Source organism: Stenella coeruleoalba (assembly GCF_951394435.1).
Source record: "Stenella coeruleoalba genome assembly, chromosome: 6".
Classification (NCBI taxonomy): Eukaryota; Metazoa; Chordata; class Mammalia; order Artiodactyla; family Delphinidae; genus Stenella; species Stenella coeruleoalba.
In genome coordinates, this window is record NC_137151.1 from 106736050 (window position 1) to 106861576 (window position 125527).

The following is a 125527-nucleotide window of genomic DNA, read 5'->3' on the forward strand; positions in this document are numbered from 1 at the left end:
TTTCCCAAGTTTCTTTAAAAATATAAACATACTTTTATTGAGATAAGTTTCTGGGTATGTTTTTACTGTTATCATCTACTAAAAATTCTTTACTAAGTGCCTCATGTGTGCGTCTCAATTTAACAAAATTCACTTATCACCAAACACAGACGTAAAACCATATTGAATTGGTTAGGAAAAACAAGTTAACTCAATAGAGTCAATTTATAGACCAAAGGCCTGGGCAACTATTAACGAAATGCTTAATTAAGAACCACAAACACTTTCCAAACAATCAGCCATCAAAGCTTCTTACAAAGTCACATGCCTTTAACAGGGTGATTGCTGCTATATAACACTACATAGGCCCACACAGAAAGATTCTTAAAAACATCTGGGATCCGAGAACATCTGCTACAGGTGAGCAAACAGAGCCTCCGTAAAGCCACAGAATAGACAAAACACGGTGACCGACCCGAGGGGCACTTTTATGAATAGCCCTTTAGGAAGAGGCATAGACAACACTTCTACCCACTGTGCATTTCTCAAGAAAATGAAATCACATAGAAGTACAAAGAGGCACCAGCCAAAACCATCCCCATTTGCTTTGGGTGTGAAATATCCTTTCCCAATTCAGACAGACAGCAAATATTTAACAAGGAAAGAAGAGAAGCAGGTGCAGAATTTGGGCCCTCGGTAAGGACTCCTCGCACCTTTTTGAGTCAGCGGTGGGACATTTAGGTCAATGACCTTCAGACACAGGTAGTGCTTTTGATGATTATAAAAAGTAAAAGGCATTTTAAGAGGAGATCCAACCCTGGCCCTGGCCCCAGAGTTAAAACCAAATACAAAATCCACACACCATAGTAAGTTGGTGGTGAGAAACCTTGGCCACAGCCGAGGTAAAGTAACTCAAGTAAACCCTCAAAATGTCCTGAAGACAGACTTCAGGTGAGAATCCACAAGGTGTTGACTTTTGGAGCTCCTAGTTGGTATTTTGAAGCCTCAAGTCATGCAAGGAGAACAGTTTTCTGAATGACTCCAAACCAATGTCCCCGCAGATATGTCTACTGGGCCACCTGCATCAGAACCACTTTGAGGTAATGTTAAATACAGACCGTCTAAATCAAAATGGCAAGCATGACTAAGGAACCTGCACTTTTAATAAGCCCCCTGAGTGGCTTTTCATGACCATTAAAATTTGAGAACCATTATATTAGACCAGGCTTGAACAGTAACTGTTGTTACAGGTAGCAAAAGGCACGACAGCAGAAGCAAAGGCTTATCATTTTTCCTTTATGTACAGTATGTGTAAAATCATTTTTAATCACATATCTCAGATCTATAAAATTTGGTGGGAGGATGGGAGTTAGGTTTGGGGGTTATTCAGGGTCAGAGACTCTCCCAACTCCCTGTCTTCTAGATAGATTTCTTGTCGTTCTACTCCTTGAGTCATCCAGGTTAAGAGTTCGTGTTCATAGAAGGACATTCTGACACATCATTTTTATTGATTATCTATGGTATAGAGTATATTCAAACCAATATTTAAATATTCAAGGGTGCATTCTTTTTTTTCCTTTTTTTTTTTTTTTTTTTGCGGTACGCGGGCCTCTCACTGCCGTGACCTCTCCTGTTGCGGAGCACAGGCTCCGGACGCGCAGGCTCTGGGGCCATGGCTCACGGGCCTAGACGCTCCGTGGCATGTGGGATCTTCCCGGACCGGGGCACGAACCCGTGTCCCCTGCATCGGCAGGCGGACTCTCAACCACTGCGCCACCAGGGAAGCCCTTCAAGGGTGCATTCTTGTTGCCTGCTATGGAGAGATTCAAACCCTCACCCAGATCAGTGAGGGCTAGCAAGAATCTAGAGCAGGACTCAAGGGCCACTCCTCAGCTGTATGGCTTTAGATGGGCCACCTCAACTTTCTGAGCACGTTCTCCATGTTTAAATTGAGAACAATGAAAATATCTACCAGCATGTTATGAGGAGTAAGTGAAGCACTATATGAAAAAGACTTTTGAAATCTGCTTAATACCAATTGAGCATAAATTGTTACAATTACTCATTCGTCCGATAGCATTCAGTCATGTAATTAATACCAAGCATCTACTGTATGCAGACTCTGTGCTGGTAGGCATTGGGCTCTTGCCATTCAAATAAATCAAACGTAGTACTTACATGACTATGACAGACAGGGCGGGGTCCTCCACCCAGAAGGGGTTTTTGAAAAGGACAATAGAGAGAATTGTTGAGCTGGGAGAGGGGCACACTGAATGTTATGTTTGCTCTGTCCATCCCATGGGGAGGACAGTCAATACAACATAATCTGTCCCCCAAAATCATTTATCCTTAGGACGCAGAATGCTGTGGCAGATTCTGGGTCAAGATCTCTACTTGTGGAAACTTGTAGGGATCCAGCTTTGAAATCAGCAAGTGACTAGAAGAAGAGAGTGTACTTCCTTTCCTGGTCTAGGGACTTAAAAGAAAGCACTCTCTCCTCATCAGTTCTCAATGGGCAGTTTTTCTTGACTTTTCAAAAACCATCTTGTACAATTGACCCTTAAATAACACAGAGGTTGGGGTGCTACTCTTTTGTACCCCAAAAATTCAGAGTCAAAAATCTGAACTTATAGTCAGCCCTCCCTACACTTGGTTCCTCCGTATCCCTGGTTCTGCATCAGTGGATTCAAACAAGCCAAGGACTGTGTAGTACCACAGTACATAGTTATTGAGAAAAGTCCACGTATAAGTGAACCCACGCAATTCAAACCCTTGCTCTTCAAATGTCCACTGTGTTTCTATTTATCAGGAACCAGTCTGTGTGGGTGATGTGACTTTCCTCTTCTTCTCCATTGGAAAGTGGATATAACCGAGCAAGGTGGGCTCAGAGAGGTCTGCTTGGTTCGCCGCAGTGCCCAGACCTCCCCTTTCCATATCCTTTGCCACCCCTCCTTCTCCCTTTTCTCAAAGCCCTGTATCCTGAATCTGTCCTAGCAGAGGGAGAAAACTGATAAATCACTAACACGATTTTGGTTTAGTTTACTGTGTTACCTTTCATAGTGCTGTGTGTGATTTAAAAGACGAAACCAAAGGAATGTACAGATCTTCCGCGACTTACGATAAACTCATCATAAATTGAAAAAATTGTAAATTGAAAGCGCTTTCAATACACCTAACCTACCATACATCATAGCCTAGCCTAGCTTAAACGTGCTCAGAACACTTACATAAACCTACAGTTGGACAGAAACATCGAACACAAAGCCTATTTTATAATAAAGTGTTGAATATCTCATGTAATTTATTGAATACTGTACAGTACTTAAAGTGGAAAGCAGTATGGTTGCACAGGTACAGAATGGTTTAAGTGTATTGCTTGTTTACCCTGCTGATCACATGGCTGACTGAGGGCTGTGACCGCTGTCCTGCCCAGCATCGCGAGATGGTACCACATATGGCTAACCCTGGAAAAGATCAAAATTCAAAATTTGAAGTATGGTCTCTACTGAACGAGTTGTGCTTTCACACCACCATAAAATAGAAAAAGTCGAACCATCCTAAGTCAGAGACCATCTGTATTCCTCACAATGGAATTTCAGGAGGGAATTTCTGGGGTGGCGGTGGGAGAGAGATGATCCCCAATCACAACGGTGAGTCACTATGCTCACACCTCTGGAACTCAGTGCCAAGCTGCTCGAGTCTCACGCCCTGGCCATGCTCGGTACTTAGTCTCCCTGAGGTGCTACGTAGCCAGGCATGACGGTCGTTGTTGACCCTCGGTCATTTCTTCCTTCAGGAAAAGCCAAAACTTGCCATCCTCCCTGGAGCCCTCCCACCTCTGCCTGATGAAGAACTACTTTTGGCTTCCTAAAATCATTAAGAATGACATAAACACATTGGGCCTGGCACTGGGAAAGGGAAACACTGAGAACATAAGTTGTTACCCAGGGACAATGGTGAAACTGTCTTACCCCCCTGGGAATTCCCCTAATTCCCACACCTCTTTCAAGACTTAGCTCAAATCTCATCTTCTCATGGGGTCTGCCCAGAGCAATCCTATTGAGAACCACACCTGTTCCTCACCCCTTGCCCACGCTCCCAATTATTTTTTTTCTTTCTGCCGTAACATTTATCAACATTCAAGATACAGTAAAATCTATGTGCTTATATTGTCTATTGTTTACGTCTTTCTTCTTCCATGGGTTGTAAGCTTCATGAGGGCAGGAATATTTATTTTGTTCATCAATGTATGGCAAGCAAGTGTGCCTGACACATAGTAGGTGCTCAATAAATAGTTGCTGTTAATATTAATAATATAATAGATACAATATAATTACATTAATAAGCAGATTGAATTACAGTTGACCCTAAAATAACACAGGTTTGTACTGTGTGGGTCTATGTATACACAGATTGTCTTCCATGGTGAACGCTATAGTACTACACCATCCATGGTTGGATGAACCCAGGGGTGTGGAGCCTTGGGTATGGAGGGGTGACTCTAAATTACACACGGATTTTTGGCTGCGTGGAGGGACAGTGCCCCAACCACCACATTGTTCAAGGGTCAATTGTAATGATATAATTTAAATTCTTATAATAATAATAATAATGGTTGTGTGTTGCTGATGGCTAATCAGTATATTTTAAAAGCACAGCTGTTAACTGGAGAGGTGAAGGGGCGGGGGGACCCGCCCTGTGCTGGGCACTGCACAGGCATCCATGTTTATTAATACAGAGTTCCTCATCCCCACAGAATTTCTAGAACAAAGATCTTTAACTGACAAGACCCAACCTGACAGTCAGTCCTAAGGCTTGGCCTGGGTGGCAGCAAACAGGAGAGCTAGAACGTATTGATATCTCCTCCCTAAGACTCCTGGAAGTTCCTACAGGGATAAAGAAATGCTGTCCCACTGGACTTACACCCCATGTGCCCCCCTCCACCATTCCATCCTTGGTTCATTAAGAAAACCTTCAAGGTGTTCAGAAACTCCAAGTAGCTCTTGATCGGAAAGCCCTAGGGAGTTGCCATCTGTTCACCAAGGGCCCTGCAGCAGGCCTGGACGCAGCTCATGAGTCCATCACCACCTGCCATAAAGTAGATAAATCCAACATGGTCTGGGCCATTAAAACTGCATTAAAAACAATACACATGAGCAAATGGAGCCCGTGAGACAAAAGCAGGGTTGCTGGAAAAATCATCGGCTCAGAGCAAGGGACTGGGTTTGGCCCCTGCATCTCACCAGGCCTTAGTCAGCCCCAATCACTCAAATCCTCCTTGTCTCCTAAAATCTAAAACAGTAGCCTCAGCACTTAGGATCCTCCCGCCTTCTGAGATGGAAGGCAATCTGTCCTGGAAAAATTCCAGAAGGGCATACACTCAACCGTTAACAACGGTCACCTCTGAGACAAGAGCTCATGGGAGAAGCGGAGGGACTGCTTTTAGACTCATGCACTTCTGAATTTTATAAATGTGTCAAAACAAGCATGTGTTAGGGTGGAGGTTGTGAGGATGAGGATACATGGGCCAAGTTTTATTGCTTTTGTAATTAAAAAAAAAATCTATCGTGAGTCTCTTGTTTTAGGAGTTCTATATTGGAGGATGAAAGGAGACAGACGTGCCGTGACGTATGTAAATTCTCAGGGAGAGACAGCTCCAGCCTGCTCCGGTGGGTAGCCTGGAAAACACATACCTCATCCGCTCGGGGACCCCAGAGCCACGTCATCCCGGAAACCAGAGTCTCACCTCTCAGATGGGGCTCCACACCTGGGATTCTCCTGTGTGTCTTTAGCCTCTACGAGCCACATTCATATTCACTTTTCAAACAGTTCTACCCCAGAAGGCAGCCTGCTGTGTCCTCTGCAAGTCAGCCTGCCCGGGACTAGGGCTACTCCCAGTCTATCTCAAATGATCCTTTGTTTGCAGGACATCCAGAGTTCTGCTGAACAAACCGGTTTAAACCCTCAAGCCTTGTTCCGACGGGATATAGCAAAGATATTTATGAGAAGCAGCGTCTGGAGGCAAGAGGAAAATGTGGGTACTAGAAGCAGCGTCCTCCAGAGGCTGCCTGTGGTGTGGAGCTAGACGTCTGCCCCAAGACCAGGCGGGGAGCTGGGCCGTGCTGCCTGGGCTCCACAGAACCACAGTGGCCCCCATTCAAAAAGCCACACCCCGTGGCCCAGAGGCTCCGTGCTGAGGGCACCTTCTCCAAAATGTGGCAACCCAGACGTGTAACCGGAAAGAGTCTGCATTTCCCTGTGGTGTCTGTGACTAAGAAGGAGGTGAGACTGGCGTTGCACAATGGCTTCCAGAGTTGGAAGTGACTATGGCGTAGATTCAAAGGGTGATTTAAAACTGGGCTTCACAGAGTCCCCGGAGTCAGGGCCAGCATCTCAGGGGACAAGGGTGAGGCCAAGGGGGTATCTGAGCTGCCCGTTCTGCCTTCTTCGAGTGGTTCCGTATTTACCTGTTTTCTATCTGACTTCTGCCCTGTGAATGCCAGACAGCCTTGTGGTCCTCCCTCAGCATGGAGTCACGTTCAGAGAAACAGCTGTCCATCAAAACTATATAATCCAAAGCAATACAAATCTCTACTCAGCCTCTAAAGAAAAAGCCAAAGGGGTAAAATGCATTCCTAATGAGCGCCAAGATATCTTTCAAATCCATCGCTCCCCATCTCTGCTATTCTCAGTATCCTCTACACAGATGGAAGCTGCTTCCTGAAATCTTACTCTCCTTCCTACTCCCAAAGCCAGACCGAAAACTTTCCATGACATGAAGCCTGTATGGTTCACCCCCCGTCCCCCTCCCTTGTCTCCTCCATTCTGTATCTCAGCTTAGTCGCTCTGGCTCCACTGGCTGGGGTTTGGGGGTTTTCCCCCCTTGCCCCATACCGGAAAGCCCAGACGTTAGTGCAGGGAGTATGAATCCTTCTTCCTTACAAGGCAGGGAAAATGGAGACAGACTATGAATTCTAATAGAGTGAGTTGTTTTTTTCTTTATTGTTTCGAGATCCCGCAGAAAACTTCATTTTTAAAAGGATGTCACTGATCCAGTCCATTCTAAGTGGAGCCTCTGTGAAAACTCTAACTGGTAATCATCCTGCCTCTATACATTCAGCAACAAGTTTATTACTTCACAAAGCAATATGCACAATTTGGGGCCAGTTTTTATTTATGAAAGGTCTTCCTTAGCCAGATTTTTGGTGGGGCTTGTGGTCTGGCCAAAGGTCCTCTGCTTGAAAATATTTCTCTCCATCAACCAGCAGAAATGTCTCAAGTCTAAAGTTCCCACACTGACTTCCCAAAGACTGGTGACATATAAATATATCCCCAAAAACAGGTAAACCCTTCAGTCACTGACACCAACCTCATTCTTTGAACTCAATTCTCAAATTAGCCGGTCAGGCAAGCAGCCATACCTTGAGGCGTTCTATGAGGCAGGAAGAAGAAGATTCCAAAGTGCGAGGTGACCAAGAGGCAAGACCCAGAGAGAACACACAGCAAGGTGGAGGAGGAAATGAAGCAGTGGGAAAGGACAGGTCCAGAGACGGGCCTGAGCCCCAGCCCCCAGAGTAACAGGCCCTGACCCACCAGACACGGCGTACTTTTTGTTTTAGTTTTAATTTTTAAATTTTTCATATGATTTTAAAGGCTACTTTCTATTTACAGTTATTATAAACTATTATCTATATTCCTCATGTTGTCCAATACCTCCTTGAGCCTATTTTACACTCAGTAGTTTGGCCCTTCTACTCCCCCTCTCCCCGCCACTGGTAACCACCAGTATGTTCTCTCTCTATCTGTGAGTCTGCTTCTTTTTTGTTATGTTCACTAGTTTGTTGTATATTTTTAGACTCCGTATATAAGTGGTATCATACAGTATTTGTCTTTGTCTGACTAATTTCACTTAGCATAATGCCCTCCAAGTCCATCCATGTTGCTGCAAATGGTAATATTTCACTCTTTTTTATGGCTGAGTAATATTCCATTGTGTATATATACCACATCTTCTTTATCCATTCATCTGTTGATGGACACTTAGGTTGCTTCCATGTCTTGGCAAACGTAAATCATGCTGCTATGAACATTGGGGTGCATGTATCTTTTTTAATTAATGTTTTTGTTTCCTTCAGGTATACACCCAAGAGTGGAATTGCTGGGTCATATGGTAGTTCTTTTTGTAGTTTTTTGAGAAACCCCCATCTTGTTTCACACAGTGGCTGCACCAGGTGTACTTTTGGAGCGAAGACACATCCTCAACAAGTGCTTCAGCTAACTCACTAACTCTTCTCTCTTCTCTAACAACCCCACCTGCCAGCTTCCTCACCTGGTTCCAAACACCACCCCCATCCTGTTATCCCTGCTCTGTCTCTGTTCCCACCTGCTGCACCTCTCACCTCCTGGTGGGCTCCAGGGCCTTGCCCTGACCCAGCCCAGTCTGTGCCCAGAACACTATAAGCTCTGGCTCTCCAGAGCCTCTCCCCTCCACCAGGCCTAGTCGTCTCCCACGTGTCTCTATTTGCTCCTCATAGCTAGACCTCGTGTCCCCTGACTCTGATGAACTTTAGTTACCAAACAGTTTACCCAGGAATCCCTTCCCTGCCTAGCATCACAAAACCCCACTGCTGAATCCTTTCACTCCCAGGGCTCTCTAAATGTGTTCAGTGAGGGAGTAAGTAAATGAATTATGAGTAAATGAGAAAAAATAACGAGAATAAATGAGTGAATGAATAAATGAATGAATCATTGAATGCTTTATAAGATCTGGCAAGGGGTGTTGTGAAAACCACCAAATAGAGGTTCCCTTGAGTGACACACACAGTAACAACAATAGAAAATATCTTATGAAGTTAATGCCCTTTATGTAGCTGTCCTTGGAGTCCTATCTGACTCCAGGATCTATGGACATTCATTGTTTTTGTCCAATCGGCATCCATTCCCTTTCTTCTGATTTTCCTTGGGGATGGAATATCAAGGCACCCGTGACAAAGAGATGAGCTGATGGTCTGATGAGGCTGTGCGAGCCTCTCCCCTCCAGGGATTTGCCTCTTGCATTGAATGACCCAAGAATTGAAATAATTGGAGCAAATTCCTCCAGAAGGCTGTGTCTTGCAGAGACCTGCCAATCGTTTAAGAGGCAGGGTGGCACCATGTGCCCTGGACCGAACAGGGATCTACCATTTATTCTCCATGTGTCTTTGGATTAGAGTTACTTAACTCCTCACTGCCTCAGTTTCCTTTGCTGTATAAAAACAATATGCAGGGCTTCCCTGGTGGCGCAGTGGTTGAGAGTCCGCCCGCCGATGCAGGGAACACGGGTTCGTGCCCCGGTCCGGGAAGATCCCACATGCCGTGGAGCAGCTGGGCCCGTGAGCCATGGCCGCTGAGCCTGCGCGTCCGGAGCCTGTGCTCCGCAACGGGAGAGGCCACAACAGTGAGAGGCCCACGTACTGCTAAAAAAAACAACAAACAAAAAAACAATATGCAATGCCCATGCTGGTCTTCTTAGGTTCAGATAAAGATTCAGACTCACAAGACAGCAATAGGCTCTGCACTTAGCATCAGTTTCTTCAGACGCATATCAGATGTTCCTCTTCAGCCCAAGAGCCCTTGCAGTAGTCTACACGGTACATTTCAAGTACAAGGAGCAGGATCCACACCAAACAGGGACAGCTCTGGCTCAAAAAAATTACAACCTCCCCTCCGGGAGCTAGTAGTTCCTATGACAATTCCTTAGGCATAGCTTGCAAGTCTCTACATTAAAACATGCCGGTTGCAAGAGGCATAGAAACCCAAAACGGTACGTGTAGATCTCCCTGTGTCAGAGCCAGTTACCAATCAGGGGTCATTTTTACCATAATGAATGTTGCCTGGCATTAGGGTTGACAAAAATCATTATATCTTGTCTCCAGAGTAGCAGCTAAGCAGTTAACCTGAGGTCAGATTTCCATATGCTGCAGGACAATTGAGTTTGTGAGCCCTTTCACCCACAGGATAATAATGGTACCCACCTCATAGCATTGTTGTGAGGGTCAGAAGAATTATCACCTGTCCAGGGCTTAGAACAAGGGCTGGAGCCTATAGTAAGCCCTCCATAAGTGCTACTGTTACTGTAGATTCCAAGAGCTGCCTGCGTTTCCCTCCTTTCCAAAACACGATTCCAGTTTTTTTTTTTTTATTTTTCTTCTCTTAGCCATCAGTCATCCTTTCAGTAAGTTGAACTTTTGCCTCAGTTAACCAGAGTACCTTTCTACTGTCAGTGATCAACTCTGGTTACCCCAGACAAAAAGGAGCCTGTCTGACCCAGGTGGTCTAACACGACCTGGCTCTCACACCCTCTCCTAAGTGCCAGATTTCTAAAATGACCCCCTGAGAGCCTGAAACATCCAATGTCCTTCTGGCCCACGGTGACCAGAGCCTAAGGTGCTTTTGTCGTCAAGGATGAAAAAGGAAGAAGTGTGTTACTGGGCTTCCCTCCCTCTGAGATTTCAGGTCACTGTGTCTACTAGTGACTTGAAGGCAGAATGTTGTCAGAGGGCACAGGTCTCAGGAGAGAGCAGCTCAGGGACAGTGAGCTGTTGGAGCAGCTCATTAGGAAGAGTGAAAACTCAGGTAAACAAGACCAGGATGCTTCCCCTGGGTGACCCTCGGCCAAGCACAGACCTCAGTCCAGGGAGGAGTCAGTTACAGTAACTCTGTCCACAAAGGAGACGCACCGCAAATGCCACGTTCGTTTCTTTCTCCTGCCATTCAGTGCACAGGAATGAAGGCGTCAGCAGATCCGTGTCCCTCCATTTCACTGAGGTAACTGGTGCAGAAGCAGGATGACTCACTTGAAAGCACTTCTTCTCCTGTCTCCTTTTCATGGTCATGGTGTCTGGGTTTTGAATTGATAATTCCTCCCCTGGTCCCAGTTTCCCCAAGTCCCTTACCTCCAACATCCTGTGTCAGGTCTGGCTTCCATCTTCCTGCTTCTGACACTCAAACAAGTAGAGTGAGAAACCAATGCGGCTTTCCTGTCCTGGGTCTGGTTGGGGGACAGTAACTGTATTTCTTATTAAAGCAAGTTTTCATGCCTGCTCTCTGGGTCTAAGGAACATTGCCTGAGAAGATGACTTATTTAGAAAAGGTGAGAGGAGAAAAGGATACAGAAAACTAGCACGTGTCTTGATACAAGCTGAGACTCCACCGCCATCTTTCCCTTCAGAAAAAAGTCAACCAGGTGAAGCCCACCTGTGCAGCCCACCCACTGAGCTCAAATTTCTTTGTGCCACTGTCCTTCCTGGTATAGATGAGTGCTTCACAAGCGCCAATCACTTTCTTTGTACAGTTGTCCTTCGGTATCCCCGGGGGATTGGCTCCGGGACCACCAGGCAGGTACCAAAACCCATGGATGCTCCAGTCTCTTATATAAAATGGCGCAGTATTTGCATATAACCTACACACATCCTCCTCTATACTTTAAATCATCTCTGGATTACTTATAATACCTAATACATTATAAATGTTATTTAAATAGTTGTAAGTACAGCCTAAATGCTATGTAAATAGTCTCAAGTGCATAGCAAATTCAAGTTTTGCTTTTGGGAACTTTCTGAAATTTTTTTCCCGGATACTTTTGACCTGAGCTTGGTTGAATCTGTGGGTACAGAAGCCCCGGATACAGATTGCTACCTGTTCTGTTAGTTACCTATTTTATTTCAACATTATTTCAAACATGAATTCCTACTCACCCTCTCCAAACTCAAAAGAGTCATGCAATCACAAGTTTAATGTGCTATTTGTATTATTTCCTTAACAAACACTTAGAGAATTCTTACAGTACCTCAGCTCCCACTCTAAGTGCTTTATAAATATCAGCCCATTGAATCCTCACAACAACCCTATGAGGTAAGGGCTGCTATTATTCCCATTTTACAGATGAGGAAATTGAGGCTTAGATTGATGAGGAGGGAATCACACAGTAATTAGGAGAACTGGGATTGTTCACCCGGTAGGAGGACTCTAGAACTTGAGTTTCACGTGAGTTAAACTAAGTTAACCTCTATGCTATTTGGCTATATCTATTTTTAAAACTATTAAAAAGTTTTCATTTTGATTCGTACACTGCCTAAAATCATCTCATGGACCACCCAGTGTTATGTACCACACTTGGAGAAGCATCAGCTGAGTGGCAAAGAACGCTGGACTCAGAGAAGACTTAACTTCAATTCCTTCTTCACTACTTACTTGCTGTGTGGCCTTGAGCAAATTTTCTGACCCGTGTAAGCCTCAGTTTCCCCACATGGTGACTATAGACAAGAATCCCTACCTCTCTCACCAGTGGTTGTAGAGACTAAAGAAATCACACCATTGCAAGTGCTTTGGGAAACATTATGGCCACAAGTCAACATCATCCCCTCTGATGATGAAGAAATATTTAAAATTAAGGAAATAGTGCCCCTACTTTTTCACTACAAGCAGCCCTCGCTGGTTGGAAAATATTTCAAATAAAAAGTAGATCCTTATGTTCCTTTGTGTTGTAGAGGTTGTTGCTTCTGCTGTCAGTCCAAAATAAAGTACTTCATGAAGTAAGGTCTGTTTATATTATTCCACTACCTGATAACTTCCTGTGTATAACATTCAAATGTGAGCATCTCAGCCAAAGGCCCATAAAGCCATTTTCCCTCACACTTCACACTTCACCGTGCTAAACATCTGCTTTTCTTGGCCACCTGAGCTGATGAGTTTCACTTTGCACCACGGTGAGGTCCAGGTGTCAGGCGAGGGCCCAGACATATTCTCCCCTCATTGCCTCAAGAGGGGTCTGGTTTATAGCCCCATTTCCCCCACAAGAGCTGGAGGGGGAGGGAAACACTGCAGCTGGGCGTCATTACCCTCAATCAACGGCCATGACATTTTTTTTGAAGGTAGCAGGCAGGGCCGAAGAAGGTTGCATTCTCACATTTTCAGCCAGGTTGAAGCTGTGGCCATCTGGAGAGACGGATATGAGTATAAATCTCAACGAGGGAACTTTTATTTTTCCTTCTTTGGGAGCTCCCGCAACTTAAAAATTCCTTGGGTCCTCACCCTGGGAGGAATGTGTTTTTTAGACAGAGCCTGTGAATGTGGACAGGGGTCTGATCACTGTTCCTTTTTGCTCCACCTCATTATGCATATGGATTGAGAATAAGGAAGGCAACACTCATGGAGTATTTTGATATCCTGGTAGGGACCGTCATCTGTGATGAATCAGTGAAACCCCAATATCACAGACGCCTTTGGGGGGATCTCCTACCTGATTCCAAAAACCCTTAGGTATCAAAGGACTTCTTTTGAGTCCTGTGTCCATTTTCACTGTGGGGAACACATCTCAGTATGAGAGAACTTCACCTGATAACTGATCACCATGAAAGGAGAGGCAAGATACACACAGAGGAAACGTCTCCTAAATCCTGCCTGGCTTGTCCCTGTGCCTCCGTCAGCCAAATCAGAGCCTCCTAACATGGAAAGAAAGCAACTCTCTTATTGAAACAATCTGGATCGTCTTTTGAAGGCCAGAGCTTATTAAAGAAATGATTCAAAACATGTTGCCGCTACACCAATACACTGATATCCCAGGCACTGCCCTTCACAGCTTTTGTACTTAATAACATGGGGAACTTCAGGGTTTGACAACACCTCAAAGGATGGTGGTACAAATGGAAAATGAATGAAGAGCACAAGCTTACATTCTCTCCTGAAAGGGGTTTGCACACAGGGCGCCCTCTGTCTGACGCAGTTCCCTGCTTACAGTCAGATCCCGCCGGGAATTGTCCTCAGCCACCTCCATTGCCACTAGAACAGATCACTTTTTTTTTTTAATGGTCCAGGTTGACTGTAAATATCTGTATTCATTTAATTGTTTGGGATTTTCTCTTCAATCGCCCCTTTATTGCAGGAATATATTAAAAATGTATTTTTAATATTGGCTTCAAAATGTGACCTGTCCTTACATGTATACAAAATGTGACCTGTCCTTACATGTATACATGTATACAATGAAATACTACTCAGCCATTTGCAGCAACATGGCTGTAACTAGAAATGATCATACTAAGTGAAGTAAATCAGAAGGAGAAAGACAAATATCATATGAAATCACTTATATGTGGATTCTATCAATAAAATATGACACAAATGAACCTATCTACGAAACAGAAACAGACTCACAGACATAGAGAACAGATTTGTGGTTACCAAGGAGGAGGGGAGGTGGGAGAGTGATGGACTGGGAGTTTGGGGTTAGTAGATGCAAACTATTACATATAGAATGGATAAACCACAAGGTCCTACTCTATAGCACAGGGAACTATATCCAATCTCCTGGGATAAACCTTAATGGAAAAGAATACCAAGAAAAGAATGTATATATGTGTATAACTGAGTCACTTTGCTGTACAGCAGAAATTAACACAACATTGTAAACCAACTATACTTCAGTAAAAAATACCTAAAACAAAAAAATGTGACGTGTCCTTCCCACATCTCCCAATATCACTCACTTTATCACCCCACCCCCAAGCACCCTCTTCACTACTGTATTTTATGTTCCCAGGCTATGGGCCCAGAGAGCATCCTGTCCCTCAAACCTTCAGCCTTTAGATTCTATCCACCTTTCTTTTTTCTTTTTTTTTTTTCAATTGTAGCTGGAAGAGAAGCACCAGTTTTTTTTTAAGATGTTGGGGGTAGGAGTTTATTAATTAAATTATTTATTTTTGCTTGTTGGGTCTTAGTTTCTGTGCGAGGGCTATCTCTAGTTGTGGCAAGCGGGGGCCACTCTTCATCGCAGTACGCGGGCCTCTCACTATCGCGGCATCTCTTGTTGCAGAGCCCAGGCTCCAGACGCGCAGGCTCAGTAGTTGTGGCTCACGGGCCTAGTTGCTCTGCGGCATGTGGGATCCTCCCAGACCAGGGCTTGAACCCGTGTCCCTTGCATTAGCAGGCAGATTCTCAACCACTGCGTCACCAGGGAAGCCCTATCCACCTTTCTTTACTAGAGTTGCTGCTTCAGGCACTGTGTCAAACACCTTCCCACCCACTCCTTCATTTGATCCCCAAAGCTTTATGATAAGCAGAATGCCCCCATTTCACAAGCAGCAAAACTCAGGCAGTGGGGGTAACAGAACTTGTAGCGGTTGACCCAGGGCTTACAACTGGGTCTTCTCCAAGTCTCGCATGCTCTCTGTTAAATAGAGAACTTCAACTCCTCTCCCCTCTGCTCTGAGCTATCTCAGCCAGCATCATGAGTTGACTTACTTTCCTCTCTGCAGGAAGTGTCCTCTCTCCGTTCTATCCACACTTAGAAGTCCAGCCTCCCTGAGCTCCTCCCTCTGTCTCCTTTCCTATCACAGCCAGATTCCTGAAAAGCCAGCCACACTCTTCCCACTGCTCAATTCCCATCTGCTGTTCACTCCTTTGAAATTGCCCACCAAAAAGACAGCTTCATTTCACTGTTGGTCTTTTCCTTTATTTTTACTATGTTCTGATTCCATCCAGACCTCAGCCAAACAAGCATATGCTGATTCGTATGCCAAGAGGAGATATACTCAGATACACATCCTTATCCACAAAGTATTTAAAGCAACTTACTAAATATTTTTCTGGGTCTTTATTTTTTTCCTTTTAATTGTTAAGCAGTTCAAGCTACCTAGAAGAAAGGACTATGTCCTCTTGTTTCCAGTGGTGGGCCTCAGGACATGAATGCAATCAAATTAGAATCAAATAGAATTCAAACCACTTCTACAAAACAAAATCAACTGCACTTGTTCTTCAAATACCAAAGCTTCCATAACTTCAGAGAACAAGAGTAAGAAAAGTGATGTTATTTAGGAAACAACAATTTTTTGCAAGCTAGCTAAGATTACATGGAAGTCCCATTTTCCATAGATGGAGGAGGGATGGAAAGAAGAAATTGTTAGCTCTGTTAAAAACTTGAGTTAGGGCTTCCCTGGTGGCGCAGTGGTTGAGAACCTGCCTACCAATGCAGGGGACACGGGTTCGAGCCCTGGTCTGGGAAGATCCCACATGCCGCAGAGCAACTAGGTCCGTGAGCCACAACTACTGAGCCTGCGCGTCTGGAACCTGTGCTCCGCAACAAGAGAGGCCGCAATAGTGAGAGGCCCGCACACCACGATGAAGAGTGGCCCCCGCTTGCCGCAACTAGAGAAAGCCCTCGCACAGAAACGAAGACCCAACACACCCAAAAATAAATTAATTAATTTAAAAACAAACAAACAAAAAACTTGAGTTAATTGTGTTACCAGGAATGGGGTGGGTGGGTGAAGCACTCTGCTGCTTTGCTGGTGTGAGTATAAATTGGTAACACATTTTGGGAGGAAAATGTATTAATATATATCAAAATTTAAAATGCATATACTCTTTGACCCAGCAATTCTACTCTTTTAGAACTAATTCCACAGGTTTACTCATATCTCTGCACAAAGAAAGGTGTGTTGTAACATTGTAGCATTTAAAAAACGAGGCAGCTTAATATCAGATGAAATGATCTCCAAGATATGATATGCAAAAAAAGGAATATGCAGAACAATGTGTATAATGTGCTAATGTTTGTGAAGGTAGGACACACACACACACACACAGCCTTGCATTTGAAAAGACAGACCTATAAACAGACACACGTTTGGACTTGAAAAGACTGTCTCTGGCTGCTTGTACCAGAATATTCTCTTAGCGCTTGTTTTGGGGAGGGGACTGTAGACCTGGGGTGGGAAGAAAACTTTCTTTCCCTCTAGATTTTTATGTGCTGACTTAAAATTTTTGTTTGTGCAAGCATTAAAGCAAGCATTAAGCTTTTTTTTTTAATTTTTAAACAAAAAGAAAAATTTTAAAGCTTGGGTTAATTTAAACATCTTTTTTCCCAATTAAGCGTTAAGAATGATTGTAATTTAAACACTTTAAAATGCAATTTAGTGGACTTCCCTGGTGATCCAGTGGGTAAGACTACGCGCTCCCAATGCAGGGGGCCTGGGTTCGATTCCTGGTCAGGGAATTACGTCCCGCATGCATGCCGCAACTTAGAGTCCTCAGGCTGCAACTAAAAAAGATCTCGCGTGCCACAACGAAGATGCCACGTGCCACAACTAAGACCTGGCGCAGCCAAACTAAATAAAAAATAATTTTTAAAAAATGTAATTTAGGGCTTCCCTGGTGGCGCAGTGGTTGCGAGTCCGCCTGCCAATGCAGGGGACACGGGTTCGTGCCCTGGTCCGGGAAGATCCCACATGCCGCGGAGCGGCTGGGCCCGTGAGCCATGGCCGCTGAGCCTGCGCGTCCGGAGCCTGTGCTCCGCAACGGGAGAGGCCACAACAGTGAGAGGCCCGCGTACCGCAAAAAAAAAAAAATGTAATTTAAACATTTTCAGTTAAGTGTGAAGAGTTGCTGTAAGGTTTGAAAGGCATGCGTGGGCCGACTCTGAACTGAGGTGTATCAGCCACAATCTAGGATGAAAGAGAATGTTCTGTTGCCTCCCACTGGTTTTGAGTTTCACTGTCTTCAGAACTTTTAAATGAAGTGTTGCTATAAAGAAGGCACAAATTACTTAATCCAGACAAAGAGCCAGCGTCTCATTAGTGCATATTCGGTTCTCCTTGGTCCTGCAATGGTCATCAGCTATACACAGGAGATGTTTCTAGGGACAATCTCATTGCTCCGTGAAATACGTTTCCGTCTTCCAGGTTCTGGGTCTCTTTCACCAGCCACAGTCCAGTCTGTCTTTATATAGCAGGTAGAAGGAGGCATCTTCAGGTCAATAACGCTTAAGTCAATATTACTCCATCATTTCAGCTATCCCCTCAAGCTCTCTCTTCCCAGCACTCAGTTGCTAGTTTATGGTACCAGGACAAGTCCAGACCTTCCATTTCTGGCTCAGAATAACTGCTATCTTCCCTCAGGAGTCCCCCTAATCTTGACATCTTCTCAGCAGTCAACCTCACACCCCAGGAGAGAAGGGGAAATTCTGGTGACAGGATCGCCTGAGCCAGGGGTCCCCAGCCCCCAACCAGTCCACAGCCTGTTAGGAACCGGGCTGCACAGCTGGAGGTGAGTGGTGGGCAAGCGAGCGAAGCTTCATCTGCCGCTCCCCATGGCTCCCCATCGCTCACATTACCGCCTAAACCATCCCTCCCCCTGCCGCCCGGTCCGTGGAAAAATTGTCTTCCATGAAACTGGTCCCTTATGCCAAAAATGTTGGGAACCAATGCCCTGAGCCATCTAGGAGGCACCAGAAGACAGCCATCAGCAGACATCCTGGGACCTCAGGCAGCTCTGAGGTCCTCTTAACAGCTGTTATTGGAAAGCTGATTTTACAGTAGCCACTGTTGCTGAGTGGAAATAAATCTTTAATAATCAGAATACAGCAGTGGATTGATACTTTGGTTCTTCTGGAACAGCCATCCAGGGATATTCCAGCCTTAAAGTTTTATCAGTTCAAGCCAAAATTGATGTTTCCACCCCACCGGGGAACACTTCAGCCCTTCTTCTCTTACAAGCAGAAGTGGACGTGAGAACAAGTGGCAGGTGAGGACCTGGCCATTGCCAGGTAGCCTGTGAGTGAGTGACCACTGAGTGATTGAGAACCTTCTCTGTGTCTCTGTCGCAGTCTTTCTTTACAACTAGTCTTTCTTTACAGCAAAGACTAGTCTTTCTTTACAAGTTTCCTGTAGGTGTGGTAAATCCAAACGCATGGTTCTCAGAAGCTATAAACTCTCGCTTTCTCTGGGCGCCAAGCAATTGTAGAATGTTAAGATGCTTTTAACAGCCCACTCTTCCTTCTCAACTTGAGCTTCTGACATCGATCAAGAAAAGGAGACTGGGCTTCCCTGGTGGCGCCGTGGTTAAGAGTACGCCTGCCGATGCAGGGGACGCGGGTTCGTGCCCCGGTCCGGGAGGATCCCACATGCCGCGGAGCGGCTGCGCCCATGAGCCGTGGCCGCTGAGCCTGCGCGTCCGGAGCCTGTGCTCCGCAGCGGGAGAGGACAGACCCATTTGCCCTCCTCAGTCTTGTTATGTGCCATCAAAATGCAACTAAAAGTATAAAAACTAGTTATAACCACAAATCACATCTGGCTTTTAAACAATCTCTAATGCACAGATTTAATTTAGCCACACTTTGTGCCAAAAGAGTTTGGATGGTTTTTAAAAGGTTTGTTTCTTCTTCCTCCCTTTTCTTCAGACTGATGTGTTCAAGTTCCATGGTGCTAAGACCTCAAGTTAAGTGAACTACTGTTATTCATGATGGATTTTCAAAAATTCAAGTGCAAGAGAGAATAGAAAGCTCTCCACCAATGTCTGCCTGTTGAAGGAAGAGGAGAAAAATGAGTAAGCAGACAGAGCTTTATGATTCAAAGCGATGGCTTGTGCTAAATTCTTCATAAACAGGTAAATCCTCAGGGGTCACCTTCCAACCCCAAGACTAGAGGTTGATCTTGTGTATGACTACTCATAGGATTCATGATTCCATGACTCAGAAATACCAGCCCGTTTCGGGTACATTGCTTCCCCCACCAATATCTATGTCTCCATCTTTAAAAAGCACGAATTTCTTTCCTATTTTTACCACTCAACCTCAAACGGCCTCGTCTGGTCTGAGCTATGAGATCAACAAAAACTAGTCAGAACTGACTTTTCAGAGGTTGTATTTTTCTTTTCTATCTTTGTGAGAATGCTCTGGTGAAAGTAAAGAACATGTGGCCGCAGAAAACCATTACTGTGTAGGGTTTTCAATGCACAACTCTCAGAGTGCTCCTTTCACAAAGACGGTCCTCCTCGTCCCCCTCCACATGTCCAAGTCCTTCCCACCCTCCAAATCACATTAAGGACTGTTCTAATGACACTTCTTGCCCTAAGACCCAGCAAAGAGCCAGCCCCACATGAGCACTCAAAGGACTGTGGAAGGGTGATGCCATGCTTTTCTGGTCTTGAGGGAGCTGCAAGTCATAAGCTTTCAAGGCTTTCATGTATCCACAGGATGCAGCTCAAGGTAAGGCAGAGGTTAAAAAAGATGACCCTTAGGTTAAAAACATTTGGTCTAGGACTTCCCTGGTGGCACAGTGGTTAAGAATCCACCTGCCATTGCAGGGGACACGGGTTCGAGCCCTGGCCCTGGAAGACCCCACTTGCCGCGGAGCAACAAAGCCCATGCGCCACAACTATTGAGCCTGCGCTCTGGAGCCCGCGAGCCGCAACTACTGAAGCCTGAGCGCCTAGAGCCCATGCTCCACAACATTCTGAAGCCACTGCGATGAGATGCCTGTGCATCACAACGAAGAGTAACCCCCTGCTCGCCGCAACTAGAGAAAAGCCTGTGTCCAGCGACAAAGCCCCAACACAGCCAAAAATAAATAAATAAATAAAATTATTAAAAAACAAAACAAACAAACAAAAAGGCACCTGGTCTAAAGCTTAGCTGTAACTCTTTTCTGAGGAGGTATGTCCACTCACACCCTGTGGTTAAACACCCTTTCCCGCTTATCCTAAAGGCTACCCACAGACGTTTCATCCTGGCTTTTTGCAGTAGCTTGAAGAGGAAGTTACTGATCAGCTTCTTTTCCTCAAAGTACAGTCTGTTTCCCAAAACAAAATGCTATTATTTGATAATCAAACATATATGAGTGGAGAAAAAAATTGTAAAAGACTTTGAAATGGTTCCAAACCACTACAGGTTGCCTTCCATGGAAAACTTGACATTGTGGAAGTGTACACTTCCAGTTATCTGACTTCACTAGGCCTCTGTGCCTTTCACTGACTGAGCTATTTTTATAACTCTGTAAGTTGTGGATAACTGATGGTAATGCAAATGATTCTTGTCCATAGACATGAAAACGAATTTTAGTCCCTGAAAATACAATTGATTATTCTCTCCTACTGTGGAATGAGCCGGTTTTGCATCTACTTGTAAATTCATTGCTGCATTATTGCCCGGTTTTTGAATTCTCCTTTGAACGAGTTATAACATCTTACTGGTGCCCTCATTCATTATTTAAATAGCATCACTAACCCATGTTCAGTTTGTGTCTGAGATTCATGATGATATTCTCTTTTGAAAATTATCCATTAACACAAGTAATCCAGAAGACAGTCCAAAACTTCTCTTCACTTTCCTCACTGAGGAATCCACAGAGTCCTCTCAGGTGGGCATCAACGAGCCCCTCCTTCTCTGGTCTCTATCCTTGTTCTCTGCCACACTTAACCCTAAAGTCTCCTCATTATTTTTAGTCATTTACAGCCCACAATGGGCTCCCAGCCAGCCAGTTCCATCTAAAAGGAGGAGAGAAGAATGTTCTGATTCCTCAGTTTCCTCAGCATATAACAGCTACAGAAACAATTAACTTTTCTATTGCTAGTGTTAATGAGACCCGAACTTCAGTGTGTTACACTAACTTCAATTTTCAAAAATTACCTCTAAGAAAGAGGGTGGGAAGGAAGGGCCTAAAACTGTGTTCTGCCACTCTGTATTACGTTTCTTTTCCTGTTAAAAAGGTATGTTGCTGTAATAACTTATAAGGGCAAAGAATCTGAAAAAGAATATATACATTTAGCTGAATCACTTTGCTGTACACCTGAAACTAACACAACATTGTAAATCAACTATACCGCAATAAAAATGAGGAAAATAAAGAGATGTTGCTAATTTATCTTTCCACTAATGAAGATGGTTTCTGTGCATCCACTCTGCTCTTTCATCCTGTTTCTTTCACGGCTCTCAATCAGTTCTGTGAAACAGTAATTGTGCATTCGCTCCACGGCAGGCATCGTTCTATTTTCTGGACATTCACAGACTTCAAAGGGTTCACAGTTTTGAGAGAATCACCTCCACGTGAATGAAGTCATAAAACAAGACAGCAGTGTGGCATTTAATAAACCTGTACACTTTCAGGGTGTCTGTCATGAAGAAAATGACCAGCCTGTAGCAAATTCACACAGCTGAAGGCTGAGTGGAGCACTCAAGCCTAAGGTCCTTGGGTTTTGTTTGTTTGTTTGTTTTTTGCAGTATGCGGGCCTCTCACTGTTGCGGCCTCTCCCGTTGCGGAGCACAAGCTCCGGACACGCAGGCTCAGTGGCCATGGCTCACCGGCCCAGCCGCTCCTCGGCATGTGGGATCTTCCCAGACCGGGGCACAAACCCGTGTCCCCTGCATCGGCAGGCGGACTCTCAACCACTGCGCCACCAGGGAAGTCCTGTATTTTTTTTTAATTTTTATTTTATATTGAAGTATACTTGACTTACAATGTTGTGTTAGTTTCAGGTGTACAGCAAAGTGATTCAGTTATACATATACCTATATGTATTCTTTTTAGATTCTTTTAAGCCTAAGGTCCTTGATTTCTTTGGCATAAATTTGAATAAACCCAACCATCTCAGACCAGAACCTATCTGAACACAGAGATCAGGTACTTCAGATGGCTAACTATCAAGTTACTACTCACAATCCAGAAAATGCCACTGCTGGGACTTCCTTGGTGGTCCAGTGGTTAAGAATTCACCTACAAATGCAGGGGACGTGGGTTTGATCCCTGGTCGGGGAACTAAGATCCCACATGCCGCAGGGCAGCTAAGTCCACGTGCCACAACTACTGAGCTCACACACCTCAACGAGAGAGCCCATGTGCCACAAACTACAGTGCCCATGTGCCCTGGAGCCCACGCACCACAACTAGAGAGAGAAAAACCTGCATGCCACAACTAGAGGGAAGCCTGCATGCTGCAACACAAGATCCCGCATGCCTCAACAAAGATCCCGCAAGCCGCAACTAAGACGACACAGATCAATTAATTAATTTAAAAAAAAAAAAAAGAAAAATGCCACTGCTGAGTTTGCCTTTCAAGATGACAATTCATGAAATACAGGATTAAGAAAGCTATCTTGCAGGGCACGTGAATGATTGGGACACTTTGCATTGAGACTTCACATTTGGGGGGGCAGTTCTGGTTGGGGATGCCTTTCTAAAGTGAATGGGCAATTTATTCCTCCGACCTCCAAGAAGCTTCCAGAGTTTGTCATGCTTTATGAGTCATTTTTAAAGTACATTCTAGACCTCTCTTCCTTTCCAGTCACTCAGGCTTCACTAGGCTTTTGAACTTTCTGTTTCATTACAGTACAAACAACTCCACCAGCCAGCCTCCCGCTTCTCCCCTCAGGCTATGCGGAATTATTCATACCCAAGGTCTAAAGAGGAACATCCGCATGAAAGGAAAACAGACTAAGGACTGAAAACAAATTAGCAACCAAAACAGCCTTCTCCCTGCCTGTCACTGAGAAGGCCTTTGGTGTCTCCTCCCAGAGTCAAGGGGTTTTCTGAGTTGAAGATTAAAGGATACATTTTCAGGGCTCGGAGAACAGACTCTGTGAAATATATATTCACCGGAGGCAACCCGGACAAATTACGCATCTGCAGAACCAGGGCATGTCTTCAGCTCTGCAGGGGTCTCCACGTTGGATTAGTCTGGCGTGAAAGTTTGGTATTCTGCACCCACCAGGAACAGGCCAAAAAGCACAGTTCATATTTTCCTTCATGCTTGGATAAGAAGAAAGGAAAAACATGAAAAAAGCTAGATAAGCCAAAGAGAGATAACTCTCTTTGGGTGAGTTGTAAAACCTTATCTTAAAGCAGTAATTCTCAACTGGGGTGATTTTGCCCCACAAGGAAACATTTGGCAATGTCTCAAGATATTTTTGATTGTCAAAACTGGGGGTGGGAGGTGCTACTGGCTTCTAGAGGGTAGACAACAGAGAGGATGCAGCTAAACACACTTTAATGCACATGGCTGCCCCCCGCAAGCAGGAATGATCTCATCCCTGTGTCAGTAGTGCTGAGGTTTGAGAAACTCTGCCTTAAAGAGACTAAGCCGTGAAAACAGAATTTTTACAAAGCTTCTCCCTCTCTCTCCCTCTGTGTGTGTGCACGCACGCGCGCACACACACACACACACACGCCTGGTGTCACGCATGTGCAACACGTGCAGATTCTCAGACCCCCACGCTCAGAAGAGTCCCTGCACTTGATAGAATCCTCTGCTGTTGCCATCTTGAAATTATTAATAATTTTGAATGAGTCCTTGCATTTTCATTGTACCCTGAATCCACAAACTATGCAGCTAGTACTGGTGCAGATGCACGTCACCTAGGAGAGTCAGTCCTTTACTGCAGCAGAACCATATGTTCTCCACAGCACCCCCTTTTCACCCCCAACATTCCACTTCAACATAGCAGTGCACGTTATTGTTCTGTTTTTTTTTAAAACCCCTGTTCGGCATATGGCAGAGCTGAAACTTGAAAATATACCCATGTCGTGGATTTCAAAATGCCTGCAGATTCCCCTCTTTCCCATCAAACTGTCCAGGAAATCCACACAGGGCACCAAGGGGCAGGCAGTGAATTGTGTGACATAAATAGACATTTTCTCAAGGAAAAGAAGCTGTAGGGACTAGAGAGGGTGTTCTTTCCTGCAAGGGCAGTAGGGCTCTGCTCCAATAACCCTTGGAGAGAGGACAAGAACAATCCAGGGCAAGCATCTCACTACCTGTAATCAAAATCAGCTTCCACATCTATCTTCTTCTTGTGAGTCATAGAACATATAATGTTCTCCATTTCTAACAAACCTTTGAATATGCTTAAAATGCCCTATTCAAAACCTCAGTGAGATAAGAACCATCACTTTGCTTCTTATTAATCGCCTTTAATCTACTCCCTTAGGTCCATCAGCAGCAAATTACTGAGCAGCTGTGAAGGGAATGGAAGATCCTGTCCACAAATAATCTTGTTCACTTTTCCAAATGGATCCTTTAAAATGTCCTGTTTGTGAGATTATCTGCCATGCTTACGTTTAATAAAAAATAAAAATAAAACCCATAAGAGCAACAACAAATTCAGTTTTTGATACTGGACCCGTCTGAGGAACCCTGCCGAAGAGGTCCGGCTCCCTTCGTGGAGACCTGCACGATGCGTCTCTGCTGCCACCTACTGACGACACGTCCAGCACAGGCGTCCATTAGCATCTGCTACTCGGGAATCTGCCTGAGCGCTTTAGAACTGCACTTGCAGAGTAAATAGGCTTTGAAAACGACATTAAAGCACAAATCACAGTTGCTGCCACATTAGTAAACAGTCGAGACCATCAATAATAATTTCCAGGTTTGCAGGCAGTCTGACTTAAAACCGTACAAACAGCAGAATTCAACTGCGTGGTCTGGGAGCTTGGAGCGGCGGGACTCGGGAGGGACCCTCACAAGGACTGTGGGAAAGGCCGAGGGAGAGTCCACAGGCTCTGATCATGACAGCTTGAAGTCTTTAGAGATTTTTTGTTTTTTATCTGCTCCTATGGAGGAGAAAAGATCAAGAGCCGTGAACCCACTCTTCCAGGTAAAGTAGAAATATAGTCCATCACCTGAGACACGCCTAGCTCTCCTTTCACCTTTGTACACAGCAACCCAGACCAGATTTGCAGTAATAGTAATGATAGTGATGAGGTAGATTCCACAAAGGCACAGACTTGATTCCACTCACTGCTGTATTCCCACAACTAGAACGAAGAAATGGTCATAGCTGTCATTTATTGATCATATATTTTATGCCAAGTCCTTTACCATTCTTATCTCATTTCGTCTTTGTAATAACCTATGAGATATATGAGATATATATTACTATGAGAGATATATTACTATCCCTGTATTATTGATGCAGAAAGTGATATTAAGCAGACTTGGTAGTAGCCAGACCAAACAGGGGGAATATTCATATTATATTACCGGTGGCCCACGGGGAGGTGACTGCATCATAATAATAAAATCAGTTACGAGTAGTTACTTTGTGCGAGGACGGTGCTCAGCATTACCTTATTTACTCCTAACAACAGCTCAGAGAGACTCTGCACTTGCTGTTCCCTCTGACGGAACTAGTCATCCTTCAAATCTTTGCATGACTGGCTGTCGCTCATCCTTTACATCTCAAACGTCCTCTCTCAGAGAAGACATCCCTGACTGCCTTATGTAGAGGGGTCTAGTTCTGCTCTGTCTCATCCCTGTTCATTTTTACAGTCCTTATTGTAATTTGTAGTTACCTTGTTTATCTGTCTACTCTTGTCTTCCGTCTTAGAGACTAGGTTTAATGTTTTCTTTATAATATACTTATAATTAATTAAACATTTGTTTGTAATGAAGGAGTGAATGAAAGCCCACAGAAATCCCAACATTTCGAGACTAGTTAGGAAGGGATCTAGCAAAGGAGACTGAAAAAGAGCTATATTCCTGAAAACATCTCCAGAAAAAAAAATTAATGGGAACAATAGGATTATAGGATGCCAGTGAAGCTGTGAAAAACCTGACAATGATTTTTTATATTTTACTGAACGAAAACAATAACAATAGCACGCAAAGCAAAGAGATTATCAATAACATTTTGCAGAACTGAAATTCGTAATATTGGGTATGACATAATTAATTTCCCCACTTGTTATTCTAGTTTGAATTCAACAATTGGGGATTTCCCTCACATAATTCTAAGGAGATGCTTATAAATTTGTTCTGGTGTGAAGGTAATATGAATCAAAGAAGCACTTTTCTTATGGGTGTGGTTCTCCATCCAAAGGTTGGATGGTTTTCTAATATTGACTATCTCAGAGTCATTGAGTCACTTTTCCCAAGTTATGACCCACAGAGGCTAACAATTCATGTATATTCTTCCAAAATTCTTACTGTTGCAACAAAAAGAATAGAGTATTGTAGCCTCGGTTGTTTGAGGATAGCAATGAGGAAGGTTGTCCATGCTTCAATTAAATGAGAGGCAAGGAATGAACGATGGAGGAAAGGAAGTAGTTGGGCAGATGTCCTGGAAGATTTAGATCTACAACTGCCCAAGTACCTGCTTTTTATCCCTCCATCGTGCCTAACCATGCGGAACTATACTGTCTCAAGATTCTGACTCAGGAGGTCTTCAGGGAGCTTTAGAGATCCGTACATTTGTAACTCCAGAAACATTCTGACATGAAGTCAAGTTTGGAGAAAACCCTTGTAAGCCAGGCACTGTGAAAAAAAATCGAGTCACAGAAGTAAAAAATGACCAGGATTTGGTGCCATCCTAGAGGAATGCCCTTCTGGGAGCAATAGTTTCGTAAACAAGTATTTCAATGCGATATGATAAACACTGTGAGCACGTTGCTATGAAAGTACAGAGGGAGAGCTGTCTCCGAGTCTGAGTCATACTTGTTCTGAAGAATGAGGGAATTCTGAGGACTAATGGAGAGCAAGAGCCCTCCAATGTTTGCAATTTTCTATGTTTCCAAATAACTTTTAGTGATCTGTCTTTTGAGAGAGAACCCTCTTTACCACCCGTCAACAGATCATAGAGAGTTTGAAACTGGTCTTAACTGGCCCATGTACCTTTAGTGCTCAGTTTGCTAAAATTATAATGATAATGAAAGGAAGCTAAAAGGACCCGGCAAGTTTTGTTAAATGGTATCCCGGACTATATACTATGTGAAGGAAAACCAACTTGCCATGGTTGGCGTGGGGGCTTGCCTGGGGTTGCTACAGGAGGGATCAGGGACTTTAATACAAGTAAGGAGTGATAGGTAGTTTTGAAGATAGGAGACAATAAGAATTAGCAGAGCTTTCATTTAAAAATATTTGGGTTCTGTGAATGTAGTGAGATCTCTAGGGAAACTCTTACAGGGGTATTTTCAGGTTGGAAGTGCCAGCTGGAGAGGACCTTGTACTATCCTTGACATTGGATTGTGTGCTTCCAATTGTGTGCCAGTTTATAGCTTCCCAGGGATCGCAAGTATATCCTGGTTGTTTTGAATTTTTTTATAGAATAAAATGCTTTAAAATATATACACATTTACAATACACACAGCTATTATAAATCTATCTTTAACTAAATTTAACAGTAAAAAGCTTTTGAAAATGTATATGCGGGGTTGGTCTTCAGAAGAGAATTAGCTATTCAGACATGCAAGCAGAAATCAAGTTGAAGAGTACTGTCATACAAATACTTTTTGGAAATAGAATTGGGTTTGAACCAGACTGTACCATCAATTAGCTGCATCAATCTGGGCAGTTCCCTAGCCTCTCTGATCCTCAATTTCACTATCTATAAAATGGAGATAGTAAAACCTGCCTAAGAGGAAGATTAAGGCTAAGATAATTATGTAAAGTTTGGTAGTTTTTAAAGTGATGAGATAGTTCATGGGGTGTGGTTTACTAGTCTTTCTACTTTTGTGGTAAAACTTTTTTTTAAGTGAAGAGTTTTGGTTTTTTTAAGTGAAAAACAAGTAATGGAGACAAAACCATGGAGGCAGTAAAAAGATCAATGGCGGGACTTCCCCGGTGGTTCAGTAGTTAAGAGTCCTGGCTTCCACTGCAGGTGGCACAAGTTCGATCCCTGGTTGGGGAATTAAGATCCTGCATGCCTTGAAGGGTGGCAAAAAAGAAAAAAAAAGGCCTAGAAAACTTAAGCCTTCCATCAGCCTTCAGCCCCCACCATCCATGAAGCCTTCCATTGACCAATGGGCCTCAGTAAATTCAGCACATGAACATGCTTACAAAGAACAAAAAACAAAAGGGGCTTCCCTGGTGGTGCAGTGGTTAAGAATCCACCTGCCATTGCAGGGAACATGGGTTTGAGCCCTGGTCCGGGAAGATCCCACATGCCGCAGAGCAACTAAGCCGGGGCGCCACAACTACTGAGCCTGTGCTCTAGAGCCCAAGAGCCACAACTCCTGAGTCCGTGTGCCACAACTACTGAAGCCCACACGCCTAGAGCCCGTGCTCTGCAGCAAAATAAGCCACCACAATGAGAAGCCAACACACCTCAACGAAGAGTGGCTCCCGCTTGCCCCAACTAGAGAAAGCCCGCGTGCAGCAACAAAGATCCAATGCAGCCAAAAAGAAAGAGAGAAAAAATTAAAAAAAAAAAAAAAAAAGATCAGTGGTCACCAGTCCTTAGGGAGGAGAGAGGGATGAATAGCACAGAGGATTTTTAGGGCAGTGAAAGTACTCTGTATGGTGCTACAATGGTGGATCCGTGTCATTGTAAATTTGTCCAAATGCATAAACTGTACAACACCGAGAGTGAACCCTCATGTAAACTATGGACTTTGGGTGATAATGACATGTCAGTGTAGGTTCATTAGTGGTAACAAAGGTACCACTCTGGTGGGAGCTACTGATAATGGGGGAGGGTGTGTGTGGTGGGGGGGAGGGAGTGTACGGGAACTCTCTCTACACTCTGCTCTATTTTACTGGTGAACCTAAAACTGCTCTAAAAAATAAAGTCTATGAAGAGAAAAAAGTCCATAATGCCACCCGCAACCTGACCTACTGAGTAATAAAGGCAACCATTAGGCATATATCTGATTATGATTCTCAAATAAATGCCAAAGGTGGAAACAATCTGGGATGTCACAGAACTAGAATAAGAAACAAATAGGTTTGAGGGAAACTGGAGTCTCTTTTCCAGCAGAAACTGTTAGATACAAAAATGATCTTATTTACAAACCCCGTGTGAGTTAGTTGACATTCATACCTCTTCATCTTTCCATTTTCTGCCAATTGTCAAATGTTCTCTAGAAAAAGACAATTTTTTTTTCTTAGTTTTTCTTTAATTGCGTCTCCTCACAGAGGCCAGGGGAAATCTTGATGCTAACAGACAGCAGAGTGAGTCAACAGTGGCATCTAGCGTTCAACCGTATTCTTTCTGCAAAGCCTCTGGACAGAGATAGGAGAATCCATGCGTTCATTTAAGATGCAAATCTGTTACTTTTAACCAACTGAGATCATTGAGACCTGAGCATTTACAGTGCTGTTTCTACAAATGTTCACAGGGAAAGGACGCAGGTCGTCCTAATTCCAGAGACACCCAACATCTCAAAGCCTTGGAGCACACCTCAAGCTCATGAATCGGTCCATCCCTTCTGCCTCAGCCTCCCCTCTGTCCCACGTTCAAAGACCGGATGGTAAGTCTGAGAGTCCCAGAGGTGAGAGCCCAGGGTGATTGCCTTCTCTTGGAGTAAATTGAATAGATCTTGTTAACTTGGGGAAATAATCCTGGTTTTGCATTAACTTTATCTTGACATCCTGAACTCCTCAATGAATAGCAAATTCTGGGGGGAATGATTTAACCTATTGCATTCTATAAATAAGGGGCTATTTTTTTATCTATACATGCCAGTGCTTTTCTTTGTTTTTCCAGGTTTATTGAGATATAATTGACATCCAGCACCATATAAGTTTAAGGTGTACAGCATAATGATGTGATTTACATACATCATGAAATGATTACCAGGATAGGCTTAGTAAACATCTATCATCTCGTATAGGTACAACGTTAAAGAAATAGAAAAAAAATATTTCTTTTCCTTGTGATGAGGCCAGTGATTTTCAACATTTTTTTTTTTTTTTAGTCGCAGTGGAAACCTTTAGGGGAAAAAGTGAAATATTGTTTGGAATGACAATTTACAAAGCATAGATAAATTTAAATAAAACTAGATAAGATATAGCTGCTCCATTTAAAGCAAGGCTAGGTGGAAGAACGGGATCCCCAGTTTTCAGGCTTCCTGAACCCTACCCTTCTCTCTGCCACTCCCTCCACATCCCTTACTCCATGCCTACCCCTACCCCAGCTTCTGGGGCTTCTCTGTGGAGCCCTAGGTCCTCCCAACACAAGCCCTTTAAACTTGGATCTATTTTCCCTAGGTGACAATTGACAGAAAGTTACCTGCAGACCTACACAAAGGCTACAATGTACTTTAATACAGGTAAAGATGGAATTTACTTAACACAGAAAACTATGAAGGAGGCTGGGCAGCATTTTATCAGTTGGAAAGATAAGCTTCCCTTTCTTTCTATATCCATGTAGGTGCCCTACCCTCATCCTGATGCTTTTGCTGATAGTACCACATCTTTGGATGAGGATGCCATCAGGTCCATCGAGAAACTCTCCTTTGCCAACCTTCTGGGACATTTTCATACCCTTCTGTTCCACCTCCCCCAGCACCCCCCCGCCAGGGCTATCTGCCTGTCTTCTCACAGGAGCCAGTAATTAGTGACAACGCAAGCAAAATTCTAAAAGTTTACTGGAAGGCGAGCCAATGGTCAGCGTCCCAAGGTCAATTTCCCAGAAGTAACATCCCCCTAACAGACCCATGCGCCAGGCCTGTCTGCGACATATTCCTAAAACTTTGTACCTTGGAGTACATAGTTTCTCTATAATTATCAATTCATTCACTAAGAAGGTATACCGGAGCATCTTCCAAACCATCCAAATCAAAAGATCGGCATTTTTATGGTTGGGAGTCATTTATTTTTCTTGATAATGAAATTAAAAACATCTTCTAAACAAGAAACTGACAGCCATATCTTACAACTGAAATGTCATGTGTATGGGTTCATCAGAAAATAAAGTGAGAAAAGTTCCTCTTGGCCCTTTTCACTTGCTCAAAACAAGCATGAGCACTTGGTAAGCTCTATGTGACAAATGCATTGTCATTTCTACTCAAAGTTTATTAATGAGCGCTGACACTGAGTGATTTCTACAGGACAGGATTTCTTCTCAATACCTTATCTTAGGATCTCTCAGCCTCAGCACGATTGCCATCTTGGACAGTTCTTTGCTGTGCAGCTGTCCTGTGCATTGCAGGGTGTCTAGCAGCATCCCTGGCGTCTTATCCATTAGATGTCAAATGCACGTTCTCTAATTAGGACAACAAAATATGTCTCCAGACATAGCCAGATATTCCCTGGGGGACAAAATTTGCATAATTTCCCCAGCTTTACACAACTGGACTCAGTTTAGAGCCCAAGAATCCAACTCCAGAGTGCGTGCTCTCATCTACTCTGCTATATCCTCCTCGAAATTCCTAGTCTGCTTCCTGCCCAGGATCAACAAAAATCTTAGGCGAGTTGGCAATTTCCCTGCTGCTGCTGCAATCTTGTGAAGACTTGCTGGCCCTTCTAGAGACTCGTGCAGTGAAAAGAAAGACAAAGTTTAAATTTGATCACGTTCAGGTTTGCCGTAATGTGTGAAACTATACTCCTCAGGCCTTGTCAGCTTAGAGGTTACTATAAATTTACAAGAGCAGTCACAAAATTTCTCTACCTTCATTTCAACACACTGTGGAATTCCACCATCACCTTTAAATGCCTTCCAGAATCTTCCGGTTCCCCATCCACAGCTGGAGCCACCACAAGTGGGATCTTAGTAGATGCTGCCTGTGTTGATCACTTTCCCTGCATGAGCTCACTGAAACTTCATAACAAGCATTTTACCCATTTTCTGTAGAGAAAATTGAGGATTAAAGCAGTTGAGTAACTTGTCCAAGGTCGTACCTTGTTAGTGACAGAGCTGAGGTCTCAATATTAAAGCCTGTGCTTTTAACCCTTAAGATGTGCTTGTCCCCTTGGCCACCTATGGTGTCACCAATCTTTGTGGTGAAATTGCAGCTCTCCCCACCCCTCTCCGCCTCTGCAGAAGCCACAACCAACAGGCTAAGACTATGGCCATTGCTGTAGAAGGCACCAACCTTGCATAGAGAGCTCGTTCTTATAAGCTGTCAATGCCACTGGTGTCAACATTGCAAGCATCTCCCAGTGTCTCACGAGGTACACAGAAGATAGCTTGTTTAGTCTTTTCCTTTTCTTTTTGAATCTCCTCACTTTAAAATTCAAGTGTGATCCCACAGTGGGAAAGAAGAAGGGAAATGTCAGTGGCAAACAGAGCGAAGCTCAGAATCCCTCCCCTCCATCATTGGTCCTTTGTCCTTGAAACAAAGTCTGCCTCTTGACTCTCCTCCCTCAGGATACAGCCTTCCTTCAGTCATTCTCTCAACCAATATTACTTAATATCTTCCATACACCAGCCACTCTACTAGGCACTGGGAATAGATCAATGAGCAAAGGTAGATGTGGTACCTACCAGCTTCATGGAGTTAGCAGTTTATGGAGTGGCAACCATTAATCTAATAATCACATAGCCAAATTCAAGATGATGGCTCTGTTAAGAACCATGGAAGAGGGACTTCCCTGGCGGTCCAGTGGTTAAGACTTTGCCTTCCAATGCAGGAGGTGCTGATTCGATCCCTGGTGGTGGAGCTAAGATCTCACATGCCTCATGGTCAAAAAAACCAAAAACATAAAACAGAAGCAATATTGTAACAAATTCAATAAAGACTTTAAAAATGGTCCACATCAAAAAAATCTTTAAAAAACCCCAACAAAACCTATGGAAGAAAAGTGCATGCTGCTCTAATATGATGTATTTTACAGTGGGTCTAAGCTAATCTGTGGGCTTGGGGAAGGCTTCGTTGATGAAGTTGTATTGAACTGAAACATGAAGATCTGAAGAATGAATGGAAGGTAGGAGCAGACAAGCTAAGAGGGAGATGGAGTGCAGGGAGCTGGAGAGTGTTCGAAATAAAGACCACGCACGCAGGCTGAGAAGTGGGAAGAGCGAGCAAAATGCTTTACGGCTTCCACTACTAGAAGGAGGCCATTGGAGCCGGCTTGCAGAGTGAAGCTGCAGAAGCAAACATGTTTAGGATTTTGAACTTTTTCCAAAGGATATTGCTTTAAGCAGGAGAGGACATGAACCTATTTGCATTTTTAGAAGATCACTTTGTTATGAAAGAATAGAAAGGAAGGATGAAGAAAGGGCATGAACTATTTGCAGAATATAAACACATTTTTGGTGGCAGCTTTCCTGAAACAGATACTGCTGATCGCCCACTTAATAGCCATACTCCCCTTCTTGCTAACTCACAGGATTCTACTGTTTTGTTTTGTTTTTTTGCAGTACGCGGGCCTCTCACTGCTGTGGCCTCTCCCATTGCAGAGCACAGGCTCCGGATGCGCAGGCTCAGCAGCCATGGCTCACGGGCCCAGCCGCTCCACGGCATGTGGGATCTTTCCGGACCGGGGCACGGACCCGTGTCCCCTGCATCGGCAGGCGGACTCTCAACCACTGCACCACCAGGGAAGCCCCAGACTTCTTGTTGAGTAAAACAAATAAGGCCTTATGTGTGAGGTTCTCTATGACTCACAGCTGGAGCATTAGGGAAAAACAAAGGAAATGTGAATAAAGTATGGACTTTAGTTGATAATAATGTATCAGTATTGATTCACTAGATGTGACAAATGTACCATACTCATGTCCAATGTTAATAAAATAGGAAACTGGAAGTGGGGTATATGGAAACTTTCTTCACTATCTTTACAATTTTTCTATAAATCTGAAACAATTCTAAAATTAAAAGTCTATTAAAATGAATATTCCCAGCCTCCATGCTAATCCTACAGAATCATACTATCATGAGTGGAACTCAGGTACCTTCGTACCCTCAAGTGTGAAAACTACTAGTATAGGCCTAATCTAAGATCCCTGCTACATTTGAAAGGCAAGACCCTTTAGGCCACCTTCTTGGCTGCCATAAGGAATGATGCAGACTCTTCAACAGACAGGGGTATTCAGGATATCCAAGAGTAAATGTTCAGCTTCTAGAACAGAGCAGGTAATTCCTTTTTTGTGTGTACTTTATTAACACCAAATGCCTTTGGATGGAAATCACTAGTTCAGTGTTTTGCCCCCAAATTGAATCTGAACCTCTGCAATAATGATGCTAATAGAGTTACCTCTAATAAAATATCTGGACTGCATTTTTGTGCTTCTATCATTAATAAAGGAAAACATTTGGTGACTTAATTTGTCTTACTTCTTTACAAATGACCCAATTTCGTTCCTTTTTATGGCTGAGTAATATTCCATTTTATATATGTACCACATCTTTATCCATTCATCTATCACTGGACATTTAGGTTGTTTCCATGTCCTGGCTATTGTAAATAGTGCTGCAATGAACATTGTGGTACATGTGTCCTTTTGAATTATGGTTTTCTCAGGGTATATGCCCAGTAGTGGGATTGCTGGGTCATATGATAGTTCTATGTTTAGTTTTTGAAGGAACCTCCATACTGTTCTCCACAGTGGCTGTATCAATTTACATTCCCACCAACAGTGCAAGAGGGTTCCCTTTTTTCCACACTGTCTCCAACATTTATTGATTGTAGATTTTTTGATGATGGCCATTCTGACCAGTGTGAGGTGATACTTCATTGTAGTTTTGATTTGCATTTCTCTAATAATTGGTGATGTTGAGCATCTTTTCATGTGCCTTTGGCCTTCTGTATGTCTTCTTTTATAAAGCAATTTTATTCCAATAAAAAAAAAGGAAAAGAAATAATTTTTCTTACTTCTTGGCTCCCACTGTTACCACCATAATCTCTTGGAGTAAACGAGTAACAAAACCAATATTTATAAAGGTTTTCCATGGCTCTCTGAAAACTTTTCATCAGGCTTGAAAGAGCAAAATATTTTCTGTAATGGATTTCTGATGTGAGTATACAGAAGTGCAGTCATTCATTAGTTGAATTCAGATATATCAGGATCAAATTATAGTGCAAAATGTAGCAATACACACAGCAGGAGAGGAAGGCAGCATGGTGACACGGAAAGAAAGTTAAATCAGAGATCAGAGGCCCAGGTGGTAGACGGTGGTGCAGTTACTTGCTAGCTGTGTGGCTTTGGAGAAGTAATCTGGACTCAATTTCACATTAGCAAAATGAACAGTTTGGAATGGATGACTTGTAAGACCCCTCTGAGCTCTGGAATTTTGAGTATGGAATCTCAAAGCCAGGAGTTAGTCTTACACCTAATAACACAACATTAAGATTGTATTTATAAATTCAAAATAATTCATAACTAATAATTCAGAAACCAATCACAAAATATAGGTGTAAAACTTCAGCAGTCTTAATCCTTGAGAATTATATCCCACACAATGAATTAAAGAGACACAGCCAGTATCAAAGCCTATTTAAAGATGCCCTTCAATTCATTTTGCCACTATCGTGGATGCTGCCAGGTGAGACAGTGAAAGCCCCCGGAATGAAAGCTGACAAGTAGAGAAAAGCAAAGCCCATAAAACAAGATGTTTTAAACATGAAGCAGGTGTTGATGTTTATTTATACCTGGTTGCTTTATAGATTGACATTGTTACAATTTCAAAGTAGGAGTTGTCCCCATAGACAAAGGACAAAGGAAACAAATAGACCAGTCACAAAAGAAATAAAAGTGGTAAACAAGCATACGGAATAATGTTCACCCTAACTAATAAACAGACATGCAAATTAAGTCAACAAGGAGGTACCATTTTTCTTTCTTTGCCAATTTTTTCCCGGTATACCCCTGAATGATGACAAACATATGGTGAAACTATATTGTCATACATCGTTGCTAGAAAGAGCATAAATTGGTACAAACCTTTTGGAAATATTTCATGATGTACATAAAGTATGATTTAGATATTCATGTTTTGATTCTGTAATTCCACTAAGAACACAGGACAAAGCAATGTACATGAAGATGTTCATTGCAGAGAAAAATTGGAAACAACCCCTAAATGTCCAAAAATAGATGAAAGATTGTAAAATTTGTTACATCTACTCAATTTAATATGCAGCTTTGTAAAAATGATGCTTCCAGAGGGTACTTAGTAACAGAAAATGTTTATGATCTGTGAAATGTGGTAAACTGTCCTTTCATATATGTATATATATCTTTGGCTAACAATATTTTTAAATTTAGTAACCAGTATTTTTAAATGGATAAAATTTACATAAAAATCATGTTTGTTTGGCTCTTGCCAAAAAATCAGAATAACTGGCAGAACTGAGCCCTTTTGCATGACAACAATCATTTGGAGCTAAGTAATAATTGTTCCCCTTTTTTTTTTTTAAGGTAAGAAGTGGGTTTATTTAGAGAGAAACACACTCCACAGAGTGTGGGCCATCTCAGAAGGTGAGAGGCTGTAACTGTTCCCTTTAGAGTAAGGAACACAACTCTCTTTGGTCCACAGTCCCTACCCAGTTACCCTTGGAGGCATTTGAGCTCATGAACCCTCACCTAAATTTAATAATCAGGATAGAAAATTGTACATACAAATTGCAAAGATGCACATAAAAAGTGAACCCTCCCAAAATGTTATAAATGATTATAATAGAATTCTAGTATTATGGTTGGTCTTTTACTATTTTTAAATTTTCTGCATTACTTTTATATTTTTAAAAGAGGATAGTAGTTGACCTAAGCCACTGTGACCTTTCAGCAGATGCCCAGGCTTTTAGTAAATATCAGTGATCTCCAGCAATTACAAGAAGAAGGTGAAGGCGATAGGTCTACATCTCCCATAATCTTGCAACCAAGTGAAAGCAAATCTTAGCCCAAATTCTTCTAAACATACAACACTCATTAACCAAGAATTATGCATCTGCTTCCTGTAATCCCAAAGAAGTCCCCTTCTTTCTTTTCTCAGGACCCACAATATTGAAATAAATGTTTGAAAGAAACTTGAGTCATTAAGTTTCATTCTTAGGCAGACACAACAGTGTTCTGATAACCAAATCAGACAGCTTGGTGTCAGGCCTTTGAAGTAGGCAGACAAAGGTGCTCTAGCCCTTCAGCACGTCTGGAAACGAAATTGAGCTATTTGTAATGAGGTGGATAGACCTAGAGTCTGTCATACAGAATGAAGTAAGTCAGAAAGAGAAAGACAAATACCGGATGCTAACACATATATATGGAATTTAAGAAAAAAAAATGTCATGAAGAACCTAGGGGTAAGACAGGAATAAAGACACAGACCTACTAGAGAACAGACTTGAGGATATGGGGAGGGGGAAGGGTGAGCTGTGACAAAGCGAGAGAGAGGCATGGACATATATACACTACCAAACGTAAGGTAGATAGCTAGTGGGAAGCAGCCGCATAGCACAGGGAGATCAGCTCGGTGCTTTGTGACCGCCTGGAGGGGTGGGATAGGGAGGGTGGGAGGGAGGGAGACGCAAGAGGGAAGAGATATGGGAACATATGTATATGTATAACTGATTCACTTTGTTATAAAGCAGAAACTAACACACCACTGTAAAGCAATTATACACCAATAAAGATGTTAAAAAAAAAAAGAGAGAGATTCTTAACACCTTCATCCTGCAAAGATGATGGAGGCCAGTCAGTCTTTCTAGCTAACCACTTACCCTACTACTCATTTCATAAATGGAAAATCATTCCTAACACACTTTACGCAACTTAATGAATTTTCTGGTATAAATTTTGATAAAGATGATTGAAATGATTAAACAACCATCTTGGAAAGTAGGTTCCTGATTAGGATACTTCAAATGCTAAATACACGTCTCTAGGATATTTGATCAACTTTACTTACACATTTCACGCTACTAATGCAGAAGAATTTTTAAAGTAAATTGCTACCTAAAAACTACAGCTTTGGGGGCTTCCCTGGTGGCGCAGTGGTTGAGAGTCCGCCTGCCGATGTATGGGACACGGGTTCGTGCCCCGGTCTGGGAAGATCCCACATGCCACGGAGCGGCAAGGCCGGTGAGCCATGGCCGCTGAGCCTGCGCGTCCGGAGCCTGCGCGTCCGGAGCCTGTGCTCCGCAACGAGAGAGGCCACAACAGTAAGAGGCCTGCATACCGCAAAAAAAAAAACCACTACAGCTGTTGGTTTTTGAAAGAGTAGTGATTGATTGGTCTGTGCTTTATTTAGCTCTTATAAATCTCATAATTTTACTTTTGTTCCTTTTATAATATATTTTATATATATATACATGTATACAAAATACTGTTCTTTCTAAATTTAATCTCACTAAATACTTAGAATATAGATGAGTAGCAAAATCAGATATATCCCATTTAGTTACTAAATGATTAAAGGATGAGAATCAGTTAAGACTTGGTTCCCTGACTCAGTTCTCTGCAGCCCAGGTTTCTAAACCCATAAGCTAAGAGAGATGAAAATTGAAATGCCATATGTCCATTTGTAGTCTGTCAAAGCAAAACATAGAATAATACTCTGGAAGCTAATAATAACACTCTGTGAAACATTGTAAACGAAAGTTCAAAGTGGCTGGCCGTTTTCACTCTGTACACAGTAGTGATTTGGAAATTATGGGTATATTCCTTTCAATGCAACTTACTCAAATTCAAACAGATTTCTTGTGATGTTAGTAACAGAAAGTGACCTGAGAGAATGGAAAAACGCATTAATCCAACGGAAAACAAGCCATCATTGTGCCACGATCCCTCTTTGATCATTGGCGAGTAATCACATAAACTAGTTTCTGCTGTTGTCAATGCGGTCCTCTTCCAGAAGTTACTGACTTTAATTTCTCAGCTAAATGAAAGTTAATTTCATGATGCTCTTTAAAAATGATTTAACCACTTATGTTAAACGAATTTACAAATAACAACAACTACCTAATTAACGTTTTTTAAAATAATGCCCAAATCCCAAAGATAAATACATATTTAATATATTTTAATGACTCATAATGAAATAATATGTATTTCAATAGATAAAGGCTCCAGCACTAATGGAGAATCACTATGAATGTGTTAGCTACAGTTGCAGACTTGTGCATTTCATTGTTGACTCAAGATACTGTCACGATGGGGTTTCCTGAAGAAAAGACTCTGAAATGGAGATTGGCATGCAAGAAGTTTATAAGCAAGTACCTACAGAGGAGAGAGGAAAGGCAGGGTTGGGACAATTGTACTGAGATGTCACAATAAAGGCCTCAGTCAATCTAATGGGGAGCTCTAGAGCTAGGATAACTCTAGCCCTGCAACAACTAACTAGTCAGTAGAGGCAGGATGCCCCTAACAGGGGAGTGGCCTTGGACAAGGCAGCTCTCACTGGTTGAGGTCAATTCCTACAGAGACCCGGCTGAGATCTCAGACACCAACACTGCCAGAAGCTGAGGAATGAATAGTTCAGTCCCAAAGGGGGCAGACCCGAGCAGTACTCCACATCATCTGCTACAGTGCATCCCTGTGTTGCTTGGATCCACTTGCCTTTTTTTTTTTTTTTTTTTTGCGGTACGCGGGCCTCTCACTGTTGTGGCCTCTCCCATTGCGGAGCACAGGCTCCGGACGCGCAGGCCCAGCGTCCATGGCTCACGGGCCCAGCCGCTCCGTGGCATGTGGGATCTTCCCGGACCGGGGCACGAACCCGTGTCCCCTGCACCGGCAGGCGGACTCTCAACCACTGCGCCACCAGGGAAGCCCCCACTTGCTTTTTAAGGCACACCCTGGGAGAGGATCCTCTGGGAGTCTGGGGCATTTCTTTTCCTGAAGAAAGGCTAATTGAACAACTTACAGCCCCACTGCTACAGCTGGTCTCAAGGCCACAGTAATACTTATCATCTCTCTTCTAGATTCCCTAACAGTACTCCTCGAAACTGTCAAGGTCATCAAAAGCAAGGAAAGTCTGAGAAACTATCACAGCCAAGAGGAGCCTAAGAGAACATGATGACTATATGCAATACAGTGACCCGGACAGGATCCTGCAACAGAAAAAGACATTAGGTAAAAACTAAGGTATTGGAATAAACTATGGACTTTAGTTAATAATAATGCATCAATAGTGGTTCATTAGATGTGACAAATGTACCATGCTACGGTTTGATGTTAATAATAGAAACTTGATATGAGGCATATGGGAATGCTCTGTACAACCTTTGGAACTTTTCTGTAAATCTAAGACTATTCTAAAATTAAGAGTTTATGTTAAAAATAACAGAGAAAAAGTAGATTGTTGCTAGACTTTGCACTCATGCCTTCGTGAGTCTGACAAAAACCCAACTCGTGATAAGCAGTTTTTCAAGTAATGTGTAATTATCCCTTGCAAATGGCATGGCCTTACTCCAGAACCCGAGGAGTCTGTGTTGTCATTCTCCTATTGAGTTTTCCATAAATTCCACATAGCAGCTTTTCTTATCACTGACTTTTAATACTAAGGGGTCTGTAGGGTCCTATGATACAAGCGTCAAGCCACTTGGCCATAGCCTGGACGTGCTTTGGAGCCCTTTCTTGCCCTGGACCTCATTCAGAGCTAGCAGCTTTTCATCTCCCCCAGTTAAATGGGATGGAGCAGTATTTGTAGGTGACAACATAAAGAAGCCTACCAAGCATTCTGCTGGCTCCGTAGAGGTGGGAGGTGTAAGATGAAATAACTCAACCTTTCCTTTGAGGGGATGTTTCAGCATGCCACAGACCAATGGACCCCTGAAAACTTCACTGAAGTGACAGGCCCCTGAGACTCTGTAGAATTTCTCTCATCCTTTGAAGTGCATGTCTTTCCTTAAGGTCTCCAATGCATTTGCCACTTGGTACTCATCGGATCTAAGGTTACCGATATAGTAACCGATGTGATATTCTGCAGAGTCCACACGGTCCAGATCCTTTGGGGCTATAACAGACGGCAGGAGAGTTTAGACAGCTCTGGAGCAATACCATAAATGTATACTGTTGTCCATCTCAAGTGAATGCAAACACTTTCTGACCTACCTTTCTGATGGGTATGGAAAGAACGCATTTACCACATCAATAGTCCCATTGTAGCTGAGGCTTGTTACTTTATTCTCACAAAGATCCCACCTCTAGCTCAGCAGCTGCAATTAGGGCTACTGCTTGGTTGAATTTTCAATAATTCACTTTCATTCTCCAGCGTCCATCTAGTTTTAGGGCCAGAGTGGTGAATTAAATGGAATTATAATCAGGACCAACACTCCTGCATCCTTTAGGTCTTGAAGGGTACTAATCTCTGTCACCTTTCTGGAGTGCAATATTGATTTTGATTTACTATCTTGGCCAGGGGGTGAAGCAGTTTCAGAGTCTTTCACTTAGCTTTCTCATTAAGATGGTTTTTAACCCACAGGCCAAAAAATGAATGTTGGTTGTGCCAAGCGCCAAGTATACTCAGCCCAATAATTTATTCTGGAACTGGGAAGGTGACCACTGGGTAGATCCATGAACTCAGTGGACCTACTGTGAGTCAGAACTGGGGTAGGACTCCATTTATTATTTGAATTCCATGTACCCTCCTTCTAAATGGCACACTGTAATGATACTCTTGTCCTTGGGTATCAATGTCAACTTGGATCTTGTGTCCCATGTCCTCAGAGTGTGTGTGTATACTCCTTTCCCCAGTGTACAGTTATCTCAGCAAATGACCATAGGTCCTTTAGAGGCAGGACTAGGGGAAGCAGTGCCGTATGCACTTGCAGTGGTGTTTCAAAGTCTTGCTTCTTGGGGATCTAGTCTTTCCTTTAGTCAGTAGTTTCTGGGTCTAGAAAATAGCCAAGGTCTGGAAACTTGGCAAGAGATCATAACTACTTATTATGTGGCTGTGGCTTGGTCCTACCTATCTCCTGACCCTCCATCCTTGAGATCTTTCGACGGTACAGCCTCAGCAATACTCTTATTGGCTACCCATCTATTTTGCCCCTAGGGATGCCATGATCCATCAACCATCTCCAAATCTCTCTGCAGGTAACCCTCAGATCTGGCCATTTCTTATGATAATTGTGTCCACTTGTCTCCTGACAGTGAAGCATTGCCACTGGGCCCCTATTCTGCCATCCCCATTGCTACCAGTGAGCCCACTTCTGGAACAGCCTCTGGCCTACAGGGATACTACTGAGTTTTCAGTGATGCTGGTGACTCCTCACCAAAGCATTCTTTATCACTTTGGCCAGTGTGTCCACTGTGCCTTCCTGGGGCCTCCTTTAAGAAAACATAAATACTTTATTATTTGTTGCAATAATTTTTTTATTGCAACAAATAATATTTGCAACAAATATTATTTGTTGTTTCATGGAATAGGAAATCAGGTGTTCTATCTGCTAATTACAGGGTTTTCCCCCTGGTGCACACTAAAATAAGTAACTATTAATATAAAATTTTCCATCCATCTACAACCTGAAACTGCCCTGCAGACACACGTGAACCTCTGGATCCCAGTTGTGCTGAGCACCTTGTGACCTGAAGTGGTCATGTCAGTCACCCTCAAGCCTCTCTCATGTACTCCTCAATGGATTTGAGCACAGATCTGCCCCTTGACTAGCTTTAGAATGATGGGAGGTCCTTAAGCCCATCTATCTCTCAACCTCTTTACCCTTTAATTTAAAGGAATGATGGAAAGAACATCTGTTCCTTCTTAATTCTCAGAAATATGACACACATTCAGCTGAAAAGTAAACACAGAAACCTCTTAATCCTTTGCAAGGCAAATTTCCTGGATAATTCCATGAGTTTTTATAATCATAGAGACAATTTTATCCTTACTTATTCATTGCCAAAAATAAAGACTATGTTTATAATGTATTCTCCATAGATGCAAACAATCTCATCTATTTTGACACCAAAAAAAGGCAGAAAGACAAAATACAAATTCCAAGGACAAGGATGAAAACAATATGATTTTCAAAGTTTTTTATTTGTTTTGGTTTAATTTATTGTTTGTTTTTGTTTGTTTGTCTCACTGTTTGTATGTTTATCTTGCAAGAGCCTATAGATGTGAGGGAACATATCTGCAGGCTAATTTTAAACAACATGAGAGAGGTACTAAGTACTAAATAAAACAAAATAAAAAATGTCTTTTTTATTTTAAAAAATAAAACTTTTAGTTTACTTATTAAACTAGGAAGAATATTCCTGAAACATGTGAGTTAAATCGGTCTGCAAAGCATTCATAAATGGAGAACATGTATCTCCTCTAACAAATATTTTAAACATTGTGTTCACTACCAAAAGAGCTAATCAGGGTAGGGAAATTGTGAAGTCACAATCCCCCACGCAGACTAAATACAAGTTACTTTTTAACTTGAAGTCAGAAAAGTAAAATCTGTAAAAGTAAAAATATTGCCATTGTTCTCAGCAGTCTACTGACAAATACGACAAGCTCTCAAAGTCTTTTCAACAAAATGAACCCTGATTTCGTGGCAAGCTCCTTGCTTAGGGGGCAATTAACTTTTTTTTTTTTTTTTTTTTTTGCGGTACGCGGGCCTCTCACTGCCGTGGCCTCTCCTGTTGCGGAGCACAGGCTCCGGACGCACAGGCTCAGCGGCCATGGCTCACGGGCCCAGCCGCTCCACGGTATGTGGGATCTTCCCGGACCGGGGCACAAACCCGTGTCCCCTGCATCGGCAGGCGGACTCTCAACCACTGCGCCACAAGGGAAGCCCGGCAATTAACTTTTGAAACTGGGCTGCTCAATCTGTGGATAGATGCAAACTGTATTGACAGAATTGCTCCACTTTGAAAATCATCTTCAGGATGGAAGATAGTCCAGCAATGACCTTCTTCAATGCAACACTGCCTGAAGAGTTGCTACTGCTGCTGCTGGTGCCTCGCGGGGCTAAGCCCCAGGCTGGCAGGGTGAGCACTGACCCCAGTGCACTGTGACCACGGGCTCTCCGTGCCCACTCTGGGTCCTGGAGCTGAGGCCACGCTGCATGAGAGATCCCTGGGCAGGTGCAACTCTCAGTCAACAAGCTGGAAACAGGTTAAAGAGAAGAGAAGACAGTAAAGGTCAAATAGATGCTATCCCAGATAAAATATCAAGGGTTTGTGGACTAGAGCTGGACAATATGTAAAAATGAGGTAACCAGATATCAATAACGTTGAGAATTCAAGATGCTTGTACCACAGCTGAAGACACAGCTTTTCACATGGAGCTGCAGGAAGTTCTGCTTGGGAGCATTCTATTTAGGATTCACTTCTGAGCGGCACTCCTAGATAGTCCTCTTATTTGGTACATCTAAACTTCTGAATAATCCCAAAATGATGCCTCCAACACCTCCAAGGTTCTGTAGGTGCTTCCAAATCAAAGAAAGGTCTTGTCACGCCTGGTATTATTTTGGTGTTAGCCTATATTATATAACAATTATTTAAAAATTGGTAATCCATATTTGGGCTCAATGATAGCTCTATTAATCTTATTTTATTAACTAGAACATCCTATTCTCCCAATAGGATTAGTGGCTAGAGCTTATTGTACAACCAAAACCAAAATGGGGGCAATGGGTTCTTGGAATCTAATCACCCATGATGAAATGTCCCACTGACCAACTCTCTGATGCAAGATCTCCAGGGCGTTTCAACGCAGCCTCAACTTTCATATAGTCAAGTCCTCATGATGAGCAGATATCCAAACGCTGAGACTTTTGTAGGACTCAGAATCCTTCTTCTCTTAGCTAGCCTCTTCTTGCCCATTTTCTTTTACACGCATCTGTCCAACTTTGGTAGGCTGTTGAGTTCCAGTAAGAGAAATCCCATTCTGCCTCGTAGCCTCTCCCTTAGGGACTTGGAAAGGGAAGGTAGTGCAGTCCTTTCTGGCCATCTGCCTGGCATGGGACCCCAGGCTTCTTGGGGTACGTCTGACTGGCAACTTTAAAGAATTCTTCCGCAGCATCGAGTGCAATGAGACGGTCCTGCCAAAAAATTAAAAATACAAATGTTGTCAAGATGGGAACCAAGCCATGTTCATGGGAAAACCAATCTAAAAACTACAATATCCATCCTAGAAATAATGATGAGTGAGTAAAACATTTATTAAATTTTTCCCAACAAATTGAGAGACACTCCTTAGCCCTTACTTACATTATCCAAGAAACATTCCACTGCTCTTAGTGTCCTTTCAAATCATATTTCAATCTTAGGTTATACACACAACATTTCTCACATCTCTCTGACCTAGAAATGGTTCAAAAAGCTGACTGCACAGCTAAATTGGCTGAAAAATACAGACAGATTCTTGAGCCACAATGCAAGTCTCAGCCGGTCTAAGTGCAATCCAGAAACCTGAATTTTTAAAGCCCTCCAAGTGATTATGATGTGCTGGCCACTGGGTACCAATGCATAAGATGCCGGAATCGTCTGCCATACCTCATACCATGGTGGAGCTGGTGGTGTGAGAATGCTGAGAATATGGACTAACAGAGAAGCAAAACTTTAGAGCAAAATCAGAGCAGGTGGAGAAAGACATCCACTTACCACAACAAAGAGATATCTCTCCGAAAGCTCCCAACCGGTTGGGAAAATATTGGTCTCTTCAGCCAGTCTCAACAATATCTCCCGAGCTTCCCTTGTGTTTCTAGAATCACTGATGGTGCTGAGTTTGGTCACTGACAACAAAGAGTCCACTTCCTTTTGAAAACCTAAGGTAAAGAGATTGAACCCTCACGTTAATTAGTCACAAGGAAATGATGGTCCTGCAGGAGATTAAGGGACCCAACAGTGGATTAGAAATATGAGAAAACTGAAGCCCAAGGCACCACTGCCTGTGCTGCTTCCCAGCACAGTGAGGTTGGTGGGGTCCTTAATTAAAATTCCCTTGCGATTCCTTCTTACCAGATTTTCTTTGTTAACTTTTTCCTCCGAGTTAAGCCTCGGATACTCATCCACTGACTGCCTGCTGCCCCTTTTCTTGGTTTGGAAACCCTTCTCCCACTCCCCACTCTTCACCTCCTCCCCTGTTTCCTGAATTCCTACTTCCCCTGATACCTGCACAATGGTCACCTTCAGGCCCTACTTCTCCAAGCCCAGATTGCCTTCCCCGGGGCAATATGGCTGACTGGTTAAATTACTTACTGCAAAGGTCTAAAAGACTCATAGATTTACCCTTCCTGGGATAACTTACATCATAAGGAGGAGACTATGAAGTCAGGACAATACTGGGTGAGTAAAGAGGGAGAGTTCCACCCCACCCCATCATATCCCAACTAAAGCAACAGCGGCTAGCAACTTGGTACCCCACTTTTGAAAGGTTATGATGCCAAGGTGTCATGTTCTCTTTCAAAGCAGAAGGACTGAGGACTTCAAAATTGATAAATTCATTATTCTAAAACATGAAAACAAGCTTACTTTGTAATGTGAGGACCATGTTTATTGTATCACAACCCTGGCAGGTTTAAGAAAAATCAATACCCAATATCTACTCTAATACCACAGGTATTTTGCTGTCTCTCTTACAAATAATATTTCTCCCCATCTGCCTTACCTTATAAAGCTATGATTAACTGGCCAATCACTCCCACATAATGCAATCAATGTACAATGCCAAAAAAGTCAATGGTGGTGCCCATATGATTCCACTGCCCTGTGCTACTTGATACTGAGGACAGATAGAGTAACACACGGCAAAATATGTCCTCAAGACAGGGTCTGGTGATAACAGAAACATCAGATGTTTATCTGAGGATACAGGGAGGACGGGATTGGGAAATAATTAGTACACAGTAGCCTTAATCAGTCAGTTACTGACATTCCTTTCATAAAAACCATGCTGGAGAAAGTGAAGAGGAATGCTCACAACTGGATATTTTTACCATTTCATAATCACTTTCAGACTCACCTAAATCTTCTAAAATGCGTTTCCATCTATTTCTCACTTCCCTTCGAATCTGTCGCAGGGTGTAGATATCGTAGTTGAGTTTTTGCCACTCCTGTAGGAAAATAAAAATTCAGTTTTATTTTTACATTTTGGCCTAAATCCCTAATTCCCAAAGTTAAGCTGTTTAAGCCTGTGGTTCTCCTCTTCACTAATCTTCAAAACAAATCCCAAAAGAACAGAAGGAGATGGGAAGATGACATCAACAGGAATACATCAGCTCCATGTCTGGAGAATCTGCTGTATACCAGGTGATATGACACATTACATAAATTATCCTAATTAAACTCTTCACGTTACCTATTCTTTCAACTTCAGTGATAACACCTGTAAAGTAGGGATAACAAGAGTGAACATTCCATTTAAGATAGTTATAAAGATAAAAGGTATAAAAAAAACCCTTTATATATAAAATACCTGCACACAGTGAGCACCGAATAAAATCTATGTATTACTGAAGCCATTTTATAGATAATGAAACTGAAGCCAGGAAAGGTTAACTGGTTAATCCAGTATCATCCAGCTAACGGGTAGCAGAATTGGTGTTTGAATTCAGATCTCACTCCAAAGTTCATGAGAAAAATGACACACAGAGATCTCCCTGGCGGTCCGGTGGTTTAAAAATGGTCCACATCAAAAAAAAAATCTTAAAAAAAAAAAAAAGGAAAAATGACACACAAAGAATTTGTGTCTTTCTTTGTTATCAGAATAAAGCAGACCTGAAGTAGATCCCAAGTTTCTTGACTTCCAGCCAGTTTCTTTCACCGTATCTCAGCATTGCTCTCATTCATTTATGTTCCCATTATAGGATGAATCTTTCAAGCATTCAGCAGAACTATTAAAAGATTATCATTCTGAAAACTTCAATCTTATGAGTAGTAGGTCCCCAAACAGAACTTGAACCTTTCAGGAGCATCAGAATCTTTACTGAGCTAGGCATTTGTTTTAAATGCCATGGAAATTTGTTTTCAAGGAGACTTCTCTATCGAGAAGGGTCATTTTATAGAGTATACCTTTTCCTCTTGGCAAGAGCATTAACCACACAAGTATCCTAATGCACAGCTTAAAAGAACATCATTCTAAATGCTCAATTCTGACTCCACTAACCGGAAATGTTTCAATGATGCCATTATTTCCCTACCAAGTTCCTTTCAAGGCTTGCCTCGCTCATCCCTAATCAACTGTCATGACTGGTTAAGAGAAATCAATTTAGCTGCCATTCCCAAACATTTATAGATACCACTTTGAGAAAGAAAAGCTAGCAAAATAAAGCGCGTTTTGTTATGATTGCATTTTAGATCTTGGATCTGAAGATACAAAGGCATCAAAAAGTCATGGATTTCACAAGACTATAATTCAAAAAGATACACGCACCTCTCTGTTCATAGCAGCACTATACACAATAGCCAAGACGTGGAAACAACATAAACGCCCATCAGCAGATGACTGGATAAAGAGGATGTGGTACATATATACAATGGAATACTCCTCAGCCATAAAAAGAATGAAATAATGCCATTTGCAGCAACATGGATGGACCTAGAGATTATCACACTAAGTGAAGTCAGTCAGAAAGACAAATACCATATGATATCACTTATATGTGGAATCTAAAATATGACACAAATGAACTTATCTATGAAGCAGAAACAGACTCACAGACAGAGAACGGACTTGTGATTACCAAGGGGGAGGGGAGAAGGGGGAGGCAAGGATTGGGAGTTTGGGATTAGCAAATGCAAACTATTACATATAGAATGGATAAACAACAAGGTCCTACTGTAGAGCACAGGGAACTATATTCAATACCCTGTGATAAACCAAAATGGTAAAGAATATGAAAAAGAATGTATATATATGTATAAATGAATCACTTTGCTGTACAGCAGAAATTAACACAACATTGTAAATCAACTATACCTCAATAAAATGAATTTTTTATAAAAAGGTCATGGATTTCAGCAATTTTCTAGAAATCAGGAAGTGGTGAATCTGAGTACTCTTTCCTGGTCCTCTGTTTTTGACCAAAGGTGTGTATACACATGTGTTTGCATAAATGTGCAGTGGCTGGGGTCAGGGATGAAGCCTGTGACACTGGAAGGCAACGCTGACTGCGTCATCTCAGAAATATGCAATCCTGACCTCATCTTCAGCACCATGTTAAAGCACTCCTATCTAATGCCCCACAGACTGTGTTAAGTATTCAATACAGTATTGCCATTTTCATTGGGTGGGTCATTCAGTATATACAGCATTTTGGAAAAGAGCATGGGTGTTAGAGCCAGACTTCCCAGGTTTGAATCCCAGCTCCATTATTTATTAACAGCCTAACTTCGGGCAAGTTCATAACCTCACTGTGTGTCAGTGGCCTCATCTGTAATATGGAGATAGTAACACTACCTACCTCTCAGGCTTATTCTGAGGACCAAATGCTTTAATGCAAGCCCTGAAAATGGAGTTTGGTGCACATTCTCCTCCAAAGCAGTGTAGGCACAGTTAAGAAACAGTCTTCCAAGACTCAGGATGATTTCTATTATGAGGACTGAGGACACTATACATGACAGTAGGCAGTACCTCATTTGTGAGGACCTCCAGAAGAAAATTTTCTCTGCTCTTGACATTAGGTAGGATTTCACTTTTCCTAAAAAATGTTTCACTGTTCTCAACATTGTGAATTTTATAACTGATCAGTTTCCACGCTTACCTGAAAATGTCGAGTCCTTTCATGGAAAACATATAGGATTTTGAAAGCATTTTTGGATTATCAAAATTTTTACTACTTTTTATATCTTTATGTTTTTTCTCTTTTCTCATCTTCTTCTAGTTTGTGCCCTCATTGTATTTTCATGTACGTTACCTTAAGTCCTTTTTGATTAAAAAAAAAAAGACTATAGGGCTTCCCTGGTGGCGCAGTGGTTGGGAGTCCACCTGCCGATGCAGGGGACACGGGTTCGTGCCCCGGTCCGGGAAGATCCCACATGCCGCGGAGTGGCTGGGCCCGTGAGCCATGGCCGCTGAGCCTGCGCGTCCGGAGCCTGTGCTCCGCAACGGGAGAGGCCACAACAGTGAGAGGCCCGCGTACCGCAAAAAAAAAAAAAAAAGACTATAAATAAACAAAAAATTACACAGAGCAGCACTGTGCTTATTCTCAATGAAATTGACCCTCCTGGCTGGACTAAATGAAAAGTGACCAGGCTTCGACTCACACTTGATTAGAGACCCACACAGTCAATCCACAGATGAGATGCTTTACATATTCACACAACCTTAAATGATGTAACATACCACTAGGTGGCTTCATTAACTTGCGATTAAAGGTCTCTGCTAATTTTTCTTTTAGCTCCTTAGGCTGATGCCTCAGAACTTCTGTCCTGAAGGAAGTGTAGCCAAATCTCTATTTTTCGGAGACCCATTCATCACTGGGTAATCCAGGCTTCAGACTTTTTTTTTAATCTTTCTTTTCTTGCTGTCCATCTATCAGTTATTTTGCTATTCCTAAACACTAACACGGAATGTTATACAAATCCATTCCGTTTCAGTGTCTGTTCCTCTGATAAACTGTTAGATGGTGAAGCAACGATGTAACATTTTAAAATCCGCTAAGGATGGATCCACACACGATGCACGTGATAAGTACCTGTTAGGATTAACAGAACGAAACGCTGCATTTCATAAATCCATATTATAACTGTCTTCTTTTGACAGAATAGTCATGGATTGGATAATCATATATGAAAGTATTTGAAAGTTCTGTGCAAAATTTAAAGCTCTAAAACCAGAAGAAGCTTGGGCAGAGTTTTAACTAAGTACTGGCTTTTGAAAAAAGAAATAAGAGGGGAATTTGAACTCCTCTTTAACATACGATCCCAAAGGACAGAATCTAAATGTAGCAAATGAGAAACGGTGATGAACAAAATCTTACCCACAACTAAAGAAACTCATTTATTCCCTGGTATTAGAGAAAAGCAAGTCTTATGATGTCCTTCTACATTTTAAAAATTGTACCAATTTTCTTTAGACAAACAATTTGAAAATAACAAGTTAAATATTCTTCACAAGTGACTTGATGCTCAAATCTATTAGACATCAGAAGTTAAGCTCTTATTTTAAAAAAAATCTTTGTTTGCTCGTAATTTCTGAAGTAATACATTGTGGTCTTTGTGATGCTGCGGCCCGAAACTTTTAACAATGAATACATTAGCAGAGGTGTAATAAAAGAAATCATGCAGATTTAATTTCATAAGGTACCTGGGAACCAAGTCAAACTGAAAAAATGTGATTGAAAACAAGTAACTGAAGATGCTTAGCTTAATTTTTGAGGTTTTTCTCCTCCCTAGTTGTTGGCCAAATCAGATCAGGGTTGCTAGATAAGAAGGATGAGGCCAAACATGAAAGGAGAGCAAAGCTCAACCTCCTGCCACCATCAGGAGCTCGGTCTCCTGCAGCTTTCCATCCCATGAGCTTGCCTTGACCTTGAGTCGGGATCATTTTCTCACGCATAAAATTAAAACATTTTATTCATACCTACACTGTGTTAGTGTGAGGTTGTGGAAACATAGCACCATCAAAAAGTACTCTTACTTCTTGTTAAAAAGGTGATTTATACATTTAAAGAAATGTACGCTAACAATAGGTGACATACATATATTATTTGTTATATTCATATTTATGGTCTATTACAGTGAAAGCATACAGATTAAGTTCAGTAAAGCCAAAAGGCACATGGAGTGGAGTCCAGGAGAGACCCAGCCACAGGCTTCCAGTTGTCTCTCCCATGGAGCCATATAGACAGTACTTAGTTTTCCTAGCAATGATGTGTAACAATAGGTGACATATATTTTAAAATCATCTTATACTCTTAGGAACAACTTCAGGAGATTAATTTATTTTTAATTATAAAAATAATATAATCACATAGAAATAAAAATTCAAAGAGAACAGAGGGTATAAAATGAAAACTAAAAGTTTACTTTCTCATTCTCTATTTTTGCCTTATTTTAGAAGTAGTTACTTCTGAACATTTTTTTTCTTCCTCCTCCCCTCCCTCTCTCTTCTTCTTCCTCCTTCTCCTTTCTTTTCTTCTTCTCTGGTAGCTACTTCCATAACTCCTCCAAATATTAGGTTTACACTTCCAATCTCATATGCATTGACTTTAAAATTTCTTTGTGCTCTCTGCTATGGACAAAGAGAGCTATTTAGCTCTTCCCTCTCTCTCTCTCTCTCTCTCATTGCAAGGGAGACAGGACAAGTGGGGACACAGATTCTCATTAGTCTTTGGACAAATCACGATCTATCCCCTGGGGCTGGTACACTGTGGCCCCAAACAAAATCTGGGTTCTAGTAGCAAAAAAGAAAGATGTGGTACAGACACTGGGGCAACTGATCTGTCTGCCACGAGCAGACATTTGACGTTTGCTTCTCCAAGATATATTTTCCCCTTCTCTCATCAGTCTGTCAAGTTTACCCCAATTTTCCTTTAGAGAACAGTTATATTCTCAGCTCTAAGACTGGACACTGATTGGCTTAAGCTAATCAACTCAACCTTGCAACATATTAGAACCAACAGGGAATATTTTAAAATACCAATGCATGGGATCCACCTCCCAGAGCAATGAAATCAGAATCCTTTGAAGGGGTGCCAGGCTTGAAATCCAATAACTTAAGCCAATCAGCATATCCTATTGGCTCAGGTATGGGCACAGTACCCAGTTCAAGCCAAGGAGAGGCAACAAAATCCATGGGGCTTCTGGGATGATAGGGAGTGGTGTTCTCTCCTCCCCTGGAGGATGGGGTGTGAGGGTACAAAACCGAGAAACGGTCCCATCACTTGTACTACACTGAGAAGAGCCAGCTTAAAGAAAAATCAACATTCAGAAGAGGACAAAGACGAAAGTATCACATAGAGGTAGAGCCTAAGGCCATCCTGGGCCTCAGGATCAAACTTCATCTGAAGTCAGTCCTGTTTCTGGAACTCTGTTACCTAAGCTAATTCCATTCTGGTTTAGACAACTGGAGTTCTCTTTCTGGTCCTTACGTCTGAAAGATTCACGTTATAAAGCCCACTCATTGAGTACATACACAAAAAGGTAATTATAAATAGAGCACAAAATATTAATCTCATATTTTCCCACCTCTAACCCCTGGGGAAAAATGTTCAGCATATCGAGCTGTTTAGCTGGGAATGGATATGGCTTACAGAGAATGCAGTATTAATGGCTCTACCTAGGGTTCAACCTTTCCATCCCAGGAGTGACTTAGGCAATGACACAGATATAACAGCAGTCCTCTTCTGCATCCAGGGATTGCTTTATGGTGCCTCCCCTGAATTCTGTCCACCAGAGCAGAGCTTCTCAACTCTCACAAGACTGTTGCTATAACAGGGGAAAGGAGATGGCGTATACCTCATTGGCTAATTTCTTCCAAAAATCCGGAGGAGAAGGGTCTAACTATCATTTGCTTAACCACTCAACTTCCTTAATTGCAAAGACATGTTGAACACTTTTGGCTGGATACAATGATCTATTCAAAGTTAACTTTTGATTCATAATAACTTTCAGCCAAAATCTATTCACCACCCGGAACCCAAGCATTAAGATGATCATGTCTTTTGTCTTTCTTGGATAGTGAAAAGCCATCTTCAGAGGAAGATGCTCATATCCAGGCTTAAATCTGCTTCATCTGCTTTATTTCATACCCTCAAACCAGATCATCACAAACTTAAGTTTAAGGAACGGTCCTTATTATATTTGATCTGCATAAAAACCCAGCCAAGAAGGTCTTTCCCAAATTTTACATGAAGTGAGGTAACTTTCCCTACGTTCAACTGCCAGTAGCAGCCAAGTCAGAATTCAAATCTAAGTACATCTAATTCCAAGACCCATATACCCTTAATAAAAGGAAATAAAAGCGTAACTACTTATTGTTGCTTCCCTGACCCAGCTTCTTTTTCCTTATGCATTTATTGTTTGTTTATTTAAGTTAGGTAATACAGTCATATGATTCACAATTCAAAATGCACTACAGACTGTCCCTCAGCCACCAGTGTCCTCTCCACAAGTAATAAATGTTACCAATTTCTCCGGTACCCTTCCATTTTTTCTCATAAATGGTAGCAAACTATACCCTGCACTTTTCACTTAATAATATATTTTAGCAATCATTCTGTACCAGAATATAAGGTTCCAGATACTTCTTTAACTTGACGTTTTGACCGTCTGGTATAGACAGAAACAAAATTACAATAAACATATATACTTGTTTTATAGAAAATGGTCTCCTAAAAAAATTACAATATTTTCCTAAATGTGCCTCAAAAGTAGAAAATGCCTTAAGACATTTTACTTCCTAGTCATTCTTTCTAACATCACTATCAAAAAGTACGAAGTAGGGACTTCCTTGGCAGCCCGGTGGTTAAGACTGTATATTTCCACTGCAGGGGGCACGGGTTCGATCCCTGGTTGGGGAACTAAGATCCTGCATGCCATGTGGCACAGCCAAAAAAAAAAAAAGTACCAAGTACCCACATGTATCATACACTGTATACATCCCTTTGGGAATTCCCACTTCAACTCAACACTGACATTAAAAGAAGACTCCATACAATTGTGGCTATAATAACACTGTATTGCAAAAATTAAACATCGAAATCAGGGAACTGCAAAATGAAGAGTAACCAAATACTTTTACTTGAAAGTGATAGCTTTTTGGTAAAATGAATTCTTTGAACATTGTAACTGTTATCTCTTCCCTTTCAACTTTCACTAATTCGTATCGTCTTATGCTACTCTCTATTTAAAATGAAGAGAGAGTCTCCAAAAGATAGAAAAATCATATTGACTTCTTCTCCCATTTTGCTTTCTGCTTTCCATTCTGCCTACAGCTTTCTTTCATTTTGTAGGTAGTGGGAAATTTCAGATAAGTAAGAGAAAGCCATGTACTACATGGGAGGGTGGGAGGTATATCTGGATTTTAACAGGCCCCTAACAGGTTCTCTCATGTTTGCTTTTCACAGAGGAATGTGAAATGGATAACGCAGGCTCGGGTAGTTTTGCAGCTACTGAAGAGTACGCAAAACTGTTGATGTCAGCCTGGAGGAAGGTTTTTAATAATGCAGGAAAGGGCTCGGGGTTTCCGTTTCAGGGCCTAGTCATTTTTATCAGTGACTTCTTGAGGTCAAAGGGCACAAAAGTAGCAGAGATAACTAACCCACGGAATGTGAGAATCAAGGTTTGAAACATATAACAAATAAGGCCTAGGACATTAAAAACTGTAGGTCGAAATTTATTAGCAGCAGTTCATGTGGAAGACACATCCTTGCATCTGGTCCTTTGGCTATGTTGACATTTTTCAACCTAAGAATCGGATGTATTTTTATTTGCTCCTAATAACAAGAACTAATAACTTTATTTATTCCTTAGTCTGCTAAGGCTTGTTAGTGTTAGTAGAGCCACAGAAAGACGATCAATGTTGGAAGGAACGCTCTAACCAGAATGAAGGTTTTGCAAGATGATGAGCTCTCCATCACTGGGGCTGTAAGCTATAATTTCTATACTTTGGTAGAAATGTATAATTTATATTTCATAACTTCTAGAAATTTATAAATTGTATTTTATACTATATAACTTATAACTTCTAGAAATATAATTTCTATAGGCTCTTTCAACATAATATATTCTTTCTGTGTCACCTGGAAGAATCCAAAAAGGATCTGAAGGAATTTACAACAAAAGAGAGAGAGAGAGACAGAGAGCACAACAGACAGACAGACAGATAGATAATATTTACAGAGGACTTACTACTTCCCAGATACTGCTCTAAGCTCTTTATATGTATTTACTTAGTTAATTCTCATAATATGACGTTACTCCACGAGATGAATATGATTATAACACCTGAAGAACAAGGGAACTGAGGCTCAGGGAGGTGAAATGCTTGCTCAGGTGTGCACTCCAGTAAGTGGGGAGCTGGGATTTCAGGCCCAGGCAGTCTGGTTGTAGGGCCAACACTGTCCACACTGCCCCTTCAAACTGGAAGGGAGGGGGTGTGTGCGCAAGGTAGGAAGCGAGGGAAGGACGAAAGAGCAGATACTTAGAACAGAGACCGACCTGAAGGAGGAACTAAGAAAACACCATTGAAATCCTTGAAGCAAAACAAACTTTTCTAGGAGCAAAGTATTCCCAGGCTCTAGCCAAGACTGCAGCCAGGTCCAGGAACGTCCTTCCCCACGGCTGACTCCCTGGGACGTTGTGCTCCGGTCCTTCCTTTGGGGACTTCGGCTCTGCTTCCCCTCCTCGGAACGGGTGGAAGGACCTCAGCCACCTCCCACTTTCCCCACCCGCCCTCCACAGGCCCTCCCGTCCACCTGGCTCCAAGTCATCTCCGAGGAGTGAGATAAAGGCAAAACCACTCCCTTCGAGATGCGGACAGGGTGGGCAGCTCACTGCCAAGGTCTGAGATCATGAAGACAAAGTTGAAAAGGTGAATGTTTGGAACCGGGCTGTGCTTGTCTGCAACAGAGGGAGCTGTGAAACTGCTCATACTTTTCTGAAACTAAGCTTCAGGCTTCAGGACTGGGGAAAACCCTGGGTTTCTTAGACTCACCTACCTACTGGGTGTTTCCTCTGCTCCCTCCCTTGATGCCCCGTCGCTCATTTCAGAAGGAGACCCCTGGAAATGTCCCCGGAGAGCTGGCGGCCCTCTCCTCCCAGGCTTACAAGATGACAGGGTCACAAGACGCCTAATTCAGAAACCCAGCCAAGGTCCCGACGGCCGATGGGCTCAGGCGACCAGCTGCAGTTTCCCTGGCTCACGTGACGGGCTTCCACCTTCCAGAGTTAAGCAGCTGGCACCTTTGAACAAACACCCGAAAGCCTGAACCTCAGATGCCGAAGCCAAGAAAAAGAATTCTGCAAGAAACTAGCTCCCCCTTCCTGAGAGGACAGCTGGTTTCACTGACGCACTAGCCAGGAAGCCCTTCCCTTTACCCCGAGGCTTCCTCAAATGCCACGTCGTTCTCCACCCTCCCTTCTTTGCCACGTGGCTTCAAAGGGAGCTTCCATAGCTGTTCTCACTTCCTCCTCAGCTCCTTACTCACCAGTCCCTGGCAATCGGCCTTTCAGATCTGCAACCCATGGCAAGTGTCAGAGTACTGTCCCCACCTTCTCAGCTCACTAGTGACTGAACAGGGACGTCCTTTCCTAAAGCACTGAATGCTGATGGCCTCCCCTTCTTCCAGTGCCTCCCCAGGTTTCTGTGGGAGAGGTGAAAAGGAATGAGCGTCTACTAAGTACCCCTCAGGACACTTAGTGGGGTGGATGTTAATCCCACCATACTTGGGAGGAAAGGTCTGGTGCTTCCCTGGAGTCAGCCAGCAGGAGGTCTGAGATTCCGACCATTGCCTCTAAGACGCCTCTTCCAGCTTATCTCCCTCACCCTTCTTCTTCCCTTTGCAGGATCCTCTTCCTCCTCTGCCTCTTCTTTTCATGTAGTCCTTTTCCAAGGCTCTGTCTTGGACCTTCTCATCTCCACCTGCCTGGATAATTTCCCCTAACTCCCTAGCTTCTGTTGTCACTACTTCCCTGCCGGTGACTCCCAAGTCTCCTTCTGTTGCCCTGACCCCAAGCCTCAGCTCCAGGTCTCCAATACACCCCTTCTGCCGGACACCTCCACACGTGGATGGGAGGCTGACCAGGCCACTCGACAGAGCCCAATTTGACTCCCCACTGGCCTCCACCAAGCCAGTGCCCGCCCTCTGACACTCCCGACGTGGTCATCTGCTACTCACTCCCCTTCCATCCCACCTTCCACATCCAAATCAGTCACCGCATCCTGCTGCTTCGGCCTCTGTCACAAGATTCCCGTCTTTTCTCTCCCCACTGCCGCAGGCTTCATCGGACTGAACGGCTCCAATAAAGGTCCCTCTGCTTCCAGAAGCTAACTCCTCCAGTCTCCTCCCAACCAGCTATCTTCCCAAAGGTCAGACTGGGTCATTTCCCTCCCAGAGAACTGCAGGGGTGCCCCACCACTTACTGAAAATTTCAATCCTGGACAGGACCCTCCATCTTGACCCTGTGTGCCTCTGACCACGTTCACTCCCGCCCGCGTTTCACTGCCGTCTCTTACTCACTCTTCCAGGCTCAGCTCAAATGCCACCACCTTGAGAAGCCTTCGCCTTTCTTACCAGTTGAAAGTAACTGTCGCTTCTTTTGAAATTCCTCGGCCCCTTTATGGGAACTGCCGTGGAGTTATTTACTGTCGAGATAGTTATACAGGCATTTGTAACGTCTCTTTTACCGCTAGACTGTGGGCTCCACGGATACAAGAACCTGGATTCCTCCACGTTGTATATAGTCCTCTGTACACAGCCGGCGTCCCGATGGGTTGGCTGAACGCAAGTGAATATGACAATTCACAGAAAGGCCACCTTCTGCTGGTGACTGAGTGCCTGCTTTGAACCTGGAAAGCAGCACTACATTTATCAGGAAAAGCCACGTGGCTTCTAATCCATGTGTATTCTGAACAAGGCAGGTTTATATAATCAAGATATTTTGATCCCCATATTTTTGGGAAACAGAATAAATTCAAGAACGATGAAATAAAACAAAATTATCCATTCACCTCTCCTGCTCTGTGCTGATCAAGCATCTGATATTTGAAAAGTACTTTTCACGGGTCTCTTTAAATAATAACAGATATGGAGGCTGCATTGCGAGGCCGGCACCATCCCGGGCCCTCTACACGTGTCCTTCCTTTCATTAGAAACTCCGACGAGATGGGTTTATGGATCCCTTTCTAGAGACGTGTTAAGTGAGACCCCAGGAGGCTACACAACTCAGCTGCAACCTCACAGCTATTAAGTGGGGAACCTAAAATTTAAACTCAAGTCTGTCTGACTCCATAACCTGTGCTCCTCCCAGCACCCTAAGCTGCACCAATTAGGCCCAAATTTAGCCCATTCCATTGTCCTTCCCTGTCACCAATGTGGAAACTGGGACACAAAGAAAGAAATGGAACACAACGTGCAGGGACTTTCATTCCAAAAGCAGCTCAGGCACAGCCACTTGGGTCCAAAGGACGGACAGGCCCGCCCTGCTCTCCAGCTGCCCCTGGCCACACACCAGTCACTGCCCAGCAACCAGATCCCAGTGTGAGGGGCCGGCGGGGAAGGGAGGAGAGAGGAGATCGTGCAGAGGAAGCTCAGAGCGGTCTGGACAGTGTCAAGGCATCCTCTGTCTGGACCGGAAAAGCCCATTCTCTCCGTCCTCCACGCATGTTGTATGAGCAGGGAAGGTGGGATGGTATCTCACTGTTCCTACACAGCCGCTCCACTCATTCGCCTTCTGCTCTCACCTCGGCCCAAAAGGCACAGATCAGATGACAGAAAGAGAAACTCGGCATATTACAGGATAAATCACAGACCTGACGAACCTTGCAGGAGGAAGTAGTAGGGACTGGAGGCCAAGGAGAAGCCAGTGCCCGGGGGTCTGCAACTTGGTCCTCGGGGGCTCCAGAATTTGGAGGACCCTCCAACTGCTCTCAACATGGCTTGGCCTTATTGAGACAGGAGGTTAGGGGACAGGGCACGACCTTTAAAAGAATGACATAGCTGTTGAGGAGACAACACAAACTGGTTAGCATCTACTAGGCCCAAGATGGTGGAAGATTCCACTTCCAGTAGACCTGGAGCCTCATCATATGCTCATTGTAATACGTCGGCATATGCTAAGTGACACACCCACTGGCACCATGACAGTTCTGAGGTGGACCATAAAAGGCCAAAGAGCAGGTGGTGGCCCAATTCCTGGAAATCTCCACCCCTTCTCCAAAATAGTTGGAATAATCCACCCACTTGTTAGCCTGTGAAATTACCCAGCCCATAAAAACTAACCACCCCCCGACACCCCGGGGCTTCTAGCCTTCTGAGACGGCTCACGCCCTGTCTTTGGAGCGTGTATCTCCCTAAATAAACCCGCTTTCCCACTTAGTTCTCGGGGCAGAGCTCTCTTGCCTGCCCGCGTGTATCCTTCACGAGCGTCCTCTATCACGAGCGTCCTCTATCAATAAATCCACTTCTTGCCTGTCACTCTGCCTCTTGCTGAATTCCTTCTCTGCTGAGACATAAAGAGCCTGAGCCCCATTGAGTCCTGTGACCAGGTGTGTGGTTTCAGCTGGGAGATTGTGGGTTCGAGTCCCCGCCTAAACCAGAGATTGTGGGTTCAAGTCCCATACAAAGGAGTGCGGTTAGAAGATTGTGGGTTTGAGTCCCAACTGAGATGTAACTGGGCTCGAGTCCCAATCTGAGGTATGTGGTTTCATTATTGCTTCTGCCAGGACATCTCACGACTCTGGAACACTCGCACTACAAAAGGCCCGTCTGTTGGTAACTAGGACCTACGGAAAGGAGCATTTTCAGTTGGGAAGGTCAAACTCTGCTGTGGTTCTCTCTCCCAGCCTTCTCAGACCCACCAATCCAGTGAGAGAAGAACAAGCCTGTGGCTTACATGTTTGCATCTGGTTCTCCTCCTTACTGACCTTCCAGAGCTATTCACTTGCCTTTTCTCTGAATCCCCAGGGAAAGCTGGGCCTTAGTGGGGTGAGCCTGCTTCACTGACCACTAGGCTCTGAGAACCCCACCCCAGATGCTCTAATACTTAAAAGATAAGAAAGTGAAACTTGACTAAAGTCTAGCGGTTTGGGCAGTTTGACTCAACATACCATGCAGAGCCTCAAACCCCAAATATCATCCTGCAGGTCCTGCTTGAGGCACCTCGGAAAGGCACATCCTCCCCTGGTTGCTACTGCAGTCCCACTGCCTTTTGTGAGCTCCTGTGTTATGACCTAGAACCAGAGCTCGAAGTTTGACCTAGAACAACTCAAATGTAAATACCAAGTAATGCTTTTCCGACTCTCCCTGCTTATTTTTATTCCACAGCTCCGCTGGAGTTCTGGAAACAGCCTGTTTTGCAGCCAGAGGCCCCTGACCTAATTCTTATCTGGTTTTAACCAGATTAAAGCCAAGGGATAGCTCGCAGCTCCGGCTGGGAACTGTGCCAGCAAAGCCACGGAATGGGGCTGTTAAGCAAAGAGATTTCAAGTCAGTTTTGCCGAATTTGGGGGGTTCCAGCCCACGTACGGCTTTAGCGATGGGAGAAGGGCCAAACTCAGGATGTGACTCGGCTAACGCCGCCAGTGGGAAGAACTGGGCCTTGATGTTTTCCTGTGATATCGTTATTCCTAATCAACTCGCTGGAACCCATTCCCGATTCTGCTGCTCAGGCCACTGCAGGCAAGAAAGACAATTAGTTGCTGTCACCAAAGGCAAAGGATAATAAGATTAAATTCCTGTTCATGGAGAGGAAAGGGGGACTTGAATTTCTGGCAAGATAGAAACAGCCAATTATTTTAAGCGTGTAACGTCAAGGAAGGCTGCTTCTTCAAAGTATGGAGGGCAAGTTTGGACGTAACAATGGACTGTCTGAATGCAGAGTCTAGAGGACATCTCAAAGGTCTGTCTACCTCTCAGCATCCAGCCCTGGGCTGTGCAATACGGCAGCCGCTGGCCACACATGGCAAGTCAGCAGCTCAAGTGTGGCTCGTCCAAACCGAAAAGTGCTGTACAAATGTCAATACACACTGTGGCAAAGTTTGCAAACGGATGCCTCTTTACCCAGACCTACCAGAAAACACTCTTGCGTGTGTCCTTAAGGACTACAGGTTCTTTCCAGGTGACAGTGGAGCAGGGAGGAGTCACTGCTCCTATTATAAGTAGTGTGTCTTTCACTGTCTAAAATGCTTTCGTACCCATAATCTCATTGAACTGATAGCTACACCAAGACAAATGTATTACTTTTAAAAGACCTCCAAGACAACAGAAAAATATATAATTTGACAAAATAAAAACCTGAAACTTTTAGTCATGAAGAAAAAAAAATAATAAAAAGGCAAGCAAAATAATGGAAAAAATGTTTGATACAAATACAGCAAGGGGTGAATACAGAAAGAAAAATCATATTAAAGAACAGAACCCGTCAAGAGATAATTCACAAAAGGATCAGTTAAGAAATAATACCCACCCTTCAAGAATTCTCAGTGAATATTACTCAGCCATAAAAAGCAACAAAACTGAGTTATCTGTAGTGAGGTGGATGGACCTAGAGACTGTCATACAGAGTGAAGTAAGTCAGAAAGAGAAAAACAAATATCGTACACTAACACATATATATGGAATCTAAAAAAAAAAAAAAGTCATATAGAACCTGGGGCAAGACGGGAATAAAGACACAGACCTACTAGAGAATGGACTTGAGGATACAGGGAGGGGGAAGGGTAAGCTGGGACAAAGTGAGAGAATGGCATGGACATGTATACACTACCAAACGTAAGGTAGATAGCTAGTGGGAAGCAGCCGCATAGCACAGGGAGATCAGCTCAGTGCTTTGTGACCACCTAGAGGGGTGGGATAGGGAGGGTGGGAGGGAGGGAGATGCAAGAGGGAAGAGATATGGGGACATATGTATATGTATAACTGATTCACTTTGTTATAAAGCAGAAACTAACACACCATTTTAAAGCAATTATACTCCAATAAAGATGTTAAAAAAAATTCTCAGTGAAACAATGAATATTTTCTTGTTGTCCAGCCAAATTATCTATTAAAAATAAAAGAAAATGAGAACGTCCAGTGCTGGGAAGGGTGTGGTGAAAGGGGCTCTTTTGTATCAAGACTGAGAGTTACAAAATTGGTGTTACTTTTTTTCCTCAAGGATAGTGAAAACTATTTGGCGGTATGTATCAGAATATATAAAAATGGGTAAAATCTTTAATCCATGAATTCCAGTTCTAAGAATCTATCCTAAGGAAATAATCTCAAGTGCAAAAGAGTGAATGCAAATAACGTGCTTTAAAGCATTGATTATAAACACAAAAAGGTGATGAAAAAAGACTTAAATGATATATTAGTGATCAGTATTAAAGCAGACTATATATATTTATTACAGCATATATTTTTTTGAAATAGTGTGTATATTCACAATGATATATATATACATAATATACACATATACATACACATAATATATATAATATATAATAGTGTATATACATAATATATGTATAGTATACATATGTATATATATTTCATCTCAAAAAAAAGCAGAAGAAAAATTCAATGAAACAGTATAATAGGGGCTTCCCTGGTGGTGCAGTGGTTGAGAGTCCGCCTGCCGATGCAGGGGACACGGGTTCGTGCCCTGGTCTGGGAAGATCCCACATGCCGCGGAGCGGCTGGGCCCGTGAGCCATGGCCACTGAGCCTGCACGTCTGGAGCCTGTGCTCCTCAACGGGAGAGGCCTCAACAGTGAGAGGCCCGCGTACCGCAAAAACAAAACAAAACAAAACAAAAAAACAGTATAATAGTGTTTTTTTTTCTCCTATACTTTCCAAATTTTCCACAATGGTCATATACTTCTTTTATCAGAATAGAAACTTTAAAATCCCCAAGAAGGATTATTTTTAAGGGCTTCCTTTGTTAACGTGACCGAGTATCTAATTACCTCAATAACAGAAAACTCTAGTTATGGCTATTACTGTAAATTGAATTTATTTTTAAAAGTATTTACTGTGTTCTGGATGGCAATGCACAGACCTTAGCTCATCTGATTTCAATGAATTCTGTTAAACTGAAAAGCCTGTCAATAAATCTGCCAAGTTCCTGTGTATGTCGCAATATTTAGCCGCAAACACTGCTGCTTCTGTGAGGCATGTACTCTGTATTCAGGAGCTCTGCCAGCTTCACAGAGGAGGAGGACCCGGGAGACAGAGCAAGGACAAGACGATGACCAGGAAGGGGGTGTGATGCCCTCGATACTCAGCAGAGACACAGGAGAGAGGAAGGAAGGAAAGAAAGTAGGAAGTTATCATTCGCTTTTAAAACTAACAACCCCCCAAATCTGAAAGTTTCCTATTTTTTTAACCAAAATACTTCTCATTATAGTGATAATGCTTTTTGTAATTACCCTTCCTCCATACTTTATCACCAGGGAAACAAATTATAGTTGTTCTTCCTCTATTCGAAAGCTGTCAAGCTGTTTATTTCTGCCTGACCCTGACCGGTCCTTTTCACCTTCACCCCCCTAGTAGGAAGGACTTAAACAGCTGACCTGTGGTCCATTTACTGACTGTGCATGTGTGTGTGTGTGTGTGTTGGGGGGTAGGGGTGGATAAGCCCCCCCACCACAAAAAAAAGGAAAGAAGGCAGGTGACCCTATCTAATTTCTTTATCAAGTGAACCTCCAGGTAACTAGACTAATGATATTTGCTAGGAAGAAGCCTTGACTACAGAATGCCCTTAGCAGGATGTCTCTGCCCAAAGGAGGACGTGGACTCAAGACACCCAGCATCTTTGGGGTAGAGACCCTGGAGAATGCCACATATTCGACAAAATAATGAGAAGTATACAACAGAGCTCTTTCATAATTTGAATGCTTTGCACTGTGTGAGGTAACCCAGTGGACCTGATTGAGACTCATCTAGTATTCTGAGTCAGAGGTGCAGGCCCTGCGGGGACAGGGGCCCTAGGGAGACATTCTCAGGTCCCAGACCTCTCTCTGCTTCTCCTGAGCCTCTTGGTCGTCTGTGTCTTTGACAGTATTAGTAAAGCTTGATACTGGGTATAATCTGTGACCCATGTGCATCCGATTTGACAGTCTGTGTTCTGCTCACTCCACCTCTCCCCCATCACTTGATTCCTACTTTCTAATTTTTCGATATTTTCATTGTCTACTCCAGACCTTCTCTAAACTATCTCTATCCTTTTTAAGACATGTACCTGGAAACTAAACCACTTCCCTAATCACTCCAAGCACATCTCCAGCATATTATACCCCTATGACAGAGTCACACTGACCCTTTCAAAAGAGGCACAAGGGACTTCCCTGGTGGCGCAGTGGTTAAGAATGCGCCTGCCACTGCAGGGGACACAGGTTTGAGCTCTGGTCCGAGAAGATCCCACATGCCACGGAGCAAGTAAGCCCGTGTGCCACAACTACTGAGCCTGCGCTCTAGAGCCCGTGAGCCACAACTACTGAGCTCACGTGCTGCAACTCCTGAAGCCCGCGCGCCTAGAGCCCGTGCTCCACAACAAAGGTAGCCCCCGCTCGCCGCAACTAGAGGAAGCCTGTGAGCAGCAACAAAGACCCAGCACAGCCAAAAGGCACAAAATGCTTACTCTCTCTGTCACCTGCCAATGACAATAGGGTTCCTGTAATAGTTGGAAGTTATTATTTAGATTCAAGCCTTGTAAAACATTTTCCTTACAATTTCAGCATCTCATTTGCTGTCCACGTTTTACTCCCCTACAATCTTCAGTGGAGCCCCCAGATTCCACCTCCCCCACTCAAGTGTTTGGAGGTTACCCTGACAAAGCCTCAAGCATGATGTAATGCCGCGGCCTCAAGGCAAAATAATTGCTTAAGTGGAAGCAGTCCTGTAATTGCCTGGAAACTCACTGGTTAACACATGGGTTATAATTACCCCAGTCTTTACTGGCTGTTACAGACACATGGATGACCCTTTGCCAAGCCCATTAGGAAGCTGCCTCATGAATCCTACATTCAGCAGCCATTTCCAGTTTTCAAGACCTTTCCCCTGTCAGTCATCCGCCTTTATCCTTATCAACATGGCAGGCTTTAATTAATTCCAACAAAGCCCCTAAAACAATTCCTCTGCATTTAAAATCCCCGAATGGGAAGGGAAAACAGTGCTGTGGCACCAGTCCATGGTACAGTTAACAAGCTTAGAAACTGCAGTTATTTTTTAAAATTTTGACTAATCTCACATGATACATAATTGTATAGGCATTTTTCAAAAGAAAAGAATCATCAGTAATTGAAAGATGTTTTGCACCCCGTAAATGAAAAGGCTAGAAGAGTCTCTCCGTTTCCAAAGAGGATGTCTTCTTCCAGAGTATCATGAAGCAGCGGCTATGGGTTCCCCCCCTTAAGGGGGTTGGTTGTGTAGCCTTGTTGTATGAAAAATTAAATTCACACAAGCATTTGAGCCAAGTCTACTGTGTGCCAAACCAAAGGCAAAGCATGGCCTCAAGCCAGATACTAAATATTTTAGGGTTTACAAGACATAAGGTCTCTGTCACAACTACTCAACTTTGTCACTTGTAGTACCAAAGCATCCAGAAAATACACATAAACAAGGGGGTGTGTCTATGTTCCAATAAACCTGGATTTGGCCCCTGGGCCACAGCTTGTCTAGACTGTGGAGGAAAATGTGGGGTGGAGGAATCAAAGCCACCTGATTTACTCTCAGAAATGCCCCCATCCCCATTCCCATATTGAGTGCATCTCACTCAAAGGGCGTGAATGAGGTCTGGATCCTTAAAATGCAGACACCCAGGACTACAGCACAATGTTTCTTGGGTTAAAAGCCACATTACTGCTCCATAGTTCACAAGCCTTTAAGTACAGAGACTTTTAAGACCATGTCCTTCACATCTCCCTCTGGCCTGGTTGAGAAAACAGGCCCAGAGAAGCTGCGTGACCTGCCGAAGGTCACACAACACATTACTGGGAAAGTTAGGAGACAGTAGTAGAGCTGGGTCTGAACCCCAGGAATCCTTTCTGCTGTGCCCCATTCCTCCTTGGACTCTATGAAATAAGCATCTGCTTTTGTGTTGAATACCCACTGCCAGAGCTCCAGGTAACAGAGTAAAGAAGATGAGCTTTCAAACTTGTTTCTGTGGGAGAGTCATTTTTCCAAATGATACCTCACACAGAACCCCACCATAAAAGATATGTGAAAAGGAACGGTGCCCCTCTCTCTCTGCCAGACCCCACTCAAAGCTTCTGAGGCAACTTGAAGGGATAAGGATCAAGGAAACCAAGTAGTTCAAATGGGATTTGATTTATCATCTACTCTCTTCTCAGCACCTCTGGTTTATAGCGTTCTCCCTTACAGCCCTGCCCAAATGCCCAGGGCCCACCACTGCAGTGCCCCCCTCTCCCAACCTCCCCCTCCATAGCCTGTAAATGAAACGTATTAAACCTGGAACTCATTCCTCAAAAAAACCAATTTGTGCTGACCTATTTATGACTGGGAAATTAATTTTTTGCTAAGACATAACTGATCTATCACTGATAAGAATAATGTATTATTGCTACCAGATATCAAATTTGAGTTTTAAAGGGGCCTTTAGTAGGTCAACACAGTGTTTCTGAAATTATGTTGGGTGGCTTTTCCGAAGATGCCTGGGGGACGTCCTGAGATGGGGAATCTAGGTTCTTGCCTTTACTTAGACCAAGGCAGCTTTAATTTGATCAGTTTTCTGGTAGATTTCATTCGGGGTGGGGTCAGGGTTCCAAAAATAACAGAAAAAAGTTTAAAAAGCACACACATGCACCAAAGCACGGACCCAGGTCAAGCTCTCAGTCATGATGCCAACATGAAAGCTATTTTAAGGGTGTCAAGAATTGTGAAGCATACAAGATTTGACTAACAAGCTAATACGGTCTGGTCTCCTGTCACAGTTTCATGGGTGCTGGCAAAAGACATGAGACTCCAGGGTCAGAGACAAAGGACTCGGCAATAGCAGATCAGCATTCTTTTTTTTTTTTTTTTTAATTTACATTTTGGCTGCGTTGGGTCTTCGTTGCTGCGTGCAGGCTTTCTCTAGCTGTGGCAAGCAGGGGCTACTCTTCGTTGTGGTGCGCAGGCTTCTCATTGCAGTGGCTTCTCTTGTTCCGGAGCACGGGCTCTAGGCACGCAGGCTTCACTAGTTGTGGCGCACAGGCTCAGTAGTTGTGGCTCTGGGCTCTAGAGCACAGACTCAGTAGTTGTGATGCATGGACTTAGTTGCTCCACGGCATGTGGGATCTTCCCAGACCAGGGCTCGAACCCGTGTCCCCTGCATTGGCAGGCGGATTCTTAACCACTATACCACCAGGGAAGTCCCCAGATCAGCATTCTTCATGCCAGATCCCACACAGTAATGGGAAGAGGGCCAAATGATGCCTGCACGTACATCATTTGCACGTGGAACCCTAAACTCAGGGGACCTGACCTTTTAAAATGGGATAGGCCTGCCTGCCTTTTGCTCCAGAGGGAGAACTAGCTATACATGCTAAGGCTGCTCACTGTAAAAACACCCTTGAAAAGACAGTCCAGACAAAGGGCAGACAGTGCCTCTGCCCACAATGCACGCAGAGACCAAGAGACCCCTGGAGACGTATCTCCCAACAGGGAGTGGGAGGCATGGTGTAAGGCCAGGCCTGCTCAGGACTCCCAGGGAATGTGAGCTGCCCAGATCACAAGTAACCGGGCCAGAGGAGAACAGATCTTGCAAAGGGACAAATAAGTATTTTCTACTTGATTAGTTCAAAAGAACTCCCCACCCCTCTTAGAACAAACTCCAAAACCCTCACTGTGCCTACCGGGCCTTCGTGGTCTGGTCCTTGCCAGTTTGCTCAGGGTCACACAGCACAGCTGCTTCCGTTGCTCTCTCTGCGGCAGCCACACGGGCCTCCTTGCTGTCCCTGGCACATACCACGCTCATTCCTGCCTCAGAGCCTCCACACTTGCTGTTTCCTCTGCTTGGGATGCCCTTCATAAGGCTTATTTCCCACCTCATTCAGGTCTCTGCTCCCCAGCCCAAAGTCACTTTCTGTCCCTTCATATTATCTTATTTTTCTTCAAAGTGCTTATCACAGCCAAAATACGTATCTTCGGCATAAGGATTACCCCAAAATACGTATCTTCGGCATAAGGATTATTTTGAGCTAAAGGCAATCAAAACCCAGCAGATTCAGGAAAAGCTCTTTACCTCCCCCTCAACTGCCTAAATTTATATTGGAAAGGGGGCCTGTATCCATAATCATTTTTTATCTGGGAAACTTATCTGCATAACAGGGAAACTTGTTTTTCAAACATCTCCTCTGCCTTCCCATGAATGGCTTTCCTCCCCTTGGTACCCCTGGACGCCTACCCCTTTTCTTAGCTCAGGATGTTACAGAAGCCTCAATTATGTCTTCACATCTTTAGGGGAATCCTGTATATACATAATTAAGTTTGTTTTTCTCCTGTTAATCTGTCTTATATCAATTTAATTATTAGACCAGCCAAAGAACCTAGAAGGAAGGGAACATTTTTCTGCCCCTGCACGACCTACATTATAGTTATTTGTTGTCTGTCTCCCTTCAGTAGAATGTAAGCTCCCTGAGGGGAGACTCTTTCAACACACTACACCCACAGGGTCTACATCTGACCACCAAACCAAGTATTTTTAATCCTATCAATGGCATGCCTACAATTAACGGGTTGACTTGTGTCCCCGCAAAGTGTATGTGCTAATGTCCGGTGCCTCAGGATGGGACCTTATTGGGAGACAGTGTCTTTAAAGTAGTAACCAAAATCATTAGTAATGATCACTAGGGTGAGCTCTAATCCAATATGATTGGTGACCTTTTAAGAAGAGGATGTTTGGGCTTCCCTGGTGGCACAGTGGTTTAAAGTCCCCCTGCCGATGCAGGGGTCACAGGTTCGTGCCCCGGTCCGGGAAGATCCCACACGCCGTGGAGCGGCTGGGCCCGTGAGCCATGGCCGCTGAGCTTGCGCGTCTGGAGCCTGTGCTCCGCAACGGGAGAGGCCACAACAGTGAGAGGCCCACATACCGCAAAAAAAAAAAAAAAAAAAAAAAAAAAAAAAAAAAGGAAGAGGATGTTTGCCAGATACAGTGTCAGCTGCCATGATTGGTTAAAAAAGCAATAGTGCCAACTGCAGTCCACACAATAGAAAACCTCACTCTGAAACATTTCAGTGCGTGTCTTTTGCTATATAGTCAAAGGTGCTTTCTATCCCCCAAACATCACTTTAAAGCAGGCAAAAGATACATACCATGTCATGGATTAAAATATGAAGGTGAGGACGGAAGCATCAATGAAATGCTGTGTTTTCGAACATTCAGCGATTGAAAGCCTAGATACATTTGGACCTGAGTGAGTTCCTCTCAATGACTAAATCTTACCCAGCATCGGCTGAGACGTTCCCTTTAAAGACAAGCACTAGCTAGCTCGGTGCTTTGTGAACACCTAGAGGGGTGGGATAGGGAGGGTGGGAGGGAGGGAGGGAGACGCAAGAGGGAAGAGATATGGGAACATATGTATATGTAGAACTGATTCGCTTTGTTATAAAGCAGAAACTAACACACCACTGTAAAGCAATTATACTCCAATAAAGGTGTTAAAACAATAATTGCTACGATTTATGTCAAAAAATAAAAATAAAAAATAAAGACAAGCACAGACAGAGGTGAAAATAAGAGCAAGCAAAGTGGAGAAAAGGATGGATGAAAAAGCAGGTTCGGCTTGTTTCCCCACCTGGGTGTTTTACAAAGCCCTGCCCTCGGCTGGAAGACAAGTCAGGAGCAGGCAAAACAGGAGAGGAAGAAAAGACCTTTCCAAACTAGGGCAGAGGAACAGGCAGAGTGAGTGGTAAGAACAGCAGCCAGTGTTTCAACATCAGCAGAGGATCTGCCAGCTCGAAGGGGGATTGTTTCTCAAATGCCACCCCTTACCCGCCCTCAGATTGCTAAGCCATCCAGGCACCCCCGGCTAGTTGTCCACATTCGTGTGCAACTCAAGGGTGTTCTTCTTGTGCTTGATGCTGACTGCCAGCTCACGCCAAGGTCCACCCCTTTCAACAATTCAGGCCTTGGGCCCCACAAAATCCTTTGGGACCAGAAGCAGTCTGGCTCATCCAGTGCCTTGGCCTCCACCCTCAGGGCCCTCATGCAGGACCCTGTCCCTATCCCAGGAAATCTCACACGGCAAGTTTCTGGCGGTGTTTGCAACGTGATGAGGCTGCTCCAATCCCAATTCAGGAAAGATTGAAAATCACAGTGACGATAGGCATGAATACATCTGGAAGCCCCGCAGGAAACCACTGAGCTGAGCTGCCCTCTCTGCTCAGAAAACCTCTCCGCTTCCTCAGATTTCACCAATGATGATGAGTTTGGGGTCCCAAGTGCCTCCTTAAATCATTCATACTCTTCACTGAATTCCTCTGGTTTTGAACTAACACCTGCTTCTTTCTAAGTTCCAGTTAAGCTGAGCCTACACAGAGTAAATGGACATTGAAATGGGTGGAAAGATGGGAGAGAAAGTGTTAGTGATGGGATACTTGGAGAGGGCTGGGGCAGGCTGATGAGCTGCCAACAAAGGGGACATAGCCGCAGGGTAACATGAGAAGAACCCTGGGAGGGGGGCCCTCCAGAAGTCAATGGGGGCCCCAGAAAGGCAGGGAGAGGGTTCTGCAGCCTTCTGCCCATCTTGCGGGTGACAGTACATCCTTGGGTAGCTCAGTCCTACACCAGACAGTCCACCGCATCCTGACACATCACCCCTTCCCTCCAGACGTCTGCCTAGAGAAGCAAATGGATGATGGCTTAAAAGCAAGGCCTACAGTCATTTCCCAGTAAGAAAAACTACGGAAACCTTGCTGACTTCAGATAGATGACAGTCTACGCAGTACAAGACGACAGAGGGCATTTTTAAAAGTATTTTCGCCGACTGTCAAAGCCAGGCTGGAAGAGCAGGCACCCTGACCAGTCCTTGGTCAGAAGGTCTCTCTTCTTACGAGCTGTTGCCATTCCCACTCATAGCTTTCCTCGGAGTCCTTCTGTGCTGGCAAAGAGACAGGGACCAACGGGAAAAAGCACGTCCCTGAGTACGTCCTGTGTTTAACAACAAACTCAACGGCTGGGGGGGTTTATCTCCACCCCTTGTACCTGGTTTCAAAACTTCCTGGTAAATTCGCCAAGGCTGGCAAAAAAAGTAAGAATAAAAATCAGTGCCAAGAGACAAATACACTCGGCTGCACAATGAAACAAAAAGTATCTCTGAGGACTTCCTCCTGCTCGCCCCTCCCTGGTGACTGCCCAGCATCCGGGCCTGGGGAAGCAGCACGAGCATGTGGATCTTCCGGTTCCTGGAGCCCCAGCCAGGACTGACAACACGGGGTGCAAACACACACTGCCCACCTGTGTGTGGCCTCCTAGCGCAAACTGCATCCGTGTAGAAGGAATGAGGTGAACGGTGGCTCAGGTCCTCTGAACCTGGCTCCAAGCTGTTTATGTTTTGAAGCTTTGTCTATGCTTACTTTACTGTTTTTAATATTTTAATTTTATTGGAGTATAATTGATTTACAATGTTGTGTTAGTTTCAGGCGTACATCAAAGTGATTCAGTTATACATATACATATATTCATTCGTTTTTAGATTCTTTTCTCATATAGGTTATCACAGAATATTGGGTAGAGTTCCCTGTGCTATACACAGGTCCCCGTCAGTCATCTATCTTATATATAGCCGTGTGTGTGTGTTCCTCCTAAGCTCCTGATTTATTCCCCGCACCCCACATTTCCCCTTTGGTACCCATAAGTTTGTTTTCGATCTCCATAAGTCTGCTTCTGCTTTATAAATAGGTTCATTTGTATCTTTTTTTAAATTAGATTCCACACATGATTGATATCATATGATAACTTGTCTTTCTCTGCCTGACTTACTTCACTTAGTATGATAATCGCTGGGTCCAGGCTCCAAATTACTTAATAATAACAATGACAACAGCAACGTGGTAAACAAGCTTGGATGTGACTTTACCTCACCTCTTTTCTAATTAAACAGGACGATTATTTCAAGAGGGTAGACTCAGTTTGTATTCATAAGCCACCTGACCTGTCTCTCCTATCGCAAAACCATCAAAGGGCGCAGCTCCCTCCAGGGCGGTAAACAGCATGGTGTAATAATCATGTGACAACAGGTACCCAGGAACTGGGTACCTAAATGGAAGGGTGGTTTCATATCAAGAAAAATACGGTCTCCTTCCAGAACACTTCGGCGATTTTAGGACTGAAAAGCCACAGATCTGGGCCCCCATCAGAACCGGGCAGGTGCTGCCATTCCCGCTCGGCACCCACTCAAAACCCAAAAGCTGCACTTATGGAGGACTCCTCGTAAGCCTTCAGATTCCCCAGCTGAGCACATTCACACCGTGGAGACCCAGCGCGCCAGGATCCAGGGCTCTAGCGGGCTCTGTGCAATTAAGAGCCATTTTCAGTTATTCTAAGATGAGCAAAAGACCAATCAAAGGAAGAGGCGGGGGCAGGGTGGTGGGGAGGGTGGGGAAGAATGAACAAATGCGTCTCTGTTAATTACCATGTGAATTCACAGGCAGCTGGAGGGAAGGCGAGCTTCAGAGAAAGAGCCTGATCTACTAGATGAATCTTATAATGTTCAAAAGATAAACACCAAGTGACTGCTTCATGCACATTCTGTCATTCAGTCCATTTGGCAGGATTCCTCAAAGTGTGCTCCAGTCCTCCTAAACTAACTCTCATTTCTCTCTCTTAATCTCTCTTTTTCTCTCTCTTCCTCCCTCCCTCCTTCTTCCCACCCCTTCTTCCCCTTTCTCCAACATACCCACACTAAAACAAGACAGATTAGAAAGACCTAAGGAAACAGCCACCACAAATTGTGCTGTGAAATAATTATTTTATACGAAGTATATGTATACAGAAGCAATACACACATATAGTCTAAAATCGCTTTCGAACAGTACAGAAGACCATAAAGTTAAAAGAAAGTGAAAGTACCCCTTTCTCCATCCACTTCTACTCCCCAGTGGTCACCAAGGCTAAAAAAATTTCATAGGTAACCTTCCTACGAAGAAATCTTATTGCTGTATATTAGCATACATATGCTTTTATACAAATGGGATCTCTTTCTACACAAATGGGATAATATTATACATGTCCACTTAGCAATAGATGATAACTATCTTTCCAAGCCAGTATCTATAAATCCTACCCTGTTACTTTTTAACCAGTACCTTCATCAAATATTTTTATTTCCAGATTTTTACTTTTCAAAACACTACTGCAGAGAACGCATATCTTTGTTTAACTGTGTGAGAATATCCATAGGATGGACTGCAAACACTGGAACTGCCGGATGAGTTGACATAACTTACATTCAATATTTAAGCTACTCCAGGGACTTCCCTGGTGGTCCAGTGGCTAAGACTCCGCGCTCCCAATGCAGGGAGCCTGGGTTTGATCCCTGATCAGGGAACTAGAGGCCACATGCCGCAACTAACACGCGGCACAGCCAAATAAATAAATAAATAAATATTTTATATATATATATATTTGGGCTGCTCAACCTTAAAAGAATTTCAAACCAGTGAATGGGGCCAAAACAACTGTTGCGAAAGCAAAGGAGCTATTTTGATCACAAGGGATACCACTCTGAGGCCACCACTTCCCCTGGGCTCTCTTGGGTCTCGGCCAACAGGAAAATGTAGAACTGTACTGAACGCTGCCACAGGCTGGGCAGAGATTCCTCAAAGCGCAATAGCCTCATCAGCTTCTATGCCTTCAGTCCAGCTTTATATATTAAATAGTAAATCAAGAAAATGAATGTGCCTTCAACTGGAGAGGTGTAGCTGTCCATGGGTAACAGAGATGATGTCATTATTGGATTGGGGAAATAGTCAAGAGGTTCCAAGGGAGAAAATGGGAGAGTAGGACTCGCCGGGCCTTGGCAATGCATTAAATTCTACTGCAGTAATCTACACAGATTATTTCACTCGGACTGAAATGTCTAGAGAGCCCTATCTTCCACTGCTAATCTGCTGGCTCTGTTTGGGTAACTGCCTAGCCCCTTCAATTTGAGCCTTTATTCGAAATATCTCCCTTGGTCTCAGTCGCAGATTCGTCTAATATTACACGGTTCTGGATTTCCCTTGATTCCATATTCTGCTGCCTGCCCTCCCGAATCCCTGCCTGTGTCCAGTTCCTGAAGCTACAGTTCACCTGGGGGTGATGTTCAGAAACCTCTATCTACCACCATCAAGGGGCAGGGTGTCCTAACCAAATCACAGGAATAGCTTTATACTGGAGATGAAAGCACCAGGTTATCACATCTGGAGGCCAACAGCAGTTAACACTGTATATGTAACATACTTAGAGCAGCATCGGGTACACAGTAAGTGTTCCATAGATGGCAGTTGCCATCGATCTCTGATCCCTCTTTCCCAGTCACCTTCTAGTGTGGTCACTCGTTTCCTTTACGTATTTCATTATAGGGGAGAGGCTGGACGGACCGGTCAAGTTTATGGCCCATCAAATGGTTACGTGCATTTGGGTTTATACGGCAGTCTCTTGCAAATTTGATGAGCATTAGTAAAATCCACTATGATGGTTCATTTTATGTTCCAACTTGGTTGGGCCACAGTGCCCAGATATTTGGTCAGTCATTATTCTGGGTGTTTCTGTGAAGGTGTTTTGTGGATGAGATTAATATTTAAATTAGTACACTCCAAGTAAAGCAGATTACTCTCTATAATGTGGGTGGGCCCTACCTAATCACTCAAAGGCTCTAATAAAACAAAGATTGGCCTCCTCTCTGCAGGAAGGAATTCTGCCTTTGGACTTGAATTGCAACTATTCCCTAAGTCTCCAGCCTGCTGGCCTCCCCCATCAGATTCTGAATTCACCAAGCCTCCACAGTTTTGTAAGCCAATTCCTTTAAAAAAGTGTAAATAGACAGATGATAGATAGATAGATAGATAGGGATGACAGAATGATACAGATAGATAAGATAGAGAAATAGATAGATATAGGTATAAGTATAGAGATAAAGAGCTATAGAGATACCCATAGTATCACAAGCCTGTGAGCTTTGCATGAACAACCAACCAGGCTCCCTCACGCACATGCCCATTGTGTTGACCTAAGATAGTTGTGAAACTGAAAGTGGGTCCTTATTTTGATGAAACCAGAAATTCTAACTTAATGGCAATAGAAATCAGTTCGTCCTCCTATTGAATTGAGAGGCAGGGGATGTAGGAAGAACAGAAAAGAGTTTTCCACATTGTTGACCCTAAATTAACATCAAGACTAAAAAATATTAGACTCTCAGGGATACAGAGAACTGAAAACACTCATTACAAACCAAGCCTGCCTAATTGAACATTAGACACATTGTTTTTAATAAAATTAACCAATAAATAGACACATCAGGCAGAATTTGAACTTTTGTTGAAACAAATCCTGTATATAAAATAGCACAGATACATTTGAAAAATCAATCACACACTGTTGTTTTCTAAAGAAGGAAATAAGTTGGAAAGTGCCTTTTTTTTTTTCTATAGAGTTCTTTTACCACATGATTATTCCTGCTCACATTTAAAATAAAGGACAAAGAAAATCATTCAGCTATCTGCCCTAAATCCTCAGATCCTTCTAGCTTTCCTTCTCCACCCCAAAGGGAAGGCATCGAACCCTGAATCAGAAGCCCATTTCTGGACACTATCAAGAAGAAACCTCTTCGGGTCTCTCTCTCACTGTCTTTTTTTTTTTTTGCGGTATGCGGGCCTCTCACTGTTGTGGCCTCTCCCGTTGCAGAGCACAGTCTCCGGACGCGCAGGCCCAGCGGCCATGGCTCATGGGCCCAGCCGCTCTGCAGCATGTGGGATCTTCCCGGACCGGGGCACAAACCCGCGTCCCCTGCATCGGCAGGCGGACTCTCAACCACTGCGCCACCAGGGAAGCCCCTCTCACTGTCTTTTAAATGAATAACTCATCAACATCAAAAGACTGCTGTGGAAATCCAGGCAATGCATGGAGGAGGCACCCTGACTCTATGACAGGCAGGCATTTCTGATGCTCTCACTTGTTCTAGAAAAAGCCAAAACTATCACTGGGTAGGTCACTGGAGGCTTAACTTGGTATTAATCCCTGTGTTTCAAATTTACAACTAGTCAACTATAATTTAAAAAAAATACAACTCTTGAGGCAGCTTTATGGTTTCTGTTTCTTCTCAGGCCCAACTGGTTTATGCAAGTTGCAAAAAAAACTAATGAAGAGATAGAATTCCTTATCAGTGAATTATCCTGCATATGCGCGCCAATAAACATGTGGTCTGCCTTCTGGAAATCCACCATCACAAGCACAATAACTCAGAAAGCCCAGAGGTGCAGCAACCTGTTACTGCAACAGTGAAGTTCTAGTAATGGAAAGAGATGGCCAGCTCCCTGCCCTTCTCCTACAGGCACGGCATCCTCCTGCAGGTCCCCAGTGCGTTGTACACCCTCTCTGTCACTGACCTGTCAGTACTCCCAAGGTGTACTATCTACTATCTTTCTGGGGCTCCAGGGGAAGAGGGCTAATGAGGACAGAATCTAAAGAGCAGTAAAAGAACCAGGGCCTGGCCATTACATTTTAGTATATGGATGCTTGGAAAAAACAGAATAGAATTCAGGTACAAAGAGCTCCCCCAGTTTTCTGACCTATTTCCCTTCCATGGACAGGCAGCTCAGAGGGAGGCTCTGTCAAGATATCAGCCTCTTCCGGGTTTACATCCCTAAGGCTGATATTCAGTGGTGGTGACTGGCCCACAGTTTCAACTGTCTCTGCTCTATGTGGATGTGAAAACTGATCAATATGAAGTCATCAGCTGTTTTATTGATCAGTTTAGAGGTTAAGAATGGTGATCTTAATAACAAGTGTTGGTGAGGATGTGGATAAATTAGAACTCTCATGCCTTGATGTTGGGAATGTAAAATGGTGCAGACATTGTGGAAAACAGTATGGCGGTTCCTCAAAAAATTAAACATAGAATTACCATATGATCCAGCAATGCCACTTCTGGGTATATACCCAAAAGAATTTAAATCAGGGACTCAAACAAATATTTGTACACACACGTTCATAGCAGCATTGCTCACATAGGCCAAAAGCTGGAAGCAACCCATGTGCCTGGTGACAGAAGAATGAATAAACAAAATGTGGTTTATACATACAATAGAATATTATTCAGCTTTAAAAAGGAAGGAAATTCTAACACATGCTACAACATGGATGAACCTTGAGGACATTTTGCTAAGTGAAGTGAGCCAGTCACAGAAAGACAAATATCGGGCTTCCCTGGTGGCGCAGTGGTTGAGAGTCCGCCTGCCGATGCAGGGGACACGGGTTCGTGCCCCGGTCCGGGAGGATCCCACATGCCGCGGAGCGGCTGGGCCTGTGAGCCATGGCCACTGAGCCTGTGCGTCCAGAACCTGTGCTCCGCAACGGGAGAGGCCACAACAGTGAGAGGCCCGCATACCGCAAAAAAAAAAAAAAAAAAAAAGACAAATATCGTATGATTCCATTAATATGCAGTACCTAAAGTAGTCTAATTCACAGACAGAAAGTAGAAAGGTGGTTTCCAGGGACTGGGGGAAGGGGTTATAGGGAGTTACTGTTTAATGGGTATGGAGTTTCAGTTTGGGAAAATGAAAAGTCCTGGAGATGGATGGTGGTGATGACTGCCCAACAACGTGAATGTACTTGATGCCACTGAACTGCCACGACAACATGGATAAAATGCCAAATTTTATGTTATTTATATTTTACCACAATTTTTTAAAAAGGTGATCATATATCCCAGCTTGTCTAGGGCAGCCCCAATTTATATCTTTGGCCTGGCATACTCCATATGAGCACCCCCCTTTCTTCTTAGTTAAGACCTTGTGACTGTGTCCCAAACTGGACAATAAAGAGTATGATCTCCCCGAGTTTAAATGACTGTTCAGTGTCATCTTAGGACAGGCAGAGCTATGACTCTCACCCGCAACTGTCTCATTCCAAAAGGCATGTTTTTCAGCACCTCACATGCTACTGAATATCTAATGATTTTCCCCTTGCCTGCATCGTTTTCTAATATTTGTTGTCTCAACTCTGTTGGCTTACACAGAGCTTTGATGCGCTACCTACTCGGTAAGAAACATGGATTACCTTAATGTTAATATCCAAAAATACTTAGATATTTTTTTAACGTTGAGGGTGGGCAAAGAATAGAAAAGAACCTCACAGACAGACAAACAATGTCTTCTGGTGGAGTCCAATAGATTTTTGTACCCAGAATGGTGCCCAAGGCGTTAAAAATTCCCAAGCAGCATCACCTAGAGGACGTTACATGCACTGCCCAATACAGGTTGATACTAAATAGATACTAAAGTCGTCCACTCGGTGATTCAGTCGGTGCAGGGTGAGTAATGGTTGACAAATACACAGACCAGAGCCGCTGCTCGGCAGGAAGTTAACACCCATTTGGTAACTTTGTCTTTGACCAAAAAGATTCCACTGAGACTCTTTCTAAGCTCAATAGAGACACGGGGGCAGCGTTTCCCATCATACAGGCTTCCAGGTCATACAGACTGAACTACGATCCCAATTCCCCCACTCCAACACCCTGGACAGAGGACCAAAAGCCTCTGATCTTATGTGTCACAATCCCTCTTTCACAGGGATACTGTGAGGCTTCAGTTCTTGCCTGGAACACCCGCATTAAGCCGCATGCTACTGCTCAGAACCCAACATAATCCTCCATAAGTATTATTACCTAGAACACAGAGGGTAAGACGGCTTGACTCTCAGATCCTAACGAGTGTTTTTATTCTCTCCCCCTCTAACCCAAACAGTCACTAGCAAAGTCAAATAAAGAATGGTTGCATTCAACAATCTGGATCATCTGGACCCCAAACAAAAAGGCCTTTTGAGAAGCCCAGAATGATCTAGAGAATTGCTTCAATTTTCCACTGTTATTTTGCTCCTTCACGCTTGGCGTAAAACTTGCAGCTCTATCGCCAACCATGGCCAGTGTTCACCCACTTATAGAGAAGTCAGATGGCCTGACCAGAGTGAGCCTCGTCCAGCGAGTGGAGACTTGCTAAGACGGAGCCGTGCAGAGCCCAACCGGAACATCCCACCTCCAAGCGCTGCAGAGCGATGTGGCTGGTACCCGCCCTCTCTCCCACCACCTCACATCCTCCAACCAAACATTCCAGTTAACTCTGTTTTACCCTTTCTTTTAGTACCAGGGATATGACAGGCTAAGCCTATAATCCAGACATTGCAAACAAACCCCTGGGAACTTCTGCTGCTATCTTAAACATTGCATAGGAACTGTTTACAATGCCTGGCAACACTACGCCAGCAGGGAGTCCTGACACACAGGAAGAGCAAACAAATTGTAAACCAGGGACATTTTATGTTTTTGCCTCTATAGTTTTAAAAAATAATAACATGTAGCTGTTCCCAGGGGTTCAGCAGAGGGAGGTTTTCAGGTTTTCACAGGATGGCTTGAGCCACACAAGCATCTGGTGTTCACATGGTTCCTGCCAGTGTATAAATACTGCTTTGCTCAGTGACAGGCGCTCATCATCAGAATGACAAACATTTCCGAGCATGCAATTACTTAATAGCTTTAAAAATAAGCCTAGAATTTCTATCACCGATTATGTCAAACAAACATCACCTATTTTGAACCAGCATAGTCCTTAAAAGTGTTTATGAAAACGATTTGATTTTCAGCACTTACATTCTTAATTTTATTTACTTTTTATTTTTGGCTGCATTGGGTCTTCATTTCTGCGGGCGGACTTTCTCTAGTTGCAGCCAGCGGGGGGCTACTCTTCGCTGCGGTGCGCAGGCTTCTCATCGCTGTGGCCTCTCTTGTTGCAGAGCACGGGCTCTAGGCACGCGGGCTTCAGTAGTTGTGGCTCGTGGGCTCTAGAGCACTGTCTCAGTAGTTGTGGCTCACGGGCTTAGTTGCTCCGCGGCAAGTGGGATCTCCCTGGACCAGGGCTTGAACCCGTGTCCCCTGCACTGGCAGGTGGATTCTTAACCACTGTGCCACCAGGGAAGCCCAGTACTTACATTCTTAATCAAAAATGTAAAAGCCTTCTTTAACACAGTAAAAATCTTGAAGCCATGCACGAACTCCTAAAAGAACTATTACCGAACCTTCAGAAGGGGCACCAAATAACACATCAGAGAACACTGAACAAAGAGACGAAGGGATGGGGCTTCCCTGGTGGCGCAGTGGTTGGGAGTCCGCCTGCTGATGCAGGGGACGCGGGTTCGTGCGCCGGTCCGGGAAGATCCCACATGCCGCGGAGCGGCTGGGCCCCTGAGCCATGGCCGCTGAGCCTGCGCGTCCAGAGCCTGTGCTCCACAACGGGAGAGGCCACAACAGTGAGAGGCCCACGTACAGCTAAAAAAAAAAACAAAACTGAAACCCTGGGTTGCAGTCTTAACCAGCTGTACTCACTGTGTAAATGCATAATTTGGGAAAAGTGTATTATGACTGGCACCACTTCCTGAACTGCAATCACGATCCCCAAACCAAACATAGTTCTTAGTCCACCGATGTGAGAGTCCCTTTCATATCATTGGTTTCAAAAAGTCACAGAAATAGGCTTTGGACAGATTCTGTTCATGCATTTTGAAAGCTACATGGGATCACAGACAATATCTAGTCCCCTCTAACAATTTCAATCGTGGTGCTCATTATATATTTTGTCTCTGGATTCATAAAGCCCAGATTCAAATCCTGACTCCATACCTTCAACTGTGTGGCCTTGGACAAGTTGCTTCAAATAGAAATAATAACGGCACCCACCTCACAGTTGTCGTGTAGAGGACTTAATTAATCTATGTCAAGTGGTTGAACAGTGCTTGTCACTGTTTTCACTATTATCTTGGAGGACAAGATCGTTCAGTGTGATTAGAATTATTTATACAAAATAAGTAAATAAGGTACAGTGATATTTCATTAACCATTACTAAGCTCCCTAGAACAGAGTGTTATGTGGAGTACAACTACGTTGATGAAAATGAACATAAGGATAATGATGTAGTGACATGACTTTGAGGTTGTTTACTATTTCTTCGGTACGCAGGCCTCTCACTGTTGTGGCCTCTCCCGTTGCGGAGCACAGGCTCCGGACGCGCAGGCTCAGCGGCCATGGCTCACGGGCCCAGCCACTCCGCGGCATGTGGGATCTTCCCGGACCGGGGCACGAACCCGCGTCCCCTGCATCGGCAGGCGGACTCTCAACCACTGCGCCACCAGGGAAGCCCAATGTTTACTATTTCTTAAACATAAAGTATTTTACAAAGTCAAAGATGAGAGCAAAATGTTTTCACTACTTGGAGATCTGTAAATGCATCAGTTATTCTGCTGACAGTCTTCAAGCTTTTGAAGGCTTGTGTAAATAAAAGTGGATTATATTAGAATTAAATAATGTTATTGTTTTATTTTCTGACACTGCAAGTAATTTTAAGTTCATGCCTTTGCTTCATTATTTGCTCTCCTATATGTCTTCTTTTCTGATTTTTTTTCCAATTTGGGACAACACAGCGAATGTAGCTTTAACTATATTTGCAGCCCTTCCTCCACCAGCTCCAGATTCAGAAAGGGAATGTAGGCGGTGCACACACTGTTTTGAAATTACTCTTCATTTTTCATAGAATTCCAAATATGGACGTTCCTGGGTCTTTCACGCTATTGCTACTCAAGAAAAAACATAATGTTCAGTTTTCCTTAACGCCTTGCTTGAGCTTCTAAATTGTATCATGCAAAAATATCTAGGGTTTCTTGTTCCTTAGTAGGTGGAATTTGTTTTTCCCTCAAAACTAAAATCCTCCGTTTTATTAAAATTTGTACCAATTTTACCCTGCATGAAAAAGAAAATAAGCAATATGAATGTTCAAACTTAAAACAACCCCAGCTTCCCCCTTCTACCTTTTAAATCAATGGTGAGTTCATTTTTCAATCATACTGAACAAAATAACAATAATATCAAGTAGTAGCAGTCCTTATTGTAAATGTTCCTTATATATCAGTAGCCCATAAACGTATTTTGCTTAGCTGACACACTTTTTTAATGTGAGCTACCATTTAAAAATCTGGACATTTTATAGGTAAGTTTGGATTTTTAGCTTCTCTTAAAAATCCAAAGTTCTGGCAATTCCATCCTCAGCATGGCAAACAGCTATCTGGAGCTTAGCAGCTGCTCCTCTTAAACACTGAATGAACTCCCAATGCTAGTGAGTTTTGCACCCTGAAGTGTTTTTTCTAGGTTCCCCCAAGAACGAAGCACTGTGACAATTCCAACATTTTAAATACACACATACTCTCTTTTTTTTTTTTTTTTTTCCGGTACGCGGGCCTCTCACTGTTGTGGCCTCTCCCGTTGCGGAGCACAGGCTGCGGACGCGCAGGCTCAGCGGCCATGGCTCACGGGCCCAGCCGCTCTGCGGCATGTGGGATCCTCCCGGACTGGGGCACGAACCCGCATCCCCTGCATCGGCAGAAGGACCCCCAACCACTGCGCCACCAGGGAAGCCCCACACATACTCTTTGATCCAGCAATTCTACTCCTGAAAAAATAATGGCAGGGCACACAAGTATATATGGATACCCACTGTAGCATTGCTTCTGCTCCTAATAGCAAAAAACCTGAATCAACCTAAATATGAATAGGGACTGGCTGAATAAATGATAGTGAACTCATGCAAGAGAATACAAGAGAGCCCCCAAAACCACTAAGGTAAATCTACACATGTTGAAGTGAAAATATGTCCAAAATATATTATTAAGTGGAAAAAAAGCAGGGTACAGAATGATATGTAATGTATGATCCAATCTGTGGGAAAATGAATAGATATATTAATATATGCTTTTATATGCATTTCAAATTTTTGGAAGAAAATATATGAAACATTTTTAACCATGTATATATATTATGTATGTATGTACACATACAAACCTTAAAATATATATTTTATATATACCTTGTGTATGTATATGTTTTTTTTTTTTACACCTGAAAAAAAAAGGAAGCACCATGAACAGAGACATTTCATAACATTTCATGTAAAATCATCATCATCACATCTTCATGTTGTTGACCTGACGGCCTGTCCTGGTTGCAGAGTTCCTCTAGAGTTAAACTTGACTTCATTTCTTAGGCAAGGAGAAGAAAAAGCCTTCGGGGCGGGATGAATTGGGAGACTGGGATTGACATATATACACTAATATGTATAAAATAGATAGCTAATAAGAACCTGCTGTACAAAAAAATAAAATAAAATTCAAAAAAAAAATCTCTGGGGATGGGGTCCAGGAAACTTATTTTCAAAGTAATTCTTATATACGCTCAAGTTTGAGAATCACTGTTATAAAAAGTTCCCAAAAATGGGACCTGTAGCCATTTAAAGTAGAGGTAAAGTGTAAGACAGAGACATGATCCGTGCCGCTGAGAAGTTTACCAGTCAAACTACGTACAGAACATTTCTACATCTGGAACTCACTCGTTGTACACTACTCCATTAAATATGAATGTGAGGTGCTGTATATATACATGTTACACAACATTAAATGGCCTAGATGACAAAGTAGTGGTGTACTTGTATTCAAATCAAGAAGAGGTTTTTTCCAACATATTGAGGAAAATATAGGAGAAAAGACATTGCTTCTATGCTTACTTATTTCTTCTGTACCAGAATAATAGAGGATTGAATTTCAGCTAATAAGAAAAAAAAGAAAAAGAAAAAGGAAAAGCCTTCTGGAAGGCCCTTCACACAGGTCCAAGAGCAGCACAGAAATGACACGGCGGCTGCTTTGGAAGCCATGCTTATTCAGAGCGCTTTGCAGCTCACGTTGCCTCCTCTACTGCCTTTTCAAAAGTAAAGACAAACAGGGCAGAGAGACAAGAGCTCCTCCAGAGACAGCTGCCAGGCTCAGGGCAAACACCCTTCAAGCCCCTTTCACATCTGGCCTGAGGCCCTGCGGAGACAGAGAAACGTGTGCTATATATATGTATATCACTTCCCTATTGCTGTCACAGCTTTGCACAGAGTGGAGAAAGAAAAGGAAGAAAAGAGAAGAACTAGTTCCATTCTCACCAGCAGAAACCCTAACTGGTCAGCCCAATACAGCAGGGTAAGGATTAGCGCTTCCCATTAAAGGGAAAACAAGGTCATGCAAGAATTCCTGTCCATATGCTCAGGAAGGGCAGCCAGGATGGCTATTCCTGGCCTGAGCAGCCTTTATCATGTCCTTTAAATGTTACCAGTGGAGGAGGGGATAGCAGGGGGGAAGCCAGGGGTAGCGCAGTGCATGGCCACTAATATGTTATGCCTCTGACTTAAGCGCTGTGATGGATATCTAGCAGGAGTTGTCCCTACTAGCACTCCACACCCAAGAAAGGATGCTCATCAAAGCCACTGCGGGACTCTCCAGCCTACTCTTCGACCCCAGGCCTCAAGAATCAGAGGCAACTGTCATTCCCCACCTCTCAGCCCACCTCCAACCCCCCAAAGGCATCCCAAGTCACACCAGAATAAAAGGACCGGGACACATGACTCTTCTAAAGTTATCATCTCCTGCTAACGCATGTTTTCGGGGGAAAAACAGTTAACAATTGCCCCGCAATAAACCTGCTCCCATACATACACACTCTGGTGCTTTTCTTCATAGCCTAAGCCTGAGATTTTAAATGTCTCTGTTCTTCTCAATGACTATACGATACAAAGGAAAACATAAAGTGATATCTAATATAGGCATCTACTCAGAACTAACAGATGAACACAGAAGTTAGAAAACTTAGCTTGTATTACTTGGAAAATGATACACATAATATTATATTGTATTATGATAGTACTATAATACTACATTTGGAATAAAGGAGAAAATAAAATATCATCCCTTTTGCTGTTTTCTCTTCATTTATGAAGTTGTCTCCTTCTCAGTATTCTGGTGTTCTCATATCAATGACTTTGAGTAAAAGAGTGGTTTCAAGCCTTATCACAAAAATCACCTCAAATATGGCAGATACACTGTTTGATCCATAAGCACAATTTAAGAAGAACAAACAGAGAAAAAAAAAACAATTCAGGCCCCATTAATTCAGAAGTAGTGATGATGCAAAGTACCTCTCAACCTTCAGTCTGAATCTTTAATGGTGGCTTGCTAAACAGTTGGAAAGATTAGAGATGGACTGGTTAAGCCATTTAAGACCATAAAGTATTTTCACGATCTGAACAGCACTGCCTTGCTGTTTCCCTACTGCTGTAATTTGTATCATTAAAGTAACAATTAGAAATCAGTCTTATCTGTGTATTAAACAGGTGTACCAAGACCAGCTAAAATTAGCAACTAGATGCTGCTAAAAGACCTGCCCTACCTTTCACACATCTCATCCTTCATTCTTTCCTCTATTCTAAGCTGGTCTTCTCCGTTATTGCTGTTTTTCACTGGACATTATCACCTGTGCACAGCAAGATCTCAAAAGGTGCTTACCTCTGAATCTTTGGCCTGTTGATTACGAACAACGATCAAATTGTAGAGGATCCTGTCATCATCTGCCTCTGTGTGGGACACATCGTGAGGCACACTCCACAGATTCTTTTCATCATCCCTCGCCAGCGTGGCTCCAAAGGAAGAATATGGATTATCGCTATGGGATAAAAGAGGGGGTATAAGGGCTTTGTAATATGTATTAAATATGATATATACATCATATGTAGTTAATATATAATATAAATAAAAATGTATATAATATAACATATAAATATATATATTCCTAACAAAAGAATCTGAATTGTCTTTAATAATTAAGTATAACACAATAGAACAACAAAGAAATCACTTTAAAAACCACAGCGGGACTTCCCTGGCGGCGTAGTGGTTAAGAATCCGCCTGCCAAGGCAGGGGACACAGGTTCGAGCCCTGGTCCAGGAAGATCCCACATGCCGTGGAGCAACTAAGCCCGTGCGCCACTACTACTCAGCCTGCGCTCTAGAGCCTGCGTGCCACAACTCCTGAAGCCTACGCGCCTAGAGCTCATGCTCTGCAACAAGAGAAGCCACCGCAGTGAGAAGCCCATGTACCGCAATGAAGAGTAGCCCCCGCTCGCCGCAACTAGAGAAAGCCCACGCACAGCAATGAAGATCCAGAGCAGCCAAAAACAAATAAATAAATAATAAAAACAACAGAGGACAGATACAACAGGATACCTGGGCAGAGGAAATTTTACTATGTTAAGTGTGAAATTTAGCACAGAGTACCCCAGCAGCTAAGAAAAAAAAAAGAAAAAAAGAAATCCAATGGGGAATAGAATTCTCATGATTAAAAGAAGAAAACAATTAACATGAAGAGATGAACTTTTTACTGGCTCTGAATTCAAGGAAATGCAGTTAATGTAGAGTGCAATGGTATGGAGTATCTGTCAAATTCCCTACAACAAGAAAACTAAGTAATAAACATGCACATCCAAATACTTTCAATAAACAATATGGGATGTTGCGTAAGGATTTCAGGAGCCCCATGTTGTCTATCTGTCTCATGGTTTACCCTCTACGAGGCAGTATCCATGCTCGGGCTTAGGAGGAGCTGAGTGGCAGAGCATCATCCCTAGGACATGCTTATACACAGACCTGGTAAACTTCCGTGGGACTGGTCAGGTAGGATCATGCAGGTGTTATCCCCATCATCTAATAACATGCGTGAGGCACTGACCCCATGTTAATTACAGGGCTCAATAAAATTGTGAGCAACACGGACATGGTCCCTATCCTTGGACCTCACTAGAGGGAAACACAGTAATGAATGATCACGTGACTATATAATTAAAAACTGTGAGAAGTTCTATAAAGGAGGAGTTCAGGGAGCTGTGAGAGCTAGCGAGGGTAGCAACAGGTAGGCATTGTGGAAAAGGGGTGCTTGAGCTCTAAGCTGAAAGACAAGAACAGAGTTCCAAACAAAGGAAATGGCATGTTCAAAGGCCCTGGGGTGGGAGGAAGCAGGATGTATGCATGAGAAGAAGGGGGATGTTGGCTAGTGAGTGAAAAAGAAGCTGAGGAGGCCGTTGGGGCCAGATAGCCCTGGCTTTGTAGGCCGTGTTTTCTAACATTCTTCAGAAATGTGGTCTTTATTCCTAAGAACGAGGTAAGATGAGGAAGGGTTTTAAGCAGGACTGTGATGTGACATGAACAGTATTACATCTTGAAAGATCTTTCTGGCTAAAGTGTGGAGACTGCTACAGAGGGGTGAAGAGTGGACTTGGGGGATTCATTAAGATGCAGCTGAGGTAACTCGGGTGAGACAGCATCGGTATCAAGATCAGAATGACAGCGTGCAGCTGCAGAAAAGTGCATTATCTGGGAGCAGGAGAGGGTAGAAGCCCTCTGGCTTTTCACCTGTGTGGTGAGTGATGCCCTTGTCAGAGGCAGAGCTAGGATGCCCCACGGCCAAGGGGTGGCAAACACATCTGCAGGTGTGACATGAGTGAAGAGCAAATGAGGACAGACAGTGGATACCAGATAAGCAGACAGCACCTGGGAAGGAGGGATGAGAGTAACTGACAGCTGGACTGAAGGTAAATGTTAAGGTTTAAACAAACATGAAATACTCAGAAGTTGGCACTAAGGAGATCTTGCCACTGAAAGCAAAGTCCTGGTCACGAAATTGGGGCTCAGCACAGGAACCCTCCCATCAAGGGAAGGGCTCCAGTGCTTGAGTGATGGGGTACAGGTCAGGCTTGAGAGAGCCAACCACGGCCCACTTGTGAAAACTGGGGAAAAGAGGGGATGGGATCTTGGAACCAAGGCCGGCAGGAGGTCAGCTACCTAAATGGATGCTGGAAAGCGCTTTTTAAATCCCTCTAGCTGAGGTTCAGAAGTGGAGGGTCTGAGACTGGGCAGTGATCGGAGTTATGGAGAAAGAGTGACTTACAGGGAACCAGACACAGCTCGACCACCGTGTTCTCAGAACTGCCGGGTTTTCCCTTAGCCACCTGGCACCGCAAAGGCTGAAGTACAGAGAGACCCACTCCTCTTAAGAATGATAAGCCAGTGAAAGAGGAGGCGAATGAGGCCTTGGTGCCCACATGGGCTTTAACGAGCACGTCAAACTCATTCATTCATTCATTCAGTTGTTTGTTTATTCAACAAGTGTATACTGGTGCCGGGATGGGTGCTCTGCAGACTCGAAAATAAAGAGCACATTGTCCCTGCTGCTGGTGTGACTATAATGGAAGGAGGTAAGTATTTTTTCTTCTTAAGTGCAAACAGGAAATTGTAGGAACAGGGAAGGAGTGACACATTATGTTTGATGAGAAGGAAGTTCGAGAAAGGTTTCGCGGAGGCGACGACATCTAACCCAGACCTAAGGAGTCCACAGTCTTTCCTCAGGAAGAGAAGCATGGGGAAAGGTGTTCCTGGCAGACGGAACACCACCAGCAGTGTATGGAGGCTTAAGGTGCCGGCAGGGCTGGGGAATTCCAAGTGTTCACGCAGGCCCACCACACAGGCCCAGAGAGAGGGAAGAAAAGGTGATTTGGGGTCAGACTGAGGATCTGCTGCAGTTCAGCCTTTGTTCTGTGAATGGTGACCAGTTATCAAGGTGGTTTTGAGCCTTGTCGGGTCTGGGTTTTACAGAAACAGCCCTGGACAGAGAAGGAACAGAGAGATAGCTCAGGAGGCTGTCACAATCAACTGTCACAAGAGGGTAGGTGTGGCTTTCCTGCCATGTTCTTTGAGTTCCTAGTGTCAGGGGGCTTCAGGACCACTGTTGGGGAGGAGTGGGGCAGGAGATGGGCAGGGCTGCCCGGGCAGAGAGAGAAGGAAGCCGCTCTGTTTAAACCTCATTTGTTAGAGTTACAAGGAAGATTTCTTTGGGGCATAGGAAAGGTGGAGTTCTATTGATAAATAAGTACAGGTTTAATTCTAAACGTTTCAAAATACTGGTTGGGGTGAGAGCGAAGGAGGGTGTGGGCTCGAGAACAAGAGGGGGGAATAGCTGCGAGAGGATGGGTTCCAGCAGCATCACAGACTCTCAGACGTGGCCGCCCTGGTGACGGTGATGGGTGGCACAGAAGTGGAAGGAGAGGAGTCAGTGCTGACTGTGTGAGAGCGATGCCTTTCCCTGGGACGGCTCGGAGGAAGCCAAGGCCGACCTGCAGGCCTGCAGGACGTGCAGACAGCAACCAGGATCTGGGCTTAGGAGTGAGGACAGGGCGGGAGATCGAGACTTGGGAGAAATGCTCATGCATCTCCATCACTGCAGAAGCCAGGGGATCAGAGGAAGCGTCTGGAAACAAGCAGGGAGTGACGAAAGGAGCAGGGGTGGAAAGCAGACTGGAGAGACCAGGGGAGCCCAGAGAGAGAGAGAACACTGGGACAAAGATGACTTCCCAAGAGCAGGCAGCACTGCAGTGTCAGGGCGTGAAGAGTATTAACTCCAACTTCTTTTTGCCTAAATAGATTTTGCAGCCAGGGATAAACCACACGGTGCTCCACCCAAGGGCCTCCACGCTCCATCCCTCCTGTCATACAACCATCTGAGGTCAGAAGGATGGATGACGCTACCGCCCTTTGCAGGCAGGAACAAGCCGAACAAGTTGTTTCACTTCTCCCGAGACAGGCAGCCAGAGGACAGTCCCCCACAGCACGAGGTCCTCGATGGGGCGTCTCCAAGCAGCCACGGTCACGAGACTGAATCCAAGTGCTGTGACGGAGATACACCCACAAACGCATGGGCTCGGCAAATTCCCCTGGGGCTTCTCCTCAAGGCATCCAGACCCCGGAGACACAGCTCGCACCAGGAGCTGCAGCCACTCGCTGCTGACACCACAGCACACATCCCTCCTGGGTCCTAAACCTCGAGTGCGTTCCAAAACCGGTATTTTATTTTTCCCTAAGTTTGTTTCATCTGTACGAGTCTTGTCTCTTCATCAAGTTGATACGTTCCTCTAGGGCAGGGATTGTACCCAGTATTTCTTTCACATCCCACATCACCTGGCAGGAGTGGGCACAGAGTGGCTGCTTTAAAAGTATTAAGTATCCAATACTTAAATGGAACAAACTGAGCTGTGATCCCGACGTGCTAAAGGAAACCCCAGACATAGCTCAGTAAAGCTTCCGTAGACCAGGAGGTTTAGACGTTGGCCGGTACCCACCTGAATAATCAGGCATAGACAACATTTGACCAAGAATAAGCTATCTTGGTCCCTATCTACTTGATAACCCACAGTTTCTTTTCATGCTTTGAGAAGACAGCCGCCTCCCTGGTCAGTTGCTCCTACCCTCTCACAACCAATCAATCAATCAATCAATCAATCTCTCTGTCTTCTCTTTTTCTCTCTACTCCCCCCACCACCCCCATACACGTGTGTCTCCAGCCAATGTTAAACAGGAGCTTCTCATCCTTAACTTACAATTGCTGTAGGCAGGTCAGTGTCGGGCCTGTGTGGATGTCTCCAGACAGGTAGTGCCTCCCCAGCTCGCCCTCATTAGGGGCAGTGCTCCCCTGAAGCAGTGTGAGCAATGACTCTCCCCCAGGGTGATGCTCTCAAGCTTGGGGTCTAGGCTGCTGTCCTCTGCAGTGCAGCCCGACTCCGCTTGGCTGCCTACCTCACCTGGACCTCGCTCCCACCACCTTCTTCTCATCCGTTAGAGTTACAAGTCAGGGTTCTTTGGGGGCACAGACATGGTGGAGTTCACTGCTAAATAAATCATTAATAATTTCACCAAAACACCAATCAAGGTGAAAGTGAATGAGGGAAGGACCTGTCAGACCAGCCTGGCTCCTGGGATCCCTGGTCCCCATTCCTTTCGTCCTGCTCCACCATCCAGTCAAGGCAGCATCCACTTTGTTGGGGTTTTTTTCTTTAATTTAATTTAATTTATTTATTTTTATACAGCAGGTTTTTACTAGTTATCTATTTTATACATATTGGTGTATATATGTCAATCCCAATCTCCCAATTCATCCCACTACCACCACTGCCCCCCCCACCCCTCTTTCCCCCCTTGGTGTCCATACGTTTGTTCTCTACATGTGTGTCTCTATTTTGAAACTTTAGGATGAAGAAGAGACCAGAGCAAAGAAAGGCCTGAAGTAAACAACTAAAGAAGCGGCTTGGGAACCTCTGTGCTCCTGAAACTGTGAAGGACTGTGGGACCTGTGTAAAGAAAGCTCCGTGCAAAGGCCCTGGGGTCTGAGCCCGAAGCCCCGGGAGGACAGAGGAGGGGGAAGAGGGCACTGAATCGGAGCTTCACTTTCCCTCCCTCCCCCATATAATGACCTCTAAAAGGTTCTGAGGAAAGTGAGAGTGGCCGTTTTGCCCCCGGCCACCATCTGCTGATGATAAATATTTTATTAACCTCGGGCATTTGAGAAGCGGCTCTGAAGTTACACACAAGCGAAGCAGAGGCTGCTTTGACTCCCAAAAGGTAGGATAAGCAAAGTCTCAGGTTCCACCCCCAATCCCACCTAGGGCGCTGGACCAAATCACTTGGGAATCTTTTCTTTCAATACCATCTAGGGCTAAAAGGAGACTCCAGGCTTACAAACACTGGACTCCATGCCCGGGGACTGCATGCTAAGTGCCACTCAGCATTACAGCTGCTCACAAGGGTTTCCCGTGAGTCCTCACTACCAGCAAAGGACCGTGTATGAAAGCTTCTGGAAAGCCCCACAAAACACGCACTCACAGGCCGGCTGCTGAGGCCAGTGGTTCCAGTGACTTTACTGCTCTCCCCACAGACAGGCTGGGCGTCAGCCCTCACTGGTCCAAGACTGAAGCTCTGACAGTGAAGAGAGAACATCTCCAGTAAACAGCAAACAAAGGTCTCAAAAAACAGACCCCAAAAGGCTGTTTAGTGCGACCCCCTTGACTACCTAAGGCCTCCTGTCTGATTCCCTACTAGGAACTGGCCTGCCTCTTTGCCCCTGGCTTCCAGACTTTTCCCCTCCTCCTTCTGTGGTGACTTCCTGGTGAAGGGGCAGGAGAAGCGAAGGTCCTTACCCTCTCCTTCTTTTTTTTTTTTTTGCGGTACGCGGGCCTCTCACTGCTGTGGCCTCTCCCGTTGCGGAGCAGAGGCTCCGGACGCACAGGCTCAGGGCCATGGCTCACAGGCCCAGCCGCTCCGCAGCATGTGGGATCTTCCTGGACCGGGGCACGAACCCGTGTCCCCTGCATCAGCAGGCGGACTCTCAACCACTGCGCCACCAGGGAAGCCCTAGCCTCTCCTTCTTTTACTCCCTCCTCTATTCTCTGCCTCCTCTCTCCCTCCTTTCCTCCCTTCCTTCTTCTCCTCCCTTCCTTCCTCCCTCCCTCCCTCCCTTGTTCTTTCCTTCCTTCCTTCACTGCTTCCAAGACAGATACTCTGACCAAGTTAATTCAATGTCTAAACATTATTTAACCCCAAGTCTAAACATCGGTCCATAGATTCCGGAGCTTTTCTCATTGTTAACTACCAAGGCTCATCATGACTTCCTTCAACACCAGGGGCATCAACCGTCTCAAAGTACAGGAAGAAAAACTCTGGGTACTTTTCTGGCCCCTTTCCCTGACATGTTCCCACCCTTCATGCCTTCTCATCCCAAGGCTGAAACAGAGCACCGTGTGATCACACCTTTCATTCATTGCTTTAAGTGCTTTAAAGCCTTGAAGATGGTCCTGACAAGAAGTCTGTGAAGTAGGAAGGGGAAACATGATTTTTATGTCTCCCAGCTGAGGAAATGCTGGGGGCTCAGGAAGATTAGACTCAGCCCTTGGTCTCTTCCCTGTTTATATTCACTCCCAGTCATGTCACACCAGTCTCATGTTTTAAATACCATCCTCTCGAGGAAGATTCTCAAACCCATACCTGTAGCCCCAGTTCAGACCTCGCCCCCAAGTCCCAGACTCCTGCATCTACCTGGCTTCTTCCCATCTCCATATGGATGGCTAGTAGACAGCTCCACCTCAACATGGTGGACCAAGCCCCTGACCTTCCCTCCAAACCTCCCCACCAGCAGCCTCCCCACCCAGATGATGGGAAATCCAACCTTCCGATAGCTCAGGCCAAAATCCTTCAAGTCATCCTTGGTTCTCTCATCCCCAACATCTGATCCAACAGAAAATCCTATTAACAATACATGAAACAAATACCCACCTCTACCACTACCCCTTCCCAAGCCAAGGCATCTGTGTCTTGCAAAAGAATTCCTGCATTTTTTTTTCACTGATCTACCTCTTTCTGCCATTGCCTCCACCAATTCTCAGTTCTTAACACAATCAAAGGGATCCTTTTAATATGTAAATCAGATCATGTCACCCCCTTCCTCAAAACCCTCCAGTGACTCCCATTTGACTTAGAATATAAGCCAAGGTCATACAATGGTCTATAATCCCTCGTGACACACCAGCCACTCTGGCCTCTTCGCTGTTCCCTGAATCCACCAGTCACACTGCCGTTTCGGGGCCCCTGCACTTGCTGCTTCTTCTACCTGTAATATTTTCCCCCAGAAGTCCATATGCCTCACTCCCTCCCCTCCTTTAAATCGCTTTCTAAACATCCCCTCCTCGATGAGGCCTACTCAGACCAATCTATTTAAAATAGCAAGCATGCTCCCCTGCCCCTGCTCTACCTCCACTTCCATGAGTTCTGTATCCTGGGTTGGGGGAGGTGGGGGAGATGAATCCCCTGCAGATACTGAGGGACAACTGGACTTATTTATCCTCTAATTTACTTATTATGTTTACTGCTTATTGTGCCACAACCCCCGCCACGCGCACACACACACACACACACACACACACACACACACACACACACTACAATAAAAGCCCCCTGAAGACAGGATCTGTATCTCTTTTGCTCAGTGATGTATCTGGAGTACTTAGAATAGGACCTGGCACTTAGTAGATGCTCAATTTGCTGAATGAATGAACTGCAATTTCCCAACTTCACAGGGTTATGAACGGTAGAAATGAGGCTGGAATTGACTCTCCAGACAAGTTCTTAACATGTTTGAACTGCTTAAATTCATGAAGGTGGGGCTTAAGAATCTTCCAGAGGAAGCAGACAGTAAGTACATATGTTTACGTCTGGTGGTGATCTGGGCTCTGAAGGAATACACGGTGACTAAGGGACAGAGCGAGGGCGAAGAGTACTGTTTTAAAGAGGATGGTCAGGGAAGAATTTTCTGATAAAATGACTTTGAGCAGAGACCTGAATCAAGTGAGGGAGTTTCCCAGACACATAAGTGGAGAAAGAACATTCTAGGCAGGGGGGACTCTGAGACAGCATGTGCTTGGTGTATTTGAAGACCCAGGAGAAGGCCAGTATGGCTAAAGGATGAATAATTTCCCCTTATGTGCTGACTTTAAAATCGAAACCATGCGTAATAGCCCCGAACTGGAAACCACCCAAAAGTCCACCAACAGAAGAATGGGTGAACCAAAGGAAATATACTATAAAGCAGTGAGAACCACCAACTACATGCGCCAACTTGGATGACGAGAACATACACAGTTTGATCCTATGTATGTAAAGTTTAAAAGCAGGCAAAACTAAAGAACATTTTTAAGGTGCATACATAGGTGGTAAAGCTATCAAGAAAAGCAAGGAGATGACTATCACAAAAGTCTAGATACAATCGGGTGAGAGACGTGGGGCTGCCGATAGCTATCTCTTGCCTTGGGCGGTGGTTACAGGAATATCCACTTGATAGTTGTTCTTTACACTGTACATATGTTTGTATGTTTTCAGTCTCTGATAGACAAACACAAAACTTTAAAAGTTAAGGAAAAAAATAAGTGAGAGACAATTCAGTAAACTCTCATTCCTTTCCAGGGAGTACAGGGGTACCTTAGATACATACTGTCTCACCAAAATTATTTCCTAAAAAAGATACCAAAGAATAGAGTGCACAGCATGTTATTGGTACAAAACAAACATGTATTAACCAGACTGAAAAGGACTTCCACTGCCAACATAACAAGCTATTTTACCCAACATTTAAGCAGAATTCACTTTTTAAACAAAGGTGTAGTGGCAAGATCACTTCAAGATATCTAGAGAATAAAAAGTTCCAGGAAACCTAGATCAAAGGATATGTACGAGAAAGAAATATCTTCTCTGGAACTTCCAATGTCACCAAGACTGACTAACACAACACAACTCACAAAAAGGGAAGAAGGATGCTGGGGGTTGCCTGGGAAGCAAATCTTTAAAAGTCATCCTCAGGGCTTCCCTGGTAGCGCAGTGGTTGAGAGTCTGCCTGCCGATGCAGGGGACACAGGTTCGTGCCCCAGTCCGGGAAGATCCCACATGCCGCGGAGCGGCTGGGCCCGTGAGCCATGGCCGCTGAGCCTGCGCGTCCGGAGCCTGTGCTCTGCAACGGGAGAGGCCACAACAGTGAGAGACCCATGTACCAAAAAAAAAAAAAAAAAAAAAAGTCATCCTCAGATGAATTCTGAGTCATACCAAGATGAATTCTTGGTAAAGTGTGTACCTCCTACTTCTTGACCTGAGGCCCAGTTTCTGGGAACAGCATGCAGGACCCTCCCCCATCTCTCCTCTGTCTTTCAAGAAAGTTAAAGTACAACTCTTGGAGTGGATTCTTCCAGCCAGGAGCACCTTCCTGCAACAGGAATCCTTGATGCCTCTGCAGTCACTTCCTAAGAGTCACTGCCTGGCCCAGGGCTACGGGCCTTGGAACAGGGCAGTGCAGAAAGACCTGGGTGAGTTAGCTGCATCAGCTCAGGTAACCCAGCAGCAGATTACGGGAAAAGAGTCAGGCCATCTGGGCCCCAGTCTGAGAGATCCCACTGACACTAGCATATTAGTCAACATTTTTTAAAGCCTTCCAAAGGTAGAAGACAATTTGATCAGCTTGGAGGTCATGTGAGTCCACATGGTGAAATGAAAGATTCTAGACATGTGAAAGATTATTGTCCTAGAGTTGATTCTGATCACCTCTTAAATGTCTTCAAGCCACGATCCTTCTTTCCCACTGGCCCCTGGCTTCACAGCCTTAAGACAGAAAAATAAGCCAGTGTCTCTGGACCCCAAGCTATAACAATTCAGGGCAGGTCTCAGACTTCAAACACCATGTCTAGAACACACCACATAAGCAGCTAGATACACACCTCCCTGCACCCTAGGAGGGCTCTACTCTTTCTATGGAACTGAAGTAGAATAGGACTTGAATTCAGGCTCGGCCGTGAGTGCCCCTGAGCAAGCTACTGAAGTTCTTGGGCCTCAGTTTCTTCTGCTGTCAAGCAGGGATTACAGAAGTAATTACAATCCAGCCTCACTATTCCCAGATTCCATATTTGCAAACTGGCCCACCCACTAAAATGTATCTGTGATCCCCAAATCAATACTCGTGGTGCTTTTGCAGTATCCGAGGCACAAGTTCTCATGTTTCCACTCTTGTACTGGGAACAAGTGTCCTTTTTGTGGTCTATCAGTGCCACGTTTTTTTGCATTTTTGTGCTTTTTGTTGGTGATTTCGCTGTTTAGCTCCCAAGCATAGTGCTGAAGTGCTAAAACAACATGTGTTAGATAAGATTCATTGAGGCATGAATTATAGAGCTATTGGCTGTCAGTTCAACGTTAATGAATCAACAATATATATTTAATAAGGTGTCTTTAAGCGGAAACACACATAAAACAAGGTTATATACTGACCAGTTGATGAACTGGCTCTCAGGGACCTAACCCTGGATTTTCCCCTTGGAGCCATGATTCTTTATTTCAGTATTCGCAGTGACCATAGACTGTAACTACTATGACTCACAAGAACTGACCATACCTCATAGGGTTATGGAGAGGATTTAATTAATAGATATAAAGCACTTATGACAATGACTGGTATGGCATAAGTGCTACAGACAACCTATAAAGGATCAGCAGAGACTTTTCCATAAAGACATTCTGTTTGGCATTTCAGCTAATAAGGGTCTTGGTGCTCTGGCCGGGAGTCAGGACTGAGCCTCTGAGTGGGAGGGCTGAGTTCAGGACATTGGACCAGAGACCTACTGGCCCAACGTAATATCAATCGGCGAGAGCTCTCCCAGAAATCTCCATCTCAACGCTAAGACCCAGCTCCACTCAACGACCAGCAAGGTCCAGTGCTGGACACCTCATGCCAAACAACTAGCAAGACAGGAACACAACCTCACCCATTAGCAGAGAGGCTGCCTAAAATCATACCAAGTTTACAGACACCCCAAAACACACCACCGGACACGGTCCTGCCCACCACAAAGAGAAGATCCAGCCTCATCCACCAGAACACAGGCACCAGTTCCCTCCACCAGGAAGCCTACACAGCCCACTAAACCAACCTTACCCACTGAGGACAGACACCAAAAACAACTGGAACTACGAACCTGTAGCCTGTAAAAAGGAGACCCCAAACACAGTAAGTTAAGCAAAATGAGAAGACAGAGAAATACACATCAGATGAAGGAGCAAGGTAAAAACCCACCAGACCAAACAAATGAAGAGGAAATAGGCAGTCTACTTGAAAAAGAATTCAGAGTAATGATAGTAAAGATATCCCAAATCTTGGAAATAGAATGGAGAAAATACAAGAAATATTCAACAAGGACCTAGAAAAACTAAAGAGCAAACAAACAATGATGAGCAACATAATAAGTGAAATTAAAAATTCTCTAGAAGGAATCAATGCAGAATAACTGAGGCAGAAGAATGGATAAGTGACCTGGAAGATAAAATAGTGGAAATAACTACTGCAGAGCAGAATAAAGAAAAAGAAATGAAAAGAATTGAGGACAGTCTCAGAGACCTCTGGGACAACATTATATGCACCAACATTCAAATTATAGGGGTCCCAGAAGCAGAAGAGAAATAGAAAGGCTCTGACAAAATATTTGAAGAGATTATAGTTGTAAACTTCCCTAATATAGGAAAGGAAATAGTCAATCAAGTCCAGGAAGAGCAGAGAGCCCCATACAGTATAAATCCAAGGAGAAACACGCCAAGACACATGTTAATCAAACTGTCAAAAATTAAATACAAAGAAAAAATATTAAAAGCAGCAAAGGAAAAGTGACAAATAACATACAAGGGAATCCCGATAAGGTTAAAAGCTGATCTTTCAGCAGAAACTCTCCAAGTCAGAAGGGAGTGGCAGGACCTATTTAAAGTGATGAAAGGGAAAAACCTACAATCAATATTACTCTACCCAGCAAGGATCTCATTCAGATTTGACATAGAAATTAAAACCTAACAGACAAGCAAAAGCTAAGAGAATTCAGCATAACCAAACCAGCTTTACAACAAATGCTAAAGGAACTTCTCTAGGCAGGAAACACAAGAAAAGGAAAATACCTACCAAAAAACCCCCAAAACAATTAAGAAAATGGTAATAGAAACATACATTTTGATAATTACCTTAAATGTAAATGGATTAAATGCTCCAACCAAAAGACACAGACTGGCTGAATGGATACAAAAACAAGACCTGTATATATGCTGTCTACAAGAGACCCACTTCAGACCTAGGGACACATAAAGACTGAAAGTGAGGGAATGGAAAAAGATATTCTATGGAAATGGAAATCAAAAGAAAGCTGAAGTAGCAAATCTCATATCAGACAAATAGACTTTAAAATAAAGACTATTACAAGAGACAAAGAAGGACACTACATAATGATCAAGGGATCAATCCAAGAGGAAGATATAACAATTGTAAATATTTATGTACCCAACATAGGAGCACCTCAATACATAAGGCAAATGCTAATAGCCATAAAAGGGGAAATCGAGAGTAACCCAATAATATTAGGGGACTTTAACACCCCACTTTCACCAATGGACAGATCAACCAAAATGAAAATAAATAAGGAAATTTAAGAAAATTGAAATCGGATCAAGTATCTTTTCTGACCACAATGCTATGAGACTAGATATTAATTACAGGAAACAAACTGTAAAAAATACAAACACATGGAGGCTAAACAATACACTACTAAATAACCAGGAGATCACTGAAGAAATCAAAGAGGAAATCAAAAAATACCTAGAAACAAATAACAATGAAAACACGATGGTCCAAAACCTATGGGATGCAGCAAAAGCAGTTCTAAGAGAGAAGTTTACAGCAATACAATCCTACCTCAAGAAACAAGAAACATCTCAAATAAACAACCTAACCTTACACCTAAAGCACTTAGAGAAAGAAGAACAAAAAAACCCCAAAGTAAGCAGAAGGAAAGAAATCATAAAGATCAGATCAGAAATAAATGAAAAACAATGAAGGAAATGATAGCAAAGATCAATAAAACTAAAAGCTGGTTCTTTGAGAAGCTAAACAAAATTGATAAACCATTAGCCAGACTCATCAAGAAAAAAAGGGAGAAGACTCAAATCAATAGAATTAGAAATGAAAAAGGAGAAGTAACAACTGACACTGCAGAAATACAAGGGATCATGAGAGATTACTACAAGCAACTATATGCCAATAAAATGGACAACCTGGAAGAAATGGACAATTCTTAGAAAAGTACAACCTTCCAAGACTGAACCAAGAAGAAATAGAAAATATAAACAGACCAACCACAAGCACTGCAATTGAAACTGTGATTTAAAATCTTCCAACAAACAAAAGCCCAGGACCAACGGCTTCACAGGCGAATTCTATCAAACATTTAGAGAAGAGCTAACACCTATCCTTCTCAAACTCTTCCAAAATATAGCAGAGGGAGGAACACTCCCAAACTCATTCTACAAGGCCACCATCACCCTGATACCAAAACCAGACAAAGACATCACAAAAAAGAAAACTACAGACCAATATCACTGATGAACGAAGATGCAAAAATCCTCAACAAAATACTAGCAAACAGAATCCAACAGCACATTAAAAGGATCATATACCATGATCAAGTGGGGTTTATCCCAGGAATGCAAGGATTCTTCAGTATATGAAAATCAATCAATGTGATACACCATATTAACAAATAGAAGGAGAAAAACCATATGATCATCTCAACAGATACAGAAAAAGCTTTTGACAAAATTCAACACCGATTTATAAAAAACTCTCCAGAAAGTAGGCATAGAGGGAGCTTACCTCAACATAATAAAGGCCATATATGGCAAACCCACAGCCAACATCGTTCTCAATGGTGAAAAACTGAAACCATTTCCACTAAGATCAGGAACAAGAAAAGGTTGCCCACTCTCACCACTAATATTCAACATAGTTTTGGTAGTTTTAGCCACAGCAATCAGAGACGAAAAAGAAATAAAAGGAATCCAAATCGGAAAAGTAAAACTGTCATTGTTTGCAGATGACATGATACTATACATAAAGAATCCTAAAGATGCCACCAGAAAACTACTAGAGTTAATCAATGAATCTGGTAAAGTAGTAGGATACAAAATTAATGCACAGAAATCTCTTGCATTCCTATATACTAATGATGAAAAATCTGAAAGAGAAATTAAGCAAACACTCCCATTTACCATTTTTGTAACAAAAAGTATAAAATACCTAGGAATAAACCTACCTAAGGAGACAAAAGACCTATATGCAGACAACTATGAGACACTGATGAAAGAAATTAAAGATGATACAGAAACAGATGGAGAGAAATACTATGTTCTTGGATAGGAAGAATTAACATTGTGAAAATGACTACACTACACAAAGCAATCTATAGATTCAATACACTCCCTATCAAAGTACTAATGGCATTTTTCACAGAACTAGAACAAAAAAATTCACAATTTGTATGGAAACACAAAAGACCCCAAATAGCCAAAGCAATCTTGAGAAAGAAAAACAGAGCCTGAGGAATCAGGCTCCCTGGCTTCAGACTATAATACAAAGCTACAGTAATCAAGACAGTATGGTACTGGCACAAAAATAGAAATATAGATGAATGGAACAGGATAGAAAGCCCAGAGATAAACACACACACACATGGTGTGGAAAAAAGGGAACCCTCCTGCACTGTTGGTGGGAATGTAAATTGATACAGCCACTGTGGAGAACAGTACGGAGGTTCCTTAAAAAACTAAAAATAGGGCTTCCCTGGTGGCGCAGTGGTTGAGAGTCCACCTGGCAATGCGGGGGACGCGGGTTCGTGCCCCGGTCCGGGAGGATCCCACATGCCACGGAGTGGCTGGGCCCGTGAGCCATGCCGCTGGGCCTGCGGGTCCGGAGCCTGTGCTCCGCGGCGGGGGAGGCCACAGAGGTGAGAGGCCCGCGTACCGCAAAAAAAAAAAAAAAAAAAAACTAAAAATAGAACTACCATATGACCCAGCAATCCCACTACTGGGCATATACCCTGAGAAAACCATAATTCAAAAAGAGTCATGTACCACAATATTCATTGCAGCACTATTTACTATAGCCAGGACATGGAAGCAACCTAAGTGTCCACTGACAGATGAACGGATAAAGGTGATGTGGCACATATATACAATGGAATATTACTCAGCCATAAAAAGAAACGAAATTGAGTTATTTGTAGTGAGGTGGATGGACCTAGAGTCTGTCATACAGAGTGAAGTAAGTCAGAAAGAGAAAAACAAATACCATATGCTAACACATATATATAGAATCTAAAAAAAAAAAAAAAAAAAGGTTCTGAAGAACCTAGGGGCAGGACAGGAATAAAGATGCAGACATAGAGAATGGACTTGAGGGCACAGGGAGGGGGAAGGGTAAGCTGGGACGAGGTGAGAGAGTGGCATGGACTTATATACACTACTAAATGTAAAATAGATAATGGGAAGCAGCCGCATAGCACAAGGAGATCTGCTTGGTGTTTTGTGACCACCTAGAGGGGTGGGATAGGGAAGGTGGGAGGGAGATGCAAGAGGGAGGGGATATGGGGATATATGTATACGAATAGCTGATTCACTTTGTTATACAGCAGCAACTAACACAACAATGTAAAGCAATTATACTCCAATAAAGATGTTAAAAAAATAAAAGGATCAGCAGAGCTTGATGGGAAGGCACACATCACAACTTCAATCTCTCGCCCTCTTCGACATGCTGGCGCAGTATGACTCACGCGGAACCATTTCTTTTTTTTTTTTTTTTTTGGCTGCACAGCATGGCATGTGGGATCTTAGTTTCCAGACCAGGGGTCTAGGGATGGAACCCGCTCCCCCTGCAGTGGAAGCGTGGAGTCTTAACCAGTAGACCGCCAGGGAAGTCCCAACTGAACCATTTCTTTATCATCAGGAAAATTCAATTCTGTTGCTGACACTCACAGGCCCCGATCAGTTCATCCTCTGAACAGCCCCTCTTTATGGGCATAAAACAACCATCAAGAGCAAACTGAGGTTTTATTTTCTTTTCCCCTAATGGGAATTCCAGGCACTGGAGAAAAATAAAACACTGACATCTGTTCTCCGTTCACTGCCCACAAATGTGTGCATAAATTCTGTTATTAGGAATGGAAGCTGCAGGTGGGTATTGAGAAGAGCAGGGAGCAAAACAGATTTGGAAGATTGTTAGGTTCACTTAGGCGGCTGAAGAGAGAGCCACAAATAAAAACTCAACCATGATTTGCTCATTCTTTCCCTTTCTTCTTCTGCTTTTGAACAACTGGACACATGATGCTTATCAGTTATTAATAGCCAATATGTCAGAGAGTAAGAATTCTACTCCCCTGAAAAGTTCCAAGTAAGCCTCGTGGAAGATGCTTTAGCGAGTGACATTGACACTGCACTTCTTTCCATTTTAGACTTCTCCAGGCCTCTGATGTCCATATTGTATGGCATCTGGTGATAGACTTTCTAGTGGACAGAGGATTTGGGCATCTCTCTGCTTAAAGATGACTGCAGCTGCGCCTCCAGAGTCACATAAATTCAAGGGGCACAACTCATGCTTAGTTGTGGATTTTTACAAGGCAAAAGAATGCTTTCATCACTGATGGAAGAAAGCTCTGCTATAAAAGTGAAATAAAAACCAATGCGTGGGTTTCCCTGGTAGCGCAGTGGTTGAGAATCTGCCTGCCAATGCAGGGGACACGGGTTCGAGCCCTGGTCTGGGAAGATCTCACATGCCGCGGAGCAACTGCGCCCGTGAGCCACAGCTACTGAGCCTGCGCGTCTGGAGCTTGTGTTCCGCAACACGAGAGGCCGCGACAATGAGAGGCCCACGCACCGCGATGAAGAGTGGCCCCCGCTCGCCGCAACTAGAGAAAGCCCTCACACAGAAATGAAGACCCAATACAGCCTAAATAAATAAATAAATAAATTTATTAAAAAAACAAACAAACAAACCAAAAAAACCAATGCTTTGAGCTCAAACATTTTCCCAAAAGTACCCTGCAGTGGTTGACTAGTGTCCCCCCAAAAGACATCTTTCAGTCCTAATCCCCAGTTCCTATGAATGTGACCTTATTTGGAAATAGAGGCTTTACAGATGTATCAATAGTTAGTTAAGCATCTTGACACGAGATCATCCTGGGTTTAGGGTGGACCCTAAATCCAACGGCTGGTATCCTTATAAGAGAAGAGAAAAGGAGATTTGAGACCAAGAGGACAGAAACATGGAGGACGACGGAGGTAAGGACTGGAGTTGTGCTGCCACAAGCCAAGGACACCAGGAGCCACCCAAAGCTAGAATCCAGGTCAAATAGAATTTCAGCTGACACAAGTCCACAGAAAGGTGAGAGTCTGCATCAAGCCTGGAACGGCCCTTCAAGGCTGTATCTTAAAGTTGGATCTCTCCATTGGACAGAAGAAGAAATTAAAGTTCTAGGAAGTTAAGAGAGTTCCCCAAAATCCCACAGCCTGTTAATAGATGAGACGAGGACTCAGGTCTCCGAACTCCCCCTGGGCTTGGCTCTCAGGGCCAGGTTGCTCCTACAGCTAGGTAGAAGAATTATACTAATGAAGGACATGGAAGAAGGGCAGGAGAAAGGGGCCACAATGGGCAGGAGCTAAGGCTAGTGATATCCACCAGTGTCTAATATATAAATATCATCAGTTAATGTTGGACACTGGTAGTTTTCTGAATTTTCTGCAATGCAAGGCATGGCCTCTAAAGTCACACAGACATGGATTCAAATTCTGGCTCTCCGACTTATCAGCTGTGACTTTGAATTAATTATCTGAATACTAAGCCCTGAGTTCCTTATCTATAAAATGGGGATAAATAACACCTATCTCATTTGGTCATAGCGACAATTAAATGACAGATTGTATGTAAAAAAAAAAAACCAACTACATACAGTACGCACCATTTATATAAAGTTAAGAAGGCCAAACACAGATTCAATTTAGAGCTCACCTGTGCGGGGGACGGGGTGGGGGGAGCGTGCAGTCACGAAGGGATACATGGGGGGCTTCCACTCTATTGTTAATGTTTTTTTTAAATATTTATTCATTTATTTATTTTTGGCTGTGTTGGGTCTTCGTTTCTGTGCGAGGGCTTTCTCTAGTTGCAGCGAGCGGGGGCTACTCTTCATCGCGGTGCGCGGGCCTCTCACTGTCACGGCCTCTCTTGTTGAGGAGCACAGGCTCCAGATGCACAGGCTCAGTAGTTGTGGCTCACGGGCCTAGTTGCTCCACGGCATGTGGGATCTTCCCAGACCAGGGCTCGAACCCATGTCCCCTGCATTGGCAGGCGGATTCTTAACCACTGCGCCACCAGGGAAGCCCAATGTTTTCTTAAGGTGTGTGGTGCTGGGTATGTGGGTGCTTATGCTGTTATTCTTCATAACATTTTGTTTTAAATACATTTCTTAAAATTTACACATAGGAAGAAATTAATAAATTAACGGCTATTATAATTTCTATTAACCCAAAAGTATTTATTCAGTTCTTACTCCATGTGGGGGACTGTGCAACACAATAGCGAATGCTAAGGAAAGAGTCATGCCCCCCCAATCTAGATTAGAACCTCCAGTCTGGCGGGGTTGCAGCACCCAACTTATAAGTGTAATAGTACCAGGCAGAATGCAGTAAGTGACTTGAGGGGTAAAAAGAAAGAAAAGAGACACCATAACTGCTTGGAGAGACCTTCTAAGACTTCATCATACAGGGGGCAACTGAAATGTGCCTTAAAGCCCGAGTAGAATCTTCAGCAGTAGAGAAAACAAAAAGATGTCTAGCTAACAATTATGCCATTAACAGAGGCACCAGAAGGGAAACCAGAATGATTACACAGATCACGGGCACAGAGACTAGAGAATGTGAAATCAGAGGCCAGGGAAAGAGGAAATGAGAAATAAGGCCAGGATGGTCAGCACAGGGGTACTCGTGTCCAGCGAGAAAACAAGAGCAGATTTCTTTCTCTTGAAACTTTCAAAAGAACAGTTTTCATGTAATCATGCAGGGGAAGGAGCGAAATCTCAGGATGAGTGGGAGGTGAAGAAGGAGGTAGGGGTACAGCTGACTATGCTTTAGAGACATTTGCACCTGCTGCAAAGGACGGCAGCTAAAGAAAATGGCAATATCAGGATGAATTTTTAGTCAAGGGAGGCCCCAGCATACTTCCAGAGAAAGGGCAAAGAACGAACTAGTGGGACATCGAAATATACAGATGCAAACCAGACAAGCGACCGCCATTCTCTTTCACATACAAGGTTCCAGAAAAAGTAAAAGGAAAAAGGTCAAAAACACAAGTGGCAATGTCAGATTGGCATATGAGCTGAGATTAAAAATTGGTTTTCTTGAACTAACGAAGAGTCCCTGGTCCATCTTGGAAAAGGACTACAGGTGATCAGGCACACAAATGGCAAACGTTTTCCCTCTGACCACACCCCTTCCAGGCACTATTACCTTGGGGTATGAAATAAAACTTGAAAACCACTGTTTTACCATAGAATAAAGGATTTAGCTGGGGGGAGTAGATATCTGTACAAAACCTTTTTTATAAATGAAAAAAAATAACATGAAGAATGAAGTTCTTAATAAAAAATAAAGTTAAGACCATCTGACCATATCATTTCACCACATCAAGATTCCAAACCAGCCACTATGGAAAATAGCCTGGCAGCTCCTCAAAAAGTTAAATGTAGGGGCTTCCCTGGTGGTGCAGTGGCTGAGAATCCGCCTGCCAATGCAGGGGACACGGGTTCGAGCCCCGGTTGGGGAAGATCCCACATGCCGCGGAGTGGCTGAGCCCTTGAGCCATGGCCGCTGAGCCTGCGCATCCTGAGCCTGTGCTCCGCAACGGGAGAGGCCACAACAGTGAGAGGCCCGCGTACCGCAAAAAAATAAAAATAAAAATATTTTTAAAAATAAAACAACCAAAACTATCATCTTAAATAGCAATTCTGGAAAGAATACTGGAAAGACCCAAGGCTCTGAGAATGAGACCAAGCTGAGAGCTGTATTTCATGTTACTATGAATATTGATAAGTTGACTGTAAAACCCAAGCATGAAATTCCAGATTGTTACCCACTACTTTTAAGACTCATGGTAGATTACTGGGTTTCTCCCTGCCTGCAACAATCTAATAATCTAAGTGGGAACACCACTGCAAGAGCAAACAAAAACATTGGGTATTGTGTGTATGACTTTATACATAGAATACAAACAGGACATGTTTACATACATGTGTGCTCACTAAACAGTGAGGGGCAGATGGCAAGTTCTAAACCCTATGTTATTGGAGAGGAAGATGAATAAGGGTAAAAAAAATCAAAGAAGACTGCTTGAGGAGACCTTGAGAACTAGCATTTAGGAAGGGGCAGAAAGAATAAAGGTCACTACTTGAAGCAAGCTTGGAGGGAATAAGGAGGTTGGATTGTTCCTAGAGCAGTAAGGATGCCTGTATGATTAAATCAAGGAGTGTACAGTGTGTAATGTACCAGAAAATAATAGTGGACAGGAGGGAAGGGGTTATGTAAGATCTCAAAAATCAAGCTAAAATGTTTGGACTCGATAGAGTAAGAAAAGGTAAATCATGCTTTTAAAAAAGTTGTGAGGGACTTCCCTGGTGGCGCAGTGATTAAGAATCCACCTGCCAATGCAGGGGACATGGATTCAAGCCCTGGTCCAGGAAGATCCCACATGCCGAGGAGCAACTAAGCCTGTGTGCCACAACTACTGAGCCCGTGTGCCTGGAGCCCGTGCTCTGCAACAAGAGAAGCCACCGCAATGAGAAGCCTGCGCACCGCAACGAAGAGCAGCCTCGTGGCAACTAAAGAAAGCCCTGAAGACCCAACACAGCCAAAAAAAAGTTGTGAAAGCTTTATCATATTAGTTGCATACTTCATAACAAACACTGGCTTCCATGTTTGCTTACCCAACTCTGGAGTTCTGCCTCATCTACTATTTCCTAATTTCATTTTAAATATTTTGTTTCTGTCATATCTACCTCCAAGTCATGCCCTAGTGAAACCTTAATTTCATCAGAGTCAGGATATAAAATAATTGCTTACAGTCACCGCCCTGAACAAAGCTGTGTTGGATGGTGCCTTCACAAAGCCACTTAGCACATCGCTAATGTGCATTAAATGTCCTCACACTTCATAGCTTAATCTGTAATGAATCAACGTCCCAGTGAATAAGCTGTCCCTTGAGAAAAATATGTACTTTTTTTTAATGTGAAAAGTATTTCCTTGCACTCAGTCACTGCGATCGTCTTCTTTCAGTAATAAAATTGAATGACAACGTATCCAACTTTTTTCCTGGGTGAAACAGAAATTCACAGTTGCCCATTTCACTGAAACAGAAATAGGCAGTCACAGTTGTATTTAATCGGACCCCTATGCAAACTTCTCTCCCCTACTTCTCTGCGGGGTCACTGCACCTGAATTCTTGCCGTTTTCCACAGGCTTCCAACTTGGGTCTCAGGTGCCTCCGAGGATCTGTGCTTTCAGGCAAATATTTTACCCGAGGAACAAACCCAAGGAGCAGGATCTCCTGTAAGGAACCCAGGGGCTTAGTCTGCGCCTCAGTGTGACCTTAAAGCAAGCGCACGTCCCCAGCTCTGACGAGCACACGAGTATCCGCACTCCGCGGCGCCCAGCAACGGTCAGGGAGCTCCAGATCGCGGCCGGGGCGCGCACCCACCTGACCAGGGGCTCCTTCTCGGGCACGGCGGGCTCCTCCAGGCACCCGCACGGGCAGCAGCAGCAGCACACGGTCCTCAGCCAGGCCCTCAGCCCCATGGAGAGCGAGGTGCCCCGCCGGCGCCGGACGACTCCGAGGAAGCCGCGGCGGCGGCGGCGAGCGAGCGCGGCTGCGGCGCGGCCACCGGACCGGCGTCCAGGTGCGGGGACAGTGGCGGCCGGGGCGTCGCGGGCCGGTCCGTGCGCATCACGCTGCGGCCGGGGACGCGGGCAAGGCGGGAGGCGCCTTCACGGCCCCGGGGCTGCAGGGCCGCGCGCTTTCCTCCACTTGGGTTTTGTTTAGGGCGCGGGTTTTGTTGGGGCTTTTCTTCTCTCGCTTTAATTCCCCGGGCGCAAATTGGGGCGCATGCGTTCCCGAGACGCTTCGCTGCTGCCCTCTAAAGAGGAAGCAGGGACTCCAGCCGCCAGACGGCAAAATCCGAGGGCACCGTGGGCGACCGGGCTGAGGGAAGGAGGGGCAAGCCCTCGAGTCACTGAGCACGAGGTTGGGCTGGATCTATTTATACGTTTTATTGGCCTCGCTCCCCGAGGAAATAAAAGGTCCTCCTTCCCAGCCCCACCCTTGCCTTCAAAGCGGAGGTTAGGGCAAATTTTTAACATGTCAGTCCCACAAAGAGTAAAAGTTAGCGAAATAATAGGGTTGATGCATTGCAGAAGTGAGTTTTTTTAAGTACTATATTCACAACGAACTTTTAAAAATCGTTTTCAAGTCTCCCAGTCCTTGAATAATTCCCTCAAAAGAGGCAACCTCTATCATCAGTATTTTGCGACTTTCCAGAGCTATTTATGTGTGCGTGTGTGTGTATATTTACTTACCCTTCTGCACACTTGTAAGTATAGGCACCCACAGTCCTCTCCCTTTTTACCCCAACAGTGGCATACTCCACACATTTCTGTCCCTGATTTGCTTCACTCCTTTTACCATGGAGACTGTTCCACCCACTACATGTATAACTTCCTCTATCGTTCTTTGCATTTATGCATTTATGTAGTTGCATTTATGTAGCTGATGCCCTTATGTTATTTTAACCAGATCCTTATGAATGGACATTTAAGTTCACTCCAGCCTTTTGATATTAAAATAATGCTGCAGTGACTATCCTTTCACTGTGTGTTTGGATATGTGTATCCCTGCAGTGACTATCCTTTCACTGTGTGTTTCGATATCTGTATCCCTGCAGTGACTGTCCTTTCACTGTGTGTTTGGATATGTGTATCCCTGCAGTGACTGTCCTCTCACTGTGTGTTTGGATATGTGTATCCCTGCAGTGACTGTCCTTTCACTGTGTGTTTGGATATGTGTATCCCTGCAGTGACTATCCTCTCACTGTGTGTTTGGATATGTGTATCCCTGCAGTGACTATCCTCTCACTGTGTGTTTGGATATGTGTATCCCTGCAGTGAATATCCTCTCACTGTGTGTTTGGATATGTGTATCCCTGCAGTGACTGTCCTTTCACTGTGTGTTTGGATATGTGTATCCCTTGAATAAATACTTGGCAGCTGACTTTCTGGGTCATAGGTAAGATGCCTTTTTAAATTCTGATGGATCTTGCCAAATTGCCCTCCAAAGAGGTAATTCCCATTTACACTCTGACCGGCAACATATGAAAGGATGTTTCCCTAAATCCCCACCAATACTATGGAATTTTCATCTTTGTCAATCTTATTGATTCAAAAAATATTTACTGAACATCTGTTATGTGCCAGGCATGTTCTAGGCTCTGGGAATACAGCCATGAACAAAAGAAACAAAAATCCATACTTTCTTGGAGCAAACATCCTAGTAGGGAAGTTCCACAAACGAAACAATACATTATTGAGTGCGTTAGAAAGTGGTATGTACTATGGAGAAAAATAAGGCAGGGAGGGGATAAGAAGTGCCAGGAAGTTGTATGTGTGTGTGTGTGTGTGTGTGTGTGTGTGTGTGTGTGTGTGCTGGGGAGAGGGGTGGTGGCTGCAGTTTTAAATGGGGTGATCAGGGAAGACCTCCCTATATGGTGACACTTAAGAAAAGACTTGAAGATGATGAGCAGGGCTTCCCTGGTGGCGCAGTGGTTGAGAGTCCGCCTGCTTTCGTGCCCTGGTCCGGGAAGATCCCACATGCCGCGGAGCAGCTGGGCCTGTGAGCCATGGCCACTGAGCCTGCGCGTCCGGAGCCTGTGCTCCGCAAGGCGAGAGGCCACAACAGTGAGAGGCCTGCGTACTACAAAAAAAAAAAAAAAAAAAAAAAAAAAAAGATGATGAGCAAGCTAGCCCTGATTTCAAGGGGAAGAGCATTTCAGGGAGAGTGAAAGCCGTGTGCAAAACCCCAGAGAAGAGAGAATCAACAGCAGGGTGCCTAAGAAAGAGCAGGGATTCCAGGGGCCCTAGAGAGGAATAGGCCAGGAGGAAGAGTAATAGGAGATGATAGAATGTGGGACCTTTGGGGACATGGCAAGGACTCTGGACTTTGTTCCATGTGAGCTGAGCAAACCTTTGGAGGTTTTCGAGTAGAGGGAGAGAAGTGGTCGACCTAGATGGCCACAGGATCCACTGGTTGCTGTCTTGAGAAGAAACTGGGTGTCAAGGGCTGTTTTAGGGAGAGGCAAATGGAGGCCATTCTAATGACCCAGATGACCATGATTTGGACCAGGGAGGAAGCAGTTAGAGGTGGGCAGAAATGGCTGGACTCTGAATGGAATTTGAAGACAGAGCCAACGAGACTTATAACAGATTGGAAGTAAAGTATAAAAGAAAGAGAGGAGGGAGTCCAAGGGTTGGGGCTTACAAGCTGTGAAAGTCGAACTGTCACTGATTGATTGTGATAAAGAACGTGGGATAGGCTGGCTTGGAGGGCTGAGGAGGGAGAGCAAGAGTTTATTTTCAGAAGTGTCAATTCTCACGGGCAGTGTGTTCATTTAAAAGTGTGTTACAGGGCTTCCCTGGTGGCGCAGTGGTTGAGAGTCCGCCTGCTGATGCAGGGGACGCGGGTTCGTGCCCCAGTCCGGGAGGATCCCACATGCCGCGGAGCGGCTGGGCCCGTGAGCCATGGCCGCTGAGCCTGTGTGTTACAACACGTAAGCTTATCCTGTTCTGGCTACATTATGAGGCTGAAGGAACTTATCAAGTACATATTCATTGAGAGGCTGCCTACTGAGAGTTAAGGAAGGATAAGAGAAGGTTCCCGAGGGCTCTGACTTAGCTGGGGAGACAGGATATGGACCCATGATGAAAAGTTGAGAGGACATGACAGAGTACCAGCTGTCACGAGGCAGCACAGGGCTGTGGTATCAAGCCCAGCACCGCGTCATTTATCATTTGCAACTGTGCCAGGATGGAGTACTATGTACTATGTTCTGAAGTTGGATTTTGGATTTGAGTTCACCTACCTAGGTTCAAGTAGAAAGTGGGCCAAGGGGGCTGCCAGCAAGAAGATGAAAGCTAGGGTCTGACGGCTTCTGTTAACTATTGGAGTTGAATTTGTTGAGAATGGAGAAATTAGAGAAGGCATTCAGCTCCTGGAAAATACAGGTACTCTGCCCCTTTACTAACCTTGATCTTAGACAAGTCACTTAATTTTTCTGAACCTCAGTTTTCTAATTTGTGAAATGGAGATGATGAGTCGAGCCCTACCGACTAGAAAGTTGTGAGACTCGAATGAGATCATTTGAAAGCCATAAAGTACTATAGAAATAGCAGAATTCAACACAGTTGACTAAATCCAAATAGTATAGGCCTGTTGAGCAAATGTCAGTTCCAGTACTACTTGGCTTACAGATGACAGTATTTCTCTTCACGTTTGTACCTCTGCGATGTGTGGGCATCTTTCACGTGGTGGGTTTCAGACAGGATATTTCTGGAAAGCCACAGAACCACGTCTATATAACCAACTTGCTCAGGAGGTTAACGCTCTGCTTTGCTAAGGACCACATGTAGTGTTTGCCTGCTCTAACGACTTAGGAATATTTTCTTTTAAAATTAATGTTAAGTGTTAAAACTTATAAATGAAACATTCCTCTAAAAAATTGAAATATTACAATTAAGGTTCCCTCTGATCACAGTCCTGTCTCCTTTCTAGCCTCCTCAGGGTAACCGTATGCTACAAACCTTTTTCAGTATGCTACAAACCTTCTTCTGGACACACATACACATATGTGCCCCGTGATGCATACATAGCATCACTGTGTATGCTGTCATTTTTTTTCTGGCTGCGCCGCACGGCATGCAGGATCTTATTTCCCTGACCAGGGATTGAACCAGTGCCCCCTGCGGTGGAAGCGCGGAGTCTTAACCACTGGACTGCCAGGAGAATCCCTATGTTGTCATTTTTGGTAGTGAGGTTGGTTTTAATATACAAGGTACGCATTCATCTACCTGCAGGCTTTCTCCACTTAATAATATGTCTTGGAGATCTAGCCTTATTAGTACACATAATACTACCTCATTCTTTTTAACTGATGTGAGTATTCTATTTATTAGTTTTCTAAGGATTATTATGTGTGTTTTCAAAGTATTCATCTTCCCAGAAGTTAAATATCGTCATGATTTCTGTTTTCTGGAAACTTAAGGAACGACAGCGCTACCAAACCCCGCAGCTTTACCTTGCAGATATCTGAGGCCATATTCTGGCACCCCCATCTCCCGTTTCAGACTTCATTAGCAAGAGAGCAGCAAGCTTTCCTTTTTTTAGAGTGATGCTAGATTGTTTCTACAGCCTGAGTTGATGCCAACACCACCCACCACTGGCAGCAACATCTGGCATTTACCAAGAGCCCTTGGGCACCCGATGTCAGGGGAGTGGGCAGTCCCCTGAGGCAACTGGTGACTCATAGACCCATTAGCTGTCTGTTTACAAGGCAGAACTGCCAGTCTATAGTTTCGGGTTTCTCCGTGGCAGGGAAAACTCTAGAGTTTGCTTTGAAAACAAGTAGTACAGTTTGAAGTCCTCTTTCTTTGAGAACTTACTGATGACTTCTGAGCGTTGGAGGAAAAGGCATACACAGGACGGGAAAAACTAGAAAATCAAAATTCTTAAGTTCCAACACCACATCATTAGTGCATTCCACAGAAAAGCTATGCTTGCAGCAACATAGCACAAGCTGGTGTCATTCAATTATTCATTCAACATGTATTTACAGAGCCCAGTACTAGGATACAATGGTGAACCAGAATGTAGATTCCATTCATGAAGACGGGGACTTGGTTCTTTGCAATATTCCAGCATCTAAAATAGTACAGACCTATCAAAGAGACTTACTAAATAGAAAGATACACTGTATCACAACTTTTAGAACAGTGCAGGCACACGGTAGACACTTAATAAATGTGTTGAATAAATATGTGTATGAAAACAGAAAAAGAGCTAGTGAATGCAGAGTTTGCATTATGCCAATTTCTGAAGAGTCTATTAATGAGCTGCCCAAGTCCAGTAGAGAGTTAAAAACCGTTGTCTTCCTGAGAGAAAAAGGACATCTTCTGAAACAAGCCAGCACCCCAAGCCAAGGCCACCATTATCATTCTCCCCAAGGGGCCCAAGATGGACAGCCCACATGCCTCTTAGGGGACTCCAGAAAGGTCCAGACACAGGACTGGATGTCACCAATGTAAAAGCCCGCCAAGAGTCCCCGTTGGTCCCTTATTTCTGCCTCTGTAGTATGCCTCAGCCCTCCTTTTGGTAACAGCTCTTTGTTTTCCTTTGAGGAACACCCCCCTCCAATTCCACGAGTTGGGCAGACAATGAAGGCACTCCCCCCATCCCTCAGCCCCTGACCCCCAACAAGGGATGGGCAGGTGACCAAGATGCGCCAGCCCAGATACTCTTCCTGAAATTTGCAACTTAAGGGCAAGGACCCAAAGATGGAAAATGGCTTGAGTTGAGATATGAGTTATTCTGGGGACAGCATCTTGAAGAGGAGGTCCAACAGCAATGGGCATTTTTATACCTGGAGCTTTCCTGTTCCTGTATTTTCCAAAATCTAGTTTGTCTAGCTATTTAGTTTTCCCGTCATTCTGTGGGTTACTCCATAACTTGATCAGTACATTTTTTTTTCTTTTTTTGCTTGAGTAAACAAGAATCAGATTCTGTTGCTTTCAGAACTAAACCCATACAGTTCCACTGCGGGAGCTTACAAGGCAAGAAAAGGGTACTTGTGATGGGGCGGGGTAGGGGGAGAGGGAGAGAGAGAGGGAGGGAGAGAGAGAGAGGGAGGGAGAGAGAGAGAGGGAGGGAGAGAGAGAGGGAAAGAGAAAGAGAGAGGGAGGGAGGGAGAGAGAAAGAGAGAGAGGGAAAGAGAGAGACAGAGAGAGAGGGAGAGAGAATTATGAAAGAAGAGTTCGCTCTCAAGCCAAGCACAACAATCCAGTTTGATTTAATCAGGTGAGATTTTTATTTCTATTTCTCTACTTGGCTTCTTCCTGAAGAGAAACAGATATTGTCTGCCATCTGCAAATCCTTCAGTTTTATCACTCTGTGGTTTCCCATAATGCAAAATACTTTCTAAATTTTCAAACTATTTTTATTTGGTATAGTTTGCTGGTCAATTTCACTTCCTTCCCTCCTCCCAAATGTATACTCTGAGAAAACCTTAATGATCAGTTCTTGTTCCTTCTTTAGTTTTAAGCAACAAACATCTTGCGTCCTCAAAATTTACTAAATAACTTCATACTCAGGAATGTCTAACCTTTTCAAAGGATGCCCTTGGAGAGAATAAAAACACATAAAGTAAGCTAGAACAGGTATAAAGCATATGGAGAGGATCTTCAAGAAAACTGGATTCTTTTTTTCTTAAGATTTATTTATTATTTACTTATTTACTTTATTTATTTTTGTCTGCATCAGGTCTTAGTTGCAGCACACGGGATCTTCGTTGAAGTATGCAAGATCTTTCAGGATCTTTTGCTGCGGCACGTGGGCTTCTCTCTAGTTGTGGCACGCAGGCTTCAGAGCACATGGCTCTGCAGTTGTGGCGCGCGGGCTCCAGGGTGCGTGGGCTCTGTAGTTTGCAGCACACGGGCTCTCTAGTTGAGGCGTGCGAGCTCAGTATTTGTGGCGCGCGGGCTTAGTTACCCCTCGCGGCATGTGGGATCCCAGTTCCCTGACCAGGGATGGAACCCACATCCCCTACATTGTAAGGCAGATTCTTTACCACTGGACCACCAGGGAAGTTCCTGAAAACTGGATTCTTATAGTCCCAACATGAAGGGAATCTAACCCTGCTGTGTGTCAACTTCTTTTTTGTCTAGATCTTTGTGACCTCTGTGATAACCCTCTGGGTATTAATCAGCAACTAATTGTGAATGACAAAAACATCACTCAGACTAGTTTAAGTATAAAAGGAAATTTACTGGCTCAAGTATCTGGAAAATTCAGGAAGTGATGCTAGCTTTAAACATAAATGGATCCAGGCACTCAATAAGGGTTGGTCTCTGCTAGGGATGGAATGTTTGTGCCTCTCCCAGACTCATATGTTGAAACCTAATCCCCAATGTGATGGAATTTGAAGGTGAGGCCTTTGGGAGATGATTAGGTCATGAGGATGGAGCCCGCATGAATATGATTAGTGCCCTTATAAAAGAGGCCCCAGAGAGCTCCCTCACCCCTTCTGCCATTTGAGGACACAGTGAGAAGATAGCTGTGTATGAACCAGGAAGCAGGCCCTCACCAGACATTGAATCTCCTGGTGCCTTGATCTTGGCTTCCCAGCCTCTAGAACTGTGAGAAATAAATTTCTGTTGTTTAAAAGCCACCCAGTCTATAGAATGCCCGTTACAGTAGCCCAAACAGACTAAGACACTCTCTTATCTTCTCTGGGTCTGAGTTGGTGACACTCACAGGCCCCTGGTAGCCCTGGATTTCACCATCTTTTCTGCTGATAATCTCAGCAGAAAGAGAACAGCTCCTTCCCAGTTGATCAGCAGGCCTGGGCCCAACTTTAATTGGCCTGAATTTTCAAAGGGAGAAATACACCTACTGAGTCTCATGTACACTCCTGCAGTGCTCAAGTGAAGAGGAACGGGGGAGACAGAAAAAGGAAGCCAATTGTACTAAGAGTGGGAGAGCTTCCTAAGGAAAATCAGATGGAGCGACGAAAAAAGGGAATGGATGCTGGCAAGGAAAAGCAACATATGCCAACTACACTCAGCAGCGGCAGCTGCTGATGCTCTGGTCCAAGCACGGTTGTGTGTGCCATACAGAATGGACAGAAAGGGCTGCACAAAGAAGAGCCACTCCGTGGTTCCATCAGGTCCAATGCACAGAAACTCAGAGCACAGGAGCTGTCTGCCAGAGGGACTTCAGTATCCCACTGCAGTCCCTGAAAATGCAGATGGGCAAGTGATGAGTTCAGCAATTCTACTCCCAAAACCAAAGAGAAAAACAGAAATTACTTTACTGGCTGTAGAGGAACTCTCACATGAGGCTGTGGCACAGGCAGAGTTTCTCAAAGGGTGATCTTAAACTCCTGCATTAGAATCCCTAGGGGTGCTTACTGAAACTCCAGACTCCTAGACCCTAGTTGAGATCATCTGAATTGTAAGCTCTGGGGTTGGGGCCCCAGAATCTGCCATTTGATCAGGCTGCCAAGCAGGGCTGGGACTGAGGTGCAGCTAATGAGGTGCTTGGGGTGCAGCAGTCAAGGGGGTGCTCACTCTGGGGTCAACCCTGCACCTGTGCAACACTGAGAGCAAGCAGGTCCTTCAGAGTTCCACCCTAGCCCCTCACTTCCCTCACCCTAGTCCTGGCCCTGCTCCCAAGGCTTGGGAATTCTGAAGCACACTGTTATAGACTGAATTATGTCTGCTCCAAAATTCCTTTGTTGAAGTCCTAACCTCTAGTACCTCAGAATGTGGCTGTACTTGAAGATAGGGCCTATAAAGAGGTAATTAAGGTTAAATGAGGGCATTTATCCAACATGATTGGTCTCCTTATAAGAATACGAGATTAGGACACAGACACAGACTGAAGACCATATGAAGACAAAGGGAGAAGACAGCCATCTATGAGCCAACCTCAGAATAAAATCAACCCTGCTGACACCTTGATCTCGGACTTCTAGCTTCCAGAACTATGAGAAAATATATTTCTGTTGTTTAAGCCACCAGTATGGTATTTGTTATGGCAGCCCCAGCAAACCAATACACAGACCACGTTTGAGAACCGGTGGCAAGGCTGTTGAGAGCAGGAGCTCTGCTATCATACTGCCCCCTCTGTGGCTGCCGTCAGGATTAGGTGAGATAATCACATAAAGCACTTCATACAGTTTCATGAAAAATGGGAAGCAGGCACGCTGTAAATGCTAGCTATAATCATTGTTGTTAATAAAACATATGTACTTTAGTCAGCTTCTAACCCATCACGTTACACAGCCAATTGTGACCACCTAAAATTATTCAACTTAGCAATACTTATTGGGTGTCAACTTTATAAACACAGCACTGTGCTCAACCTCTTCTGGAACCAAAGATGAAAAATGAGCAGTAGTCATCTTCAGAGCGCTACCAAGAGTAAAAACTGGAAAATTATGAAACTGAAATGTCCATCTGTGCTGCAATGCACCCATCATTTTGATTCCTGCAATGTGCCCTTCCTTAACTCACTCCTGACTTTTCCATGTTTAACAAGACTGCCATGCCTAACTCCTATGGGAGTTAGCTATACTCCCATAACTAACTATCCTGTCATACCTTTACTAACTATACCCCCATAGCTAACTATCCTGCCATGCCTGCCTATACTCCCATAGCTAATTTACTGCTCCCTCTGACAATATTCCCACATCTAACTATACGTTTATCTAACTCTACTGTCATAGCTAACTATCCTGCTACAACAAACACTTTTCAGATGCCCAGAACAGCCTCAATTCTCACATCTTCAGATGTGATATGGAATCGGACCTTTTCCCACCTCTGGAAAACTACCTCCCCCTACAATCCCAAGAATTCTGCATTCTCCAAAGTCTCTCTACATTCTACCTAACTAAATTAAACATAAACCCAGACCCATTAATCATGCCACATTTATTCCTAATTCAATTAAACTCACCTTCATAAACATTTATTAAGCATCTGCTGTACACAAGGTGACACAAAGTTTTAAAATAAAAGACATGCATAAAAAACTATAATAATGGAGAAAACATTACCACCGTTCATATTTGCTATGAAAGGCCCCTAAAGGTTTGTCCCAACTTACACCCAGATCCTACCAATATGAATGTTAATAGACAACAAGAATTATGCCAATGGGTTTTTAGTTTCCCACTCATTTATAGTACTTCTTTCTCCATAACACTCACAGGGATGCAGAAACAGGTCAAAACCCTGGAAATTTTCCATGCGAGTTCTACAAATGTAAAAGGACCAGGTAAATCTTCCCCTATAAACCCTCCTGTAATTCTCCATGCTGCCATCTCATGGGCTTCCGTTGTAAATGAAGTGCAGTTTCTTCGGAGATGGGACTAAGGATCTGACATAGGTTAGAAAGCTTTCTTTCACTCAACACAGGGAAAGTTGCTGCAGCAACAAAGCCTGTGCAGACTGAGATCTTAAAGGGCCACTGCAGTACTCAAATTGGAGGTTTAAACAGGCTCGAGGCTGAACTCTAAACCTGTCAGGGCGCTGCTAAATTGAGCAGTAAGCCCTTCCTTCTCTTGACTAGCATAAGCCAAACTGCACAATTACTGTCTAACTCTTTCATTTGATCTCATTAAGCATTGCTACTTGATTTATTAGCTTGAAAACCATGGAAAAGAGCAGAGGCTATTACATATATTTCCTGACTTATCTAAAAGGAGTAATTTAAATAAATGATTAAAATGGAAGCGTTTTGGGCTTCCCTGGTGGCACAGTGGTTGAGAGTCCGCCTGCCGATGCAGGGGACACGGGTTCGGGCCCCGGTCCGGGAGACTCCCACATGCTGCGGAGCGGCTGGGCCCGTGAACCATGGCCACTGAGCCTGCGCGTCCGGAGCCTGTGCTTCGCAACGGGAGAGGCCACAACAGTGAGAGGCCGCGTACCGCAAAAAAAAAAAAAAAAAAGAAATCTGGAATCATGCATTGGGTTTCCAGGGAAGCAGATTCTGAGATGGAGTGAGCTTACAGAAGGTTAGCAGGAATTATTTGTGGCTTACAGGAGGCCTAGTGGGGAGTACTCACAGGTTATAGGAGGCCTAGTGGGGAGTACTCACAGGTATAGGAGGTCTACAGGGGAGCACTTACGGCTTGCAGGAAGCCTACTAGGGGGCACTCGTGGCTTACAGGAGGCCTAGGGGGAAGCGCTCATGGAATCAACACCTGTGGAAGGAAAGGGACGAAAAGGGAACAGGGCTGGGCTTCAGCCAGCCCTAGGGGAACTTCATGGCTGAGCGGTTTGGGTTGGTAAGAGAGGGCTGAGCCTTTCTACTCCCACGATAATCAACCTCTGGATGAGGGCCACCTGGGAAGGGAACATGACCTTGGCTAGGGCAGCTCTCTTCAGCTGAGGCTGTCCAGCAGGGGGCTGACAGATGAGGGCTGTCTGCTGGCAGCACTTCTAGTAGCCGGCCCAGTAACTCCTCTCCTCCTGAGGGAGGAGCTGCGTGGCACGTCATAGCATCCACTGCCCAGCAGCCCCTAGACCTAAATGCATCCCTGTGGTTGTTCCACGAGGTCAGAATTTCCTTCCTCTGGAAATGCAGGAATTCTTTTATCAGATTACTTTAAAATAAGATAGGCTGAACTTTATGTTTTTCCTTCCTTTATTTTACTGTGGTAAAATATGTTAAGTCCTCCAGGCATTATCACAAAATCCTTCTGCTCTTAGGAGGGAACATTCTAGAAATCAAGGCTCAGAGAATTCTGTCCAACAGTGGAGGCAATGCCACCTATATTAAATTGATTAAAAATACATGCTGCAATGTGGATGAACCTCAAAAACTTACGGTAGGTGAAGAAGGCCAGACACAAAAGGTCACATGTTGTATGATTCCATTTACATGACATATCCCGAGTGGGTAAATCCATAGGGATAGAATTCCACCTGGTTGTTGCCAGGGCTGCAGGGAGGAGAAATGAGGAGCAACTGATTACTAAATACAGAGTTTCCCTTTGGGAATATTTTGGAACTGGATAGAGATGGTGGTTGCAGAGCACTGTGATATACTAAATGCCACTGAATCGTTCATTTAAAAGTGGTTAATTTTATGTTACGTCAATTTCACCTCAGTTTTTTAAAATGAGTTTTTAAAAAAATCATCTTCTTTGGAGGCAGTCTGTTATATTAAATGGTTAGGACTCTGTGCTTTCACTGCCCAGGGCCCGGGTTCAATCCCTGGTTGGGATTGGAAAAAAAAAAAAAAAAGAAAAAGAAAGAAAAAAAATTAACCCTCTACTGTAGGAGCCTCCCGCTTTTGAGTAACTGGATATTATCAAAACATTGTAACTCTGTCCTCAGAGTAAATTTAGATTACATAAGGCAAGTCAGGTAAAACTCTGTATTTAAAGTCAAGCATCCTACTCAAGTAGATACTGAATAGATACAAAATTATGTATAACTATAAGCAACTGATTTAAACGGGGCAAGTAATTTCTGTTTACAACTAAAGGATATTTTCCTACAAAAGGAGTTTGGAGTATTGTGATTAATACAGCCTTAAAAATTTTTTGAAATAAAAATAATGTTCAGATATTTCAGAATCTCCAAAATGATTTGGAAAGGCACACTTCAAACAAACAATTTTTTTAAATACTTGATGAAAAACATTCATCTTTTACTGGTAAAAACATGAAGAACTGCATCTGAATACTTTGCTTTAATGTGTCTGGTATTTGGTGACAAGAAAGACAGAGTAACAGTGTAAATATATTTGTTTGAAGCTAAACGTTATGTGAATTAAGCTATATTTAAACAAATAACTCCCCTTACCCCTACGACCACTCCACCACTATTAGCCAGCATAGTCTGAAATTCATAAGAGAAATTTAACTTTGAAGTAAAAGGAACAGTCCAAAAGCCATGAAACAGTTAAGATACCAGGACCTTCAAGTGTCGATTTAAAATGTGCCTAACAGGGACTTCCCTGGTGGCGCACTGGTTAAGAATCCGCCTGCCAATGCAGGGGACACGGGTTTGAGCCCTGGTCTGGGAAGATCCTACATGCCGTGGAGCAACTAAGCCTGCGCTCTAGAGCCCATGAGCCACAACTACTGAAGCCTGAGTGCCACAACTACTGAAGCCCACGTGCCTAGAGCCCATGCTCCCAACAAGAGAAGCCACTGCAATGAGAAGCCCACACACCGCAACGAAGAGTAGCCCCCGCTCACAACTAGAGAAGCCCGCGCACCAGTGAAGACCCAACACAGACATACATACATACATACATACATACATTAAAAAAATACGCCTAACAGCAAAAGTCCATGTTCTAGGCAAGTGAGTGTCAAATCAATTATCCTCTCCCCCATCCTCTCTGATAAAAGAACCATTTATAAATTTCATTGTTTTTCTAAAGCATTCCAAATTTGAAGTTTCTGTACAAAATACTTTCTGAATTTCAAAACATATTTAAAACCTATTATATAATGAAATTTAAAATTTTAATGTTTACCTGAATTTTCAAGAATGCAATTTTCTTTTTTTCTCTTCAGTACAGTTATTCCAGACTAAAAATTTTAAATTTGAGACATGGCATTTTGAATTCCATACAAGAATTTGTATTTCTGCACTAAAACTAACAAGCTAAAGTTTCATGTAAATATGATATAAAACATGTGCTTTATATATATTTTTTTAAACATCTTTATTGGAGTATAATTGCTTTACAATGGTATGTTAGTTTCAGCTTCACAACAAAATGAATCAGTTATATATATACATATGTTCCCATATCTCTTCCCGCTTGCGTCTCCCTCCCTCCCACCCTCATGTGCTTTATATTGAAATAAACTACATTTGAAGTGTGTTATGTTTGTAAACCAAAGTTGTCTTTTAGAAATTGACTCCAAAAAACTTAGTCCAAAAATATATACAAATCAACAGCAAAGTTTCCACTTGATCTTTCCAGGCAGGATTTAAATGTGTCATATCTTGATGTTTTCCCAGTTATAGTGTATTAATTTAATTCTGCTTGATCTTGATATATTCTGGATATTTTCTCAAATATACTTGAATTTTGAAAATTTGAATTTGTATAGCATCATGGAAGGTGATATAAAGAAGGACTGAGGCTGCTAAGTTAGGGCAGCCAAGGCAAATGATTAAAACCAGGCAGGAAGTGTAATAAACAATTCCCACTGCCAAGAGGCTGGCGCTCCAGGTCTAGCAACTCAAACCTGTTTGCAGGTGTAGAAACTCAAACTTGTTATCCAGCTGTCCAAAGTTCTCAGAATTCAAGGATGCCGAATTATGTTCACAAACTCACCAGAAATTGAAGGATGTTGTCTAGACTTACATAAAACTCTCAAGCACGGGACTTCCCTGGTGGTATAGTGGTTGGGAATCTGCCTGCCAATGCAGGGGACATGGGTTCAATCCATGGTCCAGGAAGATCCCACATTCCGTGGAGCAACTAAGCCCGTGTGCCACAACTACTGAAACCTGTGCACTCTAGGGCCTGCGAGCCACAACTACTGAGCCTGCATGCTGCAACTACTGAAGCCTGCATGCCTAGAGCCCATGCTCCACAACAAGAGAAGCCACCACAATGAGAAGCCCGCACACCGCAACAAAGAGTAGCCCCTGCTTGCCGCAACTAGAGAAAGCCCACGTACAGCAACGAAGACCCAACGCAGCCAAAAATAAAATTAATTAATTAATTAAACTCCCAAGCTGGCTGAAAATTCCTATGGGCCAGAGCAGGCCATTAGCTCCCTTTAGCAAAGCTGCCCAGAAAATCAAATTTTTGAATTTATTTTTGGACATGGTTTTGGAGGAAAGGGAGATAGATGGTTTAATGAATTTAGCACTGAGAGTCTGATGCATCCTTCTGCAAAAGAGGGATGTATATGCCAAGCAAAGTGAACATTTGTAGCCCTTGGATGGGGCATGTGCCTTATGGCTAGTGGTAGGTGGGCACTACTGTTGGTGGCCACATGGGGTTTTCTTACACTACCACGGTGGATCACTCTCCCACTTTTGACAGTGATGTATGTTTTTCTGTTCGCATTAATATTTTCAGTCAGATTAAAATTAACTTTCTGTGAAATGGCAGGACATTTGGAATCTACTCTAAAATACTTAAAACTCAAGTAGGGGAGAAAGACAGATTTGGAAAAATATAGATCATCGTTAAAGCTGGGCAGTGGATATTATTATATTATTCTCTTTACTTTAACGTGTGTTCGAATAGTTCCATTAAAGTTTTTTTTTTAATTATTTCTTGATGTCTTGGTTCTGGTCTTTCTCAGTATACTGCATTGGGCACAGGCTCTAAAACTAAACTCCTTTAGTTCAAATCCCACTTCTGCCATTTGCTAACTGAGATCTTAAACAAGTTACTTGATCTGTTTGTACCAGTTTCCTCATTGTAAAACACTGGTACTGATGAAATCTACTGCATGTGGTTTTCGTAAGGCTAAAAATAAGATCATGCATGGAAGGTGCTTGGCTGTGTCTGGCATATAGTACTAGCTCAATAAATGCTACCTATTATTATCTATCACGTACTGATTCTATAGTTTAACTTTGTGGGCATTGTATTTCTACTCTCCAATATGAGCTCATAAGCCAACTACAAGGCCCATTCACACACACACACACACACACACACACACACACACACTCACAGACACACACACTTTGCTAGCTCATCAAAATCTGCTCTTCTGTATTCCACTGAAATCTCTGTAGTTTCATTCCTCCAAGTAAAATAGTAAGAACTAATTAAAAAGAATCAGATAAAGGCACTCACCCTCCCGGTCCCCTAATCTCCATCCCAACAATACAGGAGAACGTTGCTCCATCTCTTCTTCCTCCCCTCCACAGTCAATCCCACTAACACCAAATCCAGACTCAATGCCTTACAGGTGAATCTTCCTCCCAGAAGAAATAGACTATTCCTCTTGGTTCATCTGAAAACAAGAAGCTGAAGAAATCTAAGAAAACAAGCTTTGATATACAGCTCTGACTTCAGAACATTAAAATTACAGGGTAAGGAATTCTGAATTACATCTACTCTGAATCACCCAGAGAAATGACTTTTTAAAAATCTTTGCTATTTAAGTCCATGATGATTATTAGCATTTGAAAGAAGGTGGCTCTGTGGAGTCACACTTAGAACTATAAACTCTAAATAAATTTGTGCTTCAGTCAGGACAGACGAAAGAAGAAACTGAGTGATCAAAACATGCATGTGAAACCAGGAATATTGTTTTTACTTTGCTGATTTGTTCGAGTTGTTCCATATTTACCAATTGGATATCATCTTCCCATTCGATACATGAACTCAAGCTACCAGAATAATTGGACTAGAGTCCATCTCTGGCAAGCCTCCATGTTTACTCAACT

General features: G+C 43.7%; 1 protein-coding gene across 1 annotated transcript; it reads right to left on the reverse strand.

Annotated features, from left to right (window-relative positions):
* Window positions 1-43287: 43287 nt before the first annotated feature.
* MREG (melanoregulin) lies at window positions 43288-109349 on the reverse strand. Its single transcript, XM_079923594.1, has 5 exons — window positions 109008-109349; window positions 86507-86663; window positions 47277-47367; window positions 45917-46080; window positions 43288-45354 (listed from the first exon to the last, which is right to left on the reverse strand). The coding sequence occupies exons 1-5, from the start codon at window positions 109103-109105 to the stop codon at window positions 45220-45222; spliced, it is 645 nt and encodes a 214-aa protein (XP_079779720.1). The 5' UTR covers window positions 109106-109349; the 3' UTR covers window positions 43288-45219.
* Window positions 109350-125527: the final 16178 nt, after the last annotated feature.

What these genes read in the sequence shown, in the direction of transcription:
- MREG (XM_079923594.1), bottom strand. Translation starts at nt 109,105, where the DNA reads ATGGGGCTGAGGGCCTGGCTGAGGACCGTGTGCTGCTGCTGCTGCCCG. An exon ending in GAGAAGGAGCCCCTGGTCAG is followed by an intron (nt 86,664 to 109,007) that starts GTGGGTGCGCGC and finishes TTTATCCCATAG; the next exon opens with CGATAATCCATATTCTTCCT. An exon ending in AACAGGCCAAAGATTCAGAG is followed by an intron (nt 47,368 to 86,506) that starts GTAAGCACCTTT and finishes ATTTTCCTACAG; the next exon opens with GAGTGGCAAAAACTCAACTA.